Source organism: Rhipicephalus microplus, chromosome 8, assembly GCF_043290135.1.
Source record: "Rhipicephalus microplus isolate Deutch F79 chromosome 8, USDA_Rmic, whole genome shotgun sequence".
Lineage (NCBI taxonomy): Eukaryota > Metazoa > Arthropoda > Arachnida > Ixodida > Ixodidae > Rhipicephalus > Rhipicephalus microplus.
Window position 1 is genome coordinate 13,404,092 of NC_134707.1, and position 125,050 is coordinate 13,529,141.

The 125,050-nt window shown below is 44.8% G+C and overlaps 3 protein-coding genes across 4 annotated transcripts; 2 read left to right on the top strand and 1 right to left on the bottom strand.

Moving 5' to 3' along the window:
* Positions 1 to 28,547: 28,547 nt before the first annotated feature.
* On the bottom strand, positions 28,548 to 88,255 carry Setd3 (SET domain containing 3). The gene is made up of 15 exons (XM_075871069.1): positions 88,099 to 88,255; positions 87,649 to 87,762; positions 87,420 to 87,515; positions 86,114 to 86,259; positions 85,167 to 85,353; positions 84,447 to 84,527; positions 84,091 to 84,155; positions 82,767 to 82,825; positions 39,711 to 39,849; positions 37,740 to 37,814; positions 35,814 to 35,913; positions 34,789 to 34,855; positions 33,576 to 33,661; positions 31,828 to 31,955; positions 28,548 to 29,730 (listed from the first exon to the last, which is right to left on the bottom strand). The coding sequence occupies exons 2-15, from the start codon at positions 87,734 to 87,736 to the stop codon at positions 29,590 to 29,592; spliced, it is 1,458 nt and encodes a 485-aa protein (XP_075727184.1). The 5' UTR covers positions 87,737 to 87,762; positions 88,099 to 88,255; the 3' UTR covers positions 28,548 to 29,589.
* On the top strand, positions 78,073 to 82,857 carry LOC119164143 (uncharacterized). 2 transcript variants are annotated; one of them, XM_075871070.1, is made up of 3 exons: positions 78,073 to 79,058; positions 79,154 to 80,128; positions 80,556 to 82,857. In XM_075871070.1, the coding sequence occupies exons 2-3, from the start codon at positions 79,771 to 79,773 to the stop codon at positions 81,167 to 81,169; spliced, it is 972 nt and encodes a 323-aa protein (XP_075727185.1). In that variant the 5' UTR covers positions 78,073 to 79,058; positions 79,154 to 79,770; the 3' UTR covers positions 81,170 to 82,857. The 2 variants fall into 2 exon arrangements, with proteins under 2 accessions (XP_075727185.1, XP_037272150.2); XM_037416253.2 differs by having other exon boundaries at positions 78,073 to 80,128.
* Positions 88,256 to 92,684: 4,429 nt separating the features above from the next.
* On the top strand, positions 92,685 to 119,999 carry LOC119164146 (uncharacterized). The gene is made up of 10 exons (XM_037416255.2): positions 92,685 to 92,820; positions 96,370 to 96,694; positions 97,627 to 97,728; positions 99,140 to 99,271; positions 99,875 to 100,093; positions 102,519 to 102,677; positions 104,081 to 104,125; positions 106,324 to 106,410; positions 113,981 to 114,640; positions 116,459 to 119,999. The coding sequence occupies exons 2-10, from the start codon at positions 96,461 to 96,463 to the stop codon at positions 119,828 to 119,830; spliced, it is 5,010 nt and encodes a 1,669-aa protein (XP_037272152.2). The 5' UTR covers positions 92,685 to 92,820; positions 96,370 to 96,460; the 3' UTR covers positions 119,831 to 119,999.
* Positions 120,000 to 125,050: the final 5,051 nt, after the last annotated feature.

Genomic DNA, 125,050 nt, shown 5'->3' on the forward strand with positions numbered 1-125,050 from the left:
AGTGTACAAAAAGAAAGCAAAGGTATCCATAAATAAGCAGTTGCCATACTGGATAAACATGTAGAGACCAATTAACAAGGGGATTTAATGCGTTCATATCAAAGGGTAAAAGGTACATGTTTAACTTCGAGAAAAATTTTCTTCTATTAGCAAGATTTATTAAATTATTTCCACGCGAAAAATAGCATCACGAGTTTCACATAGAAAAAAACATTGTTCAGATTAGGTGAGTAGTCTTTAAGCCCCGATGAAAATTATTTGTTCGTTTAATTTCTGCTGATAGTTTATTCCAAGCTTTTCGTCCTGAAAACTGCAGCAAGCGTTGCCCGTAAGTATTCTAGGTTGGGGCAAGATTGAAATTTTCGTACGCTTCATTTTAGTCACAGGATAGTATGTGGTAAATAAAGAATTATGAAGTGTTGGGTTGCTTTTAATGACAATAAAACTACTTGTGGCGATTTTAATTCACGTTTCCTATCATAGCACAAGACATTCATTTTTTATAAACATAGGTAAACTAGGTTGGTCATATGTTGAGTAGGTGATCATTCTGAGTGCTCGTTTTGAAGTTCGCGTACAGGTTTAACATAAGTTTTGAATATCGCACCCCATGAATAATTGCAGTATGTGATAATACTGTGGATGAGTGTGAAATATAAAATACGCAAAGTGTTAGAATCGAGATGACGACACGCATGTGAAAGTGCGCAGCATCATGAGGCGAGCTTGGCGCCAACTGCGTTTATTTTCTCTTTCTAGTGCAAATTGTAATCAAATATCACACCAAGATATATAGATGAGCTGGCTTAGTCTAGTGGAAATGATTGCATTCATAAATCTAGTGATATAGCACTCACTATATTTTGACGCGTTCAAAACTCCATGCATATAGTTTCTTTTTGTGTGCTTTTAATTGGTTCGATAAAATCTACTAAATTACTTTTTTCAGCTCGTTGTTTGCTTTAGTTTCCAGATCACAAATATTGTCGGAAACTATAAAAATACAAGTATCGTCAGCCTCCATAACAGCTTCACTGGTATCTAGAGCTAGTGGGAGGTCGTTGATATATAACAAAAATAAAAGCGACCCAAGGACGCATGTTTTAAGGACTCCAGTATGCATACTTTTAGGTAATGATGTAAAATTGTTTATCTTTAGTACCTGCACCTGTTCGTGAAAGTAGCTCGTTAGTAGATCTAGATGAGCCACCGTGAAAACCATGTTCATGTAGTTTACTTAGTAGTATACTGTGATTTATTTTGTCAAAGGCTTTTTTTTTTCAGTTCTCAGAATACGACGCACTCAAGCATATTGCATCGTAAAGATGCATTATTTTTTTGGAGTAAACGTTTCCACTGCTAACGAAGTTGAGTGCTTCGGACGAAAGCTGTGCTGCTGCGGGTACATAACCTGATAGTTATTATTGAATTTGTGGAACCAACTAATCAGAATTTTTAAGTATAGTATTATTGGTGATTAGTACAGACACTGGCTTGTAAATAAAAGGGTCACTATGGTCTCCATTTTTGTACATAGGGACAGCCTAAAGAACCTTCAAATAAGACGGATTTCTAGAGCAGTTCACAGACTGATTCAATAATTGGCATAAAACTGGTCTAATATATCTATGTTCTCTTATTCAATCGAATAGCTATACCATTTAATCCGGAAGCTTTGAGGCAGACATCTTATTGACTGTTGCTAGCAGGTCTTTATACTAATTCTGTACAAAAGGAAGGTCTGGAATAGAATGTCAAATATATATGTGCCATACCAACATTTTCCTTTGAAAGTCCTCTTTTTCACCTTCTTGAGACGTAGTATCCATATATTTGCCCAAAGCTGTATTCGATCTTTGTCTTCCACACACCACAATGGGTTCCAGTTGTATCGCTAAAAAGTGTTGTTTGTCTTAATGAATGCTGAATCAAACTATAACGTCATGATCTGCCGCGCATAAAACCTAACGACGGCATCACCACCATGATTTTAATTTCATACGTTTTTCTGGCTCATCAAGCATGTTTAATCTGACAACAAGTAAACTGAAAGTTTGAACACAGGCGTGGCGTCCGTGTTATATGACATCCCAGTTTAGTGCCCATGAGAAAAAAAATGATGCACCAAAATTCGTTCGATTAGAGCAACGCCCGTACTTTTATTTCCTCGGCAGTGCTTCAGTTTAGCGTGCAAAAAAGAACTACACAGCAACCTCCCGCTCGGAACAGCAGTTGTCGGACAGAAACGACCTTGTTTTTGTTTTCTCGACAATCTTTCAGTTGAGTGTGCAAAAACAAACAACACATTCAACAATCTCCCCCTAGGAACAATGGTTGTTGGACAATTGCTTCTCGGGCATTTTCTGTCTCGTCTAAACTGCTGCACACATCGCTTCCCTGTTCATACACCCACAGCTACCCCTCATGTATGTTACTGCTGATGCTTTTACCGTTACAGAGAAAAGCAAGCTTTACTAACAAGCACGCAACGGTCTCCCCATATGTGGCAGCAAACCTTGCAGCACAGCTTCGCATCCCCGCTCTTGTTTCATTAACATCGAATACTCTCGCTGATGACACACTGACGTTGGTACAAAGCAGGCACAGAACTAAAGAAGAAAGTCGCGAGAGCTGCCATTGACTGGGACTTAAGTGAGATTACTATTTCCATGAGTTTATAACTGTTTGTTTTCCAAATGTTAACGAAAAATCCAAAGCTCATCAAGGCCACGTAAGGCACTACTGAAGTGAAAGCAGCATTACGCGTGTTCTGCATGTGGGTGAGATTCGGGCTTCTGTTGGATATCGTTTATTTGTATTTGTATATATTTTAACGCCCACGACCTATAGTGCTTAACAGGTGTTGTGACAACAGAGCAATAAGCAGACAAAACGAAGGCTCGTGCGATTGATTCAAGCTTCAGGAAGCAATTAATTATCCGGTGATTGTTTCTGGTGCGAATGCTACGTGTTCCTTTTGGTGTTGATGTATAGTGGGTTTACTGAAGCAAGAGCTGGATATAACCGAAGAGCAACAAGCATATGAGTCCCGGGTCGAATGGCCTTTGTGACGGAGAGTGAGTTTCAGCCTAGGTAATCGATGCATTGGATTTACTGTTCTGGCAGAACTTCTGCACAAACATTACGACAGTAGCTCCACACGCAAACATGTTCTAAGTAAGCAAACATGAAACGAGAAGCTTGCGGTGAGCTTGGAGACTCACGCATGTCAACGCTCACGACGTTTACCTAAAAGCATGCAGAGACGATCGGCAGATTATACGAAATAGAGATACGCCCAAACCCTTCCTTTCATCTTCTATCTTTTCTATCCAGCAATAAGCAAAGACCACTCACAAAGTTGTTTACGTGTACTGAACCACTAAGTGCATCGTCCTGGAATACAAAGCAAACTCTGCGAAGCGTACTACTTGCTTTCGCGGTAAGTGCTTCCTTCTTGGTTTAAAAAACTTCACAGTGACAATGGCACGGACCCGTCCAAAGCATTGGCTGAGCCGCTAATGCTGCGAGGACCCTCTGTGCGAGATTTTGCCCCAGCAGTAAATGTCGTTACGGACAAATTTACGGCCGTAACTCGACACGTAAGTTTAGGTATCCTTCTAACAGCACTTTCGTAGAAACGTTTCCGATCTTCTCTTTGCTGTCTCAGTTATTCGAGCACTTCAAGGGGCATTGCGTTTTACATCGAGAGAGCTGACGCAAGTGCCTCAGAATGGTTGCCGGGAGTACAGGTTCAAAAATGCTTCGATGCTTTGGCGATGATACGAAACTTGAAACTCCGCAATCTGTTAACTCTAAGCAAACTGAATCAAAACCGTGGCGGGCACTCACTCTTCTGGAAGCGTTGCGGAAAGAGACTGTATGACTGGCTCGGCCTAAGAACCAATGTCACGAGTTGTCTCGTATACCAATCACCCTGGAAGTCCATGGTAGCCTTCTGGTTTTGCCATCGAATGATCTTCGGAATCTTGAATAAATAAAAACACCTCACAGACATACGTGTGCAGCGCCTTGCACCGTCAATACTTTTTTTAGGGTAGGGGGGTGCGGGGGAGAATTCATCATAGCGTAAGTATCAGTGCTAACAGACACCCACAGTATAAATAGCACTTCCGCAGAAGCCCTGACTGAAAAGGGAGTCTAATGGTAAAATAAACCACCTTTTCAATGACATAGTGAGGAATTAGAAACAACAATGGAACGAGTCAAGTGTTACGGCATCGCAATGCGCAGAAACACTCAACCAAGGACACAGCGCAACAAAACATCATTCATTTTCGTTCACACTATGGAGCCCAATCGCGGCATTTAAAAGACGAGATGAAATTCAGCATCAAAAAAAAAAAACCGAAGGGAAGCTACAGATATACCGAAACCAGTGCAGCAGCATACCTTCTTTTACTACCTTTGATGCGGAATATCGCCTTTTAGATGCGTCAGTCGGGTGTTGCGGAGCAAAGTAAAATTAAACATGTCGTTTTGCTGCATCATTTCCGCAGTTGGGAGCTTTTGTGCATTGCATGGCCGGTGTTTTGAACTGTGCTATCTATTATCACTTTTATTTTTCATGCGCCAATAGGTCATTTATAAGGTATCGTATTTTCCTCATGAACTTAGTCACCAGTCAGGGCTTTAAACCAGCAGCTAGATTAATCTTTTCAGATTATTCGTACCAGTGAAGCGTAGCGGAACTGAAATTTTGTGCTAACCTTGCTGTCTTTTCGTCACGCTGCCGTATAGCTCGTCTGTGCCTGTTTTTTTAGGGGCGAAGCTCCTTATAGCGGCACACGTTCGTCCCTCGTAGTCTGTAACAAGTATAACATTTTTACCTCCAAGGTGGTGCCGGTGAGAGACTTCTGTGCGTTGTTGAACAATAAAAAATAGTGCTCAATGTACATGTCAGTGGCTGCTAATGGGGAATGAGAGACAGGAGCATTCGACTTTTAGTTAACGCGCAGGCTGCGATCACCTTTAGCAGTCATTGGCATGTACATTGAGCACTATCTGACAACAAAGGGTTATTACGTTATACTCGCTGGGTGTAACCTTCTTAGCTTTAGAAAGGTTTAGCGAGCATTGAGCCGCAGTGCCAATACAATGAACTCGAGGTGGTTAAAAATGGGAAGTAGATACGAAGCGCAAGCCGTAAGAAAGTAAAAGCCGAATTCTCCGCCTCTCATTTCCCATTAGCAGCCATTGGCATGTACATTGAGCACTATCTGACTGAAAAAGTTTGCTACGTCATACTCGCCGGGCGTAACCTCCTCGGTTTTCGAAAGGTTTAGCGAGTGTTCGGCCGCAGTGCCATGAATACACAGAACTAGTATATACCATGAACTCGAGGTGGTTAAAGGTGGGAAGTGGACCCGAAGCGCAAGCCGTAAGAAAGTGTGCGTGTGCCACCTCTCGTTTAGTCTTTGGAATGTCCGCTGGATGGCGGTGCTTCTATATGGGGAATATATGATGAAAAGATGCGAGATGGTGGTACTTGGAGTGTTGAATAGATGGACGAACGGACAAATAGACAGATGCATGAATGGACACCTGAACGGACGCAAGGGCGGCTGCATGGACGAACGCAGGGACGGACGCACGAACAGACGCACGCACGGACGGGCTGATGGACGCATGGACGGTCACACTGACGGACGCATGGACGGATGGAAGCAAGAACGAATGGACGGACGAATTCTTCGCCCCACTCTCCATCATTCACTCCGTGGATATGCTGCCATTTTTGTCTTCAGATTTATCGTTTATCAGCCCCTACTCCCGCCATCAAGCCAACACATCGTCCTTATGACCAAATAGACTAAGACAAAGCTGTACACTCACCAACTGCTCACACCACGGAGCACCTTTCATTGTTTTTTTTTGTAAATACAGCACAAGATTGGAATGGCCTTTCTCGTGATGTTGTGCACAACACCAGTATCATCAACTTCACAGCGGCGACCCAGCATTCCAACCTTTCCCACATTGTTATAGCCCACCCTTGATGTAAAACCCCTTCAGCGGGGCTTTTTGATGTATTATCAATGGATAAATAAATAGGTACGCACACGTCATTTCTCTTGTGACTGTCCACTTCCGCTGCTACTTACAACTTTTCTCAGCCTCAAGGATAAACGGTCCCTTAAATGCCACCCCCTTGTAAGTCAGAGCATCATACAGTCGTCCTTTCGAGGAGGCCTCTCCAAACCTGAGCGTTTATTCGAGATTGATTACTTAAATTCACCCTTTCTTTCTTTTTCAAAGACGCCTTACAAGGCCTTTGCTAGAGTGGCGGTCAGGGGTTCTTTGATAGCGTGTAAACACATTCTACAGAAATATATATTTTTTTTCAATGTATAACAACACTTGCTAGAAAGCTTCATATTTTTTTCTCGTATTCAGACAGGACGTCAAGTCATACACTACTTGCAACCATTGGTTAGAAATTTTTTAATAGTTTGCCTACAAATGAAATTCACAGAAATTGTATATTGTGTTCACTTCTTGTTCTTGCTTGTTCTTGTTTATACATGATCTTGAAGTTCGGCTCTTTACGAGAGCAAAATTAGCGTAAATTTCGCTGCAGAAAGCAAAACAGATGTATGCGGCTCGTGAAATTTTTCAATGAACCAGAAACCAAAACCGCAAGTGCTCAAAAAGAAAACAAAAAGCTCAATATCATTTAAATCGATATGTAGCATATATGCCATAACACTAACTCTTGAGCTTTATAAAGTCCTAAAGCCACGTTAGGCTTACGATAGATGCCTTTGTGAAAGACTGCGGAAGTTTCTGGCCGGTGTGGTTCCTTAAATATTTATTAATTTATATCTATAATATGTAGCCCATCAAGAAGAGGTGGTAGAATGACAGATTATTCACAAGATACTGACAATGCAAGAAGAAAGAACAACTGTACATAAAAAGGAGAGAGAGAGATAAAGATGCAAGGAAAGGCAGGGAGGTTAACCAGACGCACATCCGGTTTGCTAGCCTGCACTGGGGAAGGGATAAAGGGGAGAAAAGAGGTTGCAGAAAGATGAGAAGGTACACACAATCACGAGCACACTCGGGGAGCACACACAGTTTACAGGCGTTCGCTCAGGTTTGTTGACTTAAGCTAAAGTAGCAGTGCTTTAGTTGCTTTCTGCGCAACTGAGGCAGATGCCCAAGGTCCTAGTATCTTCTGCACACAAAATGGTCCGGGGTCAAGTCGATTCAAAACCATCCGTAGCTGGCATCGCTGTGTGTCGTAGCAAGCGCAGCTGCACAGGACGTGTTCGATGGTCTCTTCATCTCCGCAGTAGTCACATGTAGGAGTGTCTGCCATACCAATGCGAAAGGAGTACGCCTTTGTGAATGCAACACCCAACCAAAGGCGGCATAACAGTGTCGCATCGGAGCGGGAAAGGTGTGATGGTAGCTTTAGCTTGAGCGAAGGATCCAGTTCATAAAATTGACACCTTTGGAAGGTGGTAGACGACCAGAACGTGCGTGTGAGATCTCGAGCCAGCAGGTAAAGTTGTCTTGCTGCATCATTCCTTGATAGAGGAATCGGGACTACACGAGTTTCTTCATGGGCTGAGCGGGCTGCATCATCGGCTAATTGATTTCCGGTAATACCGATATGTCCAGGCAGCCATTGATATATAATATCATGCCCTCGTGCTAGAGCTTCATGATGGCAATGTCTTATTTCTTCTACCAGTTGGTCATGGCTCCTCCTACGCATGGTAGACTGCAAACTCTGAAGCGCTGCCTTCGAATCACAGAATATGACCCATTTTTCTGCACGTTCTTGAACGAGATATTGTAAAGCAGCCCTTATAGCAGCAAGCTCTGATGCCGTAGATGTAGTCATATGCGACAACTTAAACTTGATTGTCATTTCTGCAGCCGGAATTACAGCGGCACCTGTAGAGCTGCTGGATGAGACGGACCCATCAGTGTATATCTGCGTTCGGGCTAAGTATAACTCATGTAATAATAGCAGTGTTGCTTGCTTCAATGCTACTCTGGAGTGACTGCTTTTCTTTTTGATTCCCAGAATTTCTGTTCCATCAGGATATACGCCAGCTGCGAGAACGGCATGCCCTTTGTGGTACATAAAAAGGATCTAACCAATATAGTAAGCGTTCAAGAAGCGCCTAATACTATAGGCAATCGAAGGACAAAATGCATGCTTTGCACAACAATGAAAAACTACGCGAAGAAAAAAAAAACATTTGAGACAACAACAGGGCAATGCACACAGCAAGGAACTTATGACAGATTTGCAAAGAAAAAAATTTGAGACACTGCTCAACTTTAAACTGAATTTAGAGTAGAATGGTTGTCTAAATCATTGTAAAGTTCCTGAATTGTATCACAGGAATAGCTAGGAATGCCGTTCTGGTGTGGTGCGCAGAATAAAACTGTTCATGGGGGACTTAATTTTTTCAAACTTTGGCGTAAAAGAAGAGTTGAGTGTGTCTAGTCAACCAAATGTTTTATTTTTTTTTTGGGGGGGTGCGAAAACGGGGCAACTGAAATCCAGTTTTACCTTTTATGATTTGTCGAAGCTTTAAACTACTGAGTTTACGACGATATTCGAGTGAACCTATTTTATTGGTAAGCACAAGTAATAACGGGAAATGTCCTGTTTTATATTTTCAAAAAATAAATCTAACATCCTCCCTTTGCACATGCTCCAAACTCATATTGTCCTTTTTGGTGTGAGAATCGCATAGAGGCATTGCCTATTGAAGTTTTGAACGCACAAGTGGGTTACATGCTAAAATATTTGAACTCACTGAAACTTTGTAAGTTTTTTTTCGAAAACTATAATCTGCACAAGGCTGCAAAGCATGTGAGAGAGATATTGTAAAATAAATCTGTTGATAAATTTGACACCTAAATACTTATATTTGTCAGCATCCGTTATCATCGTGTCATTAAAAACGTGGAAAAAAACGCTTGTTTTTCACGTTACTCACATCAAGACTATTTTTGTGCATTTATTTGCATTCTTCAATGTTTACATCACTCTGAAATAGCTGTTACTAATTGATGTTAGCGTTGATGATTTTGTTGCGAGGTATACTTTTTTGAGGGAGGTGGGGCTAGTCAAGCTGCTATAGCGCAGCTTTTTTCCTACTTTCCATGCCACAATTGTTTCTTGTTTGTGGAAATCATGGTGTATCGTTGTGGTGAAATAAATTTCAACTTCAACTTCAACTTCAACTTCAATATTACCCAGTCATCCGCAAATAAGTTTACATGCACGTCATGAAGGTTGCTCTCAAAGATATCCTTTATATAGATCAAAAATGACAGTGGACTCAGTCCGCTTCCTTCGGCACGTCCAAGGTTACATGGCACGCACCGGACGAACATTGTTCAATTTATACGAATTGCTGCCTGCACCGAAGAAGATATGCCTAGATTCGTGATATAATATTTGAATGGAGACAAGTTCACTCGAGCTTGTAGGTTTATTTTCTGTGAGGCACCTTATTAAAGGCTTCACTGAAATTGAAAAAAAATAGTGTTTCAACTTGTCTGGACGAGTCAAGACCTTGAAAAATTTATTGAACGACCCAAGCTGAGTTACATGACTTGCATGGAACTAAATAATAAGTAAACAACATTCTAGCGTTTCCACATGATGAAAATGCTACCGTCGCGGCCGTGATTCATTCCCTCAGCCTCAGGGTCAAGAGACCATCACCACCATTATAGGAAATCACAGCGGGTGACGTTGCCAACACGTCTGCTGATAGTCATGTGGTAGTTTTTGGGACGATAAACCTGGCATATCAATCAAATCAATACGTCTGCTGAGACCAATCGCTAGAAATTGCTGCTTCTAAACTCTGATATCGATCTACAGTTTGCGTCGGATGTAAGGGTCCTATAAGTAGCTACCGACGCTGTTTACAATGGACACCAAAGAAGCTACTAGGAGACAAGACAGGACCGCAGGAAAAACCGGTGCAAAGAACCTTCCGACACAGCCGCCGTATATTCGGCGAAAATGAGTTCACGGAATGTTGACATGCCATGCCATAGATCGTCATTTACGGGCAGGCCGAGGTCTGCAAGCCGAATTCTGGTGTGCTCTTTCATTCCTTTTTTATGCCTTTATGCTCTGCTTCAGCGGTGCGATGGTGCCAACTATAGTTGACACAATTGCCCCGCTAGAAAGAAAGATAGACAAAAAAAGATGAAAGGTTGGGCTATGGCCCAGTTTTATATCTTGTTGACGAGGTTCTAAGCTGGCATGCAGGTATCATGTACTGTCAATACGGCTTCTGGTTCTGTTCCCACTCCTTTACTGTCCGCTCGCTTGTCGTCAATTGATTAACAGTCGTAAACCCGACACGTGCGGTCAGTCTGGCATGATGTCAGCTTGTTTCGTACCACTGGCGAGGTCCCGCCACACATTGCAGACAAAAAAGATAATTTCGGTTTATGTGAATGTTACCTTGCACGGCTATAGCCAAGGTGAGACGTTTTCCACGATGACCTCGCAAACTACAAACTTTTGTCCGCTCTGATTAGTAGACGGGATACTGTCCTTGAAATGCCGTAGGCATACCAGAAATCACGCGATAGTAAGTGCAGTGGGCACCGAATATTACTGTCTTAATAAATGTCAGCGAGCATTGCCAATTTACGTGCAACGTGGCCATTTGTCACGAGATGTTACGAATGAACTGAAGTCCCTGTATGCCAGAGCTTCGACCATGTCCAAAAACCGCATTCGCGTGCTGACCATTCGTCTTGTGTCTCGGTAAATGTGGGACACGTGGTCCTGCAGCATGCAGAGATTTACTCGACTGGACCAGCACCACGGAAACCAAGTATGTATTTGCGACAGCCCCGACGCAAGCATGAGCGTCTAGCGAAGATAAATTGTCGGCAACAATGTCAGGACGGATTCACTTCCATGCTAAGCATGCGTCGAGACAGCTGAGCTCCGCAGTAAGGTCGACACAATCTGCCCCACCACGGTGGTCCAGTGGCTAAGGTAGCTGCTGACCCGCAGGTCGCGGGATCAAATCCCGGCTGCGGCGGCTGCATTTCCGATGGAGGCGGAAGTGGTGTAGGCACGTGTGCTCAAATTCGGGCACACGTTAAAGAATCTCCGGTGGTCTAAATTTCCGGAGCCCTCCACTACGGCGTCTCTCATAATGCTATGGTGAGTCGGGACGTTAAACCCCACATATCAAGCAATCAATTAAGGTCAACATAATTTACGGCGGGGAGTGGAGTGATCGAGTATGTGCGCTTGCTCATTTCTTACCTATTGTGTCGTACGCGTGTACAAGCATGAGCGCCTTTCGAAATAACTATACTGTTTTAAAACAGATAAACACACCGCGTCTAATTTTACCATCACACGTGTCTCAAGTAAACATGTCTCATGGAAACATTTTGTGTCGACATCACCAAATTAGCAATGGCTACTATTAATAACCATGAACCTATGTAATGGCTCTGCTGAGCAACAAACGAATGATCTCGCGAGAATGCAATATTTATTTAGTTAAATAGCACAGAAATGTGGCCAGCTTCCACTGAATGCAACTAGATTCCGGAAAACATTGAAAAAAATACCGTTTGATTTTCGAAACAGCGTGCCTGTTGCAATCTAAAACAACGGTGGCACGTCAATGCTGTTTCAGGAATCTGAGATCATACTTGAAGAAGGAAAAGAACAATCTTTCAAAGTATACCTGAATTAGATGAAAACACTTTTTTTTTAAGGTCATCAACCAGTGGTAACTGAGACGCAATGCGCAGATGCAGAATGTATAAAACTCAGCGGCTGACCCGCTGGTCGCGGGATCATATCCCGGCTGCAGCGGCTGCATTTCCCATGGAGGCAGAAATGTTGTAGGCCCGTGTGCTTAGATTTGGGTGCACGTTAAAGAACCCCAGGTGGTCGAAATTTCCGGAGTCCTCCACTATGGCGTCTCTCATAATCATATAATGGTTTTGGAACGTTAGACCCCATTTGTCAATCAATATCAATCAGAATATATAAAACTATTACCGTGCTTTTTTCCCAGACACAGCCTTGAACAAGTGAATAAACTTGGAGGCGACTCTTGTTTAACAAAGCTTAAAAAAAATGCTTGCTCACAAAGAATCTTAAAAAAGGGGTATCAGGAAGAGATATTATGAAACCGTCACGAATATCACCACATGCACTAGCAAAAATATTATTATTAAAGAAAACCTAAATTTAGTTCCTCAGTGACCTGGCCCTAAAAACAATGACGCATTATTATGCGTTGACGTCCATAAAGCTTAGTTCACACTGTCGGCGCTTTCATCAACGTAGTCGCAGCTTAGGAGTCTTGTGAACAAAAATAGACGCCAGGGTGCGAAAAGTACACTAACTCTATCAAATGTTTACTCACGCTTACAATATTACGCCTTCAGTTTTTGCTTCTGGTTTAGAAAGTCCCCGCTTGTATTTGCTAACAAACATTGCCGAGAGTATTATTTATACGCTTCACTCCCATTGACGTCACGTACGACGTAATCCAATTGACTGAGGTGTCGCAATGTGCTGAGACCCGCATTCTCATGGAAAAACATCTTCGGAACGAGATTTAGGGCTTAGTGCTGCTTTGTACGCGATCAGTTTGTGGAATGGTCGATATTTGCTGGCCCGTACAGTTCACCGAGTAGCTCGATCGAAACATGGGCAAAAGCATCACGGCAGCTCTTGCAAGTGACATTTGCGTGTTTACAGATTCACTTTTCTATTTCACGTGGCTAGCGGCTGCTGCTGTATCTATTTTATTTATTCACTTACTACTGTTCTGGGCAACACAAGTCAAAATTGGTTTCAATACTTATTTTTATTTCCTTTGAAAAGCATGACTCATATTTCTGAGAAATAATAGGAAAGTGAAACACGTCTTTTAAGGGGCAGTTAGCTTTTATTGCGGATTGTTTCTACAGAAGGGCAAAGGGAAGAATGCAAAAACAACTAATTGTAATGTCGTGCAAAGAACGGCAAGTAACCTCGATCTTGCAGCGCGCACCTCAAGCAGAAAAGACGCACAAAATGAGTCTACACCTAATGGTTCAGCGAACTGGGAGCGCGGGGGTAAAACATAGACACAAAGCAAAGAAGAGGCACACAGCATAAGCGTTCATGCTGTGTGCCTCTTCTTTGCTTTGTGTCTGTGTTTTAGCCCCGCGCTCCCAGTTCGCTGAACCATCATGAATTACCAACTAGCCCACCTTTCCATCCTACTACACCTGATGATCACGGAGTAAGAACTGTCGCAGCTCGACACTTGTTGCGCGCTGAAGCACAAAGACGCACTGAACGAACTCCTAAGTATACACAGGAACAGTGAGAATAACTGTCACAATTCTCGCTTCTTCGTGTATCAGTAGCACGCTCCTTTGGTAAACGCGGCCGCTGCTGTGTCACCACTGTAACTTCAAAGCAATAGTGCGGTGCAAGCACAAAACGTACAAAGAGCTCCAAGACGTAGAAAGCACACGCGCGAGCTTCCACGCCCAATTCGCTCGGGCGGAAGTGGTTGCCTCTTCGATGCTTATGAGGCCCTCGTGGCCAGGAGTCCAGATTAGAAAGCGGGGAGAGAGGTAACCTAACCACGAACAAGTTTTAAGAATTTAGGCAGCTAGGGGTCATATCCATCCCAGTTAAAAATTCTTGCGAGCTACATTGGAGCCTGATATAATAAATCAGAACTGCCGTGTGAGATGGCCAGATCTGTGGCCACATCTTCAGCATCCATGGATAGAATTGAGTGCGCGAAAGGAAAGACCATCCACCTGCCTGTCTTGCTGGACTGCAGCGGCCGTTTAACAACTCCCGCGGGAAGGGCCGGTGATGTCCGTGTAAAATACGTTTTGTTTAAGCTGAATTGGCCCCAGAGAGCAAGAGCCCGTGCCTATCGATAGCCAGCTTGAGACTCACGAGACATATTGGTGGGGATGAGTGAAACATTGATCGTGTATTGCCAATGTTCGGGCACTCGTACCCACTCCAACACACCTTCTAAAGTGTCATCCTTTCTATGCGTTCTCTTCCCCAGCGCTGCAGCAGGAGGGGATCGAGAAGAGCGAAGGCCGTGCAGAAAATCTTCGCAATCTACCTTTCCCTTGATCACCTGTACTGGAGAACCCAGTACACACCTACGCTCATGCATTGAGACATCTTTCTTGTTCCTTTCGCGAAGGCGAACTTGTTGACATTAAAGACGAAAAGAATTGCAGCTGTCGAAAAAATGAGAACATTGGATTGAAAGGGGAGGCCATAGCATACGAGAAACTTCACAAATGGTTGCGTTTTGGCCTAATTGTGAATCGAACCAACGTCGCTGAGAGGTAAGGCTACACTAATCGTCAACGGAGAAATTTATGTTCCCTGATCTGCGAGAAAAAGACAGACAATAAAGGTTATTTTGTTTCTATTCTCGCTTTGACAACCTCGCAATGTCCTGGTATAATCGGCTCGTGTATAAAAACCACCAAAACACAACAATAAAGCATTGTAAATAGTTTTTCAGGGCGGCAGCACATCGTTTCGAAGTACTTGCTATTTAAGAATCGAGAATAATCGGGAAATTCGAGAGTTGTGATTATTAGTTCTGCGCAAAGCTACAGATCACACAGCTGCTTTATAAGTGTTAGGAGAATATATCGCATAGGTACAGCGTTTCACTGTTTATTTTCTGGATACCCGTACCAAAAATAATGTTTGTGATTTTTATGCGGAAATGCTTGTCTGCAGAAATGTATTTCTTCGTGTTCTGTGCTGCCCCACTGATACAGCGATGTATGGGTGACAAGGTCACTGTCAGACAGAAAATGTTCTTCCTACATACAGCTTTGCCTTCCAAGACTCATACTTTATCTTATATTTATTGCACATCTAAAATTTAAAAAATGAAAATTGGGCACTAATGGAACATTATTCGTTCAGCACTGTTAAATTACCTGACTTAGTGTGACGGCTTCTGCATAGACTTACCGGTAAGATGGATACGTGTTCATGAAACGGCTAGATCAGCAAACAAAGATTGTATTATGACGTGATTCTAGGAAAGCTAACTCAGCGGCAAGAAACGTGAATGAATATCTTTCGACACGTGCGTTCCTTTCTTTGTTGATAAAATACGCTTTTTTAATTTCACGTGCGATCATATCCTTGAATCAATATTTCACGCTCCTATGAGCGAATTAGGGAGCACCGCCGCTTTCACTACAATGCAAACAAAAGTTGATACATGATTTTCCCTTAGTAAAGCTTCACGATCCATTAACCCGCCTAATATAAACGTCCGGTTTGTGCAACATAACGTTTCCCAGCCGAAAGCGGAATGTCGCACACCACGCCGGTGGCTTACTGAACTTCTTTGGCCCTGTGCTTCATCTGCAGCCTTACCCTTGCCTTGCATCTCACCCTCTACCTCTTTCTGTGATTCACCGGAAGATCCTCGGTGACTTACCGGTAGGTGGCTGCTCCTGACGTGATGGGGGCTGGCATCAAAGCTGAATGGCGCATGTGGGTACCGAATTACCATTGCTGCTGCGGTCAGGATTCAGCGATAAATCGGAGAGGCGACGGGGGTGATGAACGCAGCTTGGCATTGTAGACGTCACTGCCACGGCGATTGTGATTTGTGCAGCTAATGGAGGGGTACGAGGAAACGAGCGTCGGCCCCGGTGACAGTTGCACTGTATACAGTCACTTTTGTTGGACAAAGAACCACAGAAATATCCACACCATGAAAGCACGTGCTAAACTGCCTGCTCACACCGGCTAGTGGTGCCCCGCCTACCATCCACCGCAGCGGTAGGTCGAAAATGGGTCTTCTTGTTATTCATTGTCGTATCAATTTTTCCAGTGCATCCCAGCGCAATGCCAGGTTGTCGTACCTATGCGCTATGGGCGTCGAACGAAACCACAACAGCGGCAAGCTTGCGCGATGATACAGCACTTGCCGTCCAGCTATCACAATTGACGGGCGCACGCATCTTATCTTTTTTCGGCACCTGTGCGCATATATGCGTGCCCGTCCATGGTGATAAGTGGCCGGCGCGCACTATACTACCGCGAAGGCTTGCCACTGTTCGGCATTCACTTGAGCCGATAGTACAGTTAGAATCGCACTTGCTTAGAGCACCAAGCAGGCCTCTCCAGCTGCCGTTTTCTGTAGAAGTATGTAAAGACCAACGCCGCAATAACGTCAAACATGGTCATACTGCGTGCTAGGCCCTTGTCCTATAATATAAGCATTAACGGAAGCTTGTAGCTAACGTGAAGTAGAAGCCGTGGCCTTAGACAGCCATGCGTTCCACTGCTCTGGGCAAATGTGATTCTATTTCTACATACAAAGCACTCATCTGCATAAGACAGATGCTTGGGCTAGTTGGTGATTGGGAATCAACATACTTGCACAGCGCAAGACTACGAGTAGTTACGACGTAACTACAGAAGAAGAGACTTTCTCTCCTTGTCTCTTCTCCTGTAGTTACGTCGTAACTACCCGCGGTCTTGCGCTGTGCAAATATGTTGATACTCATCAGCAGTGAGACCGCTTCACTTATACTTTAATAGCAAAACCATCTTTGAAAGCGTGCCTCGACTGATGCTACGTCGGGTAGGTATTACTTCCTGGGACATGTTGGCAGTGAGTGCTAAGAGACTGCTCTACACAGCCAGTAGCGAGTGCATAACCACGGCTGCCGAAGAGCACGTCGCGTTGTACGGAATCCAAGCTCAAGTTCGGGCGCGACGTTCGCGGAGCCGAGCTATGTGCTACGGCCCAGAAAGCGTGGTGGCCGAAGACGGTGCGTCGCCGGACTTGACAGCACCGCCGGGAAGGACAACTGCGTTGATACACCTCTAATTTGGCCCGGGGCACGCTATTCACCAATAGTTACATTGTGACGCACCACAGATGCAATCCGAGAGCTCTGCGAATGTACAGAGGTGCACGCAGAGAGCTCTTAGATTGCATCTGTGGTGCTGAGTAACGACGGTATACTCTTCAGCCGGCGCTGCGTGTGTTGCCTTCCTCTGTCCCCGTCGCTACTTTCACAGTGTGTTTCACAATCTGGTAGGAGGTATGCTTTCAAACGAGAATCAAGTGCATCTCGATGCACATGGCAGAAGTATAGTAGAGATATAGCAACCGAAACGGCACGACACGCCGCAAGGCGCCCGAGCTCGGGAACCGGGCCAGTTCAAGATAAACTGCCCAAAATGTGCCCGGTGATAAACGAAGTGAGACCAGATCACAGTACCAAGAAAGACGCTATACACTACGCCCAATGCAAAAAAAAAGAAATGTCTACAAAGTTACCCCTACCACATGACACAAAAATCACTGCATTTAAGGCTCCTTGAAGATAATTATGGGGCGAAGCTTTCGGAGGTGATTATTGTGATTAAAGTTGAGATAGTACTGAGACTGATTGTGGTTGTGATACCTATATATTTTTTTATTCAAAGAGGTAGTGCTGAGACCGATTGTGATATAGCGGTGATTCTTTTTTATAGCTGATATGAGGTTCCGAGTTCTGGGTTACGTTTTGACTTCATATTCACAGCTTCAATAGCTATCGTCTCTGGTGTAGAATATTCTTGTCGGTATTGCCGCCTTGCATCCGCTTCAAGTTGTCTCAACTGCGCGTCAGCTTGGCGTTTTTCCCGCTTAGCCTTCGCTTCCTTAGCCCTAGTCTGTGGTGTAGAACTTTGTTGTCGCCGTCGCCGCTTCGCATCCTCTTCCTACTCTTTTGTCTCCGCGGTAGCTTCCCGTCGACGGCGACGCTGATACTCAGCACGTCGCGCTTTCCTGCGTTCGTCTTCGTCCATATGAGAAAAGAGAATGTGTGGTATGGAACGTGGTTATATATATATATATATATATATATATATATATATATATATATATATATATATATATATCGTTGACAGCAGTGCCATCACATCTACAATTAACCACAGCACCCTCTGTTGCTTATAAGTTAAAGGTTACATGCAAAACGGTTACCACTAACGCCCTCTGTTGCTTATAAGTAGAAGGTTACATGGTCTTACGGACCGACGGGAGACGGCGGACATCGTGAGGTCTTAAGAAGCTTCGCCCCTAAAATGTAATCGTGTCAAATGAAGCGCTACTACAGTGACAGGGCGCGAGTGCACAGCCGGACAGTAATCAACACCGGCGGGCAATTCAGAGCACTGCAAGCGCTGCAACTTCCGTCCCTATCTTAATCAAGCTACATTGAAGCGACACATCGAAACTATGATACACCGCATTCGTCTTGGTGTGGCGTATACACGAGACGTTACGCACATATCATTGGCCGCTGTGACACTTGAACATTGTCCCGAGCCAGAAACACTTGAGGACATATTTGGTTACTGCTCAGCATACGCACGTGGAAGACAAACACTGATTCCTTCGTATGAACGATCTCGTAATGGGTCAATAACTGATGAGACGATGTCGGGCTGCCCCGCCGTGGTGGTGTAGTGGCTAAGGAACTCAACTACTGCAATAAACTGTCATAAAGCGGTGACTATAACTTGGAAGACGGGATTTAGAGCACTCACGCTTTGGGCTTCATTTCTGTCTACTTCGCGCCTCCCTCTTGCTGTGAATTTTTGGCGGGACAAGAAGCGTCATCTTTCGCAACGGTCAAATAAAAGCTGGGAGAAACTCATATAGCTGGAGAAATTAGTTGCCTTCCGAAGCGCAATAACCAAAGCATTTACCAGATATGAACTTTACCCGATGTATATATGTATGTATGTATGTGTGTGTGAGGCACACAGAGACACCGAGAGATATTTTTTTATATGGAATATATTAACCTGGTGTATCCCCTGGCCTGCTACCACAGGTGCCACACGTTTCTGAACATTTTATGTCCTAACAGTTAGGTAGAAAGGAGTAGACATGGCCTAGCTATAACGAAAACTATTTTAGTTATTTTTCTCCTTTACAAAAAAAATGCCTGTGAAAGAAAAACATACGAAATCTCCGCCCGTGACCTAGTTTGAAGCATTTATATGTTTAACTACAATGGCAGCATGTGCGAGCCTTTTCAACTAGAAACAATAGCTCACACGTTTCGCGAGTCAACACTATGTTCTGACCTCATCAGTGGTGATCGTATTTGTTTTTTTTATCTTTCGACGTCCTAGTATTCTGTGGACTGCGTACTAAAAATCTTCACAATAGTTCTACGACCCATACACTGCATGGAGACAGGAGGCCCCGCGAGATCACAATAAACTTCGCCGAACCAGAGTTGACGGCTCTTGTTTGCCTAATTTTACTTTCATGACCCAGCAACCCTTCCTTTCGTGTGTTACAGACCTGCACGACGGTAGCTCGTATATTGAAAAAGCTGCGCTTTCTATGCAAATAATGTTTGTAGAAGCGTCGGATGTCCATGTGGGAGTATACAAGCCCGGTATAGGTAAGATAACACCAACGTTTGTTGTTGGCGAGATGCTGGGAAAACATTATTGACTACGACGTGTCAGTACACAAGCTGGGCTTCTACATGAAGCCTCTAGCTATCACTAACACCCACGCTCTGGCTACGTTTTTTAAGAGCAATGGTGTGTTTTCGTAAGTAATTTTCAATCTTTTTTCGCAGACTACTTGCCATCTCACCTCGAAGCACCTGTGATATAACCTATCTTTCCACTACATAGCAGGTTACATCACATGGCAGTTGTCGTTATTGTTAACCCCCAGCGAAAATAGTAAAGTAAGGTGTATGGGTAGACGACAGCAAGGAGTATTAGAATGCCGACCTGATCTCGGCGCACCGCAAGCCCAATCAGGCCCTTTTGAACATATTGCGGTGCAGTGGTCGTATGGACAGCCTGTAGAAGTTCTGCTACTCACATTTCACTTGTTTGTTTGCTTGTTTTTGCGCGCCTGCCCTTCATTCTTTGCCTCTGCCCCTAGTGTAGAACGAAAATAAAATGGGGGGAGGGGGGAGCAAGAAGTGCACCAGTTTGAGTGGTGAGACTAAAGATAATGAAAATTTGCAGTTTAGCTGAAAAGGTCACTCACTTTTCTCTCAATAAAAAAAACGAGCGTATTCTTTTCTTACGGCGAGTTTCGTCTTTCTCGCTCTACTGTTTACGCAAAAGCAGTGATTGCAATGACATCAATTCAATACATACTCTCGATTGGTTCGTATACGCAATACATGCGATGTGCATTGTCTCCTACACAGCTTTGCCATGCAGCTGCCTACCCGTTCTTCTTGGTCCTGCATAACTATTTTGCGCAACCTAAAGATTTCACTTCATTTTCGTGTTTCAGCCCGTTTGAACAGAGGTGACAAAGTAGAGCCTAAAAACACAAACTCTTCACAAGTTCAACGCAGTGCTGACACTGCACACGTGCTTTCAAGAATTATATAAGTAAGCTGCTAGGAAGAGGTATCACCTGTGAGAAGGCTACAGACCCTTTTTAAAAAAGGGCACCCCTAGCACCACGAACGCGAACTACAGTCTGCCGCCATTGTGAGGGCATCGCAGCAGACAATGCAGGCTGTGTACCAGCGACGCTGAAGCGAGTTTCTTGCAGCGCACACAGACACCTCTTGCGTTCCCGCAGGACACGGACCACGTCGGGAGGGCACGCCGACGAGAGTCTCTTGCAGGCCGGATCCATGCATCGCCAGTCGTAACAAGCCAAACTGCTCGTCCAACCCGTTGAAGGGTACAAAATATGGCTCATTGTGCAGCGGAAGCCGCTCAGAAAGCTTATCGGAGAGTACTAAGAGCTAGTTCAGGCTAGAAAGCGGTGCACTTGCAGCGGATGATACGGAGAACTAATCGCCAACACAAACATCACAACACTCACGCATCTGACGGCTCACTTTTCATGCCCTCATGATGGCGCTAGCTATCCCACGCCCCTTTGCGAAGCAAAACGGACGAAAAGCTCACCGTCAGGCGGCGTATTCGGGAGAACGGTCTATAGACACATTTTATGTTTGTAAAGACAGGTATGCCTATGTCGACATTATGTTTAAAATTATAGCGACGTCTGCCCGTAACTTCTGCCATAAGCGCTGAGGGCTGCGATGTGCGCCCAAAAGAACAACGTAGTGAGACGACATAAGCGTTGTGAGAGCCATAAGCACTGAGGGACATAAGCGTTGTGAAAGCCATAAGCACTGAGGGCTGCGATGTGCGCCTGCACGAAGGCGGCGAACCAAATGTGCTCAAAGGCACCGGGCGGCTATTTCGTAGCCTTCTGGATCCCTCCAGCACTAGGGCAGAAACACAACGACAGCTGCGCCGTGCTCTACATGCCTATCAGAACACTACAGATCAACTCGCGCGAGAATTGTGCGACCAATACATCTGTCGTACAACTGACATCATATGCCCAGAATATACGTATTTCGGCACCCCTAACGCCGAGCTCAATGCGCCATACACGCTTTTAGATTTACGGGCTGCACTGGCGACAATGCGACGGGGCACGGCTCCTGGGCGGGACGGCATCACAGTGTCGCTTTTGGCTAACCTTCCCGACGAGGCACACCACTCGCTACTCCACCTGATAAACTTGATATGAGGTGGCTCCCCGCACCCATCGGAATGGACGGCATCACTCGTCACATTCATACCCAAATCGGGCAAACCAGTCAACATCGAGGCACTGAGACCAATTTCACTAGCCTCCTGCACCGGAAAGCTCATGGAAACCATGGTCCGCGAGCGCCTTTCTGTCTACCTAGAGGCCAGGGGGACCTTTGCTGACACGATGTTTGGCTTTCGCCCACATCTGTCGGCGCAGGACATCCTGCTCCAGCTTCAACATGACATCATAGAACCGACCACTATGCGCTGTAACGATAAAGCCACGCTCGCACTCGATCTTAGAGGAGCGTTTGATAACGTCAAACACAATAGTATTCTTTCTAGCCTCTCTACCACAAACAGCGACCAGAAGACTTTCAATTACATTCGAGTCTTTCATCCGCCTCGATTCTATCGAACATGGCCCGTACCTATTAGTCCCAAGGGGTACACCCTAAGGTGCAGTGTTGTCACCCCTACTCTTTAGCCTGGCCATGAAGAACCTCCCCTCCCTTCTGCGCGAGGCCGAGGGAATACACCACGCACTATACGCCGACGATATTACAATGTGGACCAACCGGCTCCTCAGGACAAATGGAAGAGCGCCTACAAAAGGCTGCCCTTCTGGTGAACACCTACGCTGCTTCGTGTGGCCTATGCTCTCCAGCTAAATAAGCTATTCTCTCAGTATCTGACTTACCTCCACTCCAGGTTTTCCTTCTGTCTGATCCCGTTCCATCAGTCGAGAAAATTCGAGTTCTTGGGCTCCCCATCACTTCACCGTTGGATCCCAAGGACACAATAGCAAGCCTCCGACGCACCAGCGAACAGGTGAGCCGTATGATACGACGGGTATCCACCAAGCGCGGCGGCCTCCGTGGGACCCAGCCCACGCGGTTGGCCCATGCGTTTGTGACCAGTCGCGTCCTGTACGCCTCACACTTACCTTCACCTGCGTCGTCACCACGAGCACCAGCTGGACGTCTTCCTTCGTTCAGTATAAAAAAGTGCACTCGACCTTGCCATTGCCACCTCCAACAGCCGATTAGCGGCACTGTGGGTACATAACTCTTTTGCAGAGCTGCGGGAAGCTCATCGTGTTAGCCGAATTAATTGTCTGTCGCAGACGCCCTCAGGGCGACGTCTACTAAACAGGCTCGGCATCAATGCGACCTCCGATCAAGACACTCCGTCACTCATACCAGAACTTTGGCGGCAAAAACTATGGATGGAACCACTAACCCGCAACATGAACCCCGAACTACATCTCAGCCGTAGACTAGCATGTTCCGCGGCACTCCAGGCGCGACACTCCGACCACCCTGGCGTTTTCTACGTAATCCTTTGGGCCCTTCCCCCTCAGGCCACTTTACGGCCACCGTGATCACAGAGCGAGAACACGTTGATGGCTTCTCTTTTAGAGCCAACACTGTGACGCAAGCTGATGGGGTTGTCATTGCTTTGGCCGCCTCACTTCCCACCTCACGCATCGTCCTGACGGACTCGAACTCGGCCTGTTCCCAATACCTTCAGGGTTCCATCACCCCGCCGGCAGCTGACCTACTTCGGGCAGCCCCTTGGCGCTTTAAACCTCACCTCATTCGTATAGTATGGACTCCAGGCCACTCGTGCCTGCCCAGCAATGAGGCGGCAAATGCCGCTGCCCGCGCTTCTCTCATCCGGGCCGTCGCCCCTTCATGTCCCGAGTCGGAATCTGGCAATACGAATCTTACGCGCTTTCCCAAAATTCTTGCCTTTTACCGGGCTTCGCGCCGCCTGTATCCGGACCCCGCGAGTGGTATGGAGAAAGCGGACGAGCGAATACTATAGTCGCCTCCAGACGAACACCTACCCCAGTCAAGCGGTCGCCAGGCATTTTTTACCGGAAATCAGTGGCACCTGCTCAACCTGCCAGGTTCTGGCCGACACCTACAATGTAGTCGCTTTGTGCCCTACCAACCCCCTTCCCTTTTCACCCCGTTTCCCTATTTCAACTAGAAAGGCTTGGGAGGAGTACCTGCTCGGCTGCTCGACCGTGGATGTTCAACGCTCTTTAGTGAGGCGCGCTCGAGCAGCGGCCAAATCCATTGCCATCCCGGAATAGAGTCTTGCCACTCAATCATGCAATATGCTGCAACTCTCTGGTACATTTTAGGGGCGAAGCTCCTTAGGGCGTGGGCTGTGCGTCCCCTGTAGCCTGTATGTAGCCACCTCTAGTTTAGCTCTTGCAGTGTTCACTAGATGGCGGTACCGTCCCCTGTATCTAGCCACCTCTCGTTTACTTCTTGTAGTGTTTACTAGATGGTGGTACTTGTAGCTGATGATGAAAAGATGCAAGATGTTATAAACTAGAAAGCGGTACTTGTAGTTGATGAAAGACGCGAGATCTTATAAAATAGGAATGATGTCACATATGGCGCGTGTCATTGGTTGAAGGCAATCGTTCGATTTAGTGCGGCGACGTACGCTAGGGGGAGCGATGTAATAAAATCGAGTGGGCAAAATGTACAGAGGATTCATGGTTTACCAGGTTTACCTCCGGAGCTTCGCCCACTCATCATCATTCACTTCGTGGATATGGCGGAATTTTTTTGTAACAAAATGTATCTACCACCACCACGATTAACAAACATAACTATAATTTGTAGGACGCGACTCACATCCAACCACGACGCAGCTCGTCGGTACTGTTTTTTTTTCGTCGTTGCTTCACTGACAACACCACATGCATCATTGAAAACCCAGCAGGAACTGTGGTAGGAAGAGCGTCTTTTGCCTACCAAGACAGCGCCACCGCATTTTCGTGACGTAAGTCCGGTGGAATTTGTCTATAACGAAGACTAGGAAAAAAAGCGCTCCTTTGTCTTTAAATGCAGGGTGGTGAAGGGACTTGAAGAACGAAGCAATGGATGCGATAGCAGCCAATTGTAATGTCATACGAAGCAGCCTCAGATTATTCGGGATTCACGCGCGCTGTCGCCCCTTTATCTTTGTCCTGATAAACCACGGTCAGTTGTTAAGCCATCGGCTGTTCCTACTCGAGCGTCCAAGGTAAACGCATGTATCGATTCCAGTAGAACGAAGAAAGGAAATGAGGAGGGCCGCGGCTGTCAAGAGAGCCACGGCGACAGAAAGCCTTACCCCCGTATTCTAGAACGTCCCTTCACTCAACGCTTCACCTTCACTTGAAAAAGCCGATGGAAGCGCCATCTCTAAAAACGGCAAGTCACTGCATATCAGGGATAATCTGCCGCGATTCTTGAGTAGCGCAGCGTCATTTTCAGCCGAGCAGTGGCGCACTGCTCAACTCTGTCAAGTGAAGGCTGAACGTCGAGTCGAGGAGCGTTTGTGAATACGGGGGTTAGGGTACCCAACGTTGAAGCCAGAATGTGCGAAGAGAATTTTATCACGGTCACGTATGTATTCCGCACTAATAAAAAAAACTAGAGAGCTTCACTCAAGAGTAAGTTTACACAAAGCACTGGGCGAGTTCATTTTCGTTTATCTTGGACAAACTGTGCGCCAAGGCAGAACAAAAAGGAAGAAGTGCATTAAACAATGAAAGTAAAAGAATTAAGCTTTTAATTGCGTGATTATTATTTCTGCAAAAATGTTCCAACATAACAGTAGCTTTGTTTAACCACGCTAATTCCTATTCAAAGTAATGAATTATTGTCTGATCTGAACGAGTGACAAACAACGATTGCACTCCTTTCATTCTGCCTAAGGTGTCTTTTCATTTGTTTTCTCTGGTGGGTGGTTTCGATATTGAATATATATATATGAAATCTTACTGAATTAAGTAATCGATTCTTGGCCGATCACCCTGAGTGGGTACGAGCCATGGCTATGGAATCTTCATCATCATCATTATAAAGCGAACGATTTTAATTTTTCGGCGCCGCTTATGTCTGACTGTATTGTTATGTGCCACGCAGCCTGACTAAGATCAGCGTTGAAATAAGCATCTGACTCCAACTAAAAAAAATGCAGCATATGGCACGCTGAATACAAACAAAACACATCTCAACGCGCTCAATAAGTGCTGCGCTTCATGCCGATCGACCAACGATGTCGGCTGCAGCAGCGATCCCAAAATGAGCTCTTAGCACACCGCTACGGTCATCTTCATCCCCTGAGATCTTTAAATTGGCGATTTTATATCTTCAGTTACGTATCACACAATGAAAACTGTCTTTTGTATCGACTGATCGGCTAGCCAAACTGACAGTATTCCCGAGCAGCATGAAAGCATTGCAGATCATTTTAGTGCGATAAAAAGGTTTCCTTACCGTTCATTGCTTTCGTAGCTTGTCATTGTCGCAGTCACGGTTAGCAAATACAAAAAAAGCAACTTCTAAAGCACTGACATTGCACGGAGAGGTGTTTTTTTTTCAACGTAGCGGTACAAAAATGTGCTCGTGAGGCTGCTAACCCGCGTGGTGCGTCGAACCGAAGCCATCGTATCCCCCAGTTCCCCGCGATTTCCATTATTACCGGTCCCCTATACCGAGCGCTTACTGCCGAAGCTTTATAGGAACAGGTCAAGTCGAATACAGTGATCATTTTAGAACTTGCGGATAACACAGATCACGGCGACGACCTAACAGATCCGAGGTGGCGACAGCTGTTTTGGCAGCATCGACGATGTTATGTTGGAAAGTCGCTGCGAGCCGTGTGTTGATTGGTTCGCCATTCATCGAACCTCTTCCGGCGTCGACGCTGCAGATTTCTGGATCATCCCGAAGTGGACGTTTCGTCCCCCCGTCACCAGTGGCGCCGTCGTCAAGTGACGTTGGGAAAACGCCAGAAATACGCCGGAAAAAATTAGGGAGTTTTAAAATAGCGCACCGCGAGCCCTTGCGGTGCGGTTGCTGCCACTGCGCACGCGCTGTAACGCGAGTCGGCGTTCGCGGACCACACGCAAAAAAATCCGAAATTGCGTGCGCTGATAGCGGCCCGCAGGCGTTGGAGTTGAGGCTACGGGCGGTGATGGCGGCCCGCATGTGGCCCGCAAGCGCTGGCTTTGAGGCTACGGTGTCGCTACGATCGTGCGTTGCGGTTCGCAGCAGGGCAAACGCTATTCTAAAACTCATGTGGCGCCCGCAACGCCTGCAGCGCTTGTAAACGGTATTCTAGAACTCCCTATTGTGCATGTAGTTCGGCTTTTACGTGCGCGTAAATACGATACGGCTCCATCGCGGCGGTTTGCGACAGCGATAAGTAGACGCATCGTTTATCTCTTGTGTTGCCACTATCAAAAGGTCCGTCATCGCACGGCCACCGCCTTCGCTTCTGTCCTGTCGACGCAGCATAGGCAGCTGAGCGCTGCGATCGTTGGTACGGGGAAGATTCAGGAACACTGCAATGATGGCGAACATAAGCGCGAAAGTAGATTTGTTTGATGGATTGATTTGTGGGGTTTAACGTCCCAAACCCACCATATGATTATGAGAGACGCCGTAGTGGAGGGCTCCGGAGATTTCGACCACCTGGGGTTCTTTAACGTGCACCCAAATCTCAGTACACGGGCTTACACTTCCGCCTCCATCGGAAATACAGCCGCCACAGCCGGGATTTGATCCCGCGACCTGCGGATGAGCAGCCAAGTACCTTAGCCACTAGACCACCGTGGCGGGGCGAAAGTAGATTTGTCACGTTCTTCTTTTTTCGTCTTACTGAGCGGGCATCTGTAGTAAGCAGAGAAAAACTAATACTTACCATATATAAAGTTAAAAAGTGGCGCTTCTGAAGCTAGTGTACAGCTTTCTAATCAGTATTTTTTGCCCAGCTAAGTAGCTTCAAAAGTATATGCGCAGTAAGACAGTCAAGGAAAGAAGAGTAAATTTAAGGACTCATTATCTTAGTTAGAAACAATATTAGTAAAAACTGACAGACAAATAAGCCAAAGAAAATATATGGGATATTATTAGAAGTAATTGTAATGTAAATGAGTACAAAGAAAAGTGGATGAAAAGATAACTTGTTGTGGGCAGGAACCGACCTTGCGACCTTCGAAGAACACGTTTGATGCTGTGCCAACTGAGCAACCACAGCGACTATCCCACCACTCACTTTCGAAATTCTGGAGAGTTTTTTTACCGCCTATGGGAGTCTCACATGTCGAATTACAGCTTGGTATGTACGCTAATAAACAGGCACGCTAACACTTTTGTTTTGGAAGTTGTTAATTCTCACAACTACTCAAACGAAATGAAGGTGTCTCTCAAAGAGAGGTATTCATGTGCGGTTCATATATGTAGCAAAAGAACACCGCTACGACTCTTTTGCTCTGTTGTAGTACTTTTATAGCATTAAGAGCCAACTTCCAATCTTCGGCTAAGCCCCGGAAACCACAAAGACCCGTGGAGTTCTGAATTGTGTACCCCACCCACTAACCTTTCATTTCTCTTCATGCAGTGGACGTGCGCAGCTGCAACTACTACAACAACAACAACTACTACTACTACTACTACTACTACTACTACTACTACTGTCACTGCTGCTGCTACTTCTACGCTACTACTGCTCCTACAATACAACAGCTGTTAGTAACCCACCACGGTGCTGTAGTGATTATGGTGCTCAACTACATACCCGCAGGTCGTAGAATGAAATTTCGGCGGCCGCGTTTTCTATGAAGGCGGAAATGCTTGATGACCGTGTACTCGGATTTAGGCGCCCGTTAAAGGACCCAGTATAGCGGGAAGTTCCGCAGCCCTCCACTACGAAGTATTTCATAATCATGTGGTGGTGTTTCGATGTTACAACCCAACAAATATAATTAATACTGCAACTCTTACCACTACTGCCTCCATCATATATGACCCTCCCATCTCGTAAAGAGCCCACATTGCACGTGAGAACGCCATAGTCGATTATCAGAAACAAATATGTCGAAGAAGAATATGACAACTCACAAGTCTTACAATCACTTTTACTCACGTAAATAAATAAGAGCTTTTTGTTGACATTTGCAGACAATGTTGTGTCTTTTTTTTTTTGTGCAGCAGACGACAACATCGATGAGTTTAGTAAATCTCATTGAACCATGCCCGCAACAAACACTACCCCGTAAAATGCCACGGTAAACGGCTATTTTTGGCCGTAATTTGAGAGCTCTAGCGCACAGCCACCGCTAAACCATTTCTGCAATCTGTATTGACTTGTGCTTGTGAACTTCCACCAATTCTAATCAGGAACATAGAACTGCATATTGCAGCTTGAACATGTGAAAACTACGCTGCTACGTCACTGCAACGATACGACGGACGGTCGAGCGATTTAAAACCTTCCATTACCATAACACCAGCCCCACATTTAGTCACCCACATTAAAGTCTTGAGATATACCCACCCATACCGTACAATACCATTACAATCGGAGAGCACAATGCCCTATACAGTTAGCAGTAGACAATGTAACACGCAAATTTCATTCTACCTGCCAATCGACGATGCAATATTGAATTAAGGCACAGTTAATAAAGGACAGGTTAAGATAATCGACTGCTTTTTGTAACGTTTTACCACAGACCGTTGCGTGGTGGCTTCTTATATATAGCGCCATCGAGGCAAACCATGGCCACATGACGAATGGTTTTTTTCGACACGTGCCACATGTCAAAGTAAACTATTTGTCCTGTTACCTCATCGATGATTTATCTAGATGTCAGTACTGAAGGTAATACAGCGTAATAAGTGGCAGTCACGGGTCGAAGCAAACCATTCCTCCAAACGTGAAATTGACACGTGCCGTGCTGGACACCACTAGGCATGCACCTGCTTCATCTTAACATAGTGCACTCGCAATACGCCAACAGGCGGCGCACTTTGTATCGCGGAATATCGGCGGAATCGCAGCAGCGGCTCGCCAGCTCTCAAGTGACACGACGGCTGACGCGGATTTGGTATTCGTCACCGCACGGGAAACGCTGTAGAAGTAAAAACAAAAAAGTTTCTTTAGGTTTGGGCGCGCTGGTTCGCGCACTGTTTCAAGGTCTCCAGCACGGTGGCCAAGATCCTATGCTCCAGCAACCTCAACTGCGCCGCCATCTTGATTCGGCCGTTGGACCCTTCGTCACCGACGATCTTCTCGTACTCCTGCAAGCACGCGAAGGAATGACGAGTTAAAGAGTAGTCTGACATTCGGGTGACTCTCATGCCAGCTTTGACGATCATAAGCTTTTTCGAAGTGCGCTCAATCACTACGTAATATGAAGAACTTAAATGTCAGCAGAAACCTGGGTATGCTGCTGTCGGTTAGGAGAGAGCAGCATACCTTATTGTGATTGCCCAACAACCTGCAGCAGTGGCCCAGTAGTTACGGTGGTAGACCACTTACCTAAAGGTGGCGGAATCGAATCCCGACAGCGGCTGCCACACTTGGACGATGCAGTCTGTTAGTGGCCCATGAGCTTCGATTTAGGCGGATACTAGAGAAGCCGACGTGGTCAAAATTTCTCGAGCCCTCCACTACGATGACTATCTCAATGGCGTCATGGTTTTCACACATAAAAGTGAAACTATTCGTGAGTGTCAAACAAAAAATACAAAAACACAAGAGTCAGCTTTTGAGAAGCTATACGAACACGATTGTGTACAACACTTCTTTCTGCTATTCGTACCAAGTAGGTCTAAAGAAGTAGCCAGGTATACTGAGTTCTGCATGAGCCAAAGCTCCTGCACGACAATTTTTTGTTTCAGTTAAGTTCATTTTGATGTGTACTATTGATCACACGGGAACCGGCGACGTGTGCGGTATATCATAGAGTTTACCAATATTACATAGAGGAAACTCTGCAGCACCGGTTCAAACACAATGAGAATGATTGGAGTAGACGGATTCGCCTAATTGTCGCGCTAGCGGATTCGAATGCACTTGCGGTTTCGTTTATTGTTGATGGATGGAAAAAAGTCACAGCTTTGCCGCAAAGGCGAAGCAATGAATGCGATAGCAACAAACTAAAAAGTCACGCAGAGAATAAAAATCAGATCGAAACGCACCCCACGTTTCTCGCGCATAAATGACGCACGAAACGTGCTCACAGGTGCGGATTCACACGAATAAGCGTCTCATTTGTTACTTCGCTGCGTCTGAAAAGCACGCGCTGTTCGCAAACAGAGACTGCAACGACTGCATTGATCCTTGTGCGCCCGGTAACTACAGCAGAATCGTTCCAGGTAAAGCCTCAGGGCAGCCAACACGTACGATCTTGCCCTCCTGGTAAAGCCTGAGGGCAGCCAGCACGTACGACCTTGCCCTCCTCGCCACCGCGAGATAAGGGCGCGCGAGGGAGCATCGCTCCCCTTTTCTAAGCCTGGCAAAGTACGCGTAGGAGATTAGAGCGGGCTCCACCGCGCGATGTGGCGACGCGCGCTCATTGCACCATTTTGCTGGTAATGCTGAAAACACCATTCCCCCCGAGATGCTCACGAGCAGTGGTAAGTGGTAGATTTAAATACCTAGCCGTTCGAACAGTAAAGGGCGTTTTCCGGGGTGGCTCAGTGGTTAACGCCTCGCTTACATGACGCAGAGGACCCACGTTCGATTCCGCGCATCGGAGTGTTTTTCTGTTTTTTATTGCACATTCATATAGATATACGTTGAGTGACGCCGACAGCGAAATCCCGCCGAGAGTGTCTATGTAATTGATATTGCAATAAAACTTTATTTAGTCAGAAAGCAACTCATGATGATTCCGTGTTGGATGTTTCGGATACATAATGGATCTTCGTGAACCGATTTAGAATGGGTAGGTCTAAAAGGTTCAGGTCGTGAGGCGGAACTCCTCAACATTTGTTGAACTTTGTCTTTCGACAAGGCGGCGCACGGCCTAACGGAGCCGAAAGAACAAAGTACAGGCAAATCCGTGCACTACCCATCTTTCCCGTGCTGACTGAAGCGTCATGCTGTGCAACTCACACAGACACATAACGCCAAAGTTTCTTTTAGTGTATTCACAGGGAACTCTGTCGGGCAAATAGACGACCACTTCCAGTGTGTGTTTTTTAGTAATACATTTTTTTTCTCGTACGTTCATTTCTCGTACGTGTACAGCCACGGCAGACACTGTGTGGCTACCTTAGGGACACCACAGCAAGTGTTTAGGGTAACTATATCATGCCTTTTTTATTAATGGAATGAATTAGATTAATGAAAGGCAGAGATTTACTTAATTATTTATTCAACACACTCACCTGTTCACTTTTTGGGAATGCCCTGAGAAGCAGCTGGATGCGGACGATGAGGAAGTTGAGTGCCTGCCGAGCATTGTCGTCAGTCGCGACCATAATGTGCTCGTCGGTGAACGAGGCGGCTTGCGAGGCTGCATTCGGAAAAGCCCACACCGAAGACGTCATATCTGATGACCTAATTATTCAAGCTCTATGATAGCCAAGCTAATTTTATGAGTACTGCACGTTGAAGGCTGCTCCCAGCGATTTTAAACAGCTCTCAGCTGGCAATTTACGGCTGCCGATTTCGTCATTCGGTCACGATAATAATTAACTTATTTATCACATCTTATCACCTTAAATATTACCCTCGGATTAGACCTGGAGAATCGGGTGCGCAAAGGTTCATCAAAATAAAGCAAGTACTCATGAAATATCTTCTTTTAAATCTTCAGCCATTTAAAGCCGCCGAAGCTCTTAGGAAAACACAAGCAGGTTTCTCAGAGAAAAGAAAAAAAGAAAACACGCAGTAGAAAGAAACTAGTTTCAGTTCTAAGAGTCCTACCCAAAGCCAACACCTAGTTAGATTGTTCTTTCTACCATCTGACGAAAAAAAAAAGAGGATCGCAGCCACAGAATGAATTTGTTGACGACTTGACGCACGAGGTGAAGTGCATACGGTAAATTGTTTGGTTAATTCCCCCTCGTACCTCGACCTGCTAGCCGCTTTCGAATCCTGGACCAAGAAACTACTGCAGGACTTCTTTTCTGAGAAACCCGCAAGTGTTTGATTCGTAGCTTCGTACAACGAGCGGTTGGATGATGATTTCGTCCATTTCTGCATTTGACAATACGTCTCTTTTTTTTCTGGCATTCAATCTATACCTCTGTTATTGTATAGATGATCTTTCTCCTCAGAAAAAAAAATAGAGCATCCACGCAAGCACCAAAAAGAGCCCATAGCATTAGGACTAAATAAGTAATCTTAAAATGTCACTGTCAACAAGCAGTGTTCGTGCACTTTTCGCCTCCAATAAACCTACTTTAAGTGAACACTGTGGCCGTTTACGGGCCACTACGGCGAAGCTATCTCGTCTATACCAAGAGCTGTATATAAATGCGTCATAGATAACACCTCGAAGCAGCACATTATGCATCACGCAGCGGCAACAGGCGCTTTATCTAGCTGCGCCTTTATATACTTGAACGGACTGGCCACGCCTCAACACGAAGCATTATCTATTCTGCGATTCGCATTAGCTTGAGCTTCGGCGCTAGTTTGTGGGCCCGTAACGCGAAGCGCAACGCAGCTGTTAGGTAGCGCTTCATGTAGCGCGCAACGAGTTCAGCCCGTCTGAGTATGTTACCACGCGATTACGCAAGACCGTGTACGGCGTTCTGGTTTCTATTTCTGCTCTTCTGGCAGCAGGGGCAACGCGACAATGCAAAGCTGCACCGATGGCGAAGCGAAGCAACACCAAGGCCAACCCGAAGCGGCGACAAGAGTCTTAAGCAATAGCACTGTGACGTACTTGGACGACGCCACGAAGCGTAATGTAGTTGTAGGTGTGTGCCCCACGTTAGTTTGCACTAAGGCGTTAGACTGCGACACAGCGCGACACGAGAGCCAAATTCGGTACAGCTCAATTACCCAAGACCACGCATAACCTTCTGCTTCCTATTTCTGCTTGAGTGGGTCTAAGCACGCAATGCGGACTGCATCAGCGGCAACGCGATGTGGAGCAGACGTAAAACTGAAGAAAGACGCTTACCGTCTTTCATCACAAGGATCCTGAGAAAAGTGGAGAGGTCATCGCACACCGGACGCTCCCGAGGAACAAGTGCGAATATGCCGCTCCTGTTAGAAGGAAATGAATGAAAAATACGGAGGAAAACACAAAGAAAACGTATGTAGGCGGTTGTAAAAACCAATGCTATGAGCAAAAAATACCGATTTATATATTTTTCTTCTTGTATTGCATATACCCAGTGCTCTTACAGGGAACTTCGCTATGCTACCATGTTCTGCTACAAGCGAGGACGCTCGTAAGCTCTTACGTAGCGCAACTGTAGGGTATAGAAGACGATATCGCAACACGCAGCAGAACGAAGCGACCGTTAAGCAGGTAGCAACACGTACTCTTATTGTCAGAATATAAACGCCATGTACAAAGGTCGACAAAATGTAGGACGCGACACACGCATGTTAAGTGCATAACTAGAGTTATGCCCTTAACGAAACAGTACGTTTGGTACCTTTGTCAGATACAATGTCTGCGAGATAGATAGATAGATAGATAGATAGATAGATAGATAGATAGATAGATAGATAGATAGATAGATAGATAGATAGACAGACAGACAGACAGACAGACAGACAGACAGACAGACAGACAGACAGACAGACAGACAGACAGACAGACAGATAGATAGATAGATAGATAGATAGATAGATAGATAGATAGATAGATAGATAGATAGATAGATAGATAGATAGATAGATAGATAGATAGATAGATAGATAGATAGATAGATAGATAGATAGACAGACAGACAGACAGACAGACAGACAGACAGACAGACAGACAGACAGACAGACAGACAGACAGACAGACAGACAGACAGACAGACAGACAGACAGACAGACAGACAGATAGACAGATAGATAGATAGATAGATAGATAGATAGATAGATAGATAGATAGATAGATAGATAGATAGACAGACAGACAGACAGATAGATAGATAGATAGATAGATAGATAGATAGATAGATAGATAGATAGATAGATAGATAGATAGATAGATAGATAGATAGATAGATAGATAGATAGATAGATAGATAGATAGATAGATAGATAGATAGATAGATAGATAGATAGATAGATAGATAGATAGATAGATAGATAGATAGATAGATAGATAGATAGATAGATAGATAGATAGGTAGGTAGATAGATAGATAGATCATTTTGGCAGTACGTACGGAGTGAGTTCGTGATCATCGCACAGCTTTGCCTTGACGCCGTACAAAGGGTCTTGCTTGCTGATACCTGCAGCAACGATAAAGGCCATGGGCAAAGAAAGCATTAAAGATAGGATACAGCTGATACGCAACGATGAAGGCAGCCTGCTAACTCGAACGTCTACGTTGCAGGCACGTGCCAATGACTACAAAGCAATAAGCGCTCAAGTTTTTGGACGGGAAACCAACTGAACTACAGTGGCGGTCATCTCTCTCATTTTGTAGGGTACTAAGTGGATCTAAACCTAGGAGGGTCCGTCAGCGCCGCTAGTCCCCATGACAGTGACTGTGAAACGTTTTTTTTTTCTGTGGCTGCTGACGTCAAGTAACACCGTTATGGCTACCAGCAACGCTGACTGACGCTCCCACGTTTAAATGCACATATATGCCCCCGTAAAGTGGATGAGGGGATGACCGCCATTGTAGCTCAGTTAGTAGTGCGCATCGGAGGTGTTTTTCGAAGGTCGCAGCTTCGGTCCTTGCCCGCAGCAGGTCATCTTCTCGTTCTTTTTTTCTTTCTTCCCATTTACTACTGATAACAACCCTTATGCTTTACTTTACATGATTGCCAGTGCGTTCTCGTCAATATTTCCTGTGCTTTAGCGATACACCAAACGAGTGCTAAGACGATCTGCTCTGGCCCAGGCTACAATATCAGGCTGCTGCTTAGAAAGCGAAACGAAACGAAGCAAATATACACCCGCGAAACAGTTAGATGACGGTTTGCAGGATGACAAATTCTCGAATCACGTGTCACACGAGTCGTACACCGGCGAACGTAGACTAAGGCATATTAAGTAAGGCGGAACACTGCTCTAGTTGGAGGAGCTTCGTCGTAGCTACAGCACGGCAATGTGGAACCTGAACAGCCACTTCTACAGCGACCGTACGGGGAGCTTGGAAAACTTACAGGTGCGGAGAGGGGATCGAACGAAACAGGACAAAACGCGTTTCTCCTCAAAGCCCGGATGTGGCCGTTCTCTCACCCAGCTTGATGTCGACGGAGTCATGTCGGTTTTCCGGGAACACGAATCCATTGTGAATGAAGAACTCGGCGTTGGTGCGCCTCCCGTAGAAGATTGTCACCTGAAACCGCGCACAGGAGAGCGCCCCGATTACAGCTGTTTTAACGGAGAACTAAACAGCAAAAAAATACGGGAAAACATGCAATTTGCTAGGTGTGGCAAGCATAGTGCAACGAGGTTGTGACGTTGACGGAGGCAGCAGTGACAAAGGGTTCGATACGAAACTTCAATTGCGATAGCAATTATAAGGACAGTCCCGGCTGGTTGTCGCCGCCACCGCCATGCACCATATATGTATACGTATCTATATACCTGAAAACTGAAGAAAGAAAAAAAAGCAACCAGTGCTCGGCACCCAGCTCGTCGCGATACGCCAACGCGCGCTTATCTCCCACGCGTACTTTGCCCCGCGGATGTGGACGGGTGAGGGGTGGCGTCCTTTTCTCCTCGGAGAGGAGGGAGGTGGACGCTCACTCACGCACCCTTATCTCGCGGTGAGGAAGATCGTGCGTCTTAGCTGGCTGTGGACTTTCACCAGAACGATTCTGTTGTAGTTACCGGGCGCACAAAAGTCACTCCAATCGTTGCACTGTCTGTTTGCTAAAAGGGCACGCTTTTCAGACACAGCGAAGTAACAACTGAGTCACCTATTCGCGTTAATCAGTACCTGTGAGTACGTCTTGTGCATCATTTGTGCGTGAGAAACGCGGGGCACGCTTTGATCTGCTTGCCATTCTGCGCGTGACCTTCCAATTGTTGCTATCACGTTCATTGCTTCGCCTTTGCTGCAAAGCTGTGGCTCTTTGTTTAAACAGCGCGTTAAGCATCGAGCTGTAAACGTTGTTAGTTAGATATCGTCTTGTGTTTGTTGTTTTTGTGCGTTATTTGTGCGTGGGCAGCGCGCTGCACGTTTCGATGTGCTAGCAGTTGTCGGCGTTACATTCCAAGTTGTCGCTATCGCATTTATTGCTTCGCCCTTGCGGCGAAACTGTTTTCTTTCTTGTTTGAAGCTGCTCCGCCACGATTACAATTACACATGCCAGTTCACGTACACGCAGATACAAATGTACATAAGACACACATTATCACCTACAAACACACACATGTGAACACAGAGACAATGACTTGCAGAAAACACACACCTGCTTACTAGCTTACAAGAAAATGCGTGCATCAAAAACAAAAAAATCACACGCTGAAATAACCACACACAGAAAAGGATATACGCACAAACATTTAAATGCGAATATAAACACGAACACATTAGGAAATGGGTACGCACACAGGCTCACACACAATGTTGTATACCTTTATAAAGACCCAGGCAAACGTGTGCTGTAGAAACACATACATATAAGCCCATATGTAAATATGAACAAGAAAGAATATCCACGAGCACATACAGACGGCAGCACACAATAAGATAAAAGACGTAAACACACACGGCAGCCCCCATGGCCAGGTGGTTCTGGTGCTCAACTTGTGAGCCGCAGGTAGCGGGATCAAATTCCGTCCGGGGCGGCGGCATTATCAGTGGAGGCGAAAATGCTTGGGGCCAGTTTCGATTAGATTTAGGCTCAAGTAGAAGAACCCCTGGAGGTCGAAATTAGCGGAGCCTTCCACTACGCCGTTCCTCCTAATCATATCGTGGTTTTAGCCCATAAAACCACAGGAATTGTCACTATTGCACAAACCCACACTAACACTTAGAAAGACGGGGGTAAATGGAGGAAATAAGTGTAAATTTATGGGCTTGTTTTTTTTCTTTTGACAAAATACCGATGAGAATATTGTCTCCCAGTTCTCATTATTCTCTGTTAGTTAAAATTCATTAGTATAGGAAGAATGCACAAACATATAGACAAATAACAAAGCGCACACAAATACCTCCTGTCCTTTCTCGAAGTCCCGCATGGCATAGCAACGTAGCATATTGGCCGATATGTCATAATCAGTGAAGATCTGCATGACAAAAAAACAATAAAGACAATCTTTGCAAGATCGACCTCTCGTACACATTTTCACTTCTGTAGCATTCGTCTGTATCACTACATCCGTAAACAAAATTAAGCAAGATAAAGCAATTTTAAAGACGACCTCCGCAAAATACATCCTCTCTTTTGTATTTCTGCGTGTATTTTCGCTACACAAAATATAAATGCAATTTCTTCTACGCCCCCTCATATTTCGGTAAAATATTTAATACAATAAAAATCACAGCATATCCACGGAATGAATGATGATTGGTGGGACGAAGCGTTCGTCAGTCCGTCCGTGCTTCCGCAGTCCATTCGTTCTTGCTTGCGTGCGTCTATCTGTGTGTCCGTCCATCCCTGTGATCATCGGTGCGTCCGTCCGTCCATTTTTTATTTATTTAAATAAATAAATAAAGAATAAAATACGTCCGTCCGTACGTCTATTCGTGCGGCCGTCCCCCTGTCTGTCCATTCGTCCGCGCATCTGCCCCATATGTCTGTCTGCCTGTCCGTCTATCTAGTGGACACTTCAAGTACCTCCATATCATACCTTTTTCATCATGTATTCATCATATACAAGTACCGCCACCCAGCAGACATTCCAAGAACCGCTCTTTCGGGTATGTGCCACCGGTGGTTACGCACTACAACGAGGGACGCACAAGCCACGCCATAAGGAGCTTCGCCCCTAAAATATCTTCAAAGGTGCCAGAATTCACTGAATTACAGCTTCTTTCGTTATGAAGGTTACTCGCTAGTTATCTCGGTATCATCTGGCAACTCTCAATGCCGCCCAGCTTTCCATCACTGTCCGGCATGGTGGATCAGTGGTTACGTCACTCCGCTTCTGACCTGAAGGTGACCGTACGCTCTTATCATCATCACCATCCTAAATATGCCCGCTGTAGAGCGATTGCCTCTCCCATAAACCGCCAATCAACCCCGACTTGTGTTTTCTGCTGCGACGATATACCTGCAAACTTAATCTCTACTACCCACCGAACTTTCTGTCTCACCCTCGTACGCTTGCCTTCTCTGGGAATACAGTCAGTTACCCTTAGTGACCAGCAGTTATCCAGCCTACGCGCTACGTACCCAGCCCAAGCCCATTTCTTCCAGGTTTGAACTATGATATCCTTAACTCCCGTTTGTTCCCTCACCCACTCTGCTCTCTTCATATCTTTTAAGTTGCGATGTGAGTGCTAATTCAAGAACAACGAATAATCGAAATTTCCGCAGCCCTTCACTCTGGCGTCTCGCTTAATGTTATGGTCATGTGGTCTGTATGTTTACGATTAAACTGTTTGTTTGTTTTTTGTCGGACTTGTGGCGGTGAACAGAAAGTCAGATTACAGCAATGCATACTGGCACTGATAGCGGCGAACAGAGCGTCGGCATTTATACGTGCGGCAGTGAACATTCCAGCCTTATCATGGGCGGCCGCGGTCGTTCGAGAATTGCCTCCGCTGTTCGCGTTTGCGGGCTAAATCCTAACAGATGACCCTAATGTTATCTGATATGTTCCCCCCCCCCCCATTCTGACGCGGTTTGCGTAAAGCACTACCAGCACGAGCAGGAGGCCGGCGACATATAACATGGCTTCTTCTTCTTCTTCTTCTACTTCTTCTTCTTCTTCTTCTTCTTCTTCTTCTTCTTCTTCTTCTTCTTCTTCTTCTTCTTCTTCTTCTTCTTCTTCTTCTTCTTCTTCTTCGTCGTCGTCGTCGTCGTCGTCGTCTTCTTCTTCTTCTTCTTTCTTCGTCGTCTTTTACTTTTTCTTCTTCTTGTTCTTCTTCTTCTTCTTCGTCTTTATTATTATTATTATTATTATTATTATTATTATTATTATTAGTAGTAGTAGTAGTAGTAGTAGTAGTAGTATTACCTTTCCGTCACTGTGGTTGCACATGTCCCAGAGGGGAACCATGGCAGTCATGGCGTCCGTACCGTCCTCATCTTCTACGCCAGCGGTGTCCGTCAAGGGCACCGCGTTCTGCCGAGTCATCACAGCCGAAACGGCCCACCTGCGCCAGACAGATTTCACTCTTGAAGAAATCAATGTCGCCGAAACCCCTACGGGCATCATCACGACTCGCAATTGCGCGCACAGCTCGTTCAGTTCCATGCATGCGCGTCGTGGTCAAACGCGCGCACTCGACTTGTCATCATGCCGCAAGCGATTGCACACTGGAACAGACTAGCGGACCGCTTTGGATATATATGTAAGGGCGATAGTTTTTGGGATAACTTACGTTCCTTTAATGGCAATGGACGGTGATGTGTTGTACTGTAGAATAGTAAAACCTCGTTCATTCCAACGTATACAGTTAACTCAAAGTGCCACCTATGTGCCGGGCCAGTCCTGTGTATTTCTAACAGTGGAAAACTCCCGATAATTCCAAGAGGTCGGTATCCACGACGGCTAATTCGAACTGGCCCTCGGTTTAAATCGCTCTACACAGCGTTCAAACCAGAGTGATCACAATATGTTGCAAAAACAAACTAAATTCCCCAGAGATGCAAAACAAATTAACGAAAAAGCAGCACTTCTCAACAGATAAAATTTCAGATGCTGCACTGGAAGCTCTTGGGCAAGCTACAAACGATGCTCATGAGGTCGCGACGGAAGAAACGCAAGCAAATGAAAATGACTGATTCCTATTTTTTTTTAATTCAATTCAACTTATTCTGGTCCAGAGAACACGCAGGTGAGATCCCAAATACTCTTGTAGTGCTGATTATGTTGACTCTACCATGTATAAACGTGTTTTGGAGCACAAGTAACGTTCTATATTTTGACAGTAAAGCTGATTACTCACAATAATGCATGCCGATGTTTCTGATAATTGATTGATATGTGGTGTGTAACGTCCCAAAACCACCATATAATTATGAGAGACGCCGTAAAGGAGGGCTCCGGAAATTTCGACCACCTGGGGTTCTTTAACGCGCACCCAAATCTGAGCAGACAGGCCTACAACATTTCCGCCTCCATCGGAAATGAAGCCGCCCCAGCCGCGATTCGATCCCGCGACCTGCGGTTCAGCAGACAAGTACCTAAGCCACTAGACCACCGCGGCAGGGCAGCCGATGTTTCTTTTCCGGCGCATCATTGACAGGTGAATTAATCCTGTTCACTCTTAAAAACTTTATGAATTAAATAAACAAAATCACCTGACAAAAACAGGCGCCTAGTTCAGCCTTTGGTATGATCGCCTTGAAGAGAGAGGGCATTGCTACCTTGCCGCCGCTAAAGCCATCGCCACCCTATATCACCAATGGCTGGTTCTTTCGTTCGCCACTAGACGACGCGAAAAGAGGCTGTGGTTGCTTTATTTCCCGATTGAACACGCTGCAAGTAACCACCGGAGCGCATGGTCCTCGTACCCACGTGTTCGCTTTCATAAAAATTGATAGTGTACAGTCGCAACGAGAAAAGGTAATCACAAGTGACCGGTGATCGGAGCCGCAAAATCGATACACCAGGTGTCGTTGCTCACGAGCGCATCGATAGCGAGATTGCCAAGCACATTCCACTTTCCAAGGCAGGGGCGGAAAAGAGCGAAGCCTGCTGTTGCCCCATCCGAAAGCCATATCTTAAAAAAACGCTTGTTCGTTGCTCATCGGCAGATTTGGTAATGCACGTGACTTCTGTTTTTTCGCGTTTTTTTTTTTAATTTGCTGCCGTATGGGAGTACCCATATCTTTGTCACAGTTGTCTTGAAAAGAGCCGCTTGTAGTAGTGGTTTCCGCCAGCCACTCCTGCTTTAGAAAATAGAATTTGCTTGGCACACCCGATATACGAGTTCTGAAATAAACAAAACAAAAAAACAACAGCGCCACACCAAGCAATCTTTTCGATCCGGCAACCGGTAACTTGAGCCACGTTTTTTTTTTTTTTGATACTGTACTGCACGACACAACAGTACAACAGCGGCTCGAGTTGCAAACCAGTTTTTATTTTTTTTGTTCTGCGAAATGCACACCAGTTTCCCGTATCAAGAGAATAAGTGACGCAAAACCAGCACTGAAGGATGCCGCAAGTGCATTGCTGAAGTGCTACACCACCAATGGGATATGATGTGGCCCAGAAGCGCCATCACATTAGCGCCGAGTTGTCAGCGGCCAAAATTAATTTTTGACGGCAGCCCGAACTGACTCACGGTAGTACTTGCACAAATCAACTACACTTAATTCCCCTAATTAGATGGCTTTTGAGCACCCAGGGCCACGCTAATAATTTTGATTGCACAATGGAAGTTGAAAGGCGCGGTCTAGGCGGTCGCAAGAGCATTCGAAATCGATTCATTAGTGTACAAGATAAAAAAAAAATATTGCAGGCGAAAAAGCACGTACGGAAGAGTGTTTCAGCACCACCATAACGTAAAAACTTGGGATGGACAAACCATGCAGTGCGCGCCGGCGTTTCCCCCAGCAAAACATTCACTCTACTGCTTTACTCGCCACCCCTCCACAAACACGTCATCACTAAGAGAGTATGTGTCAATCAAATAGATGACCTCACCACAGAGGAGCACATGTGTGCCTCCGGTTTTAGATAAGAAACTTGAGCGGCTGAGTAACCTTTCTCGCGAAAGATAACGCCGCTGCCTAAGCCAAACATAATGTTTTAAGCAGTAGCGACGAACGTTTAGTTCATAATAAACGGAGTATAGAGCGGTTCCTAGTGGTGGGACTTGAGTTACCCGATTTTTGTAGAGCACACCCGTTTGAGATGCACCGTGTGACGACGACATGACACGATCCGAGACCGTATAAGGTTCTTCGCCTTTAAAAGAAATTAAACAGTCCTATTACCGCGCCTCGAGGAGGCAAGATACACTGACGAAGTCCACGTTTCCTCCCTCCGCACAGGCTATAGCGACCACAAGCAAAGTTATGTATCCGTATACCCGTAGAAGTGGTTCATACGGTTTTTAAATGGTACTGCATAAGAACGACACTTGAGTTTTTCTGAAAAATAAAAGTCTGTTCAACTTCGAAATAATCTTGGCTCCAATATATCGGCCGACCCCGCCTGTTCATTGATTCAAGCCGCAGGGTACACGTCCTTTAGAGTCACGCATTTCGCCTAACGTAATGTCACTCGCTGCGTTTCTGTAATACGCAGTGTGTAAACTAAGACGCCGGTGAACTGGCAGTACACTTTATAATTTTCCACAGAGTCACAAGTTACTGCAGCCACACGATAAGATGATGCCAAGCACAGCGCATAATTACTGAATAATCAAGCGTCATACGAACGCTTTGATTAAGAGGCACGAGCCGTTTAGCGAAATCAAGCGTTGTCCAACTCGACAATCTATAGTTCAAGCACGAAGCTTGACGCCGTGGTGAAGTGTAAATTAAAAATCTGCCCCCTGGAGCGGGGCAAACGCGCCGAAGAATTTGTACAAGCCGGGTGCCAGGACCGGCTGCAGAGCGCCTGAATCGTGAATGAAGTGAAACCCCGCTTAGCGAAAACATGCCATATCTGTACGCTTCCTTACGCAAGTGTCTGTTGAAGGCGCCATGACACGGTCATCCAACAGTTAGCGGTTTTCGCCAAAAACTATACAGATACACAGATATGAAAACTGGCGTGTAAAAGAATGTTTGAGTGCTATACTGAAACCCTGAAGTTCCCCGTCTCTAAAACGCCACCCAACGCACCGACCGCCATGTTAAACGGCGCGTGTGACGTCACGTGCAACAGGAAAAAAAGCTGTCGGCTTTCACGAAAGTTTAAAGCACTGCAAATCGCCCAGTTTAAGTGACATGCCCAACAAAGCTCAAATATCTCAATTTGACGCGCAGCTGACCACGAAACAATATGCTTCACCGGAATGTCGCACAGCTTGTTACGTCACGCCTTGCGATAGCGCCGGTGTTGCCCGAATCTCGGGTCTTTCGAGTGCTTTAAAAAAAATGTTATAGTATAAATGAAGTGTTCGAGCAAATGCGCTAAGAATTCACCGGCTTAGTTGCGAGTGCAGGATGGTTAACTGACATAGCACATAGTATGATCGTTGAATGGGTGCCATGACCCCTTTAACAAAAACGCTAGAGTCAGCGACAACCTAGGCGTCGTAACTGAACAGTACTTCTTTTCTGTACTTGACTTACCTATAGACACAACTATCTATCGTATGTCTAGCACTTACATTGCTTCCATTTATCTATTTCCTTAACCTACCATTGCATCGTGACGTACATCGGTAATTTAACGCCTATTCTACCATTTGTAATTTATGTGAACCGTTCTGCCAGCCTTCCAGTTTTTGTCTATACCTATTTCTTCCACAGAGCCGCCCTCGAATAGCGATGGAACCCGTACTGAAGCTGCAGTCTGGTGGGTACGGCTGCATGCCCAATGCGGAGAGAGCCCACACAGGCCGAAAAAGGAGAGAAAAAACAAAAAAAGCAAAAAAAACGCCGGGCCAGCACGAAATGCGCAGCACAGTCACAGCGAAACCTGGTAGGGCGGCACTTCTAGAGCCTTCTTTAAACACCCTTCTGGTAACTGCTACAGGCTCACTTGCAGGGTACCCACAACGCCATAAATCATCATACTTGTGGTTAGCAGGGAGGCATTCACTTTGCCATACTTCGTCATTCTTCGGAGAAACGTGGTGCCCACAGCACGTATAATTGCAAGAAATTTTGTGCGAATTTCCATGCTGTGGTTTGATGACGATGAAAAATTATTCGCCCCGCCGCGGTGGTCTAGTGGCTAAGGTACTCGGCTGCTGACCCGCAGGTCGCGGGTTCAAATCCCGGCTGCGGCGGCTGCATTTCCGATGGAGGCGGAAATGTCGAGGCCCGTGTGCTCAGATTTGGGTGCACGTTAAAGAACCCCAGGTGGTCGAAATTTCCGGAGCCCTCCACTACGGCGTCTCTCATAATCATATGGTGGTTTTGGGACATTAAACCCCACAAATCAATCAATCAATCAATGAAAAATTATTCCCGCCGCTTTCGAAGTAGGGGGTCGAAGAATAGGACAACCCAGTCGTTACGCAATTCGCATTTTCTGGCGCCTGGCCGTTCACTTGCTCTTCTGAAACGCTCTATTGCCCATAGTGGCACGATTCCTTTACAGATATATGAAGCCCGCCTATAGAGCCTACAACGGAGTTAGAAGCACTGGCGTGGCTCAGTGTGAGAATATTGAGCTGGCACGCACTGAACCCGGGTTCGAATCTCATTGTGTCCTTGGTGTTTTTAATTAGTACTTGATTTTTTGTTCTTACTTCGAGTGAAAATCGTTACAGACAATGGCAGCGGTGGGGGCGACGGACAACTACAGCGCCAAAAACAAGCCTTGTTGTGATCACAGAATAACTTTCGCAATATAACTCACAGAGTTCCTTAAGCCATCGCTTAGGACAACTCAAAAGCGCAATCCACCTTTTTTTTCTCTTTCTATTCGACACATTGATCCGTCTGTAACAATCCTGAACTACGTAATTTGATACTTATGACGACCCAATTAACTCCCGAACTTCCTCCACATACCACAAAATGTTTTACCGCACCTAAGGTGATTTCTCACTGCATCCGAGATCGCAGGCATTGCAAGCTTGATGCGCCACACCTGGTACTGCGCTGCCTCTGTGATCGGCACACCTCTGACCAAGCGACCGCGTTACGTGATTACGTCATCAAGTGACGCGATGATGGCGTCAGAATTTCTGTCTATCAGCGACAACATACGGTGCATTTTTTTTATTTGTGTTTACGCCCTCGACCAATCTTTGCGTTTTATGAATAATCTGAGGCGTGCGGCGAGTTGGGCGGGTTGGTAAAGATGCATGACTACGAAATCTTAGCGCCAAAAAAACACAGAGACAAAAGAAAGAAACGTAGACAACACGAGCGCTAACTTCAAACCAAATTTATTAGGAAACACACATGAATATATACGAACTCAAATCTCAGAAATCTCACGCCTTCTTTTTTAAACAATGTCATACAAAAACAAGAAATGTATTATCAGGAAATAAACAGGTAAACGCGCATGAGTAACTGGAACCAAGAAAACTTAGAAAAACTTAACAGCCCCCCGAAAAACCCTACAAACGAAAAAACATCAACTGCGCAGGCTTAACTCGGTGAAACTATGAAAACGCGCTCATCAGGAATGAAAATTCTTTATCGTGAAGGAGCACAGACGGTTGACTCACGCACTTATCGCCATGTTTTCGGATGATGCAGGCCTCAACTAATTCTCGGGTTAGCTGCTCTCTGTGACGAAATAGCACAGCTGTTTTTTCGAACATTGGTGTGCAGCCACACTGACGGCAATGTAATGCCAAGTGGGATGACGGTGTGCCTTTCAAAGAGCTATGGTGCTCGCGTAGACGGATATTGAGACACCGCCCAGATTGGCCCACGTAAACGTGTCCGCACGAAAAGGGCGTCTCGTATACCACCCCCTTTACACAAGACACGAAACGAATGCCATGTCTCATTGTGCACTTGCCTTTTTTACCACTAATTTTATTTTCACGGTGCTGCAGTCTCGGGCAAATTTCCTTCAGTTTTCTTTTGGCTGAAAACACCACGTTGACGCCAAAGCGTGCCGCCACTCTCTTAAACCGGTGGGACACTCCGTGAATATAAGGGATTACCGAGAAAGGCCTGCTCCCTTTGCATCGATCCGTCGGCGCCAGTTTACCACCTGCTCTTATGGTTTTAAGCAACCTTTCACTAACAGCGGCTATAACAGCATCAGGGTACCCTGCCTGCCGCAACTTAACTGCTTGTTCCCACATGCTTTGTCGCATCAAGTGCGGGCATGACTTTGAGATGGCAGACCGGATACAGGAGCTGGCTATTCCGTTCTTTACAAGTCTGGAGTGACCAGACTGGTAGTCGAGCAAGCCCTTTTGAGACCTTGGTTTATATCGCCAGCATAAACTATCAGGGCTAAATGCTAACTGGAGGTCTAAATACTGCAAAGCATCGTTCCGGGGCACCTCACACGTGAACGTCAAACCGTGCCCTTGCTCCCTGAACACCTTCGTTACATTAATCATTTTTCTGATAAAATCACACCTGTCCACGAAAACCAAGTAATCGTCAACATAACGAAACACTTTGATTGCCAGATCAAAAAGACTAGCCTGTATAGCCCTGTCCACCTTTGCCAAAAATATTGTGCTCAGAATAGGCGCGACACAAGAACCGATACATACGCCAGATTTCTGAGCAAATACTTTCCCTTTCCATGTGACGAGTGTCGCTTCCAGGTAACACCTCAGTACCTCGAGGAACCCCTCAACTGACACACCTGAACGAGAGGTGAACTCATGTTCGTCCTCTTGAATCCCAATACACTCCTTTACACTCTGCAGAAGAGGGGCTTGCGGTAAGGAGTAGTAAAGATCCTCGATGTCGAGGCTAAATGCCCTTAAGCCTACCGAGTCGTTGTTCCTAAGAAAATCTACGAGCCAATCCGAACTGGCCACTTGAAAAGGGTCATCCACAACAAGAGATTCAAGGTTCTTTTGAAGATATCGGGACACTATTTGAAGCCAAGTGTTCCTTTCAGAAACTATGGTACGGAAGGGAATGTCGGGCTTATGGGTCTTAGCGGTAAAGAAAACATCTAGAGTATCACCCATTTCTTTCTTTACCTTAATGACCAGTTTATCTAAACTTAGGCTTTTGAGCAGTTCCACTGCTTGTTTTTTTACCTTGGAAGGGTTGTGCGACACTTCGCGAAAATTCTTGGCAATAGCCACGCTTCCTTTCTCACTCGTCACATGGAAAGGGAAAGTATTTGCTCAGAAATCTGGCGTATGTATCGGTTCTTGTGTCGCGCCTATTCTGAGCACAATATTTTTGGCAAAGGTGGACAGGGCTATACAGGCTAGTCTTTTTGATCTGGCAATCAAAGTGTTTCGTTATGTTGACGATTACTTGGTTTTCGTGGACAGGTGTGATTTTATCAGAAAAATGATTAATGTAACGAAGGTGTTCAGGGAGCAAGGGCACGGTTTGACGTTCACGTGTGAGGTGCCCCGGAACGATGCTTTGCAGTATTTAGACCTCCAGTTAGCATTTAGCCCTGATAGTTTATGCTGGCGATATAAACCAAGGTCTCAAAAGGGCTTGCTCGACTACCAGTCTGGTCACTCCAGACTTGTAAAGAACGGAATAGCCAGCTCCTGTATCCGGTCTGCCATCTCAAAGTCATGCCCGCACTTGATGCGACAAAGCATGTGGGAACAAGCAGTTAAGTTGCGGCAGGCAGGGTACCCTGATGCTGTTATAGCCGCTGTTAGTGAAAGGTTGCTTAAAACCATAAGAGCAGGTGGTAAACTGGCGCCGACGGATCGATGCAAAGGGAGCAGGCCTTTCTCGGTAATCCCTTATATTCACGGAGTGTCCCACCGGTTTAAGAGAGTGGCGGCACGCTTTGGCGTCAACGTGGTGTTTTCAGCCAAAAGAAAACTGAAGGAAATTTGCCCGAGACTGCAGCACCGTGAAAATAAAATTAGTGGTAAAAAAGGCAAGTGCACAATGAGACATGGCATTCGTTTCGTGTCTTGTGTAAAGGGGGTGGTATACGAGACGCCCTTTTCGTGCGGACACGTTTACGTGGGCCAATCTGGGCGGTGTCTCAATATCCGTCTACGCGAGCACCATAGCTCTTTGAAAGGCACACCGTCATCCCACTTGGCATTACATTGCCGTCAGTGTGGCTGCACACCAATGTTCGAAAAAACAGCTGTGCTATTTCGTCACAGAGAGCAGCTAACCCGAGAATTAGTTGAGGCCTGCATCATCCGAAAACATGGCGATAAGTGCGTGAGTCAACCGTCTGTGCTCCTTCACGATAAAGAATTTTCATTCCTGATGAGCGCGTTTTCATAGTTTCACCGAGTTAAGCCTGCGCAGTTGATGTTTTTTCGTTTGTAGGGTTTTTCGGGGGGCTGTTAAGTTTTTCTAAGTTTTCTTGGTTCCAGTTACTCATGCGCGTTTACCTGTTTATTTCCTGATAATACATTTCTTGTTTTTGTATGACATTGTTTAAAAAAGAAGGCGTGAGATTTCTGAGATTTGAGTTCGTATATATTCATGTGTGTTTCCTAATAAATTTGGTTTGAAGTTAGCGCTCGTGTTGTCTACGTTTCTTTCTTTTGTCTCTGTGTTTTTTTGGCGCTAAGATTTCGTAGTCATGAATCTGAGGCTTTCACCTTAATATATGAGCACGTAAACGCGTATGATACCGTGGTTGGCGACATGAACAGAACATACATATGTGGGGTTTAACGTCCCAAAACCACCATATGATTATGAGAGACGCCGTAGTGGAGGGCTCCGGAAATTTCCACCACCTGGGGTTCTTTAACGTGCACCCAAATCTGAGCACACGGGCCTACAGCATTCCCGCCTCCATCGGAAATGCAGCCCCCGCAGCCGGGATTCGAACCCGCAACCTGCGGGTCAGCGGCCGAGTCCCTTAGCCACTAGACCACCACGGCGGGGCGACATGAAAACAAAAAAATATAAAAAGCGCGTTGCTCCGTTAAGGGTTATTCTGAACACAACGTAGTCAGTTCATTCCCCATGTGATATCTCGTTCGTGAGGGTTACCGCACTACGAAGTCCCCAATAATAATGTCATGGTTTAGGGACGTAAAGCTCCATATGTTATTAAATGCGAAGCATTTCTTAGCGAACTTCGGCGACTTCGAGCGTATCTATCTAGCCGAGTTGACTGGCGAAACATGAGAGAGGCAACTTAGAAGTGTGGCAGCTTGGGCTAGTTGGTATGGCATGACTATAGTTATAGCGTGAGAACAAAAACGACGATGTCTCTGTGTCGTCGTTTTGTTCTCGCGCTATAACTATAGTCATGAAAGAGGCGTTTGTCCTGCAGTGAACGTAGTCAGGATAATGATTATGCTGATTATGATGATGATGATGATCTAGCCGCCTACGTTTGGGCGCTCTCGTGGTCACCCCCTTGGCGTAAACCAAAATTAGCATGGGAGGGTAAGATGGTTTGACGAATATGACGCGCTGGTCAAAACGCCTGGGTGCTCTCATGATCACACCCTTGACCTAGGGTACGCCAAAATTAGTACGGAAAAGTACGATGGTTTGACAAATACGCCGCGCTGGTCAAGACGCGAATAATGTCACATTCCCGTCGCGTACGTTGTCAAACAGTTCCCGCCAGACAGTGGCACATACCCACGGACGACTATGTGCCATTGATATGCGTGTATGTACCACAGGTAATTGACACTTGGCATCTACCGAGGAACGACGATACCACACATGCGCAATTTTAACGCACGAGCGTTAAGAAATAGCTGGCATCGGTAGCGTCGACCCGACCAATGCAAAGAATAAATGTCAGGGTCCAAGCTGGAATCGAACCTAAGAATTCTGCGTGGCAAGAAAGCATTTTACCACCGAGCTACGCTGCAGGTGTCGGAACTACTTTTCAAATAGACGATAATCTTCGTAACACGTCCATAGTGGTTGCAGTGCTGCCTATCTAACTTTATAAACACTACATATGTACCCCTTTGATACAGCCATCACGTCGGGTTAACGTCAATTTTGGTTAGGTGCCATGCGCTGAAGTTGATTTAGGTAGCAGTGTCCAGAGCCAGCACCCTCACGACCGTCAGCGCTTCAGATCAGCTTCTGGTGTTGCTAATACGCATGTTCCTGTTGGCATCGTTGAACAACTGTAAACAACTGGTTATATAAGCATCTGCAACTCTTTAACATGCGTCTGTGAGTGTCGAATTTGTACATATATTTAGCGTCATTTCATGAAGTGTCACTCAATAAAAAAAAATTGCGACACGCTGATCTTCCATCCGCATGATTCGCATAACGTCGATTCCCAAGGTACGTGGGATCTGCCGAATTTTTTCGTTTTTATTTCCATAGAAAGCCCACAGCAACAGCCACGAGAGAGGAAAGGTTAATCAAAACAAAGCTTGTACTTTAGTATCTATCTATCTATCTATCTATCTATCTATCTATCTATCTATCTATCTATCTATCTATCTATCTATCTATCTATCTATCTGTCTGTCTGTCTGTCTGTCTGTCTGTCGGTCCGTCCATCCGTCCGTCCGTCCGTCCGTCCGTCCGTCCGTCCGTCCGTCCGTCTGTCTGTCTGTCTGTCTGTCTGTCTGTCTGTCTGTCTGTCTGTCTGTCTGTCTGTCTGTCTGTCTGTCTGTCGTCACCGGGTCGTTTCCTGCCGCGCATAGTTTCGCAGCATAATTTTAGTGGTCAGTGCGTCTCCCTGCGCTCTCGCGGAGTTCATAACCTCCACGCCCGCTCGAAGCACGGAGCGAACAAGAGAAAAACGCACCTTTCTGCATTTCAGTCTCTTTGTCTCCTTTCAAAACAACCACTAAATCATGCGAGCCGACAAGAAAGAGGGAAAGGGCCAGGAGGAGCAGAAGAGGCGGCGAATGGAATGCCCGAACGTACTTCGACGACGGCACCCGATTCGTTCCGGCATCCATGGGCCATCCGGTCCGAAGGAGCCAAGCCAGTTCGCGATTCGGCCTCCGAAACAAGAGTTCGGTAACATCGCGGTCAGACGTGGCTGCCGGGAGAAAGGCCTTCACTCTCGCTTACAGTGCATCTCTGTATATATATATATATATATATATATATATATATATATATATATATATATATATATATATATATCTGTGTGTGTGTAGACCCCCTCCTTTGGTAATTGAATGCGAGTGCAGTAGATTTGGCGCCCAAAGTGGGGGACTTTTTTTACGCAACCATCCTCCGGCATTCACTCTCCCTTTATCTATGCCTCCCTCTCCATCTATGTCTCTCTCTATATCATCCTCTCTCCCCCTTACATTCGTACAGAGCTTCCTCTCGAACGCGAGTGGCGTGCTTTGGCGCCCAACGTGGGGCATTTCTAGATGGCCGACAGTTTACCGAATGCCGTCGTTCGCGATAGCGTGCATGTGCCTCGTCGTTGTTCGTGAGCGCGCGCACGTGCGATTTGAACTGGATTGGATTGGATAAACCTTTATTTGGTCCTCCAAAACACAGATCACTGTGTTGCGGGCAGCTTCCACGTGGGGACTGAGATGCCAAGCTCCTCAGCCGCCTTGCGATTTGAATCGTAGAAGGATGAACATTTGGACGACTCGGTGACCGTACAGCGCTGCGTGTTCTTTCGTAAATTTCACAGCACTTTCCAGCCACGCTGTTTCTTGACAACATGGGCGGTTTGACGACTGCGATTTCCATTCCGCCCCGCGATGGAAGGATTCATTGTGCGACCGTCTGCGCGGCACAGCCAACGGCGTAAGTTGAGCTTATTATCTTGTCGCGTAGCGGTGAAACTGTACAGAGCACGCACAAAAAAACAAAAAAAATCGCCCCCCACCACGTTTTTTTTTTTACCGAAACTCATCATTGGTCAGTTTGCTGCGCATTCAGAGCGGCGAGAACTTTTTTCCACGAATCAAATTCATTACACTCCTTGTTCGTTGGTGCATTTTTCGCCATTGGTCATTGGACTTCACTTAATACTTCCCTTACTCTCATTGGCTGAAATACTGCCTTACGATAGTTTGTTGCACGAATTCATTTTTCTGCTCGCATATAGAAGTCCTACTGTTCGCTAAAAAAATGTCATAGGTAGAACACCTTATGCCGTTGGTTGAACGAAGCGCGGTGATTAAGTATCATATACTCCCAACAATACATTCGGAAAACTACAGCTGATGGACAGGCTACTGTCAGTTAAGCACGCTGGTATGTTTATCATATGATATCGTGTGGGGCAAAGTCCGCGAGAAATGACCGAAGGAAATCGGCGGCCTGTTGCAAGCACAAATAATCCGGGCTAGGATCGCTTCTCGCAGTGAATTGACCGTCAAGAGACACGAGAATTCTGCGATTCAGAAAAAAAAGCAACTCTAAAACCCGGGGTGTCACGCCTGCTTAAACGATCATAACCAGAGCTCCGAACGCAGCCAGTTAATTTTTTTCCCAGCTCTACTACGAAAAGACCCCGGAAAAGCAGGGCTACTGCGAGGACTCTCCGCCATTCAACTGACGCTCATCGCAAACATCTTCGTGCTAACATCATTAAGCCGACTGATTCCAACTGTTTCGGCTTCCGAAGGAAAGAACAATGAAGACACCAGTTGAGCCAGAAAAATGCCATCGAGAAAGTCAGCATCATCCGGAAGACATCAGCTGAGCTTGCACAGCGGCGTAGCGCGGTGGGACGAACGGTGGTTGTCCGAAAAATGACGTCACAGTTCGAGCGTGTTACGTCACTGAGCGTGGGACACTAGCGCATCAGCTGTCAAGGACCCGGAGAGCGTCGCCAGTCATCGAAAAAGGGGAATCCATCGGAAAATGTAACCCAGGGTAAGCTGTCAGACTGTGTCTCAAATTGTGTCGAACTGTGTTTCGAACTAGCCATTTGGCAGAATGTGCATTTTCTCTCGTCCACGACATCAATCACTCGATCAGCCAGTTTATAACCAAGCAACATGCAGTTCGTCATATTTTTAAAGTTTGCACTCTGGAACCCAAGGCGAGTAGTGTGAGGGACCTTATGAAACATTGTGTTGTCTATAATTCTATAACAGCAAAATACAGAATAGATGATACCGTTAAAAAGGAGTGAATACGTTACACGTTCATGCTGTACGTAAAAGGAAGCTCAAGCGGACAATACAAAACTATAGCAAAAAGAAAGGATTATACCACACTTACATCATCGAGAACATTGTCTTAGTTTTCTCATCACAGCTTCCATATTATAACATCAAATATTGGGGCAAAGTTGTCCAACTGAGCAAACTTTACCAACTTTACGAAGGTTCAGTGAAGCATGACTGGTTCTGGCCGTTTATGTGTGCGAAACTTTTTGTGTGTGGTAAATGTTACGCGCAGTGGAGTCCCGCGTGTCACGACCTGTAGTGCACAAACACCAATTAAGACTCGACCATAATCGAAGCAAACACATCCTGGAGGCAACCAATTTGTCGTGTACAAAGGCTCGGAATACTAAACTCAACGAAGAGTTCTATTAATCTCAAAGCCTCTACTATGATTGACGATTGATATGTCGGGTTTAACGTCCCAAAACCACAATATGATTATGAGAGACGCCGTAGTGGAGGGCTCCGGAAATTTTGACCACCTGGGGTTCTTTAACGTGCACCCAAATCTGAGCACACGGGCCTACAGCATTTTCATCTTCATCAAAAATTCAGCCGTCATAGCCGGGATTCGATCCCGCGACCTGCGGGTCAGCAGCCGAGTACCTTAGCCACTAGACCGCCACGGCGGGGCACCCCTCCACTATGGCGGTGCAAATGTCTAGTAACCCACACTCTACACCAGCCTAATACAATCTGACGTCCCAAATGCAACAGACCTATTTGATAGAATCAGACGCATTGTTTGCACGGAGAAAGGCCCACCAAATAGAGCGCTTCGCAGATGAATGAGGCTTTCTAAGTTGAAAAGTTCGGGTTTCCTATTATATGAGTTGCTACGAATGAGCAGCCACTGTCTAGATTTTTTTTAGGGGCGCCGGTTTCTAAAATGAACAGAGTGGCATAAAAGAAAGCCTAACACACAACGCTTGCGACATATAAGACCAGTCATAGTGCTTTGTGTGCCGCCTGGTTGGGGTAATCTGGTTACGCATGGTCCGGCGAGGTAGACTTTCTGAATCGGCGTTGCATTTCCATTAAGGACACTTATTGGGTTCCTATTAATAGGAGGAAAAATAGGAGGGGGAAATACGGCACAAAACAGGACACCTGCCACCACTGGTGTTCGGGGTTCGTAGATGTGTAAACCCACCACGGCTAATCAGATCGCCTATTGCGTTTCACAATCGCAGTTCGGTCACACATGTGCTGTACCGAGACAAGTATTCAAAAGACAGATATCCAAATTCCTGGAAAGGCCCATAAATAACACCTATAAAAGTATACAAAGAGGAAGTGCGTTACTCTCCCCTAGCGCTTCGAATCTTTTGTTCGAAATTCATAACGCACCCTCACTATTTTTTTTCTTTATACACGGAACCTCTTCGTTCAAGCTTTGTTCAACTCTTTTTTCTTTTGTTCTTCCATTCTTCTTTCTTGGTTTGAACGCTTTCGTCTCCCTTCATTAGAATGCGCTCACAAAAAAAAAAAAACATTCGCGAAACGGCACTGGAAAGTGGTAGGAACGCTTTGGTAGGAACGCTTTGTACGCTTTCGCGAGTGTGAGAAACAACTCTCTCTGTGTTTGTCATGACGCAAGGACGCGACCTGGTGAACTCTTAGTTTTAACCGACCCGAAGGTCATCCACGTGGAGACCACGTGGATGACCTTCGGATGCAAGCAAGCACGCGTCCACTTTTCGGAAAACTGATCACAAAGTATACCTTCCCATGTCACGCAGAAGAAGGCGTGCTTAAACAGAAACATTGCAGGTTTGATTGATTGATTGATTGATTGATTGATTGATTGATATGTGCCATTTAGCGTACCAATACCACCATATGATTATGAGAGACGCCGCAGTGCTGGGCTCCAGAAATTTTGACCACCTGGGGTTCTTCTTTAACGTGCACCCAAATCTGAGCACACGGGTGCACATCATTTCCGCCTCCATCCGAAATGCAGCCGCCGCAGCCGGGATTCAATCCCGCGACCTACGAGTAAGCAGCCGAGTACCTTAGCCACTAAACCACCACAGCGGGGTAACGTTGCAGGACAAAAAGAGATAAACAGAAACAAGAGGCCACTCGACAACTGAAGCGGCAACGGAAAGTCGTTTTTTTTTTTGCGACGCATTCTTTATTCCGAAACACCAGAACGGCAAGGGACCACAGAATCTGTACGCCCATGTCGATCAAACAGGCCGGCGAAAGGGGTGGGGCAGGGGGAGGGAGCATGTAGAAACGAAGAGGGCAAGAAAGGGTCAGTCGGAGCAACGTACGTCTCCAGAACAAACGGAACAAAACGAGCCCGTCTTTTCATTTCACTCGAAGCAGCAACACAGGCGTCCTCTTGTTTCGTCTTTACATACTCGACTGTAAAACGCTCTTGTAGCTGTCCTGTAGTTCAGCTAACACAAAAAATATTTCCCGACATTCCCCGCGCCCTCCTACTGGCGTCGAAGAACAATTTGAACATAAAAGGGGTTAGCAGGAGGCCCACTGGCAAAATACAACGTCCAAAAAGAAAACAAGAGAGAGATAGAGAGAGAGACATCTATAGAAAACCCAGTACTGGCGATGCTACACAGCACTTGGACGGTTCTTCAACGCACCGCTCCGTCACTCCTTGCCTGTTTGCATAACCTCGTCAGTGTTCGCGATTCCGGTTCGCAGTTTGAATGCACAGTGCGTTGCTCTTTATTCTCCTCCTTCTTCTACTTCAGCCGATTGAATATGCGAGTTGCACGGCGTGAACGCAAGTGGTTTGCAGGGACCACGAAGAATCGCGTACCTCCTGCCCAGGAGCAAAGCACATCACTACAATACCAGACGAAAGTTGCAAAAGGAAGGCAAGACCTAAAGAAAGTACTAAAACAACTGTCCTGGTCATTCGCTCCAGCGCGCGCCCTCAAGAGCCAGTTTCGAGCGTAACAAAGAAATCCCCATACACAAGAAGACAAAAAAAAAAGAATTTGGCATTCCAACGCGACGTTGTGCCAAAGGGTAGACGTATTGGGGGTGATGTTACTACACCGGCGAAACCCACCTCACTCCCCCCTTGCAGTTTTCCTCCTCCAGTTTTGATGGATTCACGGCGGCGCCGTCGAAACAAGAAGTTTAGAATGCGAAAACATGCAGGATACCGGACACAACGGGTGGTATTCTGTTCTTCGTGTCGTGTTTTAGCGGTTACACGGTGGCTTCTTCGAAATTTGCGCCAACCAGAGTAAGAGCGAGTCAAAATACGCCCCTCACTCTGTGTTTTTCTTGAAGCGTGTCTCCTAGAGAGACAAAGGCGAGGACGCGTCGGAATCACACTGAGTAGCGCTGTGTGCTGCTTAACGAGTTGCACTGAGCAGCACTGTGAGCTACTCAGCGCGACTTCGCGCTACTCAATGTGCGACTCGTATGACTTCAGGCTACTCAATGTAATACTCAGTGTGAGTAAACTTTTCTTCACAGCACAGTGGAAGCTACGAAAAACAAAGCGAACGACTTCTACCGCGCCAGAAAATATTACCTAAGTTGGATGATAGTTTTCTCGTTTCACTTGCTGCGAAAAATGCCGTCAATTTATTACGAGATTCAGACAGTTGCGGGAAGACGAGGATAAAGTACTGTAATCGTTCGCTTTGCGCGAGTGCCTTTCTTTTCTTGCCACTTCATAGACAGCCCCACCTTTTCAAACGCACACCCATATTACAAAGCAAACATGGCGCCTGTGACGTTAGTGGATCAGCGTGCGGCGGCAAACGCACCGCTTAGTTCTCGAAGACACTCGTAATATCATGCTAAAATGTATACTGAACCATCGAAATGTCTCTTTCATTCACATTTTCGTGTCCATAGTTTTCCGAACACATTGGCAACACCAACGAGCGAATCCGAAATCAGCCGCAAGCTTCCATACTACTTGGGGAGCAACGCGAATGTGCGGAAGACCTGCCTGCATGGCATGTACGCTCCAATTTCGAGATAAGTTGTTGACGAGTGTAGCTGGCAAGAACTGTATCAGCCACTTTCACCTTTTCACAGCGTTTCTGTACGTACCGAGCAAACCCACGCGGATAAACAATTTAAAATTAGATTGTAGTGCTTTTTTACATGAGCAGAAATAAAAAAAAAGCGCTCTGCTCTTCCATCGTTACCTGTCCTTAAAAGTTTATATGAACAGGCTGATTGTTACATTACATTAAACATATATTAGGCATTGTATACCGCATGCAAAGAACGGCAGCAAGCAATCTATCGCACCGCGGCAGTCGCATAAAGAGAATCGTAGCCCCCTCGCAGCCCGTATGAAACGAAGCCACTAACTAGAGAGACGGTTGCAAACAAAGCAAAGAGAACGATTTTTTTATTTTTTTCGATCGAATCGCGAGGTTACGAAACATGTTTAATCCTATATTTATTTATTTATTTATATACCCTAAAGGACCGAGGGCATTACATAGGGGGGGGGGGGGATAATAGTATAAAAGGTATGAAAAAGTAAATAACAACGTATAAATAATGTACAAAATCGCAGAAAAGTAAATATAAAGACAAAACTACACTAAAAAGGAAGGCGAAAAACAACAAAAAGCGAGGTTGAACATTTATATACTAAACAATGCCGATCATAGTCAAGTAAGCGAGCTATACAGCGTGCTACAAAAGTTATCACATAAGCACATGTACATCTGGGTCGGTTATACTAGGTCATTCAAACACCAAGATGAAGCTTTAATTTGTGAGTAAATTCTTCGTGGTTTTTTATACAGACAATATCGTTGGGAAGTTGATTCCAATGATTAACAGCAAGAACTAATGGTGAATGTAAAATGTAGTGTAAAAACAGGTTTGTTCGGGCATATGGGGTTTTCCGTGCCATAAACGTCTTTTTGATAGGATCCACGTCACAACGGACGGAAAGCTCAGGAAATCTTGAACATCTGGTGACGTCCGCTGGCATTTCTCAGTACAGGCGCCTCTATACCCTTTCATCTCTATCGAAATGCTACCACCGTAGTCGGCATCGAACTCGCGACCTTCGCGTCACCAGGCGAACACTGTATAATAGTTATTCCACCGCGGCCGACACGTCGTGCAGGCTTAAGTATGCAAGGCACTCTGCAGGGCAAACGATTCTCCCGTGTTTCTCCAATTAGTCCTGCCTTTAGACAGATGCAGCAACGCCATCCTCGTAGACAATCTCAATCTCACCTGCCCACCACACTTTCGGGCTCCTTCAACCCCGGCTTGCAGTATTTTTGAATCTCGCCTGCTACTTTCAATATTGATGAGATCAAAGGCTAAATGAAAGCTCAGTTAAGAACCTCATCTTCGATCCCAAACCCTTTCGACACCTTTTCCACAGCGCGCTTCGTCACTTATCGCGATGACAGTCACATACGCAACAGACGCTTCATCAGAAGGGGAAAAACCCCTAGTTCCACATTCGAGCAACCGTCGCAATAGCCACGCGCCCCGACAGCGATCTGATCGAGAGGCTTGTGAAGAAGAAGAAGAAGTCTTGACAGTGCGCAGAGAAAGCAGGACTGGGAAGAGGAAGAAGCCGTGCACTGTGCGACGACGGAGTTTCGAAGGGCATCCGACCGCGAAGACGACGCCGATAACCTTGGAAGCGTTGGAAGTGGCACGGAACTTCTTTGCGAAGAGAAGAGAGCGAATGCTATGCAAGGTCGACGGAACGAGAGATGTAAGAGAGCAGGCTCCCCTGGCATGACGGGGGCTTTCCCCGAAGTGGTCCGTCACGAAGCGGCGGCGGCGAGACGCACTCAACCGAAAGGGGTCACTAAACCCCTTTCTCTGCAAATGAAAAACGAAAAAAAAAGTACAGCAGTAAAACACGACTCGGAGGAGAATGGAGCTTAGCCGGGTTTCGGATGCGCCTTAAAGGCTGATAAGCTCCCTGACAGCACTACTCTTAAAAACACTGTGGGTTAGCGAGAATTGAAGCACGATATATACAGGGTGATAGCTAACTAGCATCGCACATAATTGTTTTTTTATGTTCACGCTCCCTAAAAAAAACTGGGGAAGGGGGGGGGGGGGGGGATTGAGCGCGGTAGTTAGCATAGCTCAAATGACCCGACGTTGCTTATTAAACTTTACAGCTTTTCTATTGAATATTTTTTGTTAGTTACCCTTTTAACGATTATTTAAGCAGTTCTAACTTATCGCATCGGCAGTTATCTAAGCAGAGGTTAAATGTTCAGCCGCTTCAGAACAAAAGCCTTAGTACTCAATATTTTTTGTTGTGGCTGTTATTTAAAACGTTATTAGAGCATTTCTTCTCGAATGCACATCATGCCAAATTAGAAAAGATATATTCTGACGTCGTGAATACGGCTCAGAACAGAACTGAGCCTATTCGACATGCGCAACCAGCCCATAAGTTTGCTTTCTTGACAACTACGCGCTAATTAGCTCAAACACCCAAAGAAAAGTTTCACCACAAAGAAATACGACAACGCAATGGAGCATACGAGGAAAGGTTATGCATTAGTAACTAGCCTACTAGACTGTTTTGTGAAGCATTTCTTGGAAAACACCAAGAAGGAGGGGAGCGGGACTACTGACGAAGGAGGCCTCTTAACGACATTATGCCCTTAAAAATAACGTTCATTGATTAATTGAATGAATGAATGATCGATTAAATTATTTAATGATTAATTGATTGCATGATACGTTGGGTTTATCGTCCCAAAACAACCATACGATTACGAAAGACGCCTCAGCGGAAGGCTTTGGAAATTTCGACCACCTGGGATTCTTCAACCAGCACCCAAATCTTAGCACACGAGCCTAGAGCATTTTCGCTTCAATCAAAAATGCAGCCGCTGCAGCAGCGATTTGATCCCGCAACCTGCGGGTCTGTAGCCGAATAAGAACATACATGTCTAGGTCCTTCAAAACGACTAAAGTGGCTGATATCACGACATCCTGTGGCAGTTCAGATGTAAAAGTTTTATGGCTCCGTCATGACTGATGCGCCGCAACGTTCACTAATTCTTAGCCGCCCAAAAATTTCAGTGCTAGCACGAAGAAGAACATAGGAAAGGAAAGAGAGGGAGAAGACGTCACAGTACAACCGGTCTGATACGCTATCACAAAGTGTATGGCGTCACGCCCATTTTCGGAGGGCTTACGCACCGCGAGGCTACCAAAAGTGATACAGGCATGAAAACCCCAGCGTCCATGCCATAGCCGTCAAACGAAGGGGTGCCACGTCCGCACATATTTTATACCTGTAGAACGGTGTAAAGCCTTTTTCGCTGCGATAAAGGCACACGGTAACGACCTGCTACGATATCTTTACATGCCAGATGTATGTATTCAAGCGCACGTGGTTTCAAAGTCCGTGCGAGTTTCCTTACGCACAAGCACTGCTTCTCAATCCCTTAAGTGCGATACGTCACCCACGGGGTTTAGTGCTCCGACTACATCCTTTCGACGTGCCGCATAGAAATGAGGATAGTTGATACTTTCACTATATGATGAATTCTAATGCCACATCAAGGTACTGCAAAAAAAAGCAGTGCATATATATTACAGATGTTTTTTTCGTCAGCGATACCATGAGCCAGATTGTCTCGGCAACAATAAGTAGATTGGGAATCCGCTTATTCTCGTATATCGTATACAGCCTTCTCAGAGGTGCGTTTTTGAGACTTTCACAGCACGGTTGGAGTGTACATTGATGTGATGTGGTCGGTACGTCTGTGAGACGCTCGAATATATTTGATGCGGTACACCTTCACGTGAAACAATCCGAAGTGTCAGACGTAGCTTCTGGTATCATCTAAAGAAAGGCAAAACAAAAACTGTGTTCGTCGGGATTGTGGAGTAGGGAATAAATTATAACATCATCATCATCATAACTACACCCACTGCAGGGCAAGGGTCTCTCCCATCTTCCGCTAATAAACCCGGTCCTGTGCTTCCCGCTGCTAGTTATACCTGAAAACTTCTTAATCTCACCTGCCACACAGTTTCCTGTCTCCACCTCACGGTATTTCCAGTGAAGTTTAGAAGCATCGCTCTTTCACGCTTATGTTGCATCACTCTATTTAAGTTACTAGCATCCGCTTTTTGAGAATTTTAAAGCGGCAATGACCTTTTTGCAAGAAGGCCTCCGTGCTTCCCTCTGTACCCGACAGCTCGTGTCCTTTAAAAATTAATATCCTTTCTTTTATGATAGTAGAAAATTCATAATAATAATAATAATAATAATAATAATAAGTAATTATCATTTCTTTTATTACTGTCGTACTCGTTGTCCAGATGTCTGCTGCCACAAAAAAAGTATTTATGAGAGCAGTGAGCAAGTACTGCATGCATCTCCCTAAATTTTAAAGAATTTTCGGGAACATTTCTTAGAGCAACTTCAAAAAAAAAATTGGCAGGTCCCACGTACAGTGGGACTCGAGGATATGCAAAGCGCGAATGAGAAATGTTGATATGTCACTTTAAAATCAGCACAAGGCTACGAGGTGGAGGTAAATGATGCCGTACATGACCCGTGCCATAATTAATACGTTTGGATGTGTCTTTTGCCTTCGTCACCTGTTCACGTCACGTGACACCGAATTTAGTACATGTGGAGCTAGCAAAACGGCCGCGAGCCCACTATGAGCGTGGTATGTTGTCATGTTCTTACATGACACGCGTGACGGGATTATCACGTCAGCCCGACAACACCCACCGCAGGGCAAAGGCCTCTTCCACGTTTCGCCAATCAACCCGGTCTTTGTGTGCTTCCTGCGATCGCGTTATAGACCTATTACGTGTTTGTATATATCGGTAGGCGCCATCGACATACTCAGGTGCTTGTAGCGAGGTCGCGGCCCGCGGGCTGCACACATTGAAGGCTCGCATCCACTCTGATCACGTGACAGTGGCACAGCCGGCGCGCTGGGCTCGCAGGCAGCTTTGCAGCAGCTGTGCCACTGTCACGTGATCATATAGGACGATAGTGGGCCCGTAGCTGGGCGGAACCCCCCCGCCCCATGACGTCGCTACAAGCGCCTATATATGTCGACAACGCCTATCGGTAGTTTGCAAACACGGAATAGGTCTACATCCGCAGGCTTGTTATTCTCATCAGCCCACATAAGCAGTGCCTACCATAAGAAGCTCGCAGCAAGCCACCAATGGCAAGACAGTATTCAACAGTTCATTACATCACACCTGCTCACATACCTCGCTAAACACGGCATTGCGTCACATCGCGCGTTCATTTCCCTTGAAGAAAGATACAAAGCGTCAATTGATTGACTGACGTACAGAATGCCTTGGCGGGGCGTGCCGGCACGCGATGGCGGCGCCACGTCCGCCATCTTCGTTCTCGCGAGTACCACGCCTCTCTTGTCTTCTACTCTCATCTTTCTATAGCGACACTGTGCACGAACAGCTACGCCGCATGCCTTGTTATTCTAGCAACAGCTATAGTGACAGATGAGAAAGAGAAGAGGACACTTTTCTACTCCATGCTGTTCATTTCAGCAAAGACATCTATAGAGAGCTGAGAAAGAAAGGCAGTAAAGACAGTGCTGCCCCCTGCTGTACAATGGAGCAATAGCACCTACAAACAGATGCGAAATAGAGAAAGGGGAAGACACCCTGTTGCAGCCTGTTATGCACAAGGACGTTTGAAGAAAAATTGCTTTGTTCTGCGTTCAAGCAAGCAAAGCAATAGAAAAATGAGAGAAGGACAAAATACACTCTATGACAACTGTAATAAAGTCAAGCAAAAGCAGCTATAGAGAGATAATATGAGAGAGAGAGAGGAAGACGCTCTGCTGCCTCCGGGTCCGTCTTGGGCAGTAACTAGTTACTAGTAACGTGTTACTGGTAACTAGTTACTTTTTTACTCAGTAACTGTAACAAAAAACAGTAACAGTTACTTCTGTTCCCATAAAAATTATCCAATGGCTACACTTGTTAAAATCCTATGAAAGCGTTCTTCCCTTCTTTCAACTTTATTATTTACTATATCCTCCCCACCTTTCAATTTTCCACAACAGAGCTCCCATCACAGTTTAGCAGAAGAGGCCACAGAGAAATATATTCCCTGCAGAAGACCGTGTTCAAAGTCTACTTTTAAACTACACATCGTAAATCAGTCATGTTGCTCAGTTCACAGGTGGCTAAAAAAACAGAAGTGTGAAACGACTGACCGCCTCAAGCACCAAAACTTCTGATTGTTAAATATCTACTCCGATTTCAGAAAATGACACTTCTCGCCCCCCATGCAGGTGGCATCCTCAGTATACACTGGCAGCAGTTGCTGTTGCAACTCGATGCGTCGTGGCGAATTAACCACGTTTCCAGGAGTTCCTTCGCCCCCTGATTTCGTTCATGAGCCAGCGCCGTCGCGTCGGTTAGGTCTAAGTTATGCCCCATTCAGCAGTGTTCAAGCTTCGTAAGAATGCATCACATGGTTGACTTTGCTACCCTTTCCTTTCATGTTCTCTTGCTGCCGATAGTTATAGCGCGAGAACAGAACGACGACAAAGAAAGAAGAAGGACACGTCTCATTGTCGTCGTTCTGTTCTCGCGCTATAACTATCGTCATGTCATACCTACTAGCCCATGCTGCCACACCTCTTGCAGCCCGTTTCACTGATGTGCTTGTAGATATAATTCCACACTGATCATGTACAGATATGTGGTTTTTAGGTTTAGCGAACATGTGTGTCAAATTTTTTGCGTGTTAAATTGTGGTTTTTAGGTTTAGCGAACATGCGTGTCAAATTTGCGTGTCAAATGCGCTCACACTAATAACATCATCTCTGGTTTTACGTCCCAAAGCCACGATATGATTGTGATAGACGCCGTAGTGGAGGGCTCCGTTAATGTCGACCATCTGGTGTACTTTACAGGGACACTGAAAAGGAACAATCGCCCGGTTTACATTGAAAAACTCCCCTCTAAGAACTATATAGTGCCATTAGTTTCACTGCCATAAGTTCATTATTGGTGGAGACAATTGATTGATTGATATGTGGGGTTTAACGTCCCAAAACCACTATATGATTATGAGAGACGCCGTAGTGGAGGGCTCCGGAAATTTCGACCACCTGGGGTTCTTTAACGTGCACCCAAATCTGAGCACACGGGCCTACAACATTTCCGCCTCCATCGGAAATGCAGCCGCCGCAGCCGGGATTTGAACCCGCGCCCTGCGGGTCAGCAGCCGAGTACCTTAGCCACTAGACCACCGCGGCGGGGCTTGGTGGAGACAATCAAGGTTGAAATCTCCTTTTTTAAATGTCGCGTCGAAATCTCCGCGCGTGGCGTAAAAGCATTTCAAAACATATTTCTTGTATTTTCGCGACATTGGCTCAGTGGAATTTTTTGACGCTTCTCATGCTTGGTCTGCGGCACCTACGGATGACAATGTGCTTCAAGTCTATCGATTAGAACCCACGCAGGACCCAGCATATGCCTTCAAATTTGTGACGTCACGGTGTTTGATGCGGTAATCTGGAGTCTTCACTGACATTCTCTTTTCACACGCTTTCTCGCTTACCCAGGTCGTGTCGCTCTAAGAGTGGCGTATCAGGGATTGTGAAATTGTACTTTACTTATGCGCGAAAAATTCTTTTGCTCTTTACTTTCGCTTCAACGTGAACTTACATCGCACAGTACACGGCAAATCTGACCTCATTTACAGCGAACGTCATTCGTTTGTAACGTAATTTGTTCACTATCACACGGAGAAGCTAATGTCATTCGATTAAAATGACATTGTCAGTTGAATGGCTTCCCGAAGCTATAGTTCACGTTAGATTTCGGACCAAATGCGTAGTCTCCACGCCGGGGCATTGTTAGGAAGATAATTCGACTGCCTCGGTGGAACAAAGCTTAAGGGCCGGTGCTCGGCTGTTGATCCTAAGGTCGCGGGTTCAATCCCTGCGGAGGAGCTCGCATTTAGGTTGAAGCTGAATTCTAGAGGTCCCCGTTGTTCGCGATGATGTCGGCGCACGTTAAAGAACAGCACACCCTCGAAGTTTCTCTCCCCGGCGTATTTCATGATATCGTGGTTTTAGGGCGCGAAACTTCAGGTAATATATTATTGCTAAATTCTGTAATTCATAAATATTCTACTTTTAACAAGAATGGCTTATTACTAGTTTGATGACGCAATAGTACGGGCGGAAGTTTCTAAAAAAAAACTACTCAGCAACGTCTGTCATGTTAATGTTCGCTCTGCTGTCGTTGCCTGTTTCGCGACTGTTAATTGTCTAATTGCACGTGCTTTGGTGATCAAGGTGGTGACTACAACAGCTAGCTGCCGTCGTCTCATTTTTGCAGTCCGAGCGCTAGCCGTACTCTCATGCTTCAGTTGACTGTCACCATGTCCCATCGTATTGTTGGCAATGTTGCTTTTCGATTGGCTCTCAGATTGACCATTGACTTCGCTTCGTTTCTTTTGTGCAGCTGTGACAAATTATATGAAATGGCTTGGTTTATATTCTTGCAGCAGCTTTTTCATTGATAAAAATTATTTTCGAAGATACAAGAATGTTTTATGCAAGTTTAAATAAATTTTTGTTTCTCCCAAAGTCGCAGGAGGGTAAAAATCGTAGTTACCTAAAATGCTGTATATTTTCATCGTGTGACAGTGGGTAGGTAGAATGACATTAGGTTCACCTAATGTCAATTGGTGAAAATCACACTAGGTGGACCGTGAAACAGGGGTATCAAAAACGGTTCGTATGCCCAGCTGACGCAAAGCTTTCCGAATAAGGTGGGTTGATGCACCTTGAATAATATGAGAAATAGACTCCATGGACGCCACCTTCAATTGGTATTCGGTCCTGTTGTTCTTTGCACGTTTTTATTAAGTAAACTCTATAGTTTGTTATATAATGAATAACTTATTTTACACGGTAACGAAAATATAATCAATAACTTATTTTACACGGTAACGAAAAAGCAACGACGTAACTTTTTCGCGGTAATTGTAACTGTAACAAGTTACTTAGTAAAATCGAAAACTGTAAATGTAACAGGGTTACTTTTTTTGGCTTATGTAACTGTAATTGTAACAGTGTTACTTTTTGCCGGTAATGTGCCCATGACTGCTCCCAGTATACATTCGAGCAAAACGTGGACACTAACAGAGGAAAAGTGACCGCACGCAACGCTACCAATATCGAAGCGTGGTACGCATTTCTACAAGAGGTATATACAGCAGCTTGAACACAACGTGTGTGCGCGTGTTGTGCGAGAGAGACAGAGAGAGCATGCGCGTGTTTGTTTGAAAGGCCGTCGCGGCACGATTTGAGTGAGCCATCACAACCACAAAAAAAGAGCACCTCCTGCTCTTTCACGGCTGCACCTTCGATCAAATGTGCGGCAGATTCTTCTGAAGAGAGACAAATTGCCGGGGAGCATGCGAAAAGTCGTTGCACGCGGAAGCAGCCCTCCCCCCCCCCTGCCCTCTCCCAAGGCGCGCACGTGTCTAACCCCCGTATTCACAAACGCTCCTCGACTCGACTTTGAGCCTTCACTTGATAGAAATGAGCACTGCGCCACCGCTCGACTGAAAATGACGCTGCGCTACAAGAGAATAGCAGCAAATTATCACTGATATGCAGTGACTTTCTCTGCCTAGAGATGGCGCTCCCATCGGCTTTCTCAAGTGAAGGTAAAGCGTTGAGTGAAGGGACGTTCTAGAATACGGGATAAGCCCCGTATTCTAGAACGCCCCTTCACTCAATGCTCCACCTTCGCTTGAAAAAGCCGATGGGAGCGCCATCTCTAGGCAGGGCAAGTCACTGCATATCAGCGATAATCTGCTGCGATTCTCGAGTAGCGCAGCGTCATTTTCAGCCGAGCAGCGGCGCAGTGCGCAACTCTGTTAAGTGAAGGGCGAAAGTCGAGCCGAGGAGCGTTTGTGAATACGGGGGTTACAATAACGCATGCATTGGTCCCGAGTCGGCTTGCAGCCCGCCATTTGCTTATCTTTGATTCTCGGCTACACTCGCGACGCAGGCCTAGTCCGCCAGTTTCGAGAGCTGTGAAATGGAACGGGCGCCGATCCACTAAGAAGAAAGGAGACACTTCGTCCTGGCGTTATATTATCTGGGGCGTTACTTCCCAAGAACCGAGGGATGATTACGAGAAACGCCGTAGTGAAAGGGCTACGGAAAATTTTTGACCACCTGGTGTTCTTTTAGCGTTCCCTGACATCGAAAAGCACACGGGCACCTCCACCATTTTCGCCTCCATTGAAATACCGCCACGGCAGGGAATCGAACCCACGCCCTTTGTGTCACCAGACGGGTATCGCAGCCACTTTTCCACCGAGGCGCGGACACTTCGCCCTGACAGCGTTACAGACTGAGAACCATATTCTTCAACTAACTGTGACCCGAATTTCCTCCTTGACTTCACCGAGTTGGGCACAGCGCTCCTTCTCCGCTGAAACTGACGCCGGACTTCGCGGGAATAGCTGCAGAATATCGCCGGTGTCCAGTGATTTCTACCGCCTATAGAGACCGCGAAACCATGAACTTTCTCAAGTGAAGGCAGAGCGCTGAGTGAACAATTTTGAATTATTACACACATGCGCAGAGCCTCACTGTTATATGCGCCTGAAGATACTAAGTTTCAATAATGTATTAGACTAATAAAAGCAGGCATATGGCATTACAATGGAATGGAAAGGTGGGCAAGTTGGTAATTCATGATTGTTCAGCGAACTGGGAGCGCGGTGGTAAACACAGGCACAAAGCAAAGAGGGGGCACACAGCACGAGCGTTCCCAGTTCGTTGAACAATATGGGATTAACTGAGGGCAAAGCGGTATGTAAGACATAGAGGTCACGGAGTTCCGTCCACTAGACATCGAAAATATCTAATGTAAACTTATCCGCAATCAGCAACCGTCCCTTCGAGAAACGAGGTGGACACAAATTCCTTTAACCAAAGCATCTTTATCCGCCTCTTCTTCGTATGGCCGGGGTTATCAAACCCAATGTATCAAGCAATCGATCAACACTGAAAGCCGTTCTCACTTCCTGTAAAACCAGGGCCACATCACGATAAACTATCTATCTCATCTTCCGGGTTGGACTTTGAGGGAACGATTCAGTCGTTACTCGCCGAAGCGCGCACAATCGTCCACGCACGACGGCACTCTATAGACAACCACCCAAAACACGGACATACCGCGAACCACCTCTCCTTCTTCTAGGAAAGCCGGGCGCCCAAACTCCGCCCCACGTTCCGTCTCTTCCAACGCGGAGCGCTGTACGGTGCCAAAAGTGGTGCTCGTCACGAGATCGTGAGCCGAAACGTCACCGGGACCTGACGTATAGGCGGGGCGAGCGCGCGTGCGCGCTAGACCACATTAAAGTGCGAAAAACACAGCGCCGCGGAGCGCACGCGTCAAACAATAGTCATCGACCTCGGCGCCGAAAAGGAGCGAACGAAACGGAAGCGAGAGAAATCGCACGCGCAGGGCGCTTCTGTAGTTGCCACATTCGACTGTGAGGGGGCGTGGTAGTCGGCACCTTTGCGCCTCGCGCGCCCTCTATAATCCGCTCCCGCGTAACCTGTGCGCGCGTGGATGCCACTTTGTAAAAAAAGAAAACTAAATCAAAGGAGTACTTGCCGCGCACGCCCGCCCGCCCACAGCATCAAATCCCTCTGCTACAGCGTCAGACGGGCGAGGCTGGACGGATAATAAAACAAAGTGGACGCTTTTTACTTCACTGCCGAACGAGTTCGTTGACCGTACGTCAATTCAACCAGAAGCTCGTGACGAGAGCTCATCGCGAGACGGAAAGACTGGCGAGTTAATGCATTAGAGTCGTCTTTACGACGAATGATGAACGACATGAAAAAATAAAGAGATGCAGGCAAAGAGTGAGTGAGCGAGGCGTTTTCACTTCCGGAACCTCGCACCGCAAAAAAAAAAAACATGACCTTCACATCCATTGCTCTGTATGGCTGTTTCCACTCGGTCAAAATATATCCAGTTATAAAAGTAAAAGTTTAGGTAAGTTAATAATCCATGACATTCCATGTAATAAGTGCAACTAAGACTAAAAGAAAAATATAATGTAGGAGTTGAAGGGAGGAATAGACAACAGAGCACAAGCTTTTAACTTTTCCTTTCGTCTACACATATCTTTATTTCCATTCGCTGTGTTTGAGTTGCTCCAAAACCGTTGAGGCACGCCCTGTGGCCACCGTGTGTTGAAACACAACGGCGAAACAAAACGTCTTATATTTCAGAACCTGCATCCAGATTTTCGTCAACCAGAAGATCGGTGCCGATAAGTTGTTCGCACTTTGACGCCAAATTCTCTTCAGAAATGACCCACATATGGGAAACGGCAAAGGTCGTCTTGGAAAACAGCAACGACAGCTGACATTTTGAAAAAAAAAACTACCCCCCTCCCTACTTGCTTCAATATTATTCACTGTGAATGTCCTTTCGGGAATAAATTTCATGACCGCAGCCGGCTAGCTGAAGTGGGTTTGAGATCGTTGAGCTAAGCAGTGAACACTGAAAAAGTGATGTTGAGTCATACTTTTATAAAGAACGTAATGAAACCGAAAAACCTTACAAAAAGCCTTTCTCGGTCTTTCATATTCTGGGACGACATTTCAAACGTAACATATTTGTCATTCCTGCCTGGTATCCACCAAGACAAGCGCTGAGGTGACATACAATATCGTCTGAGGACCCCTTCTACGCAGTGCAAGGAAGAATGTTCAAGACCCCTAACATTCACAATGGCCTGTAACGCATTTCAGCAGCATCCGTGCAAACAAAACAAAAAATACGAGCAGAGACAGTTAATACTCAAACCATTACCACCAAAAGATATGAAAGTTCTTGAGTGCGGTTGTCGCTAGGGGCGAACTTTCGACAAGCAGTGTTGTCTTCTTCTAGGCTGCAACTCAGTAGACAAGACCGCTAGTTGAAATATCGGCTCCAGCAAAGCCCGTGTTTCAACATTTTTCACCACTAGCTTCTACCTTACCCTGAGCTTCGGTCACCAAATGTTAACCTATAGATTTAAGATTCAAGGGTCAAAGTTCCCCTGAAGTTGTGTCGCCAAACGTAAGCCTTCCCGTAAACTTAAGAAGATCGGACTGGGCGACAAATGGTGACATTCAAAAACTTCCACAAAGTAAACGAGTGAATCCCGTGGCCGTAGACCCTACGGGTTCATGACCCGGGCTAACCCTGGCTCAACGCCAACAGCCTTCACCAACAGACAGGAAGACGGCGTAGACGTATGCGTCGTGTCTGAACAGGAAAGCCGCAAAGAGCGCGAAAAGAAAAAAAAACTATACAGATATATACGGGGTTATCTATCCCTCGACACCCCGATGCAAACCAATTCATCGCCAAACTATTGGAGCGACCATGAAGGCACCAGAGAGGAACGCGTCCGATGCAAACGCCCAAGAGTTGTGCCGACCGCTCTTTCTTCGGAGAGAGCATCCAACAGAAACTTCTAGAGATCAGCGCCACTGCGAAGTCACGCGCAACGAAAAGCGACATCGAGAATTGGTTATAGTATCGTCACATAGTTGACCCTGCAAAACTTCTTCGACGAATGGCTGGCTGCCTGTTATTCTTAAGCACATACGGCCTCCCATGCGTATGTAAACTGCGAAACGTATATGAAACAAAATAAACGTAAAAAGTAGAGAAGAATGTGGCAAAACAATGTTTTTTAAACACACTCAGCTTCCCTTCAGGTCCATGTCCTGTTATCGTTTCTTTAGGATAGTTGGGCGTGATGACCATACACACGTATACCAATGTTATGCAAACAACGCATTACCATTTCTTTTAGGCCGTGGACCTTCCCTCTTGAAAGGCGTGTGGCCTTCGCGCGTAATGGAAATGTGTTGTTATTCCAGGCCAACCGAAAGGTACATACACATAATACGCGACCCTCAGTCCGCACAAGAGAGGCGTTAGACCGATTCGACAAAATCGTGTCGTCTTTCTTCTATTTGAGAAAAAAGAAACAGACAAAAATCCCCGGCTATTGCGAAACTGGCGAGAAAAGGCAGGAACAAAAACATTGCAAAAGGAAGCCACAAATCTCGAGCAGCCGTTTGGGGCAAATCAGGGCTCAGAGGGGCGACGTAATACGACCCCAAGTTCTACATATACGCCATAATGTCTGGAAACGTATAATTAGGACACACAAAGTTATATCACACAGAATATCATTTCATATGTCACACGGCATTTAAAGAAAAGACAGCCTACTAATATATATATATATATATATATATATATATATATATATATATATATATATATATATATATATATATATATATATATATATATATATATATATATATATATATATATATATATATATATATATATATATATATATATATATATATATATACAGAGAGAGAGAGAGAAAGCGATGAGCTCTAATTGACAATAATACCAAGCAAAGTACAGAGGAAGATATTAGACCAAATGGTAATGTAAACGTGAAGAAAGAAAAGTGGGTGAAAAGATAACTTCCCTTGAGCGAGAACCAAATCTGCGACTTGCGAATAACGCGTTCGATGCTCTACCAACTGAGCTACCACGGCGGCTATCCCCCCAGCCACTTTATTGGGTATATATGTGAACTAAATGTGGGAGTGTTCGTCAGCGCCACCAGTAGCTATTGCGGCGAGTGTGGCACATTCTTTATGAGCCTGTTTGGCGTCACGAGGGTCTATATTAACGGGGGTATATATTAACGAGGGTTCCGTACTGGCAGACTTGGTGCCTCTAGATTGTATTTACGAGGGACTATTGGTCAGCTGCCAGCTCGTAATAAGTTCACGTGCTACGTGACGCCAAACAGGCTCGTAAAGGGTGTGCCACACTCGCCGCTATGGCTAATGGTGGCGCTGACTGACACTTCCACGTTCAGTTCACATATATACCCTATAAATGGTTGTGGGGCTAGCCGCCGGGGTAGCTCAGTTTGTAGAGCATCGAATGCGTTATTCGAAGCTTGCAGGTTCGGTTCCTGCCCACGGCAAGTTATCTTTTCATCCACATTTCCTACGCAAAACGCGACAAAACGCGGCCTTCATCAGGGAAAAAAAAAATTTTCCCTGATGAAGGCCGGTCCCTGGCTGAAACGTAGCAAAAATAAAAAGTTTTCGGTTTTCGTTTTGCCCGTCTTCTACTTCTTAGTATGTATATATGTATGTATATATATATATATATATATATATATATATATATATATATATATATATATATATATATATATATATATATATATATATATATATATATATGTGTGTGTTATCTCGTCTCGGCCTACATTGTTACATGGCATCAGACTTGGCCACATTTGCCCGCCATTCAGTGTTTGCACACGGCATACGATGCTCGCAGCGCACAAACCTCTGAAAGCACAGCAAATGTCAGACCAAATGCAGCGAAAATGGCGTTTTGAGAAAGCCAAAAGTGCGTAGTGACTTCAGCAGAACATGGTCGCCATCCGAAATCACGTTGTTGGCACGCAAAAAGTGGCGAGAGGACGTTTCGGCTGATTACACGCAGTCTTGAACCACGTAATGAACGAAGTCGCGCAAACGACAAAAGAAAAAAAATGGCGACTTTAGTACTACCATCCTTCAAAATAATTACTGATTGCATTTTATCCCAGCGGACTTCTCGATTTCGTCTCTCCGTGTAACTCCCAGCCTTCGTCGTCTCTGTATTCCGTACGCTCCTAATCAATCTGCTGCTTATACTGTACACACCGGATGTAAGTTCTATATATGCGTTACCAGGGCAGTCCAGGAGGATGTTTTTTTTTTTGGCTTCATGTCAACTAGAATTGATTCGCTCCCCTGTTTTCTGTCCCCGGCGCATTCTGCCATTTTCTAATACGTCATTGTTACTCCTATCAATTTTAGTTCTTTTGCAGGCTGTGCAATATCTTCTCTACTTGCTTTGTCATCGCGATGGTGTGGCAACAATCATGCATATGCAACAAATATGCATCACGCCGTTCTCTAAAAGTGCGCACTCTCTTTAGGACACGTTGCCAGGACGTCAAGGTGACGACCGAAACACGCGAATACATAATGCACGTATCTACCGTATATCACCAGTTTTATCTTACAGTCGCGAACGATACAAGGTGACAGTAAGGAAGCCCATAAACACCATGCACAGGGACCACAAAGATAGGAGTACGCCAGGACGACCTTGGCGGCACCTCAGACCTAGAGAATGCCACCGTTTTTTTTTTGTTGTTTTTTGCATAGCAAGGCGACGCCATCAATGTACACGGTTAGCTGCCTCAGCAACCCGTACAGAGCTGTGACGATCTTACATTCTCCACGACAGCGTGTAAATTACCGCGCAAACACTCCAACAGAAATGAAGCGTATGCTATAAAAGACAACGTCGCATTCCAGCAATATTTTCAAGTTCTACAAGTGCCAGCATTTGAGCCCCTCATAGTGGTCGTATAGTAGACCGATCTGTCAACCAATCAGTGAAGGCCCTTGTCCGCTGGTCCAATCAGAGACGAGCGAATCGCGGAATACGAAAACACGATGCGGATTTTACCGTCTTAAGTATTATGAGCACACAAGAAGTTCGTGCGCAAGGAATGTTTCCGCCGCGTTTTGCATAGAATTTACGATAAACAAATACGTCAAGCAAGACAACCTTATAAAAAGTGCAATGACAAATCAAAAAAGGATCTGTTCAATGCAGTATAATTTCGATAGAAAAGCTGTAATATTTCCATATAAAAAATGCATGGGAAACAAGAAACACACAGGCACACGTGGCTAATTCCCACCTTGCGTATTTGTTCATCAATTTATTCCTGGCTAAAATTGACGAAGGTTCAGGCGCGTCCTCTTTCAACATTAACTGTTACACCTACACTTTTCCAGGTCACGGCGGCCGCATATTCGATGGCAGCGAGAATTCATGAGGCCCGTGCGCTTAGATTTAGGTGCACGTTAAAGAAACACAGGTGGTCGGAATCTCCGGAGCCCTCCAGTGCGGCGGCGTCTTTCATAGCCATATAGTGGTTTTGGAACGTTAAACCCCAACGATTATTATTACTACTTCAATAAAGCTTCTTCTCGGGCTAGTTGGTGTTGTATCCCAGACATCATATTTTTTAGCGCGGAAAGGAAGAAAAGAAAGTGCTATAGCTGAGAAAAGAATACAGCGGACAGAACAAGCGCTGAAAGTCAACTGGCTTCATTCAGAAAAAACCAGAAAAAAAGACAGATCGCCTAAAGCGCATGCGCGTTGCCATAGCACAGCTAATCAATCATCGGACTGGGTAATCTGAACTGGCCACCATACAAATGTGTTGACGTGTCGCTAATACACTATGTGCTCTTGCACAAAGCGTATTCGTGACAGATTGTTTAGCGCTTGCCCTGTGCAATGTCTTCTATTCTTCTCAGCTATAGTTCTTACTTTTTCTTCTTGTTCAGGCTAAAAAATATCAGGTATGGGGTATTATTATTACCCCTACACTTTCGGGTACAATGTAGCTTAACGGCAAGTTAAGCTAACGGCAATGCCTCACGCTAAACTCTGGAAAAAATTGTCATAAGAACAAGACCAAAACCCAACGCAAGTAAAAAAAAATAAAGTGCATTTCAGCGATAACTTAAGCACCCATGGATTGACGATTCTACTGGCTGTGATGAAAGGGTCGAAAAATAAATCGGTACATCGTTACAGAAGTCCCAACTTCGCCGCAAAGGCAAAACAATCAACGCGATAGCAACTAATTGGATGGTCACACGCAAAATGTCAAGCAGATCGAAACTTGCCCCGCTTTTCTTGCGCACAAATGACGCACGAAACGTATAGGTAAACATGAACACAAATAAACGTCTCCGTTGTTATTCCGCTGTGTCTGAAAAGCGCGCCCTTTTCGCAAGCGGAGACTGTGCAACGTTTGCAGTGACCTTTGTGCGCCCGGTAACTACAACAGAATCATTCCAGTGAAAGCCCAAGGCAGGCCAGCCAAGACGTACAATTCTCCCCACCACGAGGTAAAGGCGCGCGAGTAAGCGTCCATACCCCTCTTCTCCACGGGCATACCACGCGTGGGAGATGATAGCGCGCTCCGCCGCTTCGTGACGATGTGGCGACGCGCACTTATTCCGCCATCTTGCTGGTAATGCTGAAAACACGATAGTTCCCCCGAGATGCCTGTCACCAGCGGTAAAAGGTAGGCATGAATAGCTTGCAGTTTGAACGTTGAAGGAGGTGCTTCTCCGTGACTCAGTGGCTAATGCCTCGCACTCACGACTCAGAGATCTCATGTTCGGTTACGCGAGCCGGAGGCTTTTAGGGGAGAAGGTCCTCTTAGTATAACCTTGTCCTGCATGTGGCCTAACAGAGAGAAGAATAGAAGAGAAGAAAATGAAGGCAGTATATCTCGAACAGTATAATAGATGGCGGTGTCTCTTAAAAGTAAATACAAACAGCAGTTGATTCAAAATATTCTAGATGGCGCTGCACCACTGCTCCCCGATTGGCTGCTTCGCGGGTTGTGGCTGGGTGATCGAAGAAGGAGTGCCTCTCTCAGTCTTCTGGATTGTCACCATACATGGTGGGTCGTTTGTGACGCATGGACGAAGCAGAGCGGCGGGCGCATAGAAGACGCTCGCGCTCGGCTCCCTTGCCTCGCGTCTCGTCGGTGTTACCCGTGCGCCTTCTACATTCTCGAACGCGATCGGACGCATGCACTAATGAACGGACGAACAGACACTCGCCCCACTCGTCATCATTCGCTCCGGTAGATATGATGGGACTCTTTTCTGCATTATTTTTTTTCTTTTCTGCGTTTTCATATATAGATACGTATACATATACGGTGAGTGACGGCTACGCCGGCGGCCATATTTAGCGGAGTGTGTTCATATAATTGCTATCGCAATAAAAACGCGACGCGATCACCAGCCTAGTCATACTACGTGCGATTTGCAGAATTTCTATGTCTCACATTTCGTCCTTTCTTTTTTCTGGGTTTCAGAGCTTTTCTTACGGTCCATGAGTGTTTACTTTCACTTAAGGTTTCGGTTTTCAGAAACTTTCACGAAAAAAAAATCGCGTCTTCAATAAAGCGGTTGTGTTTCGGCTGCGCCACTGGTTTTAAATTTTTTTTGTTTTAACTGCAACAAGTGTTATCGAAACCGTAACAGTGAATGTCGCACGACAAAAATTCTTCATTCACAACTATTTCATTCGGTGATGTTGAAATGGCTCTTCGAAATAACAGTGCCTCCAGATGCCAAACTGCTGTAGTATGTAAAACAAGACCGTTTTGCCGAGTCATAGCCGTCACGCATCAAAACCACAGACTTTACAAAACAAGGCCTCGACGCAACACCCAACGCCCCTCCCGTCGTCCCCTCTTATCTACGTGTTACGAAAGTGTAGCTGTATACATTCTCGTAAAAGCATATTGCCGTATAGCCATTAAAAGAAGGAAATTGGCGCACACAGAGTAAGAACGATGGCCAAGACGACATCGCAGGGAGAGTTCGTGCACGAGAATATTTTCCGTCGCCCTCGTTGTGGGCACGCACTTTTGTATTAAAGTTTATTAATTGATGCGGTATAACGTCCAAAAGCTACCATGCAATTATGGAAGACGCCGTTAAAAAGGGTTCTGAAAATTTCATCATGCGCACCGAACGTTCTTTAACGTGCGCCTAAATTTAAGTCCCAAGCGTTTTCGATTCTACCGAAAATACAGCCGTCGCGGCCGGGATTCTACCAAGCAACCTGCGGGTCTACACTCGGCTGTCATAACAACTTGAACTCCATGGCGGTTACACAGTTTTCTCGCTTCGACGTTGCAGCAACGAGCCGAAATTTTTATGAGACAAAGCTATGGTGGCTAGAACAAAGCATAGTCTTAAAACGGAGACAAAAAAAGAAAAAAACAGGCAGCCCAATCTCTCATCTCGAGAGCAGATTTCAATAAGATGGAAGATTTTGGTTTGTTGGAATAATGACACGACTGATCGACACTTTCGATGGAGGTGAAAATGCTGTAGGCCCGCGTGCTCAGATTCGGGTGCGCGTTAAAGAACACCAGGTGGTCAAAATTTTCGAAGCCCTCCACCACAGCGTCTCTCAGAATCATATGGTTGTTTTGGGACGTTAAATAAAAAAAAACATGTCTGATCAAGCACCGAAAGATAAAGACCAAGACAAAATAAAAGGTACAAAACCAGCGCTCTTCTCCGAACTGACACTCTGTGTCGGTTTCTTTGACAGATTAATAATTTACACATCTGCATAACACATTTATTGTCAAGTGACATGTTAGATCCGGTGATCGCAAACTGAGCTCAGCTTGCGGGCCACAGTAAATTAATTTCTTCCCGGAAGGGATGGGAAAGAGAGCAAGGCTTGGGCGACGCTATTGGGGATGGGGTTGATGGGAAAATCGAACAAAAGATACGAAAGACGCTAGGTCTTTCCAATGTATGATATATGGGTCATCCCTTAAGGACATTCGGCGTCACAGGATTCAAAGAACACATTGACACGAATCTGCAGAATCGCTAAAATATGTACGCCGATTACGTAAAATAAATTTTACGTTCGAACTTACGGGTTGTCTCAAGTAACAAAAAAAGGACGCTTGAAGCCAGTCACATATTAGTAGCGTACCCGAACAGGACGTTATTATTGTGAATAGGCTAGCAAATAATGCGAGTGCAATTTAGCAAAGTAAAAACAAAATCTATCGCACCGTAATAAAAAGTTATGGGATGAGCACAGTTAGACACAAACGCAGGCCCCTGTTTTAGATGAACCATTTGATTTTACCACTTTTCCACCCCTCCCCTTGTTGCAGTTTTCTTTGTGTTTCATTTCGCAAAATAAATACGTCAGCTGCGAGAATAGCACTCATTCTGTGTTTTCGCGCTTTCTTTTTTTTTCTTTTAGCCCGTGTCACAGAGCTGCATCAAACATGCCCGTTTATTTGGTTGTTCTTTATTATTCACCATTAATGACGAACAGCTCGCTGAATTTTCAGCCCTGACAATAATTCTTTGTTGTTTGTCCGTTTCGCCTAACGTAGATGAACCGGCCGAAGCCTGAGCTCACTGATATTATTTTCGTGCCAAGTCGCTCATATATTACAACGCAGACGACGCTCCCCGGTTTATCGCAATCAGGCCAGATAAAAGCTAAACGCGGCTGCACCATGACGAAGTTCATGGTAACCTTGTCACATCGCCCGCCCGTGCCCTTTTTAAGACGGCGCTGTAAGGCTGTACACAACCCACTTGACAGCCGAGAGGGCTCTTCAGTATACTTATGTAATTCACCTCTATAAGTACAGGTCAACTTAATGCCCTTAGATAAACGCGATAAACACAGAAATCGTCGCGGAGCGGCCGTGTGTAGGCACTTGCCACAGCGCCTGGCGTCGTTTCAGCAAGTTATATCGCCGTCGCCAGCACCGAAACGGTCTGCGGCGCAGTGTACGTAAAATCACCGCCTTATCGTTGCGTTTCCAAGGGCTCAAACACCCGCACGAGCCGGTTTTCTTACCCTTCTTTCCCGAATGATACCGCAGGTTGTGACCGCAAGAAACTGGGGCAGAAGTCCATCATCGCTTCATCAGGGAGGTTGAAAGCAGACGCTACCACTCCTGCGAGCGACGCACGCTTGCGGGGAGCCTTAGGGTCCAGGACAGAACCGAGGACCCTGGCCGTCGCGTCTCGCTTTCCACAACGGTACCACAAGTTGTGACTTCAACTCAATTCCCAAAGCATGCAGTCCATGATACCTCTATCGGAAAGCGAGAATCAAGCTCTACAGATCCAATGAGAGACAGAACTTTGCAGGGAGCCACGGAGTCCTGGACAGGACCCTAATCACCTGCACCTTGTCGTCCGCAACGTCGGAGTTGGCCATGATTGAGAAACTAACTGTGGCTCGGATCCCTCATCGCCACGTCACATCAAAAGCCTACGCCAGATAAGACTGTTTTTTCAACAAACGAAGCTCAGACCCGTAGAGTGCGGGACAGTACTGAGAACACCGGCCATCGCATCGTGCTTCCCGCGGCGACACTGGTCCCTGTGACAGCTGTACACTGGAGCGCAAACCCATCATCGCTACATCATTCACGGCCTACCCTGACTCAGATGCAAGCTATTCTGCAAGCAACAAAGCCAAAAGAAAGAGGTCATGGTGTCCAGTACAGTGCTGGTCATGTCATCCTGTTGTCTCTTGGTGTTCACGGACGGGCATGTGACTGCTACGAAAGAGAACTTGGCGATGTCATCGCCAATAGGCCGACCAGCAGCGAGCGTGCTTGCAGCTATGGTGTTCCGGGCCCTGCTGTGCACGCTGGTGATCTCGGCCTGCTCTCTTGCAGCGTTGGCGAGTCCTCACGGGGTCGCCATGACAACGACAGAACTGCCGTTGCCACCGTCGACTAAGAGTGTTCCAACAGTACGACCCACAGAACTGAGCAGCCTATCCGTACACCCGTTCTACAATACCAGCCCCAAGCCAAGCAGAACAGATGGGCCGCCCTCAAATGGTTCGTACACATTGGCTTCTTTCACCATAACAGCTAGCTGCGAGGACTACTAAAGAGTGAGCACTGTATTTTCGCGCCGTGACAGCCTGAAGGTTAAAGGACAGGGATGTACCAGATTCGCGGAGCTGATACGGCACCGCTAAAAAAAGGAATCCATCCTATAAGGTCGCATACTTCATACATAAACGGAATCATACAGTCGTATTATTATGGGGCGCCGCAAGGCGCAATATTAAATGTGAGATATTCTCCAGAAAGTTATCTTCAACTCAACGATCGATGTTGACATAACTTGTTCGAAAGAACATAATTATCATATATTGCATAAAAGTTCGAGCAAGCTAACAACCAGTTTATCAGGGCACGCCCCAGTGTTGCACTGTACACTATCCTAATCTGAAACATCTAAAATTGTCACTTCATGCAGGAGCAAGTCCCGGCAGTTCAAACCTTCGTCCCCTACCCTCTCGGTCTCCACTACCGCGGCGGTACCGTCCCCGATTCGGACTTGGACGTCCCACTCTCTCCAAAGGCCTGTACCCGTCCTTCCAAGTCTACTCGGCCAATGACGGCCGCGGTGCGCACCAAGGCGATACATCTGGACCAGACTCAAAGTTGCCAAGCCAGCACAAAGACCATTACAGCAAGTCCAGCAAGGTCACCTACAATCCTGAGACACGCGACAGCAAGGATGCATCTCCAGTGCAGTCTGCAAGCCCAGAACCACGATTGAATGCAACGCTAGAGGCGACAACCAACAGCACTGTTGATGAAGATGCTACCGGCGTGACAGCCATGGTGTTGTCTGAGTCGACCATATGGACGCTGGCGCTCTGCGCCACCATGATTGTCGCCGCCGTCGCTTTCTTCGCGGTCGTTCTCGCCGTCTGCCGCTGTCGGCAGCAGCGTGAGCGTCGCAAGCGATTTATGAAAACACATAAGAACATCCGGGTAATGCAAAACATGGTCAAGGTCGCCAAACGCCGCCAGAAAGAAGCGATGATGGGCCAGGGTCCCTTTGCCAGGGCCTCCACACAATGAAGAACAGACAACAAGCTTTTTTGACAAACTACTATGACACAGGTCGAAGAGATGACTGTTTGCATGCTTGTATTATACCGTGAGTGTGATAGGTTGTTTAGCGACCAAAACTTTCGAAGTCGCAAGGCACGCAAGCATGAATCTTTCAGTCTATTCATTAACAGCTATGCTTTTGGCCAATGCTCACAGCCTAGAACTGGGGTCCAGTTTCAGTATCCCTACAGGCATTGAAACTACACATCGACATTCAAAGCACTGAAGACCACATTACGACGCAATGTCATTCAGGAACCATATCACAGAAACTGGTTTCTGTGAACACGACTGGGCAATAGCAGTGATTCAATGACAGTGCACTGAGCTTTGAAAAGTATCACTACTTCTTTTAATATGCACATATATAAGAGTGATTGCCAACACCTCCAAGAAAGAGCTCAAGAAAGCGCATTTGTTTGCCTATGTATTCTTTTTTCAACTTACGACCTCAAGCCACGAGTATGGTGCCACCAACTCGTTTCCCTAGTCTTCTGTATTTCTTGCTGTGCTTTCCTGTGCTGTGTCAAGGTGCCAATAACGGTGTGAGCGAAACAGATCTCATGGCATATTTACAATGCCAGTAACTGTTATATACAACAGTGCCATATGTGGTCATCACAACAGGGTATTTTGCAGGACCATTGGGCAATGCAGTAAGCAAGCTGCAACAGTCACAAACCTGTGCTTGTATTCATGCAACTGGAAGGGTGACTTATGTGTCTTCCAAATTTTTGTTATAAACACCTACACAAATGTTTTGTTACATCAATCATTTGGTTGCAGCTGCAGTGACCCTATGTATGTATGTATTTGTATGCCCTGCCATCTTACAGGATGTTGACAATGTGTACCAATTTAAAGGTATTGCAGATGAACTTTGCTGCCCCTGCAAAGCCTTTGAAATCAAAAATTTTCCTTGTCTCTAAAGCTCTACAGGCATGTTTTTCATTTAGGTTGTGGTATATGTGGAATGTTAACGATGCATAACACTGCAAAGTTATTTCAGATGATTTTTACTGCTCCTGCAAGATTTTTTTTTATCAAAAGTGTTAGCCACCTTTAAAGTAGTAAAAACACGTCTTCAGTCTGTGTCTGTGTTTGTTGCCTTGCAGTTGCTCCAGCTATTCCAAATTTTTATTTTGTCACAATCCAGTGTTAATGAAGGATTTCTTTTGAGTTGCCTACAATGAGTACTCTGTTTACAGAAAACTGTGTCATCTTTCTCCTTCACAGAAAAGAATGAAACAACCTAAGACCTCAACTAATAATCATGCGACACTTTTCGGTGTCGGTATAATGGCCCTGCTATGACTATTAGCTCAAATAAAATGTCAGGCATGTGCGAGAACTAGGCTCGCTCAAAAACTTTTTGGCTGCAACCCAGGCACTAGCTTGATCTTGTAGGAACAACCATGTCTTGCCTTTGCACCCTCTAGCAACAAAAGGTGGCCCCACTGACACAATCATGGTGAGATCTCTACAAGAAACAAAATGCTTCATTGAGTGCTATTTTGTCTATCATGAAAGTACTCTGCCTATAATGAGAGAGCTTCCATCTTACCTGTACAGGTCATACGTAAAGCAGTCCTTGTAAGGAAGGCTCTTGGCAAGAGGGTGTGTCTGTTGAAGAATAAAAATTCACCCTCACCCCACTCTTGTCTCTCAAGATTCACTGAAATGTCAATAACTCAATAACATCGTTTCAAAGCAGTTTTCAATTATAAACCAAGGACATCCCAGGCAATATTTCTTTCCTATACTGCAAATTTACAACCATGAATATATATATAAAAAACTGCTAGGTTAGACCCAAAGCATGCAGTGATAAAAATGCACAACAACAATGCCATGATTCAGTATAGAATTATATACTAAATCAAGCACTGTTCAATCTATTTTACTTCTTTATATTATTAAAAAATTAACAATGTAATTTATGCTACTCAAACGATCAGTATCAGTGGATTAATTTAACACGACAAAGAACAAGCAAATAGTGTTAGTGTCTTCAGCTAACTCTAAGTGTGCACAGGCAAAAGCCTATGCTCCAATTGTTTGCTGACCTTTCATTCACCTATAACCAACCTTGTTTCACAAATAATTCACACTTCAATCACCACTGATTCCCCTTATGAACTTATCAATTTTATGCTGTGATATCTAGAGCTTGACGCCCCAAAATCACAATATGATTATGAAAGACGCCACAGAGGAGGGTCTTGGTAATTTTAAATATCATGTGTTCTTTAACGTGCACGGACATTGCACGGACCTCTTAACATTTCGCCCCATTCGCCGTGGTGGACTAGTAGTTATGATGCCCAATTGCTGACTCACAGGTCGCGGTTTCAATTCCGGCTGCGCTGGTGGCATGTCAATTGAGGCAAATTGCTAGAGGTGTGCGTACTGTATGATGTCAGTGTACTTTACCAGATTAGAATTTTCGGAAGCCTCCGCTACAGCGTCATTTGTAATCATATCGTGGTTCCTTTACATTAAGCTCCACATATTAAAATTGGCATTTTTCTTTGGCAGAAATGCAACCCCACGACCGAGATTGAACCTAGGGCCTTCAGGTCAGCAGCCGAGCGCCCTACACCACCCCGTTGGGCGATTACTTTTGTTCTCATTAAGCAGGCTTGCAACATTATTCCGTTTCTATTGATATTTCATTCACTTTTAATTATTACCAATCCCCCCAAGTGAATGAGGGCATGCACCACGCACGACTGCTGGTACCAGGTAGCTTGCCTATAATTTTTTTGTTTTCAAGTCGCATAAATGGCTGTAATCTGAATATTACAAATTTAAGGATGAAGTTACACACAAGAAGCAAGCACAGCCTTGGTAAACTGGTAAGTCATATGTTAAAATGATCTACTCACCCGAAAAATCTTGTGAAAATATGAATACTGCCTAGCAATACTTCTGTGCAACTTCAATGCTTCATCTGTCAAAATAAACAGTACATGCATGAATTACGCTGTTCATCAAGCCAATCTTCACAACCTTGATGTTGTGGCAAAAAAAAAAGATCTATTGAAGGTAGTGTGAAAATTCGGTGGACTACACTTGGCATGATAAATCAACACTAAATTAAAGCAGCACAATGCACTCTGAATAAGCAATATTGCAAGAGGCAAATACAGAACTAATTTAACATTACTACTATTACTATAAATTTTAAGTGTGTGCATGCACTGAGAAACAGCTTGGTGCAACAAAAACATTCTGAACTTACCCAGTACAGTTGAACCATGTAGGAGTTCAAGTTCTTCAGTACTGAAGTACAGTACAGTATTGAATGATGCTGGCAGAGTAGCTACAGATTTGTCAAAGAAAATCCTAAAAATCAATGTAATCTTACTCAAGAAACTATTCAAACAGCATGATTTGATAATAAAGAATTGAGTAACCAACACAACAATATGAATAAAACACGTAAGAATGCAGCAGTGTTGTTTACTAGATCGAGTTTCATCAAGTGAAGTTGCTAGCAACAGCCACTTTTATTGGTCGGCCAAAATGAAGACCATCAGGAAGTCACTGTAACAGCCAGCCACGAAAAAAAAAAAAAAGATGATGTGGCAAGCCCAGTAATGGCAACAGATCATCTGTCCTTTCCATTGAAGCAACTTAACCTGAAACAAATATGTAGTGCAGCAATAACATCCTGCATAGCGAGAAACCTTTGATGAACAGTTTCCAAAACAAAAGAACAGAGAGCTTTAGTAAAACAGCACACTATGTAAAAAGTAAAGGTGGATAAAAATTGTTGAGCATTCTGTGTGGAGTGCTCAAGCTGTATTAAATGATAAGAAACATTGATAACAACCCCCAAATACATAATTAAATGTGGATATTCCGTATGGCTGTTGTTGAGTAGTCTGGAGAAGGATTGATTTTGCCAAAACCTATGCCAGTAACAAAGCATGCCATATCCAATAATGCAAAAGGATACATATGTAAGGGTGCCAGAAAGATGATTCACCAGCACAGAACTCAAGGATGAGAAACATGGCCAAAGCGACGTTAGACATGTTCATCATTATGGGATCATCTCTTAAAAGAGGACCAAGCTTTGATTTCTTTGCTGCAGCCGTAGTCATCATAAGCTTCAAAGGCACACCAAGAAATTGATTGCTTTCCTGAAATGTGTACAGCATAAATTATAACAATGAAGATGTGATGCAAAGTAAGTCAGCAACCATTCAGTACAAGCTGGATTCTGTAAAAATGCCTGGAAGCTAAACATGACTGAAAGCATTGGGCTGAAAAAGCAACAGCATCTGTTTTAATGTGCTTGTTAATTTCATATTAACTTAGCCATTACCAGCCAACACAAAAACTCTAAACAAACACTTATTGCTCAAAAATGCTAACACAACATGCTTTTCAAAATCAAAAGCTCAATCTGGATGCCTTAAGACATTACAATTAGACAACTCATCCTACCCGTCAATGACTGCCCAACAAACTTTTTTTTTTTTACATAGCACTTCGTAAACTCGTACTTTTTTCTTCAACTGAACTGTTCAAATGACGAACACTATGATGATGACGTTAAATTTCCCACTGAATTATAATAAATGTATAAAATTGTAAAAATCTTAGTAGGCTTGAATTTTTGGAAAGTTTTGCTACAATTTATGGCCTCCTTTTTATCAACACATGCACTAAAATACAGTACATCCTTCAATTCTTGTTCTGTATTACATTCTAACATACTCCACAAGACACTGATACAATTGGGTCTGCTCTGCTACACAGTATGCTTTAGTCTCATGTTTTTTGAGTGCTCACAAATGAATTTCAAGAAATGCTAAGCACAATAGTTCTGGTACAAAACGTGGAAGACTTTACGTCCGCAAGAACAAACTAACAAAGCAAGCGGAAACGTCATTTTACCTCAATTTGTTCATCAGCAATAAAGCCGTATTCTCCACCAGGTAAGTCTTTTATAGACACGCTTCCAAGATAAGCACCATTATCACAGCACCATTTGAGAAATGCCGGCCACATGTTGGATCGCTTTGGGAGGTTTGGAGATAGAGCTGAAATAATATATTAAAATGTATTAGGTGGGCCAGACTTCAATGCCGTAAAGAAACAAGTAGGCATAACGTTATTCTCTCACAATGCTACCCTGAAAATTCTGCAAAGCGACATCTTTTATATTCCGTATTCATATAATTGCCGGAGACTTCGAATCCCCTTGAGCCCATGCAAAGTATGTGCTGCCACACTTTCTCACTTTTTAGGAACCATTATTTGAAGCTTTGATGCCAACTAGGACAAGGTGTAGAACTAAACACTAGTGATTTTGAGATTGACATGCCTGAAAAGATGTATCCCAATTGTGAATTGACAAATAGACGACTGCTGAGCAACAGAGCGAAAGTATTAGTGAATAAACAAAAACACACTAAAGGACAGCACGAATGCTTTGCAGTACATGTCCTGTTTTGTTTTTTTGCTTTCATGAGTATCTTCTGGTGCCTTCCACTTACACAGGACTTGCGCACTTGCCCAGAAAGCAATGTTACTAAAGCAAGCTTGCTATTACGCCTCTCATACTTTCTCAAAGGTTAAGCTGGAAAGAAAGGTGATTAGAAATGTCACTTCGGTGCCTGTGTGCTTTGGAATAAGGTCGTTTTTGCCTTAAAATGCCAATTGAGTTTTTTTTTTTTCTCTTGGTACTTCAAAATATAGCTATGCCAGGAGAAACACTAACGCAACACAGCACTTGTGAACTAACTCATTCCTTGCTTTTAACTAACTATAATTAATACTGATTATTGCTATACATGAATTTCTGTGCAATGGTTAGATTTTTATTACACAGAGGTGTCCAATCTTCCTATGATCCCAAGCTGATTGCGCATATAACACATCAACACAGTCAATTAGGACAATAATTCTCCAGCGTATAGTAGACTTCCAAATTGGTGTTGCCCTCCACATGAACTGTTAAAGGGATAGAAAAAGACAAAAAAGTAATGTGCACAAACTGCATGAAGTTGTCCGTCACACTTAAAGTATATAATTTTCACACTCTTAAAAATTCTGAATGCAGATCTCAGAACTTCACTGCTAGAGAACACTAAAATAAGCCAGGAAAGAAATACACTCACTGATATTTTTATCGCATCCGAGATTGAAATACGAAACAAGGTGCGCAAATTCGTGGATTAAAAGCCACACCCCTACTCACGTTTTTCCAGGTCTCGAACTTCCTGAAGCAGCTTCTGTACTTCTAGAAAATCTTTCCATTCCTTCTTTGCATCCCCGGAAGGCATTGTCGTGCATTCTGCATTGTGAAAATACACCGGCAAACTTTCGTGCTTTTCATAAGTACTGCACGTAATCCACACCACGTACACCAAGAGCAGTGAGAAGTTGAAAAGCGTGCACTACTGAGACCACTGAAAAAAAACTCTTACTGTCTAGAACTTGATCCAGTAGTTCCCGTATCCTCAGCTGATCCTGGGATGCGAGCTTCTTGGCGCTTTTTCTGTCGTTTCCCCCCATCGTGTAACGTGACACCGGTGGCTGATCTACAAGGAAACAGCCGAAATCAGAAAGCTCTCGGCACCGATAATCCAATCAAACAATGTCAAGGGGTCAGTAAAAGCCTTGTAAACGTGTAGAACAAAAATCTAGGTGCCGGTAACACGCTTACACGATGTAACAGTTTCTTAAAACTATTTTAGTTTTGCTATGCGAGCACCGACGATTGCCTAGAAAGGCGTTTCCAAGCGAAGCGATCACCATCAGAACACGAGTTTACGAATTCGCCATCGCTATCTGGGACAATCAAGACTTAATTTCAGACACACAAGTAAATAGCTGGTTAGTGTACACGCAATAAGGCACTAGGAGTACGTATTTACCTGTAGATTTACGTTTTCCCGGCAACGACGCTGACTGTTATAAACACAAACACATGTGAAACCACGGCTAAGACCAGATTGCAGGACTTCTAGCGTCACCTGTGAAGGAACCCAATAAGTAAAAAATTGTGTTTTGTATCTCTGTCGACAGGTGCCGCCACAATGTCAACATGTTCCCACGCTGGCTTTGTTATTCGTAAACCTGCTATTTTACGAGTTTGGCCCGCCACGGTTTTGTGGCGGGCCGTGTGCGCTCCGCGTTCAGGGGCGCGGGGTCAGACGTTCGAATCCCGTCGACAAGGTTGCAATGACGAAATTATTTCTTTCCCCGTCATAATCGTTCTTGATGACAAGAGTTCTGAGCAACCCCGTCGACTTGTTTTTGTGCAGCTACTGCGGACCGGGCGACCACCGCGCAGAACTCACATTCATACTAGCTCACACCATCCTTTTCCACCTCGGCCAATGATATTGCTGCTTCACAAATTGGGAGCCTTTTGATCGCTCTGTCAGATGGCGTGAGCTTTTAAAACACAGGAGTTGGTGTGACAACAACTATCTAGTATTCACTGCATTCACGATGTTCATTTTACAATGTACACACTGCGATCAATCACTTCGATATGAATTATTAGAGTGATCGGTATCGCAATCGCCTTCAGGATACGGGAAATACTCAAACCAGTTGCTGTTTTAAGCTTGCCTTCAAGTTTCTTCATAATGCCCAGACTGTTGTGCCGAACACACACACGAATGTATTCTTTATATGCTCGTGTGAAGAAATTCATTCCTACTTATTGTTTTCATCGTATTAAAATATGGTTTCCCGCCATCACCGTTCAATTTGGCTCGAACGCAAGCGTCCATGGAAGCTTGCCTTCGAGTTTCTTCATAATGCTCAGACTGTTGTGCCGAACACGCACACGAATGTATTCTTTATATGCTCGTGTGAAGAAATTGATTCCTACTTATTTTTTTTTTTTTCATCGTATTGAAATATGATTTCCCGCCGCCACTGTTCGATTCATTACTGCGGCCTAGTGTTCATTTATTATTTTTTTAGCACTCGATTCCTCATCATTCGATACCATTCAATTATGAAAACATTCGTCTCATCAGCACATATTACAGACGTGAGAACGGCACGCATTGCATATCTAAAGTCATATTTGTTAACAATTGTAGAAAGTAAATGTCTGAGCCTGAAGTCCATTACGTTAATCACGGATAGGAACTGCAGCATACTCGATTACGATGGACAAAAATATTGAAAGCCAACTGCGTAAGCATACAATGAACAATACTTAAAGGCCAACTCCAGCGTATTTTCGACCATGGTGAAATAACGGTGTTTCTATGCTCCTCAGACACTCTTTTCATGAGCCCAATAGCTTAAATCCTCAGGAAATTTGAAAAAGAATTTTCAATAAGCAAAAAAGTGCAATACCGAAACCACTCCGGGCACCCTATCCGCTTCTTACGTACTATTTGGTAAGAACCCGACTTTTGCCGGCGCGGAGTATGAAAACTGTGAAAGAGGAAGGAAGAAAGGAAGAAGGAAGAGGAAGGAAGAAAGCTTTCCTGTGCTATACACATGCCAAACACCACCACCGCCGCCTTGTGGCCACACAATAAACGCTTTAGCGGCCAAAATAGTGATGCCATCGGCTTCGTCACTTCCGTCGACAAGCCTAACATGACGTCACACAGACAGTGTTGCCAATAATTCTGGCAAGCGAGGTGAGCCTTTCGAGGCAATCTTCAAAATTCATTTGCAAGCAATCAGTGCATCTCTCAAAACTGTAATTTGGCATAAATGACGGAAACGTGCAAAGGAACGTAACCAGAGAATTTCATTGAGATCCATTCACCTCGAAAAATCGCCAGGGTTGGCCGAGTGAAATATATCATATCGCCAGATCAGTACAATTATGCTCAAAATTGTGAACAAAAAATTATCCGCTCACAAACTTCGAGGATGCTTCATGTATACCTAAGGGTATACCTAAGTGTATACCTAAGGGCTCGTTTTTGCGTGTTTTGACGCAATATTAATGAGATCAGCAGACAATAATGCCAAGGATTGTATAGGGGAAGTTATTAGAACCAATGTAATGTAAATAGGAAGAAAGAAAAGGGGCTAAAAAAATAACTTGCCGTGAGCAGGCAAGTTATTTTTTTCAGCCACTTTCCTTGGGTAGTTGCAGTGGTACCACTAATTTCCAGAATACTACTTATTTTCGCAGCAATACCAAGGTGGCATGCACGAAAAAAAATTAATTGAATTGTCAATAGCACCACCTCATGTTTGATGATCTTTTTTATCAAGAAGGGTGGTGACACTTCGTGACGCATGCTATACGTACAGCGTACAGGTGTAAATTGTAAACGTTTGGTTCATAGTAAACTCGTGTAAAACTTCCATAATAATACAATTGCTAAAGTTTTACGTCTCAAAACCCGACGCGAGTGGTGAAGAAATTTCACCTGGGCTTCTTTAACCTGCAAGCTAACTCTGAGCACACCAGCCTTTCGCCTCAATCAAAAAGCGATTGCCACGGTCGTGATCACGCCCTCGTTCTTCGACTCAGCAGCCGAGCACCACAATGGTATTATCACTGTGGCGGCAACACCTTCGCAGAGCAAAAATAATTCACCCTGAAACAGAAAAAGCGAGCTGACATAAAGAAGCAGTACCCGCCAAAAGTTTGCCCTTCCGAACAAACGGTTAACAATAAAGACGAAATGCATTCAAATGCAAGGATACATTCATTATAGGACTCAAAATAGCTAACTGTACCTGAACACGCACAGTATCACAGCATTTAGTCACTTAACCAACCACGTTGCATGACTACTTGGTGATGACCATTTTATTTCACAAAGGTTCCCCCTGCACTGCCAACGCTCATATTATCAAGCAGCAATGCGATAAGCGTGTCGGACCTATTTCTATCTGCGTGTCAGTAAAATTGTTAAGTACGTGATTATAAACAGCCTGCTATCTTTGATGTGCCGCCTATAACATACTTTTCAGAATGCGCATGTGGCCAGGTTCCTAAGTAATCGCATTAGGATGTTTCAGACAAGGTCATATCGGTCGTAATGGTTCCTCAGTGGGGTTAATAAAGAAATATATCCGCTGTGCCCGTATACTGGGGGAGAGTGTTTATCCCTCTATAACAAATGATCTGCAACGTCCAACGTTACGGGATACATGTACTGTACTCAAGATTCAGTCACCAGCTCCCGTGCGAGAGCACATTCCGACAGGAGTAGCCAGCGCTGAGCCAGGGACCCTTTCGGTTTCTGCCCGACTACTCCATCCGGACCTCAACAAAGGTTCTTGCCTGCCTGCCTGCCTGCCTGCCTGCCTGCCTGCCTGCCTGCCTGCCTGCCTGCCTGCCTGCCTGCCTGCCTGCATGTCTGTATGCATGTCTGTCCATCTGTCTGTCTAGCCAATTCTGTGCTGTGAAAGCCATTGTACAGAGAGGCTGCGATTCCTTTAAGTTCCGTAATTTTTTTCTTTTTCCGTCTTGCTCTCTTCCTTCTAATTCAATTATTTGTAGTTTATTTTTCTAAAAAAGTCTCATTGTTCCAGCGGACGGCACTTATCAGCATGGGCTGCCCTAGTCTCATCTCTCTCTAAGCGTTTTCCTCTCACGCCCCCTCTATTTTTCTGCCGTTTCATGGGCAACAGCTCTCCCCACCTCTTCCTCAATCGAGTGTTTCAATACCCCACCTTACCTAATCATCATCATGTGATCCTCCATTTTAAATATACTGTTTGTATTGCTGGACTTATACCAAAGCTTCATCTAGTTACCGAACTTCTAGATCATTATTTGAATCGCCCGCCTTACCAAGGCTTTATCACATGTTCCCTTTTCAATCCAAGGTTCCAAAGTTTCTCATTTATATGTTTGGATTAATGTCCCTAAATCACCATATCATTATGAGAGACGCCGTAGTGGAGGGCTCTGGAAATTTCGACCACCTGGAGTTATTTCACGTGCGCCCAAATCTGAGCACACGGGCCTACAACATTTCCACCTCCATCGAAAATGCAGCTGCCGCAGCCGGGATTCGTTTCCGCGGCCTGCGGGTCAGCAGCCGAGTATACCTTAGTCACTAGACCACCACGGCGGGGCATCGAAAGTTGGTGCTTGGTTGGAGCTCAATAGCCGTCAGTCATGTGTTTCTGTTTGTCGCAGAGATTTAGCGCTCGAAAACTTTCGCCAAGAAAAACGCACACAAGAACCTGTGGTCACTCAGTCACTTGCCGTGGTCTTCCACTTCGGTATATTCAGCAACAGATTTTGTTTTTGGTGAACGGAATTACCGATTCCTTTCCGAAAGTTCCCTTGCTGGGTAACTTGATACGATGTCATAATTAAATACAGCGCAAAAACCAAGTACATGTACCCAACATCTTCGACAGCCGATGATGCCGAGTCAAACCACCGCGCAGTGTATTACATTTTCTGCTGGGATGTGTCGCGGCGCACCGCCCTTATAGATAGCGCCGGTTTCCATGGCAGCAATCTGCCTCAGCGATACGAAGCTTTCGTCGGCGAGCGGCGGTGGTGCCAAGTCCCGCCATCCGACAGGAAGCGCCAACATGGCTTCGCAAAACACACCCGCTGTGGCGTAGTCCGATGAATACGACAGAATACAAATGGTGGCAGTGTTCGCAGGATTACAATCGTCACGTCAAAAAGGGTAGGCCAACATTTCCCTCATAATTTAGCGTTGGTAAACGTGGCGTTATTGATCAATACGCCTGTATCTTTTACGTGTATCGAATCGGAAAGACTTGTGCCTGACAGGCAACTCAGAAACTTGATGGCCTAGTAGTGTGTACTTCGCAAATGCTGTTGACGAACGTTGATCGAAAGTTTGTTTATGAATACTTTCTTTTTTTCTGTTGCGGCATGTCATGTAAGGAATATTATCACAAAAAATAAGTTTATTGTGTTCCGTTAGTTGAAGTGGCTAGAATTACGTGCCGGATAATGCGACACAAGCTCGTCTCAGAACTAATCAGTCAGAACTGTGTGAGCTACGGTATGTGTGCATCATCGGTCAGGCATGTCACAATAGCTAGTCTGGTGGTGGTGGTGGTGACACTTTATTTCCAAAAAAATGGGTCTGCGTCATAAGTTTGTGCCTACTGTAATACTTCAGATCTAAAGCTTGAAATTAAGGTTTCACTTCGTCTCGTCCGTTATACAATTCATAGGGCGGATTGGCTCAAATTCTCTCGGAAAATTATCTCTTCTCTATTGTATTGTTGTACCTTTATTAGTGCTAAATGACTCGACAATGCCCTATTCTATATCACTTCATTTGTTTTCGAGGCAATTGTTCTCATGATTCAATTGATGATATGTGGGGTTTGAGGTCCCAAAACAGCCACATGATTATGAGAGACACCTTAGTGGAGGACTCCGGAACTTCCGACCACCTGGGGTTTTTTACCGTGCACACAAATCTTGCGTGATTTAATTCTATAAAGTTTTTATTTTATCTGTGAATTTAACAAACATTGAGCTCGAGATGCGGGCTGATTGATGTCGTCCACCAGGTTTTCTCTCCCACCTTTTTTTGTGTGACTACATCAATATGTTGAAAAACAGTATTGTTTCTTTCGCTTCTTTCTTAGATATCATAAATCAGCAGTATTATTTTTTCAGCTTTTGTATTCACTGCGGGTTTCGTATGCCGCAATGCTGTGGCTCTATATGACGCCCCGCTGCTGAACGGAAGGTTGTGGGATCGATCCCGGGTGCGGCCATCACATTTGGGCGGCAAAACGCTATAGGGACCCATGCGTTGTCATTGCATGTTAAAAACAGCAGATGGTCAAAATTTTCGTAATTTTTTTCTGAACGACGTGTGTCGTAATCATGTCACCGTCTTGTAACATGAAACCCCATATATAACCGTTGATCAGTAGTGCCTCTTGCTTTTCTCGTATCTTTGCAGACGACGTCATTAACTGCCTCCAATCAAGCTGCGGTTGATCTGTAAAGTGCTCACTAGATCTAGTTTATTTGAAAGGTCGCTAGGTAAGAGAGTTACAGAATAGAAGAATGAAAGTCTGTTGAAGCCCCGCCGTGGAGGTCTATAGTGGCTAAGGTACTCGGCTGCTGACGCGCAGGTCGCGGGATCGAATCGCGGCTGCGGCGGCTGCATTTCCGATGGAGGCGGAAATGTTGTTGGCCCGTCTGCTCAGATTTGTGTGCCCGTTAAAGAACCCCAGGTGATCGAAATTTCCGGAGCCCTCCACCACGGCGTCTCTCATAGTCGAATGGTGGTTTCGGGACGCTAAACCCCACATATCAATGAATGAATGAATCAATCAATCAACCAACCAATCAATCAATCAATCAATCAATGAATCAATCAATCAAAAGTCTCTTGAAAACCCGGATTTCATAAGATTCTTATCACAATTGGTACGTCACGCTGATAGCGCGCATGCCATTCGTGATCGGAAAGCGCCGGTCGCGTGGTCATAACACAAGGAAAGGTAGACGGTAATTATAGTTGTTTGGCGATTCGTTGAGTATTTACTCAACAAATCGATTTTTTCTAACAGTGGGGTTGCTGCAATGGATTGTATCAAGCACTTCGTCCACCTTTTATCCCCCTTTCAAATGCATCTTTATTAAATATATTCATTTACCCTATTTATTATTTGAAGTACCCATCAGTATTTTATAAGATATGAAGTACAGAAGAAGCAAAAACGGAAAAAATAGACTGACTGATGCATGCGTATTTTAACCATTACATTGGATTTATAGTATTGTTTCGTTTGATTCTTTCTGCACGCATATTTTTCCTAACCTTCGGTGTGGTAAATACTCACGCTGGTGTCACCCAGTTTTTTTAGTCGACCAAAACTTGCGACGGTTTGTAAATTGACAGTTGCGAGAATGTCGTGTGATAGTAGCAGCAAAAGAAATGGCTCAAATAACAACAAAAATAGTTAGGTTCTCTAAGAATCATATTTTAAAATCGCGCCGAATTCTCGTAAAGAACTGTAAAACAAAATGGTGTGATCAAAAATGCGGCCCACGTTTTATTGTAAGAGGTTCCATTACATAGATATATAGAAAATAGTAAGTTGAAAACTATACGCTTGTGCGATTTTGGGAACAGACTGACTTAGTGACCCCGGTTTACTCTTCTCTGAATACAAAAATACCGAACCGTCGGGGTCAGCACGCTGCTTATTCGAAAACTCCTTCGCCATTTCAGTTCATTATTGCGCCTGGTAACTTGATTACAATATCAAAATGGCTTATTGATGTCTCGTAGGGTGTAGGGAACCACTTTTCGCACATAAACCGTTGTTGGCTTTTTTTAGAGACGTCCGTACCTTTCAGGTCATATACCCGGGCATTCCGTAGCACGAGCTCTCCAGAGGGGTCTCTGATGCGGTGGCTACACTGAACAAAACACTTGCTTCACGGCCCTTGTACTCAAGGGTGTGAGTGATCGAGGCACTTGTGCTAATGCCACACATGTCCACCACAGTTATTATTATCACAAACTTTCATCACCCATTGACTGTACACATATTTCACGACATAGTCATGCTTTTATTACTTCTATGTTTTTACGCGCCTTTGCGCGAGAACTTTTAGGCCCCTTATACAGCCGCTTATTACAATCATTGTCCACATATCTAGTCACATGAACTGGAGCTCTTTGGCCATGAACTGGCCCTTGCATCACAAAACACCAAACATCATCGAGGTCTTGCAGGGTGTTATACATGCTAACAACGGTTCAGCTTTAATTATGATGCTCGCCGGACGTTCTTTCCGTCATTGCTAAGCTTAAAGCGGCACACCCATTCATGAGTCAACTCAGTCAGGCTCAGACTGGACCTTTAGTGTGAGTCTGACCGTATCCGGTTGGGTAATATATTGGTGAGGTTTACATCGAGGGAGTTTGGTTGAAAAAAAACAACGCTTTTAGTGAGTCTAAGTGGGTCCGGTTGAGAACAATTTTGAGGATTTAGAGCTCGAGTGTGGCCTAAGCACAATATATATTTCTTGGCAGTGCTCTACTCTCTTTTCCGACCTATGGGATTAAGACACCTTAATGACAACTGCAGTAAGTCTAGGCGACCAATGCACAAGACGTAAACTATGTGACGAAATTCCGTGTGTTGTAGAGTAACAGCTAGCCCTACAGCCTTTACGTTAGCCAGGTGATTATCTTTCTCAAATGCAATTCTCTCTTCCAACCTAGGGGTGCGCCCGTCGAAGGCTCGGTGAAGGACACGAGCAACCTGAAGAGGTCGGGGACAATCCTCCGTTGGCGAAGTATATGACGCGGCGTCATGGGTTCAGAGGTGCACTTCCGGGATCTTCCCGGAGGTCCGATGAAGATAAAATTCGCCGACGAGATAACGCGGCACTGCCTGTGCAAAAGTTGCAACATGCTTTCTCTCACCATGTACGCCGATCCAGCATCGCACTTCTTCTGCGAGACCTGCATACTCATCCAGAGCTACAAGCACAAGAGGTACGACATCTACTGTCCCGAAGAACGCAGGAACGTCTCCTTCGAAGAGGTGAGCTCAATGACTAGGGTTCGATGACCGGCCTCGGCGGCCGATTCTTCGTGGTGACGCAATGTCATCAACTTCGTAGAGTGCATGGAAATTGAGACATATTTAAAGTTACGCCACCTAAAGCAAACCCTGGCATTTTGGAATGCTTTTATAAGCTTTTTTGGGCGCTTTTTGGCATGACCCAGCTTTTATTCGAAGTACGTTGATGGCCTGCTAGCTCCCTATAGAACCCAGTATCATCTAGGCCAGGGGTAGGTCTTCTGTGATGCACGAGGCAGTATTATGCATTCCCTGGAACAAGGTCATACTACCTCCCTCCACCACCTTAATAATCGACAAAAACCTCCGCGACTATCTGCGCCTGTCGGGGAACAACCTTGATGTAGACATTTGCGAGATGGCTAAGGATATTCGGCACCTAAGTTTCATTCAAGCAGCTCTCTTCTTTTTTTTCCTGTAATCTGCTCGTAAATACAGTCTTGTGGCATGCCTGCTGACACCATGCGTATAGAGGGTTTCTATCCCAGTCTAGAGCAGCACTATTGTCATTTCGCCAATTTTACCAGTTTGCCTGCATAATTCCCTTACCCTTCGATTGGCAGTGCAGCCCCCTCCACGTCAGCTTCATGCGATTCGAACCTCCGACACAATAGGTGGCCGTCCCGTAATCTAAATGAACTATCGTGCACGTTGTTCGGCTTATGTTCATCAATTTAGGGGGAAAACATTGAAAAGACACACTATGTAGCATTCTTCATAAGGTTTCTTTCAAAATTACGCAAGCTGTATACGATAAACAATCTTCTATAAGTGCCAGCTTGCCTTTCATCATCCAAATGCTTTCTTAGGCACTGTTTTCCCTCATGAAGTTGAACAGTTCATGACAGGGGGTATAAAGGTGTCCAAGCATCACACCGTTTAATTCATTTCAGCTGTTTGAAGCTCGGGATGTGATCATGATACTTCGTGATCAGTTAGTGGAGTGCCCAAATCGGCAAAATTGCACTTTGAAGATTCCTCTTGAGCAACTTGAGGTAAGACTGACACACTCTTTTCATCATGCCTGTTGCTTTTCATTCTTTTAAAAGAAGGAATAAAGTAGGAGCTTTACATCTTTCAAATTATTTCACACACTAGACAGCTGCATCCCCATGGTGCAAAAAAATTAATGCAACCAGAAAGAGACAGATACTGACTGAGATCTTGCCACTCGAGAAAGGATGCGAACGAATGGCAAGTCATAGTGTCCAGCATTTGTTCATTACAGCTTCGTTATACCCTATGGTAATGGCCTTGAGTAATGACTTCAGTAGTGACTTCAGTAATTGTTTCGTGTACAGCTAACGTGAACGTTGTATGGACGGAAATCATGAGACGCATTTCTGTAGTTGGATCACTGGAACAGCGAATAGATTAACATGCTTTTTACGTGAACTATGCCGAACTGCTTTGAAAGAGTTCTTTTGCTGGAAAGTTCTTTTCTCTGGTGCAATTCATTCTCTCATTCACGCCATTGCAAAAGTAGGATCATTACAATGGCACGACCAGACTGCATCTGATGTTGGGGTTCTTGGTGCAAGCTCTTTACATATGGTGTTTCCGCTAGAAATATTTTGATTACTGGTCCCTTTTCAAGACTGCATTTCCATATTCAGTCACTGCCTGTACCTGCTGGCGTGGGCTAAGAAATGAATTGCATAGCATTTGGACAATCAAAATTCCTGAATTACACAAACGTAAATAAACAAAATGATTGGCTTTGAATTAAGTCACGTAGCCTCGTTTCTGCTTCTAGTTTTAAAAAAAGGAAATCTGTTTGATTATCTGATATTGCTTGCCTTCGGACTAGTTGGTGCATCTTTGTTAGATTTAACTAGGTGCCTAAAACGCTTGAACGCAAAAACGCAGTCAGGATAGACGCAGTATTGTATTGCGATTTATTGTATTATGGTAAGCTTCATTGCACCAAAAGTTCTTGAATTAGGCAACTGTTTTAAATAAAATACAAATGCCAGTACTTTCACAAATTAAGCACCAAAGAAGAGTGAGTTATCAAGGGAGTGTTAAGAACTCAACCAAAGTCTGTCAAGAAAATATGTTCTTGTGCAGGTTCACAGGACGGGCTTGGCTGTCGAAATTGTTTTTACTAAAGTACGGAGGTATATTATTTCTTTGTTTATTGAACGCAATGATAAAATTTAAAAAAAATGTTTATTTGATGGAAATAATAGCAGAGTAATTTGTCTGGGTTAGAGCCTACTGGCTTTCGAGAAGTCTCAAAACATTAGAAGTGTTTTAGGCTTTAAACGGTACAAAATTCCAACTGTTTTCATTGGGGCTATGTGGTCAACACCGTGTTCTGCGATAAAGAAATGCGCTTTTTTTACACTTGACATACGCCAGCTATGTTCTCATTCGGCACCCCACCGATATTTCGCTTTACAGAGTCATTACATAGAGTGCATGCACTTAAGAAGCATCAATTGTACCAAGTGTGGCAGAGAAGTTGAAGCAACTTCTTGGAACAAGCACAAGCCGGACTGCAAGCCGACATATGACACTAAATCCACGTCACAGGTAACTTGTATGTTCATACGTTTTATCTGCACTTGTCATCGTAGTCATTACCACTAGCTGAGCTTGATACTCTTCGTGTTCTCTAATTTAATGATAAAAATAAAACTGGCGCCGAGAAATAATTTTTGTTGTTGTGGTTGTTGTTACTGTTCATTTTGAAGGTGTAGAAATGGCACTGCGGAGAGGCCATCATCAACTTAAAAAAGGAGTCGAAAAAAAATTGTTCGCGCATTCTAAATGTGAAACATAAAAACAAAGTATTCTTGTCATCAAAGTCTAAAATTTTTATTCCCGCTTTGAACCCATTTAAATGTCAGCACTTATATGCACAGGTAGACGACCAGGATGCCCGTTTATAACTTTTCGCTTGTGCTGAAAAAATAGGCACTGTGCATGATACGTGAAACTTATGAAACTACGTGAAACTTATGAATCTGACAGCAAAGGGACAGTATACTCTATGCAGGTATAGCAAACACAAAGGACAAAAAAAAAACAGAAAGAACAAGCATTTCATATGATGTATGTTTTTATTGAAGTGCAATATTATGCTAGCTATAGATCGCTTTACGTTTAGGAATGATGCAGCCAACTCTATTTCAGGAATCAAACGGTCGAAATAACATGCGAGACCATCCAGTAGCGTCTCAATCAAAAGCACAAGGATTAACTTCGAAGAAGACTGGAACAGCTAAACATGCAACAGGGACCTCAAGCGGCCTGTATCCCGTAGACCAGCTTCGACGCATGACCAACGGTGACCACGGTCGAGAGCCCTCGAGCACTGAGACTGCAAGTTTGCCTCCCTACCTAAGGGAGAAGGTGTGTCTTTTTTTAAACATTCATTCCAAGATGCCTCTTCTGTCGATGGCCATAAGGTGCTTCAGTGTGTTCACTGCAAATTCCAGTTTTTTTTTTCCGAAGCACTTGGAAAAATGCATCATGCAGCTCAATGATATCGTAAGCTGGTGAAGCCCATTGGTAAATCTTAAAGGGTGCATACTGTAAATGCGTGCAGTGAGTGTATACAGTAATTGTAAGTGCACGCGCTTCAAAAAAAAAAAAAGAAAAGGGCTCGGGCTCATCACGTGCGCTGACGAAGGAACGCAGCATCCTGCCCTCTTTTCATTTTTCCCAGTGCAACTTCAACGTTTGCTCGCTGGTACGATAAGGTGGGAGAAAGCACTCGACACGCACGAAAAAGCCCTGTAACTGCACTCGTACCTAAATGAACGATGGCACAGTACCCCCAATATTTTGTAGTTTTCAGCGAAGACTAGTTGTCGATGGTCCATTACGCCCATACAGATATAAAAATTGGGCTATAAAAGAATATTCGGGTGCAAAACAGTCCTTCGAATTCACCGGCTGTATACCCCGCCCACCGCGGGCTACCGCCATTTTGCCAGGGCCCCTGTGACGTGACGTGCAGCAAGGAATAATGCTGTCACCGCCCACAACAGTTTCAGCCGCTACAAAGTGCAAATTTGATGGTAAGCTGGAAAGAGCTCAAGTATCTCGATTTTATGCAAAGCTGACGACGGTCATGAAGCATGCACTTCATGCGAACTTTCTAAGTATTACGTCTGCATAGTCATTTAGTATTATTATTACTATTATGATTAGTAATATTCTAGTGCTATTATTATTCTGTGCTATAAGTAGCTATGTTCTGCGCTATGTTTCTTTGTATAGTTCAATCATGTGTTTTTTTTGCTTTTTTTCCTATTTTAAACATTGTATCCAGTTTGATGTCCTTTGTCGCTGTGTAACCGCTTGCGCAAGTATGTAGGTATGTCACACAATTGGTCCCTCTACTAGCCAGTTAGGCTATGGGACTAAACATGTGTTTGCGAAGTTTTTTGTTACATGCATGTGAAAGTTACAATAAAAAAAACAATTTATCATTTACCCCGCCGCGGTGGTCTAGTGGCTAAGGTACTCGGCTGCTGACCCGCAGGTCGCGGGATTGAATACCGGCTGTGGCGGCTGCATTTCCTATGGAGGTGGAACTGCTGTAGGCTCATGTGCTTAGGTTTGGGTGCACGTTAAGGAACTCCAGTTAGTCGAAATTTCCGGAGCCCTCCACTACAGCATCTCTCATAATTGTATCATGGTTTTGGGACGTTAACCCCACATATCAAACATTAATCATTCGCTAGAACGCAGACGCTTACACTGATAACAAGTTCTTTGTTACGACATGGCTTTCGGGCGTGCCAGTGTTTCCCGCCTGTCAGACCGCTCGCGTTTTTGTAAAATTATTCAACAGATTAGGTTATCGATATAATCTGCCAAAAATTTGCTTTAATATTTCTTGATGCGCAAGGGTTATTCCTTGTAACACTGATGATGATCGAAAATTGACTGTCATGCCCCCTCAAACGGTTTTCAAAATATTTGCGGGATGTGATTCGGGAGATGACGTGTGCTGACAAGGAGGCTAACACATTACTCCTAGAAAGTTGCAGGACACTGGTGCACTACAAATCGTGATTTTGGTACTGGCCACCAAATGTTCCCAGCCCCATTTTTATTGTTCTATAGTTGCCTCTGTCTAAATGCTCCGAGTTGTCCGTGGTCACTACCCGCCTAGGTAGACGTTTTCACCGAATGTGAATACTTCACCACCATGTCATCACCGAAATGACCATCACCATAGCTCAGTGGTAGAGCCTCAGACCCGTTATTCGAAGGTAACAGGTTCGGTCTCTGCTCGTGGTAAACCATCTTTTCGTAATATTTTCCGTCCTAAAAAAACAAAAACATACTTTTCTGTCCTAACTGGCTAACCTCCCTGTCCTTCGGCTTAAACTTTCCTCCTTTCTGTTTTAATATTTACAGAGTAAATTACTTTTCTACTAATCTGATGCTTTCCTTGACAACTTTTGTCTTTTAGTTCTCAATATTATCAGGTGAACGCTAAGATTATATACACTAGCAATCATGCCACATACCATACAAGGCTACCGTTCAGCTCTCTCTCTCTCTCTGTGTGTGTGTGTGTGTGTGCGTGTGTGTGTGTGTGTATGTGTGTGTGTGTGTGTGTGTCGGTGTGTGTGTGTGTGTGTGTGTGTGTGTGCATGAGTAGCGACCCTTCCCTCTTTTTTTTTTTGCTCTTCTTTCGATATTTTTCTTCTCTTCCTCCTGTACAGGGTTGCCTAGCAGTAACGCCAAAATAGTTGACATTCCTGCCTTTCCTCTCTCTCGTCTTCTATTTCTTTGCTGACTCTTTCTGCTATTACAGCCGCGGGACAACGCTGCCAGCGAAACTGAAAAGACTTTGTGCCCCTACTGCAAGAGGAAAGTGAAGGTTGAGAATATGGAGCGTCACCTTGAAATATGCTACGATTCGCCGATCGAGTGCCGCTTCTGTAATCAAAAGATCAGCAAAAAGGATAAAAAGGTGAGCATATTAAACGAACTGTGGATTATCATAAATCAATTATTCAAAGTGTAAAGGCCTTGAGAAATGAGCAACAAAGCATTCCGCAGTTTTTGTGCTGTACCCGTGGTCACTTAAAGCGCACCCAGATACACGGACGAAGAAGGATTACACGAAGACACAGCGCTTGTCTGCGTGTGTGCTTTCATCGTCCGTGTCCCTTGTTTCACTGTGAGCTGTTATGGGTCTTCACCGACTCACCGGGTCTAATACCTTGTTACAGTTCAATTAGTGCTTAAGCCACGAAATTGTGAGGCACGTCGTACTGTAAGCTAATATGTTAATTTTGTCCTTGTGCGTTTTCGAAAGTACACCAATTTCATGTACACGTGTGTTGTAATTATTATTCATACTTTTCTCTCATTAAATTACGAACGCTCAGGCGTGGAGCTAAACCAGTGTCTGTGGATTTACTAGCGCCGCACAGTGGCTGTTAAGCTACGAGGCCTATATCACTGGCTCCCTTGAGACTCTCAATAAACACTGTTCGTGTTCGACGACGAAGAATCATATACGCTTTACGGGAAAGCGTAAAAGTGTATTACGCCGTGTTGACGAAGTTTGCGTTCTTTTCACTAGCCAAACATATTGTAGGAGCTGTGTGTTTTTTTTGGTATTGCGAAATGATTATCGCGAAATGCAATCGCTGCCATTTTTTCGTGAGTGCCTTTTTTCCCCTTTGTTGCGCTGCTATTCGGTGTTAAGATTCCTGGCTCATTCATACCGGTGCAAAAGAAAACGAACAAGTAATACACGAGACATACATACATTGCGAACGCTTGCCACCAACATTGCAAATTTAAGAGTATGTACTATACACGGTTGCGTAAACTAAGAAAAATTGCAAAGGCAAAAGCGCATTTTGTCATGGCAGACAGAGTATTTGTGAGCATAGTTTTTCTCTGTATAAAAAATATAATCATACTTTCTAAGAAAAAAAATGATTACAGGTTTCCTGTTCGCACAGTTGCAACGTTCCAGTGTCTTCTGTGCAACCGGTCGAGCAGCTGTTGCGATTTCATCTCACACAACTCTGGTGTAAAGAGCGCTGGTGCATGCTCCAACAGAAATAGACAATAACAAATGTTGAATGAAATATACCTAACAGTTGAGCAATTCAAACATATGACTTGCAAAAGATAAAAATCTCGTCAAAACATTTCCAAGAACTGTCCCCTCCATAAATGGGAGAGCGGGTTCTGCAGGGTCAGGACCCCAACCCCCTTTCTCTCCGCTGCTTATGTAGTGGGGGTCTTAAAGGTAACTTTAACTTCCTGGCAAAATTAAAGCGCGAATACTATTGACGCTTGTGCTTGAAATTCTGTCCATACAATAACCACTCGCCATGATAACTACATTTGCAGGAGCACGTTCAAAACTGCCAGCGAGACTTTGAAAAAAGAAGCAAGGTGAGACTATTCTTTCGCAATCTTACGCATTTCTTAATCAGACAACAGGCTCATTAACTTAACAATGCGTCGTCTCATTTAAATAAAAAGAAGTCTATTGAAGCGTAATTTGATGAATAAGTCAAGTGATGTGATGGTATTCTGATGGAAAGTGTCGATAGCTTTTGCGTAAACAAACCAAATGAGTTCTGCACACAGGAATATGAATCATAGATGACATTGCTTGTATCTTTAGTTGTGTTGTGATAATTATCAAGTAAATTGTTCTGCATTCAAGATTAGGTGCGCTAATTTCACCGATGGTAAAAAATAACAAGAGGACCAATATGGGCTAGTGTATTCACCGCAAACGGGCTTCCATCTAGCACAGCAATAGGCGTCGACAAATATGAAGTAATAGATAGATAAAACCGCGAAATTCAAGAGCAAACTTTCACACAAAACAGCGTTACAAAAGTACTGAACCTTTTAGCTTTGTAACATTTGACATAGAAAGAAACGTTGAACCAGATTCGATAATCCTGAAGACAACAGCTTATACACTGCAAACAAAATCAGCTTCTAGGGCATGCGTAAATATGAAATTTTTTTAGCGGATCATTGCACCGAGGTTTGCTTACCCAGTGATATACACTAACGCTCGCTTTCACAGTGGTGATCCGCAGGAAAGATGCAATCGTTTTTTATATTCAGCATTACATGGTGCACTTTTCTTCATGCCCGAATAAGAGTCTTTTCTATAGGTTCTAGCACGTTTCGCCATGAAACGTTAAAGAACTGTCGCCGGTGCTATTTTTGTATTTCCTCAAGCGGTCGCTCATCTACAGTCGACCACAAAAGTTTACGGACCTCGTAAGCGCGCGACCAAGAGCCTCTTCGCAACTCTTTTGCTACTTCAGTGGAGATAGACAGCGCCACAACACCCGAGCCGCATCTCTCCCAAATTTTTTGCCTGTCTCTTTCCTTACTGGGTCCGAGTAATTTTTAACTTTCACTTCTTAACGCGACGTGCTTTTCGGCATCTTCGTGTACGCAAATCTGTTTCGAGAGCAGCCTATGGGCGTAACTAGTATTCCCAGCGTTTATCTTATCTTTATCGCAGAGCGATACGCAGCCTCTGGGCCAATCGAGGCGCGTCATGATAGCTTTGATCCTGCTATGAAAAAGAAATCGGGTGGTCATGCTGCAGATAAGCGATTCGTGAGAAAACTGCGAACTAACAATGCGATAGGTGGCTGTAAAAAAGTCGAAAGACCATTAACAAGAATAGCCGTTTCCGGCTTAGCACAGCGGTCGATGGTAGATGGCGCACTACTAGATGGCATGGATGTGATTGTTGGCATGCGCTCGCAAGGTCCACTAGCTTTCGTGATTGACTGTATGTGTACGACCTATGCAACAATTTGCGCATTAGAAGCGAATGCGATAAGCAACGCCTACGGCACAGGAGACGTGCTGAACAATGTGTTTTTCATGACTGGCTTACGTTATGGTCTTTACTGGATTGGTGGTTCTATATGGTGTGCCTTGTTTAGTGTGCCAAAACCTCTTGAGTCCCCGTTTCTTAGAGTTCTTTTGATCATGCAATAAGCATTAACCAACTTGCCTGAACACATGTCGGGTTAGGTCAAAAGGTACATCTTCTCAAAAGTTAGCGTCACCTCTGTGCCGTAAAATGGGTAAAAGGCGCGAACACAACGACGGATGAGAAAGACGCACCCACAATGGGTGTCGCTTTCGAACAAAGTTCATTCAGGCAAAAAAAGAGAAAGAAAACGTTGGTACTCGCCACACAGATAGCGCTGTCACATTAGTTCACTGCGCAGTCGCATTCAGAAACGGCAACCCTTTCTGCGACAGAGATACGGAGCCCACCCTCAAGCTGATATCCTCTGCTTCAATGATATTTTTTTTGTCTCCCCTGTCCTTGGTTGTGTTCACGCCTTCTGCCTTGAAAAATTCAATAATAACATGCACACTTCCTCACTCTAACTCTGTACACCTCGTGCTACGAGGATTAGCCGGTTGACCACCTTCACGGAATTAACTCAGCAATATGGCTCTTGGCGCTTTTTTTGCCCTTATTTCTTCGCCTTGCGTCACGTTTTTACCGTTTTGCGCAGTATGAACCAACTAGCCCGATGACATGTATAGGTGAACTTCTTTTTTTTTTTGCTTTGCGTTCATCATTTTCATAGGAGCCAAAGAAGGACGAAGTGGCCAAGACAATCGATGACCAGCCACGACCACAGCCTTCCCACAGCGTCAACGCGGCATACCAGGGGGCAAGTTGCAATTCATTACGCGCAAGTGGTGGCAGTCGCGATCCGAAAAATGTGTCGTTTTGCGCGAAGCTTGGACGCATGATCAGCGCAGCCTTTTGTTGCTGCTGCAGTGATCCAAAGCGCGGAGGTTACCATTAAGCTCTTAGCATTAAGTAGGACTCTCCATTAAGCCGTAGGGCATTGAACCGCGGGTGAAACTTCTAGTGGCAAGGTCCCCTTTCCTGCTCTCTTTTTTTCAAACACCCTTTTTTCATCACCCTTTAGCCGTATACCCCCTTGCCAGCAAAGGGTAGTTAACTAGTCTAACACTTAGACTATCTAGTCAGCTAGTCTAACATCCTTGTCCTTGCGCTTATTTCGTCCCTTTTTCCTTCCTTCCTTTGAAAGTCATGGTAGTGAAATGGGAGCAAGGGGCGGTACCGGGTTTGATCCCAAGTGCTGGCCAGACGGCCACCGCTTTATTTCAACGGCTGGGAACAGGCTTCCACGTTGTGCTACGGGAGTATGAAGGTTTAGCGGTTTGGGAGGCTCCCGAGTCGGTGGCACCGAACCATTAGAGAGAGAGAGAAATGTATATGAAAGACAGAAAGGCAAAGTAGAGTAAGACTCCTGTTTGTTACCCTCAGCTTGAATAAGAAAAAGAATGAAATAGAAGAAGAGTTCGTGACATTAATGACACCAGTATGTTCTCTAAAGACGCGAGGGGCGGGGGCAACGTTTTTTGGAAGCGTCTTCGCACTCTGCACTCCCAATATTGATAAAGCCTGAAGAGAAATCTTCGAATTGGACGTCGGAAAGATGCGATGGCAGGCTTCTTTTTACGGCCTGCCTTTGGTCCTCTGTCTTTCCAAGAGTAGAGGTCGAAAGAGAGCAGTTCTTGGCATGCAACATGAGGGATCAGCCATTACCATAACAAAATTTGCATGGCCGTTATCTTGGGTATAAAACGGTGATGACTTCGGCTCGATAGAGTAAAGATATGCGGCGCACTTGGACACCCTTCTTGGATGATTAGGTGTCCCGTTCCTCCTGTCCTCGTGTCCGGTGCGCATGTTTATGCTCCCTTGAGCTTTTCGTGAAGGCTCCTTCTGTAATTTCAGTGACAACATAAACCCTTTTTGTCTCACTAATAGCGGCCGAAAAAGTTAAGAGGAGCACTTTTTGTGATTTCGCAAGACGTCGTGCCAAACTTTAGTAATCTGCCTAGGAATGGGTGTTTCTCGGATGGATCTAGTCACGGTGTTATAACGGTGGGTGATTAAATCTTCTAGTTTATATCCCTAGATTGACCTCGAGCAGTGACACGAGGAATACTGCGTAGAGTTTAAAATCGTCTTTTAATTTATATCGTGATTTTCTTACGCAGGACTAATCAGTCTTGCTTTAAAAGTTGACGCGATCCGTGTAATTGAATAAATTGTATTTTATCCTAATGATGAACATCTTCAATGGCGTTTGCATACGCACCCGAGCGTATATGAAATCTCGGGCATGCATTGAGCCATGGCAATTAAAGTTCAGCGTCATTTCGTGCTGTTGTTGCATCGGTTGTATTTCCGCACGAGTGTGCACAATCTGAATATTATGTCTTTTGCGTTTTTGACAGGGAAAGCTACTATGATGTAAAATTTTTCCTATAATGTGTGCACAAGCAACGATGCATGTTAGATATCTCTCATGGCTCATCGCATGTGATGTAATGTATATCCGTAGATGAAACTTTTTTTGACGTGACAATCACTTAGGGTGCAGTTCAAACTTGTGTTTATGGGCAATTGATTCTGCGCTAAAGATGACGACTTCGCATGAACCATTTTCTTTTTTCAGTCGCCTTGTTGTACGATTAGAAGAGCGTTACAACGAAAACACACAATTCCTTTCGCGGGAAAGCGGCACGACGCCCACAAGCGCTTATTTAAGGAGGGCCTTCACTCCTTCAACTGTCAAAGTAGCTCAAGTAAACCAAACTGTGCATGTGCGCGAAATGGCCCTTACGGGAAGTGGAACATAGATAACAACCGGTGTGTTACATACGTGAACAAATGAAATCATATCCAGATGATTTCAAGGGCAATGAGGCAACACTGAGACGTCAAGTTTCATTTCTTTTTTCTTCCAATTTCAACTTTATTCAACGTCAACAATATCAGTTTACAGAAAAGTGTGCTCAAGATTGGTAATACGAAAGGAGCCCCAGGATTATTAGCTCTCGCGGCTGGCCCCACACATACATGATTCATGTCGTAAAAGTATGTTTTTTTTAAAGGAGACGAACAGTGTGAGAGAAATTCGAAAACATAAATACGTATATGCTTAATGGCGCAACAAGAAAAGGTGATACTGAAAAACAATTGCAAATTGCTACAGAAATAAAAAAACATAGGAGATATACAACATGTACCAACCAAAAACCATTTTCTAGGATGAAGACACTAATGCCTAAAGTATTTTTTACTAATCACTGAGCTTTTTTTTTAAATTTTGTTAAGCATGTAAGGCCAGCCGCTCGCCCGCTTTTCTGGCTAGGGTATATTTGCGTCCATTGAAGTCTTGCCTCCCTGAAGAAGTAATATGGGCAAAATGACGTGTTTTATTGTCAGCATTCTTAGTCGCTATTCCTGCATATATAAATGTAGGCATTCAATACAGGTGTTACGCGATGCTTCACAGAAAGAATGGTCCCTGCTATTTTGTTACCGGTTCCGAATTCCCCAGGCAGCTCAAACATCAACCCACTTTGGTGTAGTAGGATCAGAGTGATGTCTTGAGTAGATAACTTTTGTAGGAAACAGGACTGCCTGCCCAGCACCTTTTTGTGAATACTTGCGAACTGCAAACGGGACATAATCAAGCGAAGGAAAGTATGGGGAATGTTACTCGTAACAATTATTATATAAATGCTAAGTAATTCAAGGGGACAAAAGGCAACTTGCCACCCGCAGAGGCCGAACCCAAGACCTTACAAAAGCACGTCTGATGCTCTACGAAATCGGTGATGGTGGCGGTCGTTCTCCAGGACGATTTGTGGGATACATATAGCTGTGCATTTAAATCTAAGTGTGTTAGTAAGCGCCACACACACCCATTACGGCAAATGTGAAACACTTTTTTTGCCTTCTGGCGTCACGTAGCCGCTGATTTCGAGATGCCAACGGGCTAATAATGTTTACCATACTTCCCAAAAACATGAAGCCTGCCAGAACTTGACCTTCGCTGTCAATGAACGAGAAAAAAAAAGTGAGGAGAAAGTAAAAACATCCTGGCTGTGGCAGCTTGATCCACTGGTTATATTCAATAACCAAACTGGTCACCTCTTCAGATTCGATGTCATGGTGAATATCTCAAATAGTCACATGTGTCTGATGAAGATCTTTACGATTGTAAAATCAATTTACTGAATCTCTGGCGCGAAACTTCCACCTCATTTTAATTTTTGTGGCCTTTTTCTTTTACTCAAGTTTACTAAAAAAACATCGTCTTGCTCAATTTCGTTCTCAAAAGGAAACTCTTGTCGATACCTGTCATAAAGTTTGGCCACCACGAGTAAAACGAAATTTCATTTTTGTTTTGTTTTTACCTTTTAGAGTACCTCGGAAAGCAGCAGTTCGAATACCGCGGAGACAGCTTACGCTGAGCCCCATCAAGATCTCGGAATATTCAAATCACAGAAGATACTTGACATTGCTTTGTCCCTTGCAGTGATGTGGCTGTTCTTGTGTCTTTACGTTGTGTACTGCGTGTACTGGAAGACGATGGACTTTCTCCGTCCACTGTTCTTCAAGTGGCTATAAACAGTTGTACCCGTGACTAGGTTGGCAACAATCAATTAACAATCTAGATGCTCGGTATGCGTCTGTGCCCATACGCATTCAACTAGCGTGTGGCTATAAAGCGATGCAAGAGTGTGGGTACACAGGCGGCTTGGGGTCCGCAGTACAAAAAACTGCCTAATGTCAGCAAGGTTCTAACGGGACCACAAATCAGGCTCAATACGCCCTATCAAGACTTATATGACCATACTTGTCAGGAATCATGTGCTAATCAGTACGCCATTTTAATTTTCTCTAATTCTGACAAATAGCTATAAACTAGTCATACGAAATGTTTGTTAAACCCAGTCTGTCAGTGTCCGGCAGCTGCTTCGAGTGTATTACTTGCATCACTCAAATGTATCGAACTGCATGTTTTCCCGTTTTACATGGACCGTAGGGAAAACAACAGGTCATCATTTTGTGAATAAAGTTAGGGGAACATGACACTGGCCATGTAAGATTTGCAGGAGCAGCTTAGCTATTTTTTCAGGTACAAATAAGAATAGACGTCACATTTCTCATTGCAATAATTTTCAAAGCGTCTGTTCACGTCAGGAGTTTCAGCAAACTTGTAGTGTTGTGAAAAAAGGGTGGTAGCTAAAGGAAAGGCTGACACAACTAGAAGGCTCAGTGAAGTTCACTTGGAAAGTAGGAATGGCTGCTTTAGATAATGTTCTTTTTATACTCGTGCGAAGATATACTAGTTTGTCAAGTACAGCTTACTCTTTAATGAGGTAGGTGAAGAAGAGCTAGATAAGGAGTGAGAATTTATTAGAAAGCAGAGAGGCCAGCCTGAGCTACGGCACTCCTGTCTGCTACTCTAAAGAAGGAATAAGAGATGGCCAAAAAAAAAAAAAGATGAAGAGCAGCCGCCTAGATGAGTACCCTACAGCTTAGTATACTCTCAAACGCTTTTGATAAAATCTACAGCAGTCATTGTAAGAATTTTGGACCCTGTTCGGTCGCACATTGCAGACAAAATAAAAGTTTCACTGAGAGTAATCAGGGTACCCACGATAAAACTACTCAGTTTTGCGATAGCTACCGAACATGACACTATGTCGCTGGAAAAAAAGTTTTCAGAATATTGCCCCAAGTCACGAATGTTGATAAAGCTTTTATGACTACAGTAGTCGTGTATTTTACCCTAAACACGTTTAAACATATCACAAAGTGTTGCTGTGCCAGCATCGGCATTTTTGGGCACACAGGGACAGTTGTGTTCGCGATAAGGAAAATTATTCGTTTCTGATACTCAACCTAGAATGCTGGCATTAAATCTTGAACTTAAGCGAAATATTTTATATAAAATTTTGCTGCCATTAATATGGTGTGAGCGGACTTCCAATGGCAAACAACCTCATTGATTAACAATAATGATGACAAGCTACACTAAAGCATTTCGTGAAGTCCTACTTTGATTGTTTTGCTATGACTACAGTATTGATATATTTTACTCTAATAATTTCTGGGCTGAAATATATGACGCTGCTCTTGTTAGTAGACAAGTATTCTTTCGCTTGACACTCTGTACTCGAATTCCAATAGCGTGTCCTTGCTCGGGAACTGTTCAACGTGGCGTCAAACTGAGCTCAGTGTCAGACAGGAGCAGCATTTATAAGGGGTTCAGCTAGATTTTTTGGGGGAGGGTGATAGCCTACAAGGGTTTTTAGGGTGGTTTGGTTGGTTCATGAGCCTTGTGACGAAGCGGCGCAGGAAACTAGCCGAACAGTACAGAGAACAAATAACTATCAACCGGCGATGGAAAACGCCAAGTCCTGTCCTGTCACATTGTTATTGCCATCTCGTGCGATGTTCTGCCACAATTATGGTCTCGTCAGACCATTCGAGTTTATAGATTGATTTTTTGCTTCTTTGATGATCTAGATCAAGCGCTGCAAGAAAGCTTTTTCGTCTCGCTAACCAGAGAGAGTTCTCCCCGTGAAAGATTGCTTCGTTTGAATAATGTTGATCGGTTGTAGCAACATCGAAAAAAAACTATTGTGCTTGTTAAGTCTAAATAAAACATTTCCTGTTGGTAGATCAACTGCGTGCCTCTTTGTTCAGAGTGCGGAAGAGCATATTAAAAACGACGAACTCGCATTCTTGCAGCTCCCAGTTTAGTGAAACGCTTGAGTTGTAATGAACTCGCTCGGCATATTCTCGGTAATAATATTGTTCAAAGTGTGTCGTCATGTATATGAATTGCATTCCTCAAATGTCTTCAAACATGTAATGTGCCTTCGTTGTCATTGCTTCGAAATAATGAAAACCTAGACTGTGTTGATGTTTTCGCACAAGGCTGGATGTAGCATTGTTAAAATAGATTGCATGACCAAAATGTTTCTGACATTTTCGCTGGCCACCTTGATTTCCGTACTTATAAAGCAAGTATACAAGAACGTAATATTGCATCCTCTTGTACTATGCCTAGTTGTTTTGTAGTATTCGTGGCACTCGGGCTTGTTGTTGCTGACGTTCTTGCACTCCGCAGCACTGTTTCCAACACTTAAGTTATTTGTAAGGCGCTTTAGTGAAAGAAAATGTGATTATGAATTGCCGCGTCACGCTCTTTTTTGTGTCGTACAATTACTAAAGTTTCTTACGTAGTTCTAAGAGTGCAGTGTTTAGTTATATTATGTACACAAAGATATTGCTAAGAAATTATCCGCAAGGCTTCCGTGGTGTATCTTCTTTCATCACTAATGTCAAAGAGCAAATGAAAAAGCTGTAAATTTCAGGTAGAAACAGGGGTCGAAATAGGGATCAAAATATTGGCCAATTTCGTAGAGGCGACGTTCCCCGCCAATCAGAAAGGCTAAAGTGGACCTCAACAAGAATCCAAGTAGGCAAGATATGAGTTTCGTAACGGTGTTTATAGTCAAGAGTAGCAACCGCACTATATGTGACAGTATCTTAAGATTGTGATTCACTGGAAGTAGTGTCACTATTAAGATTGTGAGTACTCCACGTTTGCTGTAATCAGCCAGCACTATGTAATTTAGCTAACAATGGTGACATTGGTCTATTTTAAAGCAACGGTAGCCATGGCTGTCGACAAGCCAGATATGTTAAGCCGACACTTGTTTGTGTGTATTTCATAGTACGACCGCAATAAAGGTGTACACTGGTTCTTGTCAAAGAGTCCGACAAAAAGGCATGAATGCCTTACAATGTATGGCACTACTTTCGTATCCAACATTGCTGAAAGAACCAAACCTGTTACTTGCCCCTTAAGCAGCACAATACAGATATATATACGAGAGGGCTGAATGAAAGGTGGCGTGCATTATTTATTTCGATATTGCATATGCACGTACACATAGAGGAAATAAAAAAGTCTTGGGACATGGATATCGCTGGACCAAGCAACACTCCATAAACACAAATTTTTCATATCTTCAAGATTAAATTTTCCCCGAACTTCTAACATATTTGGAAATGCTTTTACAGGCGTAATACGAATGAACGGATGTAGCAGGCATAGTAAACTGAACGTAAAGACTCCCCAGAAAGTACAGATTAAACACTGTTCTTTTATGGTGTCAAATATGCACTCGTACTAGAAGCAGTCTCTCTTTAAATAACTAAAAGACTCCTCAAAGGAGGCGAAACTGTTCTTAAGGCATAAAGCATGCTCTAGATTAAAACTAGGCTCGCAGAAGGCATGAACTTGTGCACTAACGTCATCATCTGTCCAGAGTGAATATTACCTAACAGAAAACCAACACTCGGTGTTGCCAAACTTTTCTTCCCAGAGCAAAAATATCGGCGTTGCCGAATCCAAAGGAACTGCATCAACCAAGTCCTCACAGGCTACAAGGCAAAAACCGAGCCTCACTTCCGGTTGCTATACGGACTGGAAGGCCTGGAAACCATACGCCACTTCAGGAAACTGGTACGCAGTGTTCATCATCCTCGAGGAACAATTCAGAGGCACCGGAGCCGACCAGGCGGCAAGGTGGGATCATTTTGTGCCCAAGCTGCGGCACACGAAGCATGAGTGCATCGTCCGCGACCTCATTGATGACCCGTACGAGCCGCAACCGTTTGACTGCCTCATCACTGCCCTGATTGCAAGGTGTTGCCTGCCGCAAGAAGTTTGGCCCCAGGGACTGCAGGTGACTTGGGACGATATCGTAATGTACGTCCCATCGGTACTGCGAGAGCGTCTAACAGAGGGTGCCAAGAGTCACCTGCGGAAACACGCGGTTTATCTCGACAGTCATGGGCAACCCGGGATCGAGAGTAGTGGCGCAGAAGCTGCCAACGCCGTTGTGCCCAGAAGCCCACAATTGGTTGCGTCACCGAATCCAGCGACCACGGAAACGCAAGCAGGAAGTGTGAAGGCAGTGGACGTCCGTAGTGCAACACAAGCGAAAAAGCAGGACGCAAACGCAATTTCGACTCTCATGCAGGTAAGACTTCAACGTACAGTGTCAATTTGTATGAAAGGGGACACGGGAGTGCGTGGCGTGCGGGCTCCGGCGGCTGCTGACAGCGCGTTAAAGCGGAAGCGAGAGCAACCACAGTCTCTTTTCGCGTCATCTCGCGGCGAGTAGAGGAACCATTCGTTGCTGATATGGAACCAGCGGCACAATTGCGACCCTCTTCCCCTTCAAGGCGATTACGCGGGAGCCGCCAATCGCCTTGAAGGGGAGGGGTTGCAATATTGCCGTTCTATATCAGCAACGAATGGTTGTTTTGCTCACCGCAAGGTGACGCGGAAGGAGACTGTAGTTGCTTTCACTCCCGCTTGAACGCGCTGCAAGCAGCCGCAGGAGCGCGCAGGCAAAGCACTCCCGTGTTCTCTTTTATAAAAATTGACAGTGTACGTTGAAACGTATTTGATGTCTAATTTTAATGTTTGTTATAACTCAGCGCGAACATTGCCTGCTTGGTCTTAGTTATAATGCAGCAGTCATGGTCAAGTGTAGGGAGCAATCTTCACTAGCTTTATTCGATCTCCCGGAAGGTAATGCCGCTTACCGCAAGGAGGAAAAATACCGTACTACGCCGCCTTGTTCTTAACATATAACGTTGCGTGACATTTGGGGCACCTATATTGTGATGAGGCAATAACTTCAATGCGATAGCGTACATAAAGATCAAGCATGAGCAAGAAGCTAAATAAAACACTCAAATAAAGTGAAATATTATTTAATTTTTGCGAATAAAGACGATTCTGCATTTATTCACGTTAAAAACGCGTCTTTCTTTGTCTTTCTTCTATACTTGGGACCTTTCACAGGTATATGCAGAGTGAGGGCAAAGGCATCAAAGAAACAGAAATATAAGCATAATTATTGTAGTTTGAAACAATCAGAATGCAAAGAAAGACGACAAAGAAATATTTTGTTTTGTTACAGTGCGATGAAAAAGGAAAGACAACTTTGGATATGTCTGTTCGCGTAAAATATAGTGTCATTTAGTGAAGATCACGGCTATGAGTATGTCCTTACGTTGAAGGTGAAAGTAGGGGGAACGATTAATTGCTAATTCCCGATGTCCGACCAAGTAAAGATTTTCTGAACGTGCGGTTTCTCTTCTTAATCCAAAGCATCTAATGCTGTTAGCCTGTTCAATGTGGATCTGTTAATTGTGCAGGTCTTTAGAGTTGGTAAATTACATAACCTACACTGACTTTAGCGAACGTGCATCACTTCAGAAGCTTATGTAGATGTTTGCTGGATTACCGCCAGTGTAGTATATCAGTTCTTTGAGCACACTGCCACCAAAAAGCAGCTCACGTGTCCCATTTCAATTCATTCTCCCCAAAATCATACCAAAACGTCTTAAAAATAAAACATATGGACCCCTCTGAGTCTTCATTAAAGTGACCCAACAAGAAAGACAATTTCGTCGAAAGTTGAGCTGTACGAATACATAATAAATTGACCACTTAAGAAATGTTATTCGGTCAAAACGTTTAGCTACAACAATGCGAAATTCGCAGCTGGCCACAGGGTCATTGTCAGCATGAATCCGATGGGCCAGTATGGCAATGCTACGAGGCGAATACGCTGGACACGTGTTTCGTGTAGTGCTTAGGTATTGAGAAAGTGACACGTCGTTCAAACTTTGTAACAGAGAGAGTTAATGCTGATAAGCTCAGTTCCCCTTCTTTGCATCTCAGAAGTGGTCCGAGCCATTCCGTCATTTAAAGGTGCATGCTGAGATTTGTATTTCATCGTTGCCCCTGTTAAGGAACTTTCGCTTTGCTGATCTTGTTTCAGGGAGAAGAGGCACCATCCAGTAAGAAAGCAAAGAAAATGTCGGTCGCTGATTCTCTTCATGTTACTTCCAAATTAGGTCGCTTAAATGTCAGTGAAACTGCAACAGAGGCGCAGAGCTTTCAAGAAAACTTACTCTTGAAATCACGTGGTGAACCACAAGAAAAGCAACATGGCGAGGGTGCATCGCAAAGCCAACCTGGAAAATCTGTCCGGTCATTGGGTGGGCTCGGTAACGATGCTGATTCCTCAGAGCGAGAAACCAGTGCAACAATAACCAAGCTACCTTCGAGGAGACGATCAGAAACATCATCTTCCAAACTTGACGACTCAAGTATCGCCGAACCTTTGCCAAACTCGGAGGAGTTGAGTGACAGCGTGCACTTAAGACTGTACGGCCCACCTCAACAAAAGCACCATGTTGAGGTTACATCCAATAGCCGATCCAAAGGAGCTTCCCGAGTAACGAGTGGACTTGATAACAACACATGTGCCCCATTGGGAGAAATCAATTCACCATTAGATACGCCATGTTCGCGGTTCCATACAGCATCACCTGTATCGGAACCATCAGCACCTTCTAAATATGATGAGCCAGGCATGATCGAATCTTTCTCAAACGCTAAAGGATTGCATGACGGACCGCTGGGCCAATCACAAGAAAAGCTACACGTTGTGAAGACATACGAAGGCGAACTAGAAAAGGACGCAAGGTTAATTGACGGGCTCTGTAACAACGCAGCATCTTCACAGTGCCAAAACAGTGAAGGAGTATTATTCATCTCACCTTCTGAAAAGCAGTCAGAACAATCGGCACCTGAGCCACCAGCATCTTCAAAACCAGGTGACCTAAGTGTCACTGAAAATTCATCCAACATTGGAGATTTGCGTGAAGACAAGTACTCCAGAGCAGAGGGACAATCGCAACAAACACTGCATGCAGACAGCACACACGAAAACGGAGCCGGGGCAGGTGCCGGGTTGTGGGATGGACTCGATAGCAACTTAGCTTCTTTAAAGCTAGAAAGCAATACAGTGCTGTCCAAACGATCTTCGTGGAACCAATCGCAACACTCAGCACCTGAACCACCAGCTCACCCCTGGTTAGGTTACTCAAGTGCCAACGAGGCTATGCCGGAAACAGAAGGATGGCGTGAGGGCGGGTGCTCAATATCGCAAGGCCACCCACAGCGAATGTTACGTGCTGAGAGCACATGTGAATACCCAGCCGAGAAATCTGCAAGTTTATTAGATGGGCGTGGTAACAACACAGCTTCCTCACAGCGACAGAATCGTACAGCTTTATCTAAGCAACTTTGGTGGTACCAGTCCGAACTATCAGCACTTCCACTGTCAGCACCTTCCAAGGTAAATGACTTAAGTACCAGCGAAGATATGTCAACTGTACAAGGATTGAGTGCTGGTGAGTACATAAGACATCAGGACCAACTACAACAAAAGCAGCATGTCGAGAGCAGCCCCGAAAGCATGCTCGGAGAAACCTACAGGTTATTAGATGAGCTCAATAAAAATAAGGATTCTTTAGAGCGAAAGAGCAGTAAAACATTATGCGAAACAAATAGATGGAAGCGATCGGAACCATCAGCACCAGAGCCACCAGCATATTGTGAAGTAGATGCATTGAAGACCACTGAAGCTTTGTCAAACATGGAACAATTACGTGGTGGTGAGTACTTGAGACCGGAGCACAAATCGGAAGAAAAGCTGCATGTTAAGGTTACACACGAAAACCGACCCGCATATGGTGAGAGATTCTTAGATGAAACTGGCGACAACACAGCTTATTCAGTGCGACAAAACAGCACTGCGTTATCCGCACCACCTTTGCAGTACAAACCAGATTCACCTGCACCTGAACCACCAGCATTTTTCAAGTTGGGTGAATCAGGTGCCTCCGAGGTTTTGTCAAACGCGGAAGGATTGCTTGATGGCACGTTTTTAAGATCGCAATGTGAGCCAAAACTATTATATGAGGACGACAACTCAGCACCTTTACAGCAAAAAACTTCTACATCATTGGAGAATGCAACTTCACGGCACAAGTCAAAGCCATTGGGGACAAAAATGGAGGAGATTCTAAAGAAGTTTACTACTGATGGTAAACATTTCAGCGACGTCGAACAGCCTTGTCAGAAAACATATGCGGAGGCACTCAAACAGGCCGACATGGCGCTGAATGCAGCCGATGCGTGCCACATTGATGCTAAGTGCATGATAGGAAGCGAAAGAAGTGAATGTTATGCGGCCCATAAATCACCTTGCCACAGAACACCGGGGGCCTTAAGTAAAGAAGAGGCGGTGGGCCCTACCATGCCACAAGAGAGAAAAATGGGTTTGCAAATGACAACTGCAAACACGGACCGATCACCATTCACGGGGGAAAAGGGCAAAACCTGCTTAGATCGCAACGCTAAAGAAAATGATACCACCGCAAGATACTCGCGAGCAAGAGACATGACCATTCCTAACAAGTCTGGTCCACACCTTGACCGAATTGATCCGCTGTACTGCTCGCAAGCCCCGGAAAGCCGAAGCACCAGATCACAACGAACAACGCATCGCGAAGAACGTGTGTTATTCAACAGCACCAGGAACTCTCACCGCAGTCGCAGTGGTACAGTGCAGCAGCTAAGGGTGGTGACAAAACAGAGACGACCCCGGTACGTGCCAAGCTCTATGATTTCACGCGAGGTTTTAGAATCTGCGGGGCGACCCTCTGAAATACCACGCGACACTTCAAACGCAGGAACAAGACACACAAGTGTTGTTTCCCGTACGCGCGCGCAAGACCAAGGGTTTTTACGCTCCTCGCCGGCCAGTTCAACGCGTGATGAAGAAACACGTGTTCTGGAGAGGGCCCAGAAAGTTTCGAAACAGCAGCATGATGCTGGGGTTGCATCGCAGATGGAGGGCCCACGAACTTTGACTTGTCAGGAGGCTCCAACTAGGCAAGCACAAGATGTGACCTCGGGGAGAGTCCGAAGGCCGTTCGAAAAAGCCGTGGCTGTCCCTTCAGCATTAGAATTTTCTAAGCGGCAAGACTACAGCGCCGATAGTGCAGCGAGTGAAGCGACATGTTGTCGAGCAAGCGATTCCGTTGCTACAGGCAGTGGATTTCAGTTGGACATTCCCTGTTCGCAAGAGGTTTTACCTGAACGCACTTACAGAGCTTTCTCGTGTCCGGCAGACATTAGAGGACAGGGTGCTCCAGAACTCAGCACAACAGCGGGGTACCGTTTTGCGAAATCTTTAGACTCAATCCGGGAACCTATGAAGGAACGTCATGAAAGTGTTCTGAACAGTCGGGAGTGTTCGCAGAAGGACACTTCCTTTGTTATGGGGGCTGAAGTTTGACAGGCTACCGCAGCAAATAAGTGAATCCAAAGCGCTCGCTGAGTTTGTGTCAGAAGTACTCGTGTTTCCATCAAACCGGAGACATACCTCTGCACCAGCTAGCCGCATCCTCGTGTGAACCATGAGAAAACTATTAATGGCCAAGTGGTCATCTGATTAAGAAACTGGAGATGAGAAAACATGCAGGAAATTTAAGCAACCTGTCAAGTTAAGTAATTAATTTACGAAGCGACTTATTATTAACCAAATGTGGCCTTAATGGCCGGTTGTGATAGCCACAATACTAAATATGTATTTTCCGCCGACTATCTCGGGGAATGCGTTAGCGTTTTCGAGGGATGACATGTGAAATCCAGTGCATCCTGTAACGTATGTATGATGGTTTTTTAGAGCTGTGCTAAAAGAGTGTGCTTCGTACTGCGCTAAGACTGCTTTACTACTCGTAGAAGCCCGTGGTGTTCGACGCTGGCAATGTCTGATTTGTCGTGTATCTCGTTGAGCCAGATTTGTTTTTAAAGGTGATTGTCTGATAATATCACCTCCGAAATTCGCCGCACTGCTATTTTTCACAGCACACATCATAGTGGGAAATTGATTGTTTTTATGCTACTTATATGCACACGCAAATGAATAAAACATCAAACGGAAATTTATCTACTTGCCGCAGTTAGCCTACTGTAGTGTGCGTGACATTTCATTAGCCTTCGTCCCCAGTTCTAGACTAGAAAACCAGAAGACAAAAAAAAAAAGAAAACCCATGCGTTACAAACTAAGCGGCAAACACCTAAAAATGTTACAGGGATGAGTTAGTCAACAGCGCACAGGCCGCACAATATTAGCTCCTGACTTTCCCAATGGCCACGCTAATCTTGACTTTTCTGCTTGAATGTCTTGTTGCCACAATACTCATTAATTTGGTGATAGCTTTCGTACATGTACGCCAGCTGCTTCGCATCACAGGAATAAAGCTGAGGCAATTTTGTTTTGTCTTTTTGTTAGCCTCATGGTACTACCGCTGCAACATAACATTTTATTTTATACGCTTCGTTTCTACAGATATTGTTGTCTACTTGCAGTGACTATTAATTGAGTTATGCGCTGCGAAGGTTTCGCAAGAGTAGGCCACTCTACATCACGTAATAATTGCAGTCATGGTAGGGGGGGGGGAGGTGTCCTTACCTGCTTTAGGATTGTTTGAGGTAGCGGCACCCTATCTGACCAATTTCTACTAATAAGCTATTCTCCTACTCCACGAAGCACTGAAGGTGAATGCAAATGTTCTACAAATATTTCCCACTTGACAACAAAAAAATATTTTCACCAAAGTATTAGAAATCGCAAGTACTTGAAGTAGTGTGATGAACTTTTTTAGAAATTTTATCGTACTTAACAGTGCTCACTTTTACTAGCCAAGAACGATGTGGAAGTGTGTCAGATCATGTTTTTACTACCCCAAGTTTCCATTTGCACGTGGGCTACAGTGTTTTGAATTAAAGGAGATTGTTGTTTTCTTACAGCACTCCTGGTTTGCTGTGGCTAATTTCATTGTTACGTAGTCATAATGATCGTGCATCCATAAAAATTAGGTGCATAGAACCTAATTACATGAACACGCCTTTGTAGTTGAAGTTCATTGGCTAAAGAGCAACGGATGCCAACTTGGAAACCGGATGAGTGAACAAGTGCATTGTTTATTTGTATATCTCGTTTCCCACAAAAAACCTCTTAAGAAATATATCTCATACGAATAAGAATCTCCCCAAACTATCATCCACTATATTGCCAAACTATCAATTCGTCTTGAAAGATACTAAAAAGTATTGCGATAACTGAAAACAAACCTTACGATTCATGTCTTTTTTGCCCCGAAGCTTTAAAAAGAAAATCGCGGCTATTTTTAAAACAGCAGCCACAACAATCGCAAATGCTGACTGAGTGCATTGTGGAAGTTTTTTCCTTTATCATGCTTGCGGTGCAGAGTCTCGAAAGAATGCCGATAGTTGAAAGCGTACGTTTCATGATACTTAACAAAACGAAACAAAAATCAGCGCTCAAACATTCCGGACATATAGGTAACCAGTGAATCTGAAATATGTGGCCACGGGCGGTTGCAGGCATCGCAGCCAAAGTGTCACTCGAGAAACCCTCGCCAAAAGCGGGATTCGGCCTCGGCGTACGAGGTGCCGCCATTTCCACGTTGACGCTATTTCGCTCCCAACGCCACTTCCTCGGTTCGCCTTTGTCGCTAGAACTCAGCTAAGAAGGCTGCCGAATCCTCGGCGCGCAGTTGCTGCTTGCGCTTGGCCACCTAAGCCTATTGTGCTATACTGCTGCGTCATTCTGGCGAATGGGAATTCTCTCACATATCAGCGGTTGGTGCTCTTCTTAGAAAGTTGCCCGCCCACTGGTCGGGTGTTGGAATGATGCGGGCCTTCCATGTGGGAGTTGTAAGTTGAAGCTGCTGCGTGCGGGCACGGAGGCACGGCCTAGGTAAGTGTAACTGGTAGCAAAGCTTCGATTCAAATCGATAGGTTTAGAAAAGTAGTTCATCAGGTGTTGATTGGGCTTATCGCCATCTATATCTGAGGAAGGAACACTCTCGGTGGAAGAAGGTCAGATATGACGGCATATCAGGTTAACAAGCAACGTTATTTTCTAGGTAACAGCGCAAAATTTTATCTCGAAATCATATTCATGGGCCTCTGTTGTGCAAGCACTTGCGTTAAGGTTAGCCGGCGAGTCCTTGATGAGTTCGTTTCATGCAGTGTTGTGTTAAGTAATATCGACATAAGACTAGAGAGTAGTGTACTGCCGTGTAATTAACCTTGATTTAAGTTCAAAATTTGCTCTTGAAATTTTTATTCGGCTTTTGTGGGCATCTTCTGCAGATGTATCAAAGCAACCAGCAGCGCACCTTTCATATTTGCAGCGCTTTTTTTTCTCTCTCTTTCTCTCCTCTTTCCCCTCTCTCTCTCATCTTTATGTCCCCTTCCCAATCCCCCAGCGTAGGGTAGCAAACTGGGCATGTGCCTGGTTAACCTCCCTCCCTTCTCTCTTGTTGTTCATCCCCCCCCCCTTAGGTTCCTTAAAATGCACATATCTTGCGCGCTTCAGCTATATCAAGAACAAATGACACCTAGTCACGCCCAAGTTCTGATATTTCTGCTTTATAAATGGTCACAATGATATGATTTTATCAGACCGCACAGATTGAGCCCCAAGTGTGCCAGTAAGTAAAAATAGTGCATGGACAGTTTGCGTGCTGTGTTTCGCCTCATGCTGCGATAAATTATATTGTTACGTGTAATTTAACCGAGCATGGGAATTGTAGCGTGATAGATAGCTTAACGGTTGGCTCACTGGTGACAAGAGTATGATTTGATGATCGCAGTGAAAACTGCACTGCGCGAATACAGATTCACAAAAATCGAGCAAGCGTAGTGCTACGAACCATTCTCTCGCTACAATGGCGAGAAGTCATGCGTCGCCAGGCATGCGTGTGTTACTTTTGCATCCTTGAACAGTGCATCGTTTTCGCGGGCACTGAGTCAAACGCTCGTTTGTAAAGGTTTCCGCGTCGTACCGCTGTCCGTTAGACACTGCACTCAACACGATCACCATCGATGAAACGCAGCTCCAACTCGGAGCGCAGTGAAAATTGTATTCCCACCGCAGTAGTTCAGGGAATGCAAGCAAGTACGGAACACCGAAAATATGCGTGGAGGGGCGTGTCGCCGCAAAGAGACTTTAGAAAGGCCTCTTTTTATGAACCACAAAGGCTGCTGTCGCACTGAATAGTCACCGCATGTGTTTCTCGCAGGTAGTTAAGAAAATGGATTTTTTTTAAATAATGAAACACTTTCATACACTCTTTGCACATTTCACCTGCACAATAATTGTTCGGGTAGTCAATGTCATGGTATCTCTTCACTTGTTGTGTTAGTTATTACCTTCTATATTTTCATATTTACCCAGGTTCCCACTACTTTTTTTTGCTTTCGGGCCCTCAACTTTCTAAGAGTTGTAATAATTTCCGGAAGCGATAAACAAAAACTGAAACTAACAACATAATGATCGTTCCAGCCTTGTATAAAACTTCGTTTTTCACTATTAGTTTACCAGTCGTTTTCTGGGCCAGTCGGTACATGACGTGAAAGTGCAGAGTTCCGGCAAGCTTCAGACGGATAGCAAAAGAAGAGAACGACCAGTCTTGTCCTTTGCGCCCGTCTCCCCTTGTGGTCCGGTATGCAGCTTGCCGGGCCCCTTTACTTTCACTTCGCTATTAGCGTTTGTTTCCTCCGCAAATGGTCGTGCTTCAATAACAGCAGCTATAACTCCCACTGCGGACGTCGCTGGCAATGCGATCAATACCACTTTTCTTCCGAAGCTTCGCGCCCTATGTAGACCGACCTTGGCACGGTTTCGCAGGAATTGTTGACGTCACTCACGGCATGCGTGTCATAACCAATGACACACGTGCTTGGTTATGACGCGAGAACGACGTCAGTACCAGCCCTCTCAATGACATGCGCTTGGGTGTGACGTGGAGAATGATGTAACTGACGGTGCAGCCAATAAAAACCGTTACCTATTCTCGCGGTGCAAAAGGACTGAAAGCTGGATCGTTTGGTGATAGCACTCGAACATATTTTACCAAAATGCACGACTACCCAGACACTAGAGAAGAAGAAACAAACCGCAGTGGTTTCTCGTTTCGCCTAACCATACACAGCTTACAATAAACTCACGAGCATGAACTTCAAATGACACAGCCATCAACGATGAAACAATCATGTGTTTCACACTTTCGAACTGAAAAAAAAACTATACACCCTTCAAAAATAAACGACCTGGAAAATACTTCTGCGCAATCATCAATTCAGCGGTCAGCGAAATAAACTAATAAATCATCCAAAAATGAATATACAGGTTCTGAAAAGCATTGAAAATTTAAGTCTATAACCTTCTTTTTCAACAACTGGCGCGTGTACCAACCCTCACAAGTATACAAGAGCCGAGTGGCACTAGAAGTGTACCATAGAGTTATTATACTGTGGTAATTACGTAGATGTCGCAATGATCAGGTCCTCCGCACCGAGCAGGGAGGAACGAAAAAGAAAGGTCGGAGCTTTACGTCACATGAACGAGGCCCACCGTGCCGACCCTACACGTCACCAAAACGCCCCAGCCTGCGGTAGGTGTTAGTACTCTCGTTGGTTT

What these genes read in the sequence shown, in the direction of transcription:
- LOC119164143 (XM_037416253.2), top strand. Translation starts at nt 79,771, where the DNA reads ATGGTGTCCAGTACAGTGCTGGTCATGTCATCCTGTTGTCTCTTGGTG. An exon ending in AGATGGGCCGCCCTCAAATG is followed by an intron (nt 80,129 to 80,555) that starts GTTCGTACACAT and finishes CACTTCATGCAG; the next exon opens with GAGCAAGTCCCGGCAGTTCA.
- Setd3 (XM_075871069.1), bottom strand. Translation starts at nt 87,736, where the DNA reads ATGGGGGGAAACGACAGAAAAAGCGCCAAGAAGCTCGCATCCCAGGAT. An exon ending in TTGCTGATGAACAAATTGAG is followed by an intron (nt 85,354 to 86,113) that starts GTAAAATGACGT and finishes TACACATTTCAG; the next exon opens with GAAAGCAATCAATTTCTTGG. An exon ending in GATCCTTGTGATGAAAGACG is followed by an intron (nt 31,956 to 33,575) that starts GTAAGCGTCTTT and finishes TTCCGAATGCAG; the next exon opens with CCTCGCAAGCCGCCTCGTTC.
- LOC119164146 (XM_037416255.2), top strand. Translation starts at nt 96,461, where the DNA reads ATGGGTTCAGAGGTGCACTTCCGGGATCTTCCCGGAGGTCCGATGAAG. An exon ending in TCAACGCGGCATACCAGGGG is followed by an intron (nt 106,411 to 113,980) that starts GCAAGTTGCAAT and finishes TTTTCTTCCCAG; the next exon opens with AGCAAAAATATCGGCGTTGC. An exon ending in CAATTTCGACTCTCATGCAG is followed by an intron (nt 114,641 to 116,458) that starts GTAAGACTTCAA and finishes ATCTTGTTTCAG; the next exon opens with GGAGAAGAGGCACCATCCAG.